The sequence below is a fragment of the Perissodus microlepis genome, chromosome 17, assembly GCF_051167445.1.
Source record: "Perissodus microlepis isolate ML-2025 ecotype Zambia chromosome 17, ASM5116744v1, whole genome shotgun sequence".
NCBI classification, from domain to species: Eukaryota; Metazoa; Chordata; class Actinopteri; order Cichliformes; family Cichlidae; genus Perissodus; species Perissodus microlepis.
Window position 1 is genome coordinate 7,557,076 of NC_140477.1, and position 122,969 is coordinate 7,680,044.

At 40.1% G+C, this 122,969-nt stretch overlaps 3 protein-coding genes across 10 annotated transcripts; 1 reads left to right on the top strand and 2 right to left on the bottom strand.

The window, feature by feature from the left end:
* Window positions 1–59,763: 59,763 nt before the first annotated feature.
* On the bottom strand, window positions 59,764–94,072 carry tfec (transcription factor EC). 7 transcript variants are annotated; one of them, XM_084910860.1, is made up of 8 exons: window positions 93,864–94,072; window positions 67,298–67,552; window positions 66,442–66,543; window positions 64,378–64,423; window positions 63,379–63,435; window positions 63,172–63,247; window positions 62,079–62,226; window positions 59,764–60,991 (listed from the first exon to the last, which is right to left on the bottom strand). In XM_084910860.1, the coding sequence occupies exons 1-8, from the start codon at window positions 94,068–94,070 to the stop codon at window positions 60,518–60,520; spliced, it is 1,365 nt and encodes a 454-aa protein (XP_084766986.1). In that variant the 5' UTR covers window positions 94,071–94,072; the 3' UTR covers window positions 59,764–60,517. The 7 variants fall into 7 exon arrangements, with proteins under 7 accessions (XP_084766986.1, XP_084766984.1, XP_084766989.1 ...); XM_084910858.1 differs by having other exon boundaries at window positions 64,303–64,423; XM_084910863.1 differs by lacking the exon at window positions 93,864–94,072 and adding an exon at window positions 71,220–71,360 and having other exon boundaries at window positions 64,303–64,423.
* Window positions 94,073–108,981: 14,909 nt separating this feature from the next.
* On the top strand, window positions 108,982–114,480 carry LOC146369150 (aldo-keto reductase family 1 member B1-like). 2 transcript variants are annotated; one of them, XM_084910423.1, is made up of 10 exons: window positions 108,982–109,161; window positions 110,072–110,239; window positions 110,348–110,464; window positions 110,558–110,635; window positions 111,517–111,639; window positions 112,362–112,468; window positions 112,778–112,859; window positions 113,034–113,117; window positions 113,211–113,293; window positions 113,403–114,480. In XM_084910423.1, the coding sequence occupies exons 1-10, from the start codon at window positions 109,096–109,098 to the stop codon at window positions 113,443–113,445; spliced, it is 951 nt and encodes a 316-aa protein (XP_084766549.1). In that variant the 5' UTR covers window positions 108,982–109,095; the 3' UTR covers window positions 113,446–114,480. The 2 variants fall into 2 exon arrangements, with proteins under 2 accessions (XP_084766549.1, XP_084766550.1); XM_084910424.1 differs by lacking the exon at window positions 110,072–110,239.
* Window positions 114,481–116,061: 1,581 nt separating this feature from the next.
* On the bottom strand, window positions 116,062–121,066 carry LOC146369151 (aldo-keto reductase family 1 member B1-like). Its single transcript, XM_084910378.1, has 10 exons — window positions 120,852–121,066; window positions 119,572–119,739; window positions 119,044–119,160; window positions 117,981–118,058; window positions 117,758–117,880; window positions 117,536–117,642; window positions 117,341–117,422; window positions 116,903–116,986; window positions 116,565–116,647; window positions 116,062–116,445 (listed from the first exon to the last, which is right to left on the bottom strand). Exons 1-10 carry the CDS (start codon window positions 120,915–120,917, stop codon window positions 116,403–116,405), a joined length of 951 nt encoding a protein of 316 aa, XP_084766504.1. The 5' UTR covers window positions 120,918–121,066; the 3' UTR covers window positions 116,062–116,402.
* Window positions 121,067–122,969: the final 1,903 nt, after the last annotated feature.

Here is a 122,969-nt window from a genome sequence, read left to right on the forward strand (position 1 = left end):
CTGTGAAGTACCAATCTCCTCCGCTCTGTGTGTGTCTGTGTGTGTGTGTCCACATGCTTTCAGTGGTCTCTTATAAATATCCCCATGGCTGAGTAGAGAGTGTCATTATTTGTTAGCTGCAAGTAGCACAAGATTAAAGCTCGAACTAAATGCCCATATCATTACCCTATTAGCATATGACACATATATGTATAGGTGCCTGCTTAATTAGCGATGATTGATTGGAATCAATGACTGTAAAAAAAAAAGGATGGGGTGGGGTGGGGGGGGCTAAGAGGGGGCAGAGTTTGTGGGTGGGTAAGTCGGGCGCCTTCTGAAAATATCCCGAATTAAATTGAAGATAGGCCTCTTATTTCTGATTTGATTTGGCTAAGCTGCTAAACAGCCAGACAATCTAGTTGCCTTTGATACTCCACTGAAATCTATCCTGCAGCTTCCTCCCTCCTGCCCCCCACTCCAAAAAAAGAAAAAAAAGTAGCCTAATTTTGTCACGGATATTACACAGACACACGCATGAATCAGTGTTGGTTGTCATAATTATGTTAACATAGGGGATATTAAATGAGACAGGCCCATTTCCAAAGGTGAGCCTGTAGAATCAACTCGGCGCTCAACAAACCTCGGTGTCAATCACGCAAGCGATTCATATTCAGCGAAAGTCAAGCGCATCTGTCTGGATGCATTATTTATGTCAGAAATAAGCAGCTTAACCGAATCATGCTAGCAGCTATTAGCAAGAGACACACACCTAGCTTCCCTCCCCGTCTCTCTGAGGAGGCCAAGTTTGAAGTCTAAATAACACAAGTTTGATTGGGCCCATGGAAGCAAAAAGCAATCCCATTGAAGTCTGCTGTTGTAGCGCTAGAACAAAGCTACATCTGTGTTTGTAGTTGTCATTAGGCTGTGTATCTCCCTCCACCCTCTGTAGCTCTCTGCAGGCCAAATAACAGTGGAGGTTAGCATTCTAGAGTTACAGCTCTATCCTCCTGTCATGAGTGTAAAGCTCTGTTTTAGATCAGCCGTCCCCGCTGCGCCTGATGGACAGCTCTGAGGATAAATGTAACATGAATAAAAACAGCACTGTTGACCGTACAAAGGCTTTTGTTGATGAACCAGAGCTTGTGCCGAGGGGAAGGGAAGAAGGGTTGGCGGGGTTGCGAGAGGGTTAAACATTGCAGGGGATGGTAAGTGAATGTCGTCCTCCTCCTCGCTCTTCATATTCAGCCTGCACCTTTCAAACACATCTCATTCATAATGGATAGATCCGGATCTCTGTTTTGCAACTTCAACTGACAGTTTTAGTGTTTAACTTTTTTTTCATCCCACCAGCTAATGTCCTGGTTGCTATGCTGTGGGAGACTGCGGCTGTTTGCTCCGTGACAAAGGGAAATACCTTTGTGTTACAAAGGGCCGTAATCTGCTGCTTAGTTCTTCTTCTGTGCGAATCCATGAAATAAGAAGCCATTCGTGGTTTTATTAGAGATAAAAATATCACATTTGCTCCATTTGTCTGGTGTTACCGTCCTCTTCCAGTATTTGCAGGTAGACGGTGACAGTAAGTGGAGGTGGGAGAAATATCCTGGACTTGCAGACGTATAAACACCAGCACTTACACTCAGCTTCATAAAGCCATGTACAACAAAGTCGCATCAGGTGGTCCCCACAGGTTACCCGTCATTAGGCCTAAACACAGCCCTCCATCTCACACACACACACACACACATACACACACACAGATATACACCCTGTAACCCTGGCAGCCATAGTGCAGGCTGCCTTTTACCTCTGCTTATTTAGATGCACTCGAGGACACAATGGGGGTGCATTAGCAGCGCTCGGCCTCACAGCAGCTGTAATTTCATTGTGGTTACCACATGCATCCTACTTGACTCTCAATTCTCTCTCCGGGATGAGGGCCAAATAATGGGATTTACCCTGTAGCCTCCCACACTTTCTCTCTTTTGCGAGTGCACACACGCGTGTCCGTGCATGTAAACGTGGCTATCTCGTAGATAGCGCTCGCCAACGTTTATGCGTGCGTGCGCAGACTTTGCATGTGCATATATGCAGCACAGTACATGTATATGCATGAATGTGTGTGTTGTCTTTGTTCCTGCCAGTTCTGCTGTCATTGTCAACATCAGGGCTAAATGCACTACTGCAGACCCACTACGAGCTAGAGGGATGAGATATTTCTAAATGGACCACTGAGTGAATGGTTTTATGGAGGAAAAGATTTGGCTGAACATGTGAGAGGCGACATTTCTATATGCTGCTTTTGAGCAAAAAAAAAACCAACAAAAAAACTACAGCTGCTCAAGTGTTTAAAAGCTCAGATACTTGCACAACCTTTTAGCAGCAGCTTAAAAAGGTTGTGCAAGCAAAGGTAGGTTGGCGTGACTCTTTTTTTTAAGGTTTTGTACCATAGAAACATTAACATTTATGATGAATGCAAGAAACGTTCAGGTTTTTACATTTTATATACGTCTTGGTGCTGCATGTCCCACAGAAAGCTCTGCTTTTGTCTTAGCCACTATTTCTTAGTAATTACAGTGGATTTTTTTTTAAAGAAGAGAAAAGTAAAGAGCTTAAAAACTTTTAATTTGTATTCACGAGATAAGAATTGTGAGCCACGAGGAGGAAGCAAACAGCTCCTGCATCACAATACAGCGAGACGTACTTTTATCACGCGGGAAAACATTCGCATACACATCCTTGCGCGGACACACGCGTGTGCACACATGAAGACAAACGTTACACGAAACCGAAATTAATCAGGATGAACAAAGACCGTTTGAACGTGCGGTTGCGCTAGCACGCGCCTTCATGCACACAGTAGAGCAGAGGCATTAATTTATTCAGGTTAGTGGTGTTGTTTAATTATTACAACCACCCTTCTCTCTCCCTGTCTCTGTCTTCTCCCCCACCCCCAGTAATAGCCAGCACATTTGTAGCTGTAGCTGTCAAAAACAAGCTGAAACAATTTCATCTGTGAGCAGAGAAACAAACACACTCTCTGCTGCTTTGTAGTGTAAAGGCCTTTAATCAGGCTCTGGTGTATTTTCTGTTTGTTTATTATGTGATAGTGAGAACATAGCCTCTAAATGTGTTATGTTGTTGCGTGGCTTCATTGAACATTTCCCAGGGAGAGGAAATTGATAGGCAGTTTCATAATTAAGCAAATTAATGAGTTTATTCGGTGAGCAACCAAACACTTAGTACGATGCCAGCTCATATCTCCACGGAGACATGAAAAGTCTTACTTTGTTGCCAGGGTTTGTGCCACTAGTTTGTGCATGCACTGGTGTTACTGTATGTGAGCCTTGAGTTTAGATCCCTTTGTTTTTTTTCCGCTCATCTTTACAGTCCTTTGCATATATATGTTGCAGCCACGCTGAAAAAGCCTGGTGCTTTTTTCATATTGATTTTAAAGCTATGCAAATAGACTAAGAAGGACATTTTAATATCAAATATGCTCAGCAACTCCTCAGCAATTTTTTCCAATCATTTTTGTTCATCACTAGTGGCCCCAGGAATAAAGCTTCCCTGATTTCCAATATCTAGCTGTGTCATAATGGCCCCCTGTCACAGCAGGTTGTTAATGAGCGGCCATTTTGTGTCTTTGACTGCAGTTGCACTGAGCTTCATTAATTTCTACAGGTCTCAGAGGTGAGAAATGGGTTGGGGGGGATGGCGGAGCCATTGTCTCCGGGGACACAACACTGACTATTCTGAAACACATTGCATTTATATATTCTTGCATGTGTGAAGAACTGTCCTCTTCAGTGTATGTTAGCCTGGGTCTTGAGTGTGTATATCGCCATAGTGACCACCCCTGCCCTGTCTGTAGGGTGTGAAATTACTTCAAAATAGGAAACAGAGGCAGGTGTGCTATGATAGATGATGACCCCTGCGCCCTCTTGTTCAGTAGCAATGGTCCGTGCCGCAACGGACAGGGCCACCCCAAGGCAGGAGGAGGAAATGACACGCTTTTTAGAGGACATAAACGCCATTAGGTCACCACAGGCTGTCTATAGCTTGTTCATTTAGTTTCCCTGTCTATTTTTAATGCTTTCTGTTTTACTCCCTGTTTTAATGTTTGGCAGCATCGATGAAACAGGTATCAGAGTGCAGAGGAATTATGTCACAGTCCTGTCGAGTGCGACTTTGTTGTGTGAACATCAACCTGCGTGTGAATATGCAGTGTGTCCACAAGATCAAACCTTTAGAAATGTTTGATTTTACTTTAAAAAGAATTTGATTTATATCTCACATCTCAACGCCATTGAAAAAGTTATTGAATTTGGAAGCTATTACTGTGCAGGATTACCCAAGTGCACCTTCTGGTAGGACATACCTGAAAGACCTCATCTGAGGAGGCACCCGGAGGGCATCAGAATCAAATGTTTCAAACTGCCTCCTGTCGATGTGGAGGACCAGTGGCTCTACTCCAAGTCACTCTAAGGGAGAGCCCAGCCACCCCAAGACCTTGCATGAAATTATTGGTTTGAAATTGTTTCAAAGTGTACCAAAGTTGGCATAATAACCAGATACCACCAGCATTTTGAAGGACAGATGGTGATACACTAAACACAGCAATGGTTGAAGTTCCTAGCAAGTGACCAGTAGGAACCAAGATCCAGGGGAGAATTGACTAGTGAGGGTTTGTACCACATACAGATCACCGGCATAAGTTCAGGCCATGGACTAGCTGCCTGACCCTTGCAGCAATAGCAGCTGCTGCATGCTATTGCGATAGGAATGACCCCCTTTTTACATGGCACGCTACATATTGAACCCTTTAGGTTTAAACATTTTGGACTGACATCATAGTGCTGACATCACAGTCCCTGTAATGCACAGGTGTCGAACTCCAGGCCTCGAGGGCCGGTGTCCTGCAGGTTTTAGATGTGTCCTTGATCCAACACAGGTGATTTAAATGGCTAAATTACCTCCTCAACATGTCTTGAAGTTCTCCAGAAGCCTGGTAATGAACTAATCATTTGATTCAGGTGTGTTGACCCAGGGTGATATCTAAAACCTGCAGGACACTGGCCCTCGAGGCCTAGACTTCGACACCCCTGCTGTAATGTGTTTATTGTGGGGCTTGCAAAATTGCGACACAGGCCTGGGGTGAATGTTTATGTAATGCAGTGATGGCCATTAACAGAGCAATGGCAGAGAGAGATGTTCCATACTAGCTCTCCCTCTTCATCTGTCTTTGCACTCCTCCCCTCCCTCCTCCCCGGAATCATTGCTGATATATCTCTCTCTCTTAACTTCGAACCGCCCCTCCCTCACCTCTGTACCCCCATCCTCACCCCCTCCCACCAGCAGATACAATAAATATCATGTCATGAAGATGGCAATGCTCCTTCATGGAACACTGCATGTTTATTAGAGGCAGAAGAAGTTTAAGAGAAATGCTAACAGTGTTCATTAATGGGCCGCATCCGCGTTTGATGAGGCATGGCACATCCTAGCCATCGGCCAAACGGGGAGAACAGGCGGGGTTTCAAGGGGGAGGAGGGGATGGGGCGATGGGCATAACGGCCACTGGTAAACGGCCGGTAATTGCGTCCAAATTGTACTGCAAGAAGGCCTCTCAAGGACTGACAGTGACGGAGCAATTATGGCAAGCCAAGCGAGCTGTGTCAAATTAGCCCTCTCCTCCCCTACCTCCTTACTCCAAAGCCCAACCCCTTCTGCCACTCGCTGATGGGGAGTCATATTTCTTTGCCCTACATAGCAGCATGGAGTGATAAACCTTTGATTGTGAATGATACGCAAAACTAGCCACGGCACTTGATGATTCAAATTGTAAATACCTTTTTTTCCCCAAAAGCTAGGGATCACGTGGGTGTCTTAGGCCATATAAAAATGTTTCAGAAGAAAAGTTTAGAAAGAGGCGGGGGGGTTGGATGGCAGATGGGTGTGTCTTCTGCTCAGCGACCCAACTGAGGGAGTCTCTACCCAGGAAGGTCATCAGTCAGTGTTGCCTGTCAGGAATGGATCACACACAGTGGAGTGCGTCTGACTTTGGTAATTACATCTGACTGCAGAGTGGGGATGTCTTCTTTTGTGGGCCCACAAAGACTGCATAATTTATAATTAACTGCAATCAGTTCAGTCACAGGGATGTTCATCAGAGCTTTTTTGTTTTAGGGTGGGGTGGTTAGGAGTTTAGGACTGGATCATCATTCTGTGTGTTTCAGTATCGCAAGCTTCAGATGTAGAAATGCATTTTTTAACCTAAATCCAAAAGCAGCTTTTGCTTCTCCTGTCTTTCCTGTTTTTCTCCTCTGACGTTTCACTAAGTCCTGCAATGTATTCTTTATGACCCTTCTGCCAATGTTTATGCACACCGGAATCTGAGAAGGAACAACTTATTGGCTGGATATGCAAACTTTAGGTGGAACAAATGGGCTTTATGAAGATCACAGTGGAGGGGATCAATAGCACTGATGATTCAAGGTGTCAATCCATACATGCAAACACATTCTAATTGATTTTCTCCTATTGATTTCACTTGTGCCTCTGTGGGTCTGGTTAAGATGGGAACATGCATTTGTGTTTGATGATAGAATTCAGACAATGATTAGGCCTGCACTGTGTCAAATTAGTGTTGCTTTCTTTGATTTATGATTGTAATGCATATTAAATAAACCTCAGACATTGCAAGCTGGGTTTGAATTATGATTAAAGGAGAATAATATATGGGCCGTAATGTGATAATTATCTTATAAATTATGTAAACAATTATGCCCATGAATCACATTTCCCAAATCATCTAAAAGTAGTTATTTAAATGAAATTCATTGTACTCCCCTTTTAATTTGAATTTGAAATCGTAATGCATCATTTTCTGTGCTTCTCCATGTAATAATTAATCATTCCATTTTAGGGTTAAGATAAGGTTAGGTAAGTAGTGGTTACAGTTAGGGTTAAGGTAATTCTCTGGGAAATGTAAGTCAGTGTAATGTCCTCTGAAGTGATGGACATGACTGTATGTGTGTGTGTGTGTGTGTGTGTGTGTGTGTGTGTGTGTGTGTGTATGCACACATGCACGCACTTGTGTGCGTACGTTTGCCTCTAAGTTCTAAGTTGAGTCCAAGTGTATCAATCTTGTTACTGCCATTAATGTCACTTTCAGCTCATCATACTCAAATGATATTTAATAATAGATAGCTTTTGGGCATAAATGTTAATGCAGAATTGCATAGAATTTTATGTTCTGAGAATGAAATGCCTTAGTTAACCTCTCAACATTTAGAGAGCTACTCCACTTCAGATGGCAAAAATCCTAATAAGTGAATGCAGGCTCATAACTTCCTCTGCAAACTTTCCTCTTAGTCTAAACCAAACACATTCCCTTAATTTCACTCTGAGTTTGCTTGAATAGTAAACACATTGATTATTCATTTTAATCCTAAAAGCAGTTTTATCTAACACGTCTACAGTAATGTGTCACTACTGGTTTCTAGTTCACTTTTTGATATTTGCCATTTCCGAAGAGCAAAATTCAGTGGTTGGTTTTCTCTTATGTCAAAGCTTTTATTACATCTATTGGGAGGTTTAAAAAAGTTTCTTTAGTTACGAAAACAAAAGTCATCAGAACTGCATTCCTTAAATGAATTCCATTTTCAAAAGCAGGGTGGCGTGGTGGTGCAGTGGTTAGCACCATCCCCTAACAGTCATAAGGTCCTGGGATCGGGCACCGGCCAGGTGAGGTCTTCCTGATTGGAGCATGCATGTTGTCCCTGTGCCTGTTCGGGGTTTCTCCAGGCACTCCAGCTTCATCCAACAGTCCAAAGACTGTAGATTAGGTGGCCATTGGATAAAGCAGTGACCTGTGCACTAAGGATTGTATCCTGTGTCTAGCCCTATAATACGTGGGATAAGCTCCAAGTCCAGCTGTCACCCTAAATTAGAGAAGCAAAAGAAAATGGATGGATGGATTCTTTTTTTAAAAAAAGGGCTAATTTTAAATGCCAGCAACTGTTTTCAAAAAAGTTCCGACAGGGTCACGATAACCATTGTTTTCCATCTCTCATTTAATAGATTTAATAGACTGTACATGATTTCTGAAGCTTGTAAGTTTGGGACCTCATTTGTTATAATGCACCTGATCCTTTTCAGTGTATGACAGGGACTGCAAGTAGGCCAGATTAATCTATCTATCCATTCATCCATCCATCACAGGGCTAACACTCTAGTTTACTCCCTTAACTTTCTAACAGCAGAGCAGAGACATCCTGCTGTAATGCATGCAGAATGTCATTTGGCATTGTCTGGCTATAATAATGACACCCCTTAATAAAATATGTTTTATATGCATTAATGGTTATCTGACACATGTGCAAGTTACCTTCTGAAATGTTAACGTTGTGCTATTTTCAAAAAAATAAGCTGCTTAACGATTTGTGAATCACTTCAGTTTTTTTTCTGTGATGTTGACTTAAGAACAAGATTTAGAAATCAATTTTTGAAGATGTCATTTTTGCCTCTTAAACAAGTGTCAATATGTTTAGCACATTAACACCTATTCCGTCTCATTCCAATGTGTTGCCCCTAGTCTTCTGTATACGATTAGGTGGATTAAACTATTGGGAATTGACCGTGACCCTGGACCATCGACCCTGTATTGATTAGCCATTAACCCACTAACACCAAGTAATCCATTTGAAATAGGTTTCCTCAGGACATAAATGTTGATTTCTTCCTTTTTGCCACAAAAAACCTAGATGCTGGCAACCATCTTTGCAGTCACATTACATTTTAACAGCATCGCCACTAATGTTCTTGGTGAGTACACCGAAGCAGAGCCGCCTCCAGGATTAATTATTAATACTGTCCTTTGCGCAACCCAAACTAAAAGCATGTTCACAGTTTCTTTTTAAAGATCATCTTATATAAAAATAGCTTAGTGCTCTTACATATGGAGCCTAGATTCCTGTAAACATGTTTTGCTTGGATTTCCATGGATTTAAGGCATCATTGAGATTCACTTACATGTTACCTTGCCTGTGATTGGAGCCTTTTCCTTGTATTTGTGTTTTTTTTACGCTAAATAATACATTTTAAAGTGTTGTAGTATTTGACAAAGATCAGGACTTTTATTATTTTCCACTGAAATCACAGTTTGGACACAAGTTCCACTGAACCACTGGAAGCTAACACATCTATTGTTGCATACTGGTGCATGTTCTTAGCATGAGGGTGTTCTGGCTTGTCTTACTCCCTTGCTGCCCGTCCAAGCCCCTAGTGGTATGTTTTTGTTTATTAGCCTGGATTCTTGAGTCCTGTTGTTTATTCATAAGCCATTGTTTTCAAGCTTGAACTGCTCTATTCATATTTGTCAGCTGAGTGTCAGTGGATGGCACCGACACGCCTCCCACCACCTCCAGAGACTCTCATTCTGACAAGGACATTTTTTTTCCTCCCCCATCTTCTTCAAGCTCCTGTAATGAAAACTAAATACACACATCTTCCCGTGCTGTCTTAACAAACCCTCGTTTTCTCTTTTTCTTTACTCTCTCTCCTTATTTTATCCTTCTCTCTCTGCTTTTCTGACACCTTGGCCAATGGGAGTTGTTTCTGTGCTCAGTGGTTGTCAGGAGAGACAGCCAATAAGCAATCAAAGTGGCGGCCAGCGGCTGAGACAAAGGAGCACTCTGCCTTTTTCTGAGGTGCTGCAGCGGGCCATACAGAGGGGGCTTGCATGTATAATTAAGTGAGAGAAGAAGCCGGGGCCACTTAATCTTCCCCCTAATGGTGATCCTAGCTCCATCACCAGGTCCCCTCTAGGGGGGCTGTACCCCAAAGACCCACTCTCTGGGTCAACGCTGTCCCCCAATTGTCATTGGCAAATCTTTTTTATCGGCCGGAAGAGCTGTTTTCCTGGACCGTTGGCATTGATCCATTCATCATGGCTTTGTTCCTTTAAGAACTCTGAGGGCACACCAAGGGTCTGCCGAATGGGCTATTTATCATCCAGCAGAGAAAAATAGAGAAAGAAGTCAAGAGATGCATATTTCACGCAGAGTTTTTCTCAAAGCTTACAATAGCTTGACATATTTTCGAGTTCAACTTGTATTGTTACAGGAGTTCCTGTCACCTGTGTGATTTATATGAACAGTAATCATGTTGGAATGGCATTGAAACATACCTGTTTGATTATTGGCACTAATAAATAAGCTTACATTGTAAACACATCTTAGTTTTACGAGATCTGGGAGACTGCTGTCCTCTGGCTGCTCAGCATTTGGATAGTTTAAAAGAATAGTTAAACACTTTTAGAAATGTGCTTATTCAGTCCTGAGATTTAGATGACAGGTTTGTTAACAGGTTTGTCTCCATGCTATTAAGTTTCAGCTGGAAATATGGGTCTAGACGGTGGGTGGGAAATTATTTAATCCCCTGCTTAACTTGTATGTTTTCTCACAAAGGAATCAGCCATATCTAAGTTTGTTTTTATGATTATTTCATTTTAATGTGAAGATTACAATTACAGATACTCCTGATCTCAACTTGCTACGTGTATAAAGCACAACTGTCCACAGAATCAGTTTCTTCCATTCCAATTTCTCCACCACGGTGGGAAAGACCAAAGAGCTGTCAAAAGACATCAGAGAGAAGATTGTAGACCTACAAAGGTTGGATTGGGCTGCAAGACCATACCAGCAAGAAGCTTGGTAAGAAGGAATAATGACCATCAGTCGGCCTCAAAGATCTTGCCTCATGGGGTGAGGACGATCATGTGAAAGGTGGTGGATCAGCCCAAAATTACACAGGAGGAACTAGTAAATGATTTGATGACAGCTGGGACCACACTCACCAAGAACACCGCTGGTAACACACTACACTGTAATGAATTGAAATCTTGCAGCACCCATCCATCTGCTCAATAAGACACACGTACAGGCCAGTCTTTAAGTTTGCCAGTGAAAATCTAAATGATTCAGAGAAGTAAGAAATTGCCAACAAGGCAACAAATGAGTGGCTAGAGAAGAAGCGCATTAAGGCCTAGGCCTAGTCTCCTGACCTCAGTAGTATAAAAAATCAGTGGAAGGAGCTGAAGGATTTGGAGAGCTTCTGTAAAGAGAAGAAGAGGACCAAAGACCCTCTTCAAATGTGTGCAAACTTGTGACCAACTAAAAGAAGCATCACTTTGCTTGCCAGCAAGGGTTTCTCCACCAAGTACCTTGTCATGTTTCGGTTAGGGATCAAATACGTATTTCACTCTTTGACTTGCAAACTTATAACTTTCAAGTAATGTGTCTTTTCTGGATTTTTTGGTTGATCTTCTGTCTCTCTCCACTGAAATGAAACTATTATGGTAAATGGCCTGTATTTGTATAGTTAGTCCCTAAGGACCACAAAGCGCTTTACACATTCAGTCATCCACCCATTCACACACTGGTGATGGCAAGCTACATTGTAGCCACAGCTGCCCTGGGGCGCACTGACAGAGGCGAGGCTGCCGGACACTGGCACCACCGGGCCCTCTGACCACCACCAGTAGGCAACGGGTGAAGTGTCTTGCCCAAGGACACAACGACCGAGACTGTCCGAGCCGGGGCTCGAACCGGCAACCTTCCAATTACAAGACGAACTGCCAACTCTTGAGCCACAATCGCCCCATCTATTATAAAAAGTAGAGACTGTTCATTTCTGAGTAAACTTACAAATTCAGCAGGGGATCAAATAATTATTTATGATCTTTCCTAACTAGTTTTGGTCTTTCAGCTTAACCTTGAAAGAAAGCACCAAGTGAAAACAGAAATAAATGAAAAACAAAGCCCACGCGCAGCTCATGAGCTGCACTCTGCTGGTTAACTGTGTTGTGATTTGTTGCTGCTTTGAAACAGAGAGTGTTTGCTTTCATTTGATTTTGCTACGGCCTTTACAGTGAGTCACAATGATGCTCATTCTACCAAACCTGGAGGCTATCCGTGTATATCTCAGGAGGCTTTGACATAGCAACAGTTTTTGATTCCATGGGAACAAGAATGATTTCTCTATAAAGGTAAAAATACGATATGTATGACTATATATAGAGAGAGATTAGAACCTCGAAAGTTGCCACAATAACATGTTATGTCATGTTGTGTATTCTCTACAAGAACTAAGCCAGCAACAAGCTGTGAGTTTGGAGTTATGTTGTGAAGTATTTCTTGTTCAGGCAGGTGACTGTTGCAGTAACTGTCAAAGAACCTAAGGAGAAAGAGTATGAACTGCTCATCTTAAGACTTTACTTTTATCTGACTCAGACTCTTTTCTCCATCTTTAGTCTCTCTGGGAAACTAACCATCAGACATGACAGCAGTTTTTATCTTCGTTCAATTAAACAAGACATCGAATAAGTGTATTTTCGAAACAGTACCTTTAGCATACAGGTTTTGGTGTGTGGATAAAACTTGACTCGTTTTCATTATTTCTTCAATATGTGATCTTGCCAAAGCTTTTTGCATCATGTTGCTATTTGTTTGTTATGCTTGTAAGTATGCTTGCTCACTTTTATTACACCGGGTGACTCAATGCACAATAGAAAATCAGGAGCACAACTTCTCTCCCCATACTAAGCAAACCAAGATTTAATTCTCCTCGTTCTTACTGATGCAGTTAAAGGGAGCATAATGACCTATTATAGCCTACCTGCGTCATGCTTTATTCATCGGGTGGTGATGCTGTGTTTCCTTATTCAGTAGCCTCCTCATCCTCTTGATACAAAGCAGCAGCAACTAACAGGGTAGCAACCCTCAATCAAGTCCCCTGTGTCTGCATTGGCACTCCAAACCACCAGTGACCCTTCACTTTCCTCGGACAGAGGTGAGGATCTGGGGACCAGGACAGGAGACTAGAGAGGACCCATGTGACTCAGTCCAAATGGAGTGTCTTGTGGTTATATCTCTAATATAGACTATAATGTGGTCCCACCACTGACACTAATGGGATGTTACAACGATTTAAAATGATTTAATGGCTCCCAGGTTGGGGCCCCTAATGGCCCTCTTTATACGTCAGTGCGTATTATGAATGGTAATGACAGTGTTGTGAAGTGCCTCTGTTTCTTTGGCTTTCTTTTTTCCCCTCTCTCCTGCTCTCTCTTTCTAAGCAGCTGTTCAGGTAGTGTGACAGGTATCATTTGTGTGGTGATAGGGCTGCAGACAGTGCTGTGAGTCAGTGGATAGTTGAAAGACTCTTTCTGCACACGTGGTGCAATAAAGGGTTCATTAAAAGTCTTATTGCTGATTCACTCATGCGCACCAGACCATATACTGAACAGTTTGTTTATATTATGTGCGATATTCATGATTTATACTGACTAAAAACATGTCAGCTATTGGTTTTTAAAGACATATTTCAAAGACCCAAGCTTCCAGACTCTTAGAGCATGACTTAGCTATTCCCTAAAATATCCATCATGGACAAAATGAACATCATGCTTTATTAAAGAAGACTTGGAACAAGTAATCAAGAACCTTACTTCACTTATGTACAGTAGGGTTTTATGCATCATGTTGAAGATTAAAAAAAATTAAAAACAGAAGAATTTCTGAGATCATTTAAAAAGCAACAATGCAGCATGGATTGATACTTTCACAAACTTCCTTGAGAGAAGTAAAAACATATTTGCAAATCTAGATATCTGTGCTCAAAATTTCAAAAGGAGAAACACATGTTGAAAAGGAAAACGTCCCTTTTCAATGCTCTAATACAATATGTGCATGGGCTATTTTAGGTTTTTAATTATTCATTGTTGTGATTGGATGAGGGGTAGTTAATTTTAGCTAGTATGTATACTTTCAGACATCATAACAATCAATAGCATGTTCTAGATCCCTTATTGTAATGTGTAAAATCTATAGTTATAGTCTCCATAATTCCCTGATACATACTTGTGGTGTGGTATGTACATGTGATGTACAAATACTTAAGGATCCAGGTAAATTGTTTTGTAACTCCCAGTACTTAAAAAAAAAGAGAAACATGATCCAACTTTTCCATGCATAATGCAGATTTGTATGATGAATTATTTTCTCTCTTTTTTGGGGGAGCAGGAATTCTTTAGAAAATGGGATATATCCATTTTTACTCTGCTCAATTATACACCAAAGTAAAAAATATCACTCATCCAGCAGATACTCAGCGATGTCCAGCAATCAACGTGGCAAAGAAATAGAATGGAGATATAATTGATGGCTTTAATTTTAAAGTCCTCTCTCTATTTTCTTATCCAACATGTCTGCTTTGCGATCCTCAAGGACGTTTCTCAGTGTGGATTAAAGCTATTGATCATCTGTACACATACATAAGCCAGGCGAAGAGGTTAAGCTGATTGCGCATGTTGCATTTTCTAGTCCCCAAAAACTGCACGCTTAAAGTTGTAATTGGTAATAAGCACTCATATGTGAAGTCACAAAAAGGAAGATATTTACTGGCCTTTGCTGCCAGTAAACAAGTGCAAACAGAATCTTATCAGACCTAATAAGGATATGATTTTTATCAGCATACAGATGATTATATGTTTCTAAGCACAAATGACAATATAAAAAATATCAATTCCAACAGCCTTCACACTCTTTTCCCATTGTATTGTGTCTGTGGATGGTTGATGGTTGGAGCAGCTCGAGATGACCGGGTTTATTCCCTGAAACTCTTGGTCAGTTCAGCTTAGCTGTCTAGCAGACTCTCAATATGTTGTCCACAGAACAAACGGGAGGATTGCGTATACATACGTTTCTATACCACAATATAGTGCGCAAGCGCTTCATGAGTATGTGCTCATGTGCTTCTGTGTGTGTCTGTGTGTGTGTGAGACAGAAGGAGAGCCCAGAGGATTGACAGCTCTAGCAGTCATTACACGCTGGATTGAATGCTAGATTAGTCCAAAGTGGCTCAGGGTCAAGCGGCTGCCTGCTCCCTTTTGGCACTCAATGACTTTAATACCGGCTACTGTATTAGTCAATTACTTCAAAGGCTAGGCTGCCCTCTCATTACCTCTCCCACAGTCCTGACTCCTTGCTTTACGAAGCATCGACTTTTTATTGTATCTATTATTCAATTGGCTTATTTATATTTGATATAAGGACAAAAGAAGACAAAAAAGAGAAAGGGATTACGTTTTTGCATTCATTCATATTGATCATAAAAAACAGGATTTTTATCCAGGATGTAAAGATATTTTTAATGTGTCAACAACACAGATATTAGAGAGCTACAAAAACCTTGATCTCGACGAATGAAATTCTGGGAATATTTTTGCTGATATATATGCGAAAAAAAATTAATGAAATATGAAAAAAGGTTGAAAAATCTTGTCAAAACATTAACACCCTGTCTGCTTTTCAAATAAAACGAAGATAAATGTACAATGAATAGAGCTAATTTGAAGTACAGCAGGAAAAAAGAAGCATTTCGATAAACCTAACAGATCCTAAAGCGCCGAAGTTTTCCAGTCTTGGACATTCTGTCTCCTGACCATCAAAATATCACGTGAGCACTCTGACATAAGATCGAGCCGCTCCGCTCTCCACCTCTCTGCTATTCTTTCTGTCTATCACAGTTCCACTCCTCCCATTAGCTCTGATGTTAAATTGCTCTTGTGTGATTGTGTCATCAGGCTCTCCCTTCCTTTTCTCTTGGGTGACTGATATGACCTTTAGGTACACCGACTGACAATTACTGTCACCGAGAAATTGAATTATTAGCTTTCTCTGCCAACGGAGCCGCGGGTAGGTGGTTGGTAGTTGAGAGTAAAATGCTGTAATTACTTAGCTAAATTGCCATATTATATTTTTTTGCCACTCCTTTTCCTTTTCCATTCTTTCTCGTATGTGATATAAAAGCAGGGTAAAAGAGGGAAAAGAAAGGTGTTGAGCTGTGAAGCTGATGAAAGAATGATTTTGAATGTCCCCTGTAACCCTTTCAGGTGTTGATTGTCAATAGGAGCAATTTGGAGATGTGTAAGGAGGGGCCAGAGGGAAAAGGTCACACTATGCCCCCCACCTTCCTTCCTTTTTTTTTTTTTTTTGTCTTTTTGGTTGTTGGTCAGCATGACTTTCTCTCTTTTTAATTCTCTCTCAGCTTCTCTCTCTCCACCAAACAGCCAACAATTGATTTGACCCCAGTCTTTCTGTTCTCCAGCCCCCCTCTTTATCACACACAACACTTGCACATACACATCCCAGACTGGTCAGGCTGAACATAATTATTTTTTTCCTCCTCTCCAGTCCTGAGCCAGCAAGTGGTTTCCTTTGCTTAGCAGCTTGTATCACAGCCTGTCAGATCTCACACTTTGATTACAGTATCTAGCTATTTAGCAAAGCCTAAACTGTGCTTTTGTTAATTAACTAGCATTTGAGGAGGATTGATGACTGCGAGGGCCTTCAGAGGTCACTTGGCTTCCTGAGAAAGTGAGAGGAAGACAATGTGGCAGTTTAAAATGCAGAAAGAGCATGGTAGTATCTAAGATAGCACAAGAGGAGAGAAAAAAGCGTCTTGTTTTTTTTTTTCTTTCCTCCAGCTTCTCAGACGTATGCTGGGCCCCTGTCATCCTTGGTTCTGCATCTGTATTAACCTTTTCATCTCTTCTTCAAATACACTAAATACACACATTGTCAGTTTCACGAGGAACAAATACTGGCTTCTTATTTTCTTAAATGTTAGAAGGCGTTTATATTTGACGATTAACACAAGTATTATCTGTATTTCTTTATAGGCTACTCAATGCGACTAATGGTTACAGTTTAAATGACAGCTATCAAAACACAAAAACGTCTCTCTGTGTTTGGCAAAAATTCTAATAAATGTAATCACTAAATACGATTGATTGACTTTTATACATATACATTAAGACGTATTCCATATTAAATTACTCCTTAATTGTTGAAGTGGTCTTCAGGAGTAGTTTTCCAGGTTTTCTGAAGGTCTTTCTTTGGGTTTGGTCTGCTTTTTCATTCATGAACCAGTGCTGTGTCACACACAACAGAGCAGAGGCAATCTTTATACACTTTACACACACAAGTTGTTCCCATTTCTTTGGTTGAATCTATGAAAAATAGCCAAAGATAACAGTTGACAGGCATAAAATAGTAAAATAGCCTTCAGTTGATGCATCTAGTGTTGGCTGAAAGTTCAACAGAAGGATGGCTTTCATAAAGACATTTTTAAGGAAGTTCAGGCTGTGTTCCACATTAAAGGTGGAATTATAAAATATCGACTTTCAGGCTTGTTAAAAATGTACAAACTCATTTTTTACTTATGTACTGTATATCCATTTATGTTTGCACATATTTCAACAAATCGCTCCACCTATCCTTTCTTTTCCATAAAGAAATGAAGGGCGACTCGAGACACAGTACATATAGTATATATATACGACTACCAAAGTCTGCAAACTGTCAGCTTTAGAGAAAACAGGCAAAAATGTCCAACAAAGGAATTTGAATAGGCACAAGAGCATACAGGGAATAATACAATGAAACCAAACAGGTAGGCAATGCAGGCTGACTAAATAAACACAATGATGTGGAGACTACAGGGGACAAGGGGAGACTAGAAAACCACACATGGCTGATTGTGTGGTAGGCACAGTTGGGTGATGAAAGACAAGTAACTACCAAAGTAAAACAGGAAGTGGATAACAAGAACTGGAACAAGGAAATTCAGCAACCTGGATGAACAACAGAAGGAAGTGGAGGAAAGTAAATAACGTCTGGTAAGTAAAGTGAGAAATGAAAGCAGAGTGTGGCAGTAAATGTCATAAAAACTAAACAAGAAACCAAGAAAACCCCAAAGCACGCGAAAAACACAAGGAGCTAAACTACATAAGTAGTAAACCAAGATGCCGTTTTTCCTTCAGCTGTGGAAGGTGGTGGAAAAAAGGAAACAGAGATACCGAATACTACAGGAAAATGAAAAATGATTGAAAATCATAGGCATGATGGGGGAGCGGGGGGTTCCAAGATTTTTTTTTTCCGTCTTTAAGGTCGAGCCAGCTAAACTATCATAAAAAGGGAACAATAGCCCATAAAGGACATTTATGCTCATCGCCTCGTCCCAGCAGAACCCCCATTGCTCTTTGTCTTAATTGTCCATGAACAAGACATTGTTCTGCAAGATCAGGGTCTGAAGAAAATTTCCTCAAACTTATTCATTGTTACAAGAAACACATTATAGTGCCTTCATTATTTTCACTCTGATATAAAGAATATGTTATTTGAATTTACATAATTCTCTGTGTGGCTCAAAAGCCACTTCTATAAATAGCTTTATTCAACTTGAGCGCAGATTCAAATGAAGGGAGAAGTCATAATCTCGTACAGTTTTACATCTTCCTCCGTTTCATGGCTGTGTCGTGCACACACACGCGCGCACACAAATTTTACATGTCCGCTTTTGTATACTTTGTCCCGGGTTTGTGATGCATGTCACCATTTTTTTGTGATGAATGCCGATGAATTGCTAGCCAATGGGAAGATTAATTTGTTGTTCATCTTGTAACACACGTGACTTTCTGCTGACTTTGTGCTGCTCTAAATTAGGTTTTTGTGTGTGTGTGTGTGTGTGTCGTACATTTGGCAGGGGGTTGTCCCACTTTCAAAGACTTTGTTTCCGAGAAAGGCCCAGAGGTTCTGTGACACAGCTACCCGCCAGCTCAAACACATCGTCACACATCCACACAGTGTTGACCAAACACAGAGAATCGCACACCAAAATCTGCCTTTCCCTCTGAAAGGAGCTTATCTTCAGCCTGATTTTTTGCCCTGGAGTTTGGTTAAAAGTGTTTTATGTGCTCTCGCTGCTTCTGCTTGGCTAGCCCAGCTGCGCCTGAGGACATACAGTTGATCAATGTGCCATCACAGACAGAGGCAGGACTTTCAGCAGCGCATGACTGACTCCAGCTCGACTACTTGCGGTGTAATAATTCTATTTTGTGGGCTTTTTTCGAGTCCAGAGGTTATAGGTACAATGCTTGAAGAACATCGGTGTTTTTGCCCACTCGCCAAATTACATTTACAGGCCATTCCAGTTTTTTATTAAACTTGACGTTGGCACTGGGATTTGGAAAGGAAGGATGTGATATATTAGTGGTATGTTAATCCCAGGAGAGCGATAAAAATGCATTAAAAATGAACCCTTGTTAATTTGTTGTTGGTGTGTGGCCCTGAGCGTCAAACAGTCCCTCTGTTATTCAGGTAAAGTTTATGTGGCTTCAGAATTATTTCACTACTCAGCCTTCTTCTACTCCTATGGCCCAGCTGCGCTGCCGGGCACTACAGTATCCATAAACCCAACCTGCAGTCTCTCACCTCTCGCCTCTCATTTCTCATGGTATTAATAATACAGAGGCATCCATAAAGTGGGGAGCTGGGCTTGTATTAAAACACCACTGGCCCAGGATATATCCAAGGTCACCACAAGGCTGAACTGTTATTCTCCCCACACACGGAGAGAGGCGAACTGCTGGTCATTCCAGCAGATGGAGATGAGCACCAACACTGAAATGCTTATTTTTCTGCTTAAAAAAAAAAAAAAAATATATATATACATATATATATATATATATATATGCAATGAGTTACCCATCAGAGACCTCTCTGGGTTGTCATCTGCATTCTTTGTTGTGTTAAGAAGAGTTAAATGACCACTCGGGATGGCTATGGGCTGACCTTTAACCCATGAGGATAATGAATGAAATGAGGACCGGCAGGTATAATAGACTGCTGAGGTTGATAGTATTATAGCAGAGGCGGTGGCGGAGGGGGGGGTAGGCCTCCCATGCTTCCTCACGTCTTTGCTTTCTCTCTTTTTCCTCGTTGTTAAAGATGATACAGACACAGAGGAGCAATTACCGAGTGAAAGAGTCTCCCATTTCCATCTGACAACTGAGTAAAAGGCCGTGGCCTTCTCGCTTAGGCATGCAGAGGGCCGAAGTGTAACAGGAAGCTGGAGAGGGTGACAGAGGCCAGCGGCTGCTAGTATCTATTCTCAGATTCCAAGGCCTCACAGGTTTTTCGAAATATGGAAAATGAATTTCATGATGTTTCTATTATTCATTAAATCCCAGACAGGAGTAGAGGGAAAAAGGAGGAAAAGGCAGGCAGGTAGGCGACCGCGATTATCGATTACAATGCTGAAAATATAATGAAGTAGATATGAGAATTGAGTTTTCCCTCATACATTCTGAGGCTACCGACTGTCACAGCGCTGTGTCTGTCTCTGTCACCGAAAGGGCACATTTGTTGTACGTCTGCTGTTGTGTCAAGGCGATGTGTGTGGAAAAGAAATGGGTCCTTTCTCTCTCTCACTCTCGCTCACCCACACGCACACACAGACGTTTTTAACAATCACATTCCAAGGAATTCATTTGTCTTGGTTTAGCTTTGTCTCAGAGGTGACACACAAGCAGGGTGGTGGTGGTTGGGGAGCGGGGGCTCCTTTTGTTGCTCAAAATTGATACCGCCAACTGTGTAATAAAAATGTCCAAAACTTGCAACTCTGTTTGAGGGAGAGCTCCTTTTGTTCCTGGGGAAGCTGTTGTACAGAGGAGATAACTGCAACGCTGTGTTTGGTGGCAAGATTAATATGTTGTGCCGTTTAGACCGGGGGTGTTTTCTTGCTCTGGCTGTGTCTCTGGTGTCACCATCACGGCTCTTTCTTTGAATCCGGCTCATGAGCGTGCTCATTCTGCTGAAATGGTAACCAGCACAGTTTAGCGACACATATATCCTGCTGTAGCCTGCTTTGGCTACAAACTGTGTTGCTGCCATCGGGTTTAAAATACTCCAACAAAGACAGCATTAATTCATTTAATCATGAAAGTTGGCTTATCGGCAGAGCAGAGGGGTGATGACTATCTACAAGGGGTTCCTTAGAATAATGACTACAGTTGATGACTGGAGTTTAAATCCTTTTTTTTCTTTTAAGGTGGCATATCCAAATAAAGAAAGTGAAATGATGCTTTTCAATTCATTTCGTAGTCTGATATTTTTTTCTTTTGGTCTCATGACAAACAGTAACCTGACACGGCTGAATTACTGAACTGTGTCTAAGGACTAATGAGAGAAATTTCCCCAGAGAATCTTTATCTATTGCTCCTTGGAGAGCACCTTGTGGACTCGCTGTGCTGTCTGTCACGTCCACACACACACACACACATCATCCACACTCGACCCCGGTCCACCCCACCTCCCAACTCCGATCTACCTCTCTACTGTCTGCCTGTCTTCCCCTTTCCACCTCTTCATGCCCCTCTCTCCACCACCTCCTTCACTCATTGACACCCCTGTTTCCTGTAACACTATCATGTAGCACAGCCATTTCACTTTTGCACCTCGCAATTAAAACCAGAGGAAAGGCGGAGGAAAAAGAATATACTTTCAACCCCCACCCCTCATCCAGCAGCAACTACTGCCTTCCCATCAGCAAGACAACCTTTCATGGATTTTTTTTTTTTTTCATATATGCGATACACATGTATGTGTTAGAAATCCAGAGTTTATGAGAATGGCAGGCATGGAATTAATTAACAAAGGAAATCTCACCGCTGCTTTGAGCTGAAGTTGATAATTTTAGCTTTTTAGTTTCTGCTCCTGTGATAGCAGGTGGGGGCAGATGTGACAAACACTTTAATAAAGAAACGGTAGAAAGTGAGATTTGTTGTGCCAACTGGAGGAGTCCGTTATTCTGCGATGGCCGACTGATTTGACTCACATGGACAGCATTTCTGCTGAGAGAAATTGTTTCACTTGTAACAACCACACAAAAACTTGCACACACGCACACTCTCGTGTGAAGTCAAAAGCTTTGATCATTTGGTGTTGCTTTGCTGACCTCTGCAGGATCCTCCCCCAGCTCTCTCTTGTGAGTTTGAGTATGTGTGTTTGTATGTGTGGCCTAGCATAACTTGCTTGTTGTATGTATATGTTTTTCTTTGTTTGTTTTATAGGTGTGTAGAATTTAACATTTTCAAATGGTAAGGCTGAAAGATGGTTATAGAATACTGTGCAAGGAAAATGGGAAATAGGTATGGAAATGTATTGAAGCATGCAAACATATGTGGAAAAATAGTATACAAGGCAAAAACAGAGTTTGTGCAATTCACTTCAGTATTTTTCTTCAGGCTGTATATTTCTTCAGTGCAGCCTGAGCTCATAGGAAGCTTTCTTGTAATTTCTTTAAGCAGTCTTTGTAGTCTTCAGGAATAGTTCTCCAGACTTACTGAAGGAAATTCAAAGCTCTTCTTTGGATGATGGCTTCCTTTTGTTCAGTCCTCTGTCGAGATGATCCGGAACTGCAGCAGTAATATTGAGGTCCTGTTTCTGGGGAGGCCAATCCATGTGTTTTTCTCTCCAGGTAAGCTTTTACTGCATCGTTGCCATGGTGAAATGTTACATTTTTGCCATTTAGATGCTTTTTGGATGACATTGCATTATGTATCAAAATGTGACGTCACCGTTGTCACTCAGTCCAGTTCTTGTATAATTTTACATACTTCACCTTTTCTACCTGTTTCCATTCATTAAGAATAACTTCTTGACAGCCACTCTGTGATATCTGATGAGACTTCAACCCCCAGGGTCAGCTGCATCTCTCAGGTAATGGGTCAGGTCTTTGCTGGGTGGTTCTGTAGTTCTTGTTTTTTAAGGATATGACATTCACATACACATTCAGAAATGGAAACAAATTAAGTGTTTTTTTGACAGGCTGCTATTAACAAAAGACAATTTAAAATTGATTCATTGCAAGTCATCTGAGATACCTTTAGAAATATAAAATATATAAGACAAAAAATGAAGAAAGCCTATCTGTGGTCTCGTGGTGTGGAGTGAATTTTCAGCTTTGGTGGAGGTCTGCAGGCTTAGCCTGCTCTTCTTTGTGACACTGAAGCTGTCTTTTGATTACTCACCTGCCTCAGTCCTGAGATCCTGCATTTAGGTCTGTACCCTAGAGATGATAATCTGACGAATGAGTCTATCCACATATGGAAAACATTGTCTGTTGAGTAGTCCAAGAGTTGTTCGAGCTAATTAGGACATCTCACATAAAGAGAATGACCCAGGAAATTACATTGCTTCTGTGGCTAATTTCTTGCTAGACAAACACCATCTGTGTTTTCATACATGGGAGAGCGATCTGTGGTGTGACAGTATTTGGATGGAAGAAACTGCTCAACAAACAGAGCCAAACGGCCCAGTGTAATTTAGACACACACACATATGTGTACACAAACATTCATAGACACCAAGCTCCCTTGGGAAAACACCATCACACATCGAGTCAGAGATCACAGCTACGTAAACAACAATCCCTGATTAGTGTTGCATTACTGTTCAATTTTTTATTCGTTCCAAATTGGAAATCTGAGGGCTCGTGTTTTTGTCTCTTCTTGTACGCCACAAGTTCTTTGATATTAAACATGGATTAGCAGTGTCTAAGCTCTCGCTGACCAGACATGAATGAGAGAAGAGGGGGTTAGAACTGCTATCTCCCCTTGTAGAGGCCATTGATTTCCAAGCTACTTACGCCTTGTTTGTATGTACAGACACACTGGAGTGTAAGCCTGTTAAATGTGAAGTGCTTCACCTGTCATCTACAGGTCCCTGTCTCATCTTCTTTGGGTTTCTCAGCACACAAACTCGTGCACGTGTGCACAAAATACAATCTGGCCACTTTGCAAATCAGATTTAGATATCGTACGGGACGCGGGCTGATTTTATCACCGTACCGTCTATTATATCAGGATGTTATGAGCTACTGGGTGACATGGAGCCGACTAAATAGGGTTATCATCCATTTGGTATTCTTATTCAGGGACTCTGTTAACATAGCTGTAGTTCTATTTTAATTTTAATGTGGCAATAGTTATGTAGGGGTGGTGCCTGGTTAAGCATTTGATCTACCGTTGATTTTTTTCTTTGAACTGACTAAGAACACGAGGCAAGATCACTCCTATAGATTAAAATTCATGTCAAGTAATATCAATCATGTGATTACTCCCTATCATTTGTAAGTTCTCCTTTCATCTCATCCTTAGTGAATACAGTTTGACTTGAACGCCAAACTACCCATAAGGGAAGACAATTTTGATTATTTCTCTGGGCTCCTAAGAAAATAGAAGTTTGTATTTCTCATAACGTGAGCTTCCATCTGGCCTTGGTGTTTGGTGCTGAAGGATAGCCCAAGTGATTACAGTCTGTAGCTCCAGCTTATTATGGCAAAACATCACTGGCCCCTTCTCCAAATATATCATAAATAATTATTACGGAGTGCATGTTCAGTGCTCTGGGCTATGGATATAACTTGTTTAGTTTCAAACACAGCCCAATCAATATAAGCCTGTCATCTAAAATTTATGAGAACACCAGCTTGTATTTTATTTATCTATTTATTTATTTATTTCATTTGGCTGCTTTCTTTCAGCTTCTTTTTCTTAACTAATTTTGCTGATCTTTGCGTGTGTGTGTGTGTGTGAGTGAGTGTGTTTGAATTCCTGAAAGCACTTGTACCTTTGTGTGGATGCAGTCAAGTATGCGTGTGTGAGTCTCTGGATGTGTGCACACATTCTCTGCAGCTCGGTCCAGCAGGCAGCGCCACTCAGGGGACTCCTGGAATTATGGATTGAGGACAGGAGTCATGCGATGATTGACAGCCGCATTCCGTTGGAGGTGATTAGGTGCACGAGGCCCAAAGAAAACAGACATGATGGAAATTTCAACATCCCTGCTCTAATTTTGACTGTGGGTAATTATGATACATGATGATCTGCAGACATCATTGGCCACACAGTCTGCTGTGCTCAGTCTCCCCAGTTCTCGCTGTCTCTCTGTGCCTCACTGGCTCACTCACTCACTCGCTCTCAGAGCAGCACAAAAGATTTCTTACAAACAAATGGTGTCAAAAAGCAGGTGGGCATCATTAAGCAGTACCGAAAGTATGAAGATTTGTTTTTTCAGCGAGTTTGTTATTATCTTGTTATATTACTGTGTACACAAAATCAAAGTCGGGTTTTAGTACATAATTTGTAACATTTGTAAGGCAGGAAAAAATTTTAAATCCCAGAATCATTTGTTAAGTATGGGGGGAAATCCCTGTGTCCAGTGTCGAGTGGATAAAAATGTTGGCTGTAGCCACTGTGGCCTCACCCGTTCGTGAACTCTTGTTTGGAAGCTTCAGTTTCAGAATACTGAAATCATTTTTTGTATTTGCACAAGACATTTGTGTGCTACGTTTTCAGGTAATGCTAACTAACTTGACCAGCAAGGTGCTAACCAGGTACACCTGCTCAGCTGCTTAATGCAAATTTGCTTAATGCAAATATCTATTCAGCCGGTCACATGGTAGTAACTCAATGCATGTAGGCACGTAGACATGGCTAATTCAAACTGCTTGGGTTTAAACCGAGCATCAGAAGAGGGAAGGGAAGGTGATTCAAGTGACTTTGAACGTGGCGTGGTTGTTGTTATTGCCAGATGGACTGGGCTGAGTGGTCCAAAAAAATTGAAACTATCCAGTGAGCAGCATTTCTATGTGTAAAAACGCTAGTTGATGCTACAGGTCAGAGGTGAAGGCCCAGACACCTTCAAGCTAAGCGGAAGGTGACACTAACTCAAATAACAACTTGTTATGCAGAAGAGCATCTTTGTTTGAGCAACATGTTGAACCTTAAAGCAGATGGGCTACATCAGCAGAAGAGCACACTGGGAGCCACTCCAGTGTGGTCTGTTCTTTGGTCTGTTGCTTCTCAATTTCTGCTGCAATAATTCATACAGTAGGATCAGAATTTAGCAAGAGAGCATGAATCCATCCTGCCTTGTATCAACCACACAGCCTACCTGAGCATTGTTGCTGACATTGCACATTCCCTTATGACCCCAGTGTACCCAACTTCTGATGCCTGCTTCTAGCAGGATAAAACACCATGTCACAAATCTCAGATCATGTCAAACTGATTTCTTGAACATGATAATGAGTTCACTGTAGTCAAATGGCCTTTATCGACACCAGATCTCAATGCTATAGAACAAACTTTGGGATGTGGTGGAACAGGAGATTCACTTCTTGGATGTGCAGCTGACAAATCTGCAGTGACTGCGTGATGCTATCATGTCAATATGGACCACAATCTCTGAGGAATGTTTCCAGCACCTTGTTGAATCTATCCCACAGAGAACTGAGGCAGTTGTGAACACAAAAGGGGATCTAACTCAGTGCTGGTACTAAAATGTAAACTCGTGCAAGTAAAATGAAATTAGGTAAAAAGTGCAACCCAAACTTCTTGAACAGGCTTTTAATACAACAGATAAGATACTATTTCTCAGACAATAAGACACCAACATTACAAACATAGCCAAAAACAGCACCCACTGTTTACTTAAAGCAGTGATGCACAAAATACCTGTACAGTTGTGAGCAATACTCACTGCAGATGCCATGGCAATGGGGGTCAAGGTTATTTTAAAGCCTACCCCATGTGGCCATTAGAAGATCTGCAGTTATAGGCAGTTCTGCAGTGTCAACAGCTAGCTGTAGTTATAAAGACAATGTCTTCTCATGCAACCCTCTGCAAGATAGTAAGTGCATTTCACAAAGTGCAATTAAATGTGAATTAAACATCTGTTCCACTGAATTTGAGTTAGTCCTTCATTCTTAAGTATCACATTCCATTTAAGTAAACTTAACTCTAGTAAGAACCATTGTGCATCTTATTAATGACAAAACTAATCAGCGTGGAATTTAACTGCCGCGTTAAATCACGCCACACAGTATTCAAAACCCAAACACACAAGTGGACCCACTCAAACGCACGCACAGGCACGATCTGCAAAGGCCACGAGCGCACCATCGCGGATCCCGAGCCGAGTGTTCAGATCTGAAAGTTACAATATTCCTCCCAGCACTTTTCTTCTCGGCTTCTCTCATGTGCAGCCTCACTCTTTTCCCCCCATCTGACAAGAGCTGCACGTCCCGCTCTCACTCCCCCAACGTCAGGTGCGTTTAGCATGGCTTTGAACGCCATGCCGCCATATTTTTTTGAACACTTTGTTGGTTGATGCTGGAGCCCTCCACAATGCCTGGCGATGAACTCATGCATTAGAGATGTGAGATGTGGACGGCGGCTGGAGAGGGTTTGAAAGAAAATACTGGGAGGGTGGGTGTTTCTCTCTGTTTTGGTGAGCTGTATAGAAGTCGTTGTGATTTAGTGTTTCAGTGTTAGTTCTTGCTCCCTGTAAAGAAAAATCCATGATAGCTCTCACAGATTCCCTCTTAAGGATAAGAGCTCTGCAAGTGCTCTTAGCCTTGCTCACACACTGTCTTTCTTTCTTCAGCAGGTTCATAACATTGTTTTTTTGTTTTTTAAAAATTTGTTGCTCAAACTTGTGCTCCATGTTGACAGGAATAAAAGAGACTGTTGTCTCTTATATGATCCTTCAGTCCGGTACCGTATCATCAACATTTCCTGTGTGACCTTTTCCTTTGCCTAGAAAGACGTTCTTGGGTGTGGAATAGAACAGAGTCTATTTTGCATATCTAATGTTAAACCCAGCTGCCCGTCCTATAGAGTAGGTGAGAAAATACTGATTAATCCCCCAAAGGGGTGAGTGTAAAATACATATCTGCATTCTCTTGATTGTAAAGTGTAGCAATAGGAAAATTAGACACTGAAATGTGTTAAGCCTTAAATTAACGCTCCATATTTTAGTGCCATTTTCAACTGTAGCACGTCGCAAAGGCCTCCACAGACAAGAGGCATCTCACTTGTTGTCAGACAACCTTCTATCACCTCTGCTACACCTTTGTAGGATTTGCATACGATCTGGTTATGTGTGAGCCAGTGAATTAAGAACCAGGCTTTTTATTTTTGAGGTTGCATCTTTTTTTGCAGTACTGGCATTAAAAATAATCCCAAACTGCAGAGTTAGTGCAAAGGTTTTGCATCGCTCTTTGGATTTCTGACAGAAACTCTGTTCTTGGACATTTATCGATTCACATTTATCTGATGGTCGCTGGATTCTTTGACTGCAGCGCCACAGCCAAACAGATGTTTCATTTACAGCTAACAATTACACCCCGAGAAGTTTTGGGATGGAGGGGGTGGTAAAAAAAAAAGGCACGAGTTTATTTAAACAGATTCTTCACATGACACGTCCTCTCTCCAGCACCCCGCAGATTTATTTAAAACGAAACAGTTTGTGCTGATTCTCTCATTTACTTCTCAACCCCCTCAGTCCGCGGAGCAATAATCTGGCTTCCTGTAGACTAAACATAAAATTAAAAAGCAATCTGGTTCTCCTGTATGTTTTATAGAAAATCTGGGGGAAAAAAGAACTCACATCAGCGACTTTTACAGATAAAAGTGCCACGGCTTGCCAAGTGAAAAGACGGATAAAAAAAAAAAGAATATCTTTTTTTCCTCTCTTTTCGCCTTTGCATATGTTAGAGCAGCTTGATTAACGGCAGGGCTGTCCAAAAGCTAATTATTTTATTGAGTTGTGGGATGAGGCGGGATCCCACCCTGAGGATTTGGCTTTGGCTGCAAAATAGAAAAGGGCCCCCTGCATGTGATGTGTGATTTCTCCCTCCTCCTGGTGCCCGTCCTGCACGGTGACAGCAGGATGAGCCCCAGGTATGGGTGGTCTCATCTCTTCTCTATCAATAAGGAGCTTACTAGCTGTACTGGAAATGGGAGGGAATACAATACCATTGCAATTTGATTTTAAGCCCCACAGGTCAATCTCCTGAACCCCCTTTTCAGGTGCCGCCTTTTATCATTCCCTCCCCATCCTTCACATCTGTCATTTGCTTTCTCTTTCTGAGTCTCTATCGTCCCCCCTCACTTTCATTCTCTTTTGCTTTCTCTAACCCTTTGTCTCTATTACTCTTTTTTTAACTCTCTGTGTTAAACCGCTAGCAGAAGTGCATTTAAGTTGCTCTCAGAGCGGTCTCTCTTTGAAGGTTGGTGGTCACATCAAAATATGCAACAGCCACAAATATGGATTTTAAATGTCAGGATGTCGTTTCTTTATGGTCACCACTGAGTGGCAAGTAGTTATTGCATTCACTTCAGTGCAAGAAAACAGATGCGCTGCACACAAAATGGGACAAACAAGTAAGAACTGGTGCATTCGTGTTTGCATTTATGCACTTCGTGCTCATTATTTGGCCCATTATAACATATACTTTGAAACCTTGAACAATAACAAATCATGGCAATCTTGTATGGAGGTGTCAGGATAATCACTGGAATGCAGCACAAGTTTTTGCTGTTTGTTAATGCAATGTGTAGTCTTAAAGAACGACCCAGACAGCTCAGGCTGTGTCCAACAAGTGTCACCACAGCTTAGTTCTTGTAGAAGAACTCTACGCTGACGATCACCTTGGGGGTGAATTTACAGTGCACAGTCCTCACCTCATGTGCCTCCTCCTCACTTGAACTTTGCACACTGACTAGAAATCTACTGTTTGGTCTCTGGGTGGGAGATCCATCTCTCATCACAACTGATTCAAAGTTGGGTCAGCTGGAAGTTGAGGTTGGAGGTTTTGAGGCCCGTGCTGAAATTGCAGATGTGCACATGCAAGTGGTCAGAATGGGACTTCCCGAGGGTGACCTAAAAATAGTAGCCATACTGAAAGCCGAGGCACAAATATAATTCAAGAATCTTTTTTGGATTTTTATGGGTCCACTATGCAGTCAAAGTTTATTCGGGGTTTAAAGCCTGTTTTTACATCGAGTAACGTGATGCAGTTGTTAAAGTTTCAGCAGTAATTCTTCTGAGGTTATTTAATAGAAAAAGAAGTGAAGAAAGAAGAAATGTTGTACTCATAAATAAGCATTGATTAGTGCGTAATTACATCGTCCAACAAACTTTCTTCTCATAAACTTAGAATTTATCCATTAAAAATACATAGGAAGCAGCGCCAGTTTGCGAAGCTGCCATTTTGCCCTGCCATCTTGATTAGAGTGACTCAGATGGACATTGTCAGATGGACAAGTATGTGGCTAGAGAACTGCCACATACATAGTACCTCTTATAAGATCTCTCTTATCTCCTTTCTACTTCATCTTCTTCCTCCTCATTCTAAGCCTCAAATACTGAGCCGAAGTCAGGGCTCTAATATCAGAAAACGTGCAGAAATATGCTTATTTATTCCGAATATTGTCAAGCGCTTAGACAACAATTTTAGATCCATTTCAAAGAAAGGTTTACTAATGCCAGCTAACAACAGCTGACAGTGGCTAACAGCAGTTAACAGAGGCTAACAGCAGCAAAAACACAAGTGCTCACCATCAGAAAAGTACAGGATACCTCAACAACTTCATGTCACTCATCAGTGAGAAGTGAGGTTCACTGACTCAGTGTCTCAGATCAGACTTCTTTCATGAATTTTTACAGCCTCCTGCAGAGTAAATAGATGGGGATACATAGCGAGGCAGAAATAAACAGCGGACTAACAGCCTACATTTGCTACAGATGAATGGTTATGATGAGTTGTTTGTCTTACAGTGTCCACCATATAAAGAATTATACCCTTGAATTGGATGGATTAAAAAACATAATTCTGCAAATTTGACCGCAATCGGCAATCTACTGACATCTAGTGGTGAGCTTTTATATAGTGTAACTTTAAAGCAGACTACGTTAACTTTAATTCAGAAAATGAATTAATTAATGAATTTCTTAAGTTATATACACTACACAAGTTTGACTGTGATGCACAGTATGCCTGTGTGAATGCGTGCTTGCATATGGTGTATATATGTGGGTGGCTCTGCATGTGTCATTAGTGTGTTTTAGTATACCACCGAATGCCTTTTTTTGTGTGTCGCTGTTTCTGTAGGATCTGATTGACCTCACATCCCTGTCAATTCCAGTCAGTTCCATAAAAAAAGAAAAAAAAACAACTTTATTCACTTCTTTGTATCAAAGGCAGCTGCGTTGCAGACAACAATTTGGCTCTTCATGTCTCCCTCTCCAAATGTTAAGGTTAGGCTTTAATTGTGGCACCTGGGTCAGAAAGCAGCAGAGTTATAGACAAAATAGCGATGCTCATGTCAGTGGACGTGTTGTGAATAGTTCACATAATACCAGTGTATACACAGTGGACACGGAGCCAGCCACCTTTGCTCCTCTCCCCTGTTCTCGCTGAATAAGAATCTGACATAAATTCTGCACATATAAAATTAGTAAATGCCACTGTAGCCGTAGTTAAATATCACACAAACCCCCGGGGAGGGGGGCAGGGGGAGGCGCCGACAAGTTACCTTGGCCTATTTTTTGTGGCGAAGACAGGGGGGAGGGGAAGGGCCTTTGACTAGCAAAAGAGATGGTGGGAGGTTAGAGAGAAGGAACGGGGAGAAGGGAAAGGAAAAAGGGAAAGGAAACAGCTGTACATCATCAGAGAGAGGGTGGGGAAGGAGTGGTAGCGGTCTGCCTGCGAAAGAACCCTGCTTTCAGATATGGAGCTGTCATGCAGCAGGCGTACTCGTCTCCCCCCGCTGCTCCCCTTCCTTTCTTCACATTGAAACTATCAAATAAAAAAAGTGTCGTGCAGAAACTTCTTTCTTCAGCCATCATTAGAGGTTAAGTGCAGTCTAATCTCTCCCCTAATAAAGTTTCTTTGAAGTGAGGAAAAGGGGTGGAGTAAGGCCAAGGGTTGTTCACACACTCTATTTAGTAAATTAGCTCAGCAGAGGCATCACTGCTGGCGACGGCTGGAACACTCAGCATGAAAGCTGAACTGGCCTCATAGAGTTAGTTGATTATCAACACAGCCTTAGAGTAAATACTGGTTCTCAGTACATTTGGATGTTGGATGTTCTCCAGAATCAGTTTGCAATTCAAGGCAAGCTTTTTGGCTGTTTTTGCAGCTTTTTGGATGGAAACGTGAATATTTGATATTCTTACAAGTGGCTGTTGAATGGAAATGTATTTAAGAAAGTCAAATGGTTTATTTTCTACTTTCTTGGAATTTTTTTTAAAGTGGTCTTGAGCAATAGTTCCCCAGGCTTTCTGAAGGTCTTTCAAAGGTTTTTTGGACACTGGCTAATTTTTCACTCATTTTCAGTCCACTCATCATACATTTTCAGAGGAATGAGAGCAACCTTGTTATGTCTACACATAACAGACAATTAATCAAAGAACCAATTTTAAACTCTATCTTATATCTTTAGGCCCTTTGTTACTAGCAGTCTGTCACAAAAATGCATCGTTTAGTTTACTTTACCAAATATGCCAGAGATAACGCAGTTTGACAGGCATTAAATAGCATTTTTGCAACAAGGCGATTTCCAAAGACCTATTAGCTGAAAACTTGGCATTTCTCGACATCACGTGCATGTATCTTTTTAAGATTTGGGGAAACTGCTCAAGTGAAGGACAGAAATAAGAAGCGACAGGCCAAAAATGCTGTCAATAACAGATGAACAGTATCTGAAAATCACATCCTTAAGAAATAGAAAAAGAATGCAGCAAAGACCTGAAGCAGGATCTTCAGATTATTCTTAACCCCTGAATCCTCATCAGAAATGGTCTCAGTGACAGCTGAGATGGCTTCTTGATAGCCACCTTTCCATTGGTGAGGTATTTTTAATTAAGGTAGGTTAAATTACACATAAACTGGACTGAAAATCAGTTTAGATTTTGTTAAAGAATACAAAATACTGACTTTCATAATGTCAGACAATATTTTTCACAGACTGGCCTTTAAGGTGTCGCGGATAAATGCAACAAAATAAAATGATACGACCAAGACAAAAACTGTGGTATTTTGTAAATATAAGAAAAAATGTGAATTCTCTGTGCAATTGTGTAATTGTATTAGCAGCGTCCTCCTGAAATACGTCAACAACATTGAGAGTAATATCCTCCTCTCTGCCCCTTAATGCTCTCTGGTCACTATGGTAATGGGTAAATATTTCTTTCAAAATTAGACACACAACTACAACACGGGAAAAGACCCAGGGAAACCGAGTTAACGATAAAAAACCTGAAAACCATCAATTTCACACCCGAGCCTCAACTCTTGCGGCCCAGCACCAAACTACTTACGGACCGGTATGGGTCCGTGGCCCGGGGGTTGGGGACCACTGTTATAGACCATATTTCCATGTATGACTGCACATTTCTCTAAATAAATGTAGGGTGGCTTAAGACTTTTGCACATTTAAAAAAACCGAGCTCCCTTTCAGTCGTCAATGGGTAATAACTGTGATTTTGTGTGTAACATAGCAGCATCTAACAAAACAGCACATTTATTAAACAGAAAGATAAGATAAGATAAGATAACTCTTTATTGTCATTGCACAGTCATACATAGTACAATAGTACAATGAAATTGGAAAAACTGTCCTACGTCGGCACTACATATAACACAACACGACACAATATGACACATCACAACGCAACAAACAACACAACACAGTATATTAACTTAGTATAAAAAAAGAAGAATAAGTGTATGTAATAAGTGAAAGTACTTTAATGTAATTTGTCTTATTGGATTTTCTTCATCATCCTTTTTCTCCTTCATTTTCTTCCAGCCTTTCCCTGCCTTGTGTGTGTGTGTGTGTGTTTTCTTTTGTATCAGCCTGTTGCTTCCACAGCCTCAGCCTGGCACAGCGCCAGTGCTGGGCAGGAATCCCACCCCTCCCCTCCTCATTAATTTGCCAACAGATTGCCAAGGGCTGCTCGCCGTTCACAGACGAGGGGGCGGTGGTGGTCGTGAGGCGTGTTTACAACAGTTAAGTAACAAACTGACAACCATTAAAACCTTAATGCAGCACAGCATCACAGAGCAAAGACTCGACTGCCCCCACTTTGTCTGGCACGCGTGATGATGCAACAGCCAGAGCCGGGCATGCTGTTGGCACTTCATCTTAACTGGAAATCTTGGGATCCTGCCAACACCGGCAGCCAAGAAACAACAGGTCTGAGGCAACACGGGCCTGCCAGTGAAAAAAAAAACAAAAAAATGCATGCAGACAAATTCATTCAACAAGTGGAATTTTTGTCACGCGTCAAGTATAAATAATGTACAACGTCTAAACGGTGAAATTTAAACTATTTAAATGATAAAATAGTTTTGATAAATATTTAGCACTGACTAAATGTGTTCTGCCTGTGTCTGGAGCATTTTTATAAACTGTAATTGCTCATTTTCTTGTGCTACAGATGTATTAAAATCAACCGATCAATTACGTCAATCACATCATGAACAAAAACAACATTTCCCTGCATAAACTGTTATTGTTGGGGCGGCTTACCTTATACAACACAGCTCAATTTGGTAGCGATTTGCAGAGTAAATGTTATTGCCCTTGCATGCATCAACGCCATATGTTTTTTGTGTGTGTGTCTTTTGTTGGAAATTTCACTGGAAAGGGGCAAAATTCCTTCTCCAAAGGGATCTTGTTAAATTACTCCGAACCGTTTAGTGTCCAGCTCACAAAAATGCCATTTCGTGACCATATGGAAGCCTTTATGTAAAGTTTTTCCTTGTTGATATACAGAATCTATAACAAATGATAATGATTTGCACATGTGGGATGGATAGGGCTTGGTGTCAGTTGATGGCTTGATGGCTTCAACATGAGTTGTGTGCCCAATTTTAAAGTTGTTCCCTGCCCACTACCTGTCGTAATGGGAAGTTTATGGCTACTTTATTATATCCAGTAACTGGCAGATAGTTTGAGGGGCTAGATTTAAGATGACCATGAGAAGGAAAGAAAAGTGCTGAGCGAGCTCAAACAAGCTTAGTAGGAAACTGAGTTTAAATGTTTTCAGCTTTCCCATTGATTTGATCGTTTACTCTACGCAGATAGATTTAGCTGAAAACCCCAGACCCTCAAGTACACCATTGCATGACAGATTCATGGCGTAGTGACTACCTCCATATTTGGATTCTGAACGGCTGGTGAGCTGATATGGAATTTTACGCATATAGTTTTTATCAAGAAATCACAACCACATGGATACATATGTACATCATAATGTGAGAGCCTCCTGTGAAGAAGGTAAGCTATTTGAATGTAAAAGGCAGATAAACATGAGATGCTGGCAGCTTCCTTTGTCGGTCACTTGGATCAAAATCATTCACACAAGGGATACAAGGTGGATGAAAGGCAGAGATTGCAAACATGCGGGTAATTTCTAATGCATGTATAGAAACATGTCCTCTAGGAAAGTTGATACACCGTCACTGACCACCAAAAAATTTAGGCAAGGCGGTGACAAATTGCATTACAGGGCAAATAGGCTAGTTTTTTAGAGGCCCCAATTTGTCGTCTTTAATAAAGGCCATTGTTGCTCAAAAGTCTTGGCTCATTGCCCAGTGGCTGTTTAGAGCCAAACTGATTGGACGTAATGTCTGACAGCTGTCGGCGGTTCCATGAATTGAGTCAATTTCTATGTGTCATGCCAAGTTTTCTGTACATCAATATGTATAAGGTGAAAAGAGAGGCCGACAGGGCAAAGGAGAGCGAGAGCAAAAGAGACTGCTTTACAAAGAATGGATGACTTCCTGCTGTAACAAGAGGCCCCATCTGGCGCTGCTTTAGGTTCCCCGGGCTTCATGTGTAGACTGGGGAGAGTTTGGTCAAAGGGTGGGGGAAGTGTGGGTAGAATGTGTGGTAGGGAGTATTATGTGGTTACAGAAGGGACACTCCAGGCTCCCGAGGTAGCAATGTGAGAGTTTCTAGGTCAAGAGGGTCGACTCTGCCCTACCGTGGGCATCTGAAGTCTGGCATTTGGGCTGACTTTCTAGTGATACAGATGGGTGGGCATGACATTAGGCCTGTAGGATGGGTGCTAGTGACACATATATACAGATATGTGTATAATACGTCTGAGTGTGAGCATGCAAGCCTGTGTGAAGTCTGATCAGAAGTTTTGGGAAGTCATGTCCAAGAATAGAAATAATCTGTGCTGAATAGAAAGACAGTTTAAGTTAAGTAAGTTGTGAATGCCTGAACACTTTATATGTGACTGCAGGTTCTCTTTCATTTTTGTGAAGTTTGCAGATTGGTAAGGTTCAAGATATGAGTGCTGAGTACTCAGTAGATTAGCACCAGCACAGAATTCTTGGACAGGCTGTTTGCACAATTGACCGCACAGCGAATGCTGAGGCCCAGTTCAGAGGTTCAGTTAGTACACCTAGCAGCCAGCTGCTAATAGCGCAAAACCTAGAGCCCCTGCTATTTATAAGAAAATTGCTATAGAGAAAAAGTATTTTTTTGTATCAAACTGTAAACATTTTATATCCTGCTGTAATATTTGGCATTTTAACATGAGAGTCACTTTTGCTGCCATTGGCCATTTAAGGGACTATAGTTTTAGCACTTTGCATTGGCTTCATTTTTCAGCCATAAAGGTTGTGCTAATGTAGTAATGGCTATAGTGTATATGCAGTATAGCTATACTGCAAAGCCAAAAAGTATCTGATTTAGAAATTCAATTTTTGTGGATTTAAATGGGGGGGGGGATTAAAAAAGATTAATACAGTGATTTCTGTCAAATAATGACAATATCAAATCCACAAACTAGTTAACACTACAAATATTCACTGACAGAGTGCTCCCAGGTATAAAACATATCTCATAGACCTCATATAGGAAACATTTAGCTTGTAGCACTGACTGATGTCTGATTTAGACTAATGCTGGCTGCACTGACAGTGTGTGTAGTTCAGTTTCTCAGGAGGTGCACATCAGGTTCTGTAGAAGGTTACGCTGTACGTTTAAAAGAGGTTTCCAGTTGCTTCAAAAGTTATGATGTCGATTTCCCACAGAAGTCTAAATCAGGGATTAGTGAGCCAACATGCATAAACCCAGGTTCCTTTTGATAAGACAGACTTAAAAGAATGCATATGTTTATGTTGGTATTATTGAAAATCTTGTGAATTTAGACTGCTTTTAATGGGATACAGAACCATTTGAAGAATCCATGACCAGCTCTTTGCCCTGGGGTGTGAGTCAAATTAAACCATTGGCTTTTAGTAGATTTCAGATCTGTGACACTGATTATCCTGCCATTAGCAGTGTCTGTTTATTTGATTTGCTTTATCGATTGGAGCCAATCCCCGATCAAACAAACTTTATGGATGTAACAACACGACCTCCAGGTCCCTGGATAAACAAGACAAGGCTTGTGGGGGGCAGCGACACCAATCTGTTCTGGAAAAGTCTCCACATTTCATAACAACTGAACAGTGCTGTGGTTTCCCATAAGAGATGTGCATAGGAATTATCTGTGACAGCACAAGCAAAGGCATGTGATTAGATGCCATATTGTGCTGCCATCTTTTACATACAATATTTATCCTATTGATTTCTTTTGATTAAAAATCTAAGCAGTCAGTGTTGGCTTGTCACTGCGAAAATCTTCACATGTCCCCTCCTTTGTGAGGGATATGTGTCATGTGGATTAATATTTCAAAGTCTGGTAATTCATTTATGGCAGGAAGAGCTTGTTACAGGGGGAAAAAGAAGCGTCTTCACGCTGCATAGTGAGGGAAAAAAAACCAACAACAATTGTGTTGCTGTTTTCATTTATGTGTTTGTCAACGACCTGCCGCGAATTGGCGATGAGGGAGTTACGGAGCGAGATGAAAAGAAAACATGCTAAATAATACAACAAATTACGTTGCAACTTTTTCCCTGTGTGTCAGGAGAGCAGATTTGAATATCTATTATTTACACAAACATCTTGTTAGCTAAAGAGTAAGCAGTTTGTTTACTAAATATGTGTTTTAGGCTGGATCAGAACACTGCAGTTGCATAATTCATGGAGCCAGGAGTTGTTTGTTCACGTAACTCAAGCATTGCAAAATGTTGTGGTGTCGGGCACATCCCTGCGCATTAAATATAGACTAGTGCAACACAGAAAAAGCTCCTTCTTTCCAGTCACTTATTCAGACTTGCTTCCGCACATTAATATTGCAAACCGTACACTGGCACGACAAAGCTTTTTGTGTGTGTGGGTGTGTGTTTGTGTGCCTTTTTACCCCAGTTCACTAATATGCCTTGTCCTGAGGATTTTTCCTGTTTCTGCTTCTTCCCCTCCATCGCTGCTTCCAACCACCGCTACCCCGACAACCCCCAAAATTAATCCTCATTTTAAACGTCTGCTCTGGTAGCAGATCAGGCCAGGTGAGAGATTGTCTTCTCCTCCCGCCTTCAGGGCATCTCAAGCTCCATTTAATCCAAATGCCAATTTGTAGCACACAAATAGGAAGAGGCTGGAGCCAGCTGCCTGGTTGGCTGGCTTGTTTGGGCATTTTGTGCACATACAGTACAAAGGTGTGTGAAAGTATCTGCATGCGTGTGTGCGCATGCACACGCAAGTTCCCCTGTACGAGGGTTTACACTGGGCTCTCTCAGCTTGGTGCATCTATAATTGGAGAGCAGGGAGCGTCCAGAGGTGTGGGGTTGTCAGTCACTGTTTAGGTTGCCCCGGGGCCCCTGGCACTCCTGTGGGTATCAAAGTGGCGCTAATTAAATGTGGGCCCCGCTGTACGGCCCTCCACATCACGGGGCCAACGAAGAGCCCCCGCTCGGCTGTCTTCCCCATGCCTTTGAGATTCTGGTGCTCGCACTAATTACCCATTGTCCATTGACTTGCCCATTCTCACACACCCACACACAGACACACGCATTTCATCCCCTACCAACCCCCATCTACATCACTAACCCCCCACCCTTCCTATATTTATTATTTTATATTTTCTCTGCCCACTCTGTCTTTGGCTAGCCAGTCTAATTAATCTTATGGAAATCTCCTCCAGCCAAGGTTGGCCTCCGATGTTTGTAATTTGATTTGGTGATGATAAAAGTGAAAGCCGGGTTCTGGGATGCTGAGGGAACAGTGTCATTTCTCTGTCCTCTCGCCCTGTCCCCCTCCACATCCCAGTACTCGGGAGACGCGTGGGGGCTATCAATCTTTCCCACGTGCCCAGCAAACTGATATCCCTGAAAATTAACTTCAATTAATAACAGAAATCCCCTGATGCGGCCGTGGAGGCAAGCCAGGGCTTTGAAGGAGAACCTTCAAAGATGTCTCTCTGCAAGTCTTTTATAGGCCAGCTGGGGAGGGGGGTTTCTTTTCATTGTCATCAACCACCATTTGAACACTCATTTTTTCTTTTTCGTTTTTTTCTTTCTTTCTTTTTTTGTCTATGGCTGTGGACATTTAAATAAAACCACTGTCAACACTGAAAAATCGATTAAGTTTCCCTCCAGCTAGAAAAGAAAAAACAAAATGGCTGCTCATTATTAAATTGCACAACTTGGCCTTTGTGTGCTTGGTAATGTAAGTCTTTCCAACAAGACCTTGTTTATATCAAATGAATGACCAAGTTCAGTCATCATGTCAGTTTTTTATGTTTGCAGAGATTAGGATTTCCTAAAATTGAAGTTTTGACTTTAATATATTACAGAGATGTGTTAGTGTAGTAATGTAATGTAGTAATTCACACGTTCACCTAAGAAACAATGGGTTCTTGGTTTGGTCCCAGGAGGAAACACAAATTACTTTGTGTTAGGAAGGTTATCTGCTGTAATAGTAGCCGATAGTAGCTTCTTCCAAAGTATTGTGACTAGTCAGGCTTTTGTGTAATTTCAATAAAAAGTTTTTTGTCCTTAAGATTTACCAGTATACCAAAAGATTATCAGATTTTTTTTTAAATGTAAAAATGTTCATCATTATCCCAAAAGTCTACTATTAATGAAGCTATTGCCCTTTTTTTTTACATGGGGGATAATTATAATTTGAGCAATTCTTACAATTTCTGAAATGACAGGCTTTTAGGGTTTTAGCTGACCTCTTAGAATGTCTCACAGCTTTTGCTGACTTGTACAAAGGTACAGTCAGTTTACAGGCCCTGCTCCCTCAGGCATTTTCCATTTTTTCTAAATTATCCCTCTGCGTGCTTGATTGACAAATCCTTAGTTCTTCTTTTTATTTGCGGAGCCTATCAGAGTAAAGAAGTCTGATTGATTCATGATGATCTCGTATAACTTCATTTCAACTTGAGAAGTAAAAACAGGCATATGGATGGGTGCTTCTTGAAAAGAGAGAAATCTTTAGTGTGAATCTCTTCAGCATTGTTTTTTTTTTACACTTCATCACTCTTTGTCAGATAGTATAGCTGGATAGGGGGATCCATGCAGAAGGTGAGTACCAGCAACGTAGTGACTAGAGACCATAGGAAGCCAATGAGATTCAGTGACTTTAAGCAATGCAGGCAAAAAAAACTCTGGCGATTGAAGTGATTACTGATGAGATGCCACTGAGTGATGTATGTCAAGATGGCAAATACTAAGGTTTTGAAGACACTAACCACTAACCATGTGACATGAACGATTCTGTATGTGTGACAATCACAGTGATGTAGGATTAAGTCAATAAGACCCCAGTCACACAGACCTAGAGACTGGTCCGCTGCCCTTCTGGTAATACCCATTCTGAGGGAAACATGAACATTCCCAGAGCAGTTGTGAGTGTTTCCTGGGGGTTGATTGCAGTTGTGGAGAAAGTGAAGGTTAGAGTGTTCAGTTAGGCGGGTCCCCAACCAATTTGCCTTCAAAGTAACATTTTTGCCTCACCGCTGAAGCTAGCATGTTTTAAAATGTGCAACTTTTGCTTTGAAGGCAAGTCTTTGCCATTTCCGGTGACACTTTTCCAAGCGGCACTACCGCTTGGTTAGTAGTTAGCTACCATTTTCAGACAAACATGGAAAAACGACATGCAGCCTGCTAGCAAACAAAGCAATCACTAGGAGGTTTTTGACACTGCTCCTTCTTTGCAACCGATTTCCTCAGAAAGAGAATCTGAAACTTCCAGAAACCATTACCAACCATTTGGGTATATAAATTTTATCCTTAGTGAAAGGTTGTTGTATCGATCCACTAGCGATCAACATAGCATTGCACAATGAACAAATAGCTTACTGTGTGGACTCTTCTTAGTAAACCACTTAAATGTAGGACTTAATGAATACTATGTACTTAATTTTGTAAAGCATGAATTTAAATAGGTCAGTGTTGTCTCAAACACAACAAGTTGCATATTTACCAGAAATGGCGATTACAATAATGTCCTGCTACCAAGTGTGTCTTGTAAACACTGTAAACTTATTTACAGTTTGTTGAGCCTTCAAGTACACAGTGCTAAGCTCTTTAACAATAAAGAGAGGGACTTAATGATCATAAAAACTAACAAAGATACAATAACTATACCCTAATGTTAGGTAGCAGAAGCAGTGTTGCCAACTTAGCGACTTTGTCGCTATATTTAGCGAGTTTTCAGATCCCCTTAGCGACTTTTTTTCTAAAATGTGACTAGCGACAAATCTGGCGACTTTTTCTGGTGTTATTGGAGTCTTATTTATGACGACTTTTTGACGCGAAAGTGCGTCTTGCTCTTCTCAACAAGCAGCGGGTGCTGCCATGGGCACCTTGCCCGTGCCAAAGCGCTCACTGGTAGAGGATAGTCCTCCCCCTGCTGCTATCAGGGCAGGAGATGTTCATACCTATGCGTCCAAACTGCAAATGAATCGCACATGAGCGAAGCCGCTGCTCCCGCACTGACTGTAACGCAGTTAGTTCTTCTTTTACTGTTATGTTGTTTTGTGGATCACAATGTTTAAAACTACTTATAAACACACACACACACACACACAAAGTAACTCCACCAGAGTGCCTATTTCGGGTCACTTTTGCCAAGCCCAGATAAAGGAGTAGGGTTGGAATAAAAAAAAACAATAATTGCTAAAAGAAATTAATTTGTAGTTCTAAATAAATTCTAAACGCATTTAGGATTTTTTTTACTCACTTTATGTCTCTTCCACGATATTATTTTTCTCTCCTACAATGTAGGTTACAATTACATTAGCATGACCAATTATGCAAATTAGGCGATGATGTCATTTAGCGACTTCTAGCGACTTTTAGGACAGCCAATAGCGATTTTCCTTACTGAGGAGTTGGCAACACTGAGCAGAGGTACTCAGATTGTCATTAGCGCTAAAGACTATATTCCCTTTTACGCCATGTAGAGAAGTGTGCAGAGTTCTAGAGTGAAGTTCTGTCCATCATGAGTACAGTGATCCCTCGTTTATCGTGAGAGTTACGTTCTAAAAATAACTCGTGATAGGTGAAATCTGGGAAGTAGTCAGCTTTATTTTTTACAATTATTGTAGATGTTTTAAGGCTGTAAAAACCCCTCACTGCACACTTCATGTACTTTTCTCAGACAGGCATGAACATTTTCACACTTTTCTCTCTTGTTTATACATTCTCAAAGTTCAAACCTTCGTAGAAAAAAAAGTCCAATATTAAAGAATGAAACCAAAGATCAAACCCCGTTTTCATGTCCAGAACAAGGGAATAGAGCAGCTGCCAGAGAATTCAACATTAATGAATCAATGGTACGGAAGTAGAGGAAGCAATAAGAATGAGTTGAGTAAAGTTTGACTTATCTGTTTTATTTTGCTTAATGCGCCTTATCATCTGAAAAATACAGTTACTTCTACCTGCCTTTGGCATGTCCAGAAGTCCAACTTTTTGTGCAATGGTTAGCATCTTCCTCTGCCTTTTGGGTGCTAGCGCAGGTGCCTTTGAGGGTGCAAAACGTTTCGTCGACATTGTTGTGCTTGTTGGGGAGAAAACGTACAAACATACAGTACAGCACTTCAGAGTCACACTGCTAGCGATCGAAGATTTATGTAAATTTGACAAGCTGAACCCATTCTGTACTGTACAGGAAACACGGCACGAAATTGATTGACAATGGTTTACAGCTGATCAGGACACAAAACAAAATGCGCTGTAAAGAAAAAAAAGGGGGAAAAAAGCATGCAAAATTGCACAGAAAAAATCCACGAAACAGCGAGGCCGCTAAAGGTAATACCGTGTTATAGCGAGGGACCACTGTATCGCATTTCATCTTTGTAGCCATACTTCACTAAAATAGCAAGTAAAATTAGGCTATTAAACCTTTCAAAACAAAATCATTTTCACCTCATATTCAACCTTTAAATCTATTTTTATATTACATAAAAATATTTGACATTTTATTCCATTAATAAATGCCTGGAACTATAAATGGCCTTTGCCACAGTAACAAATTCCTCCATGCTTGTTGTGTCCTTACACGCCCCCTAACATCTTTTCCCACACAAGGAGCTTTACTTTAAGTGGCACAAATACAACAAATACACCATGCTTATCAAGTCACAGTCCCCTGCCACCCCTACAATAAAACACAATTCTGTTTTCTTCACGCTGGCTTCTGGCGTGCTTGTATGCCATGGCGGTCACGTCTGGGGAGAGAGCTCTCTGCTTATTTATTTGTGGCTGTTTCCTCGGCTGTCAGGATAAAGAGGGCAACACGGAGCTAGTCTGAGAACATAATTTCACTCAGAGTGCCTTAGCCTGAAGCGCTGTACACAAGCACACACATCTAACAGACATGCACATACTGTATACATTGGCACACACACACACACAAACACAGACTCCCAAGCAGCGAGAGTGGCTGTTGACCTGCTGAATAATGCTTTCAGACTGTTGAAGCAGTGCAATGTGTGAGTGTCTGCACATGTGTGTTTGTGTGTACGCCTCAGAGTGGGTGGTTAGCAGCTTAACCCTCCTGCTGACTCTTGTTAAGGGCTAAAGGGATCCATGTCAACAACAAGCAATAAAGAAGATGCCTCATCCAGAGAGATATGGGGGAGACAGAATACAAGTGCACGCACACAAACACACACACACACAGTCAACATGATGCACATCCTCATCCACAGCCTTCAAATACACACATAAACATAACGGACTTGTCTCAAATAAAATATAGATAGAGTGATTGAAGGGGCTATTAGCACAGACGGTGCGGGAGTGATAGGGGTGGGATCAGTGTCACAGCCCCGCTCGGCTCAGCCCAGAATTGCTGCATGCCGTGGGGAGCTTGGAGTGCTGCCAGCTGCCTGTTTACAAGCCAGACGTGTGTTTGATAAGGACTGCTACCAGTTGATAGAAGCCAAATCCCCTTTCAATGAAAAATAAAGTAGTGGGCTTCCTCTGAAGTAGAATGGGCCAGCATGGAGCAGCTCAGTTAAGCCAGGATGCTGCCTGAGAGCTGCTGAGTCAGTGTGATTGGCTGCGTTGACTGGTGGATTGTAGAGCAACTGAATGTCTGTGTTTTTCTTTTCTTAAATGCAAAATATGAAAGGGCTGCAAATGACTCACATTGCCACTGCACCTTGTATCACTTTAAAGAAATTGCACTTCCTTGGGTCCCCAGCATACACCCACCAATTGTGTAAGTAAGATAAGATAAGATAACCTTTATGAGATAGTAGATAACAAATAGATAAGTAGATAACAAATACACACACACACACACACACAAACAAGAAGACAGACATGCAGAGTTTCCCTTATTAGCAAGAATTGTAACAGCCTAATTGGCAGATCTTTTTCCAGTTGTATAAACATACAGTGCCCTCAATAATGTTTGGGGCAAAGACACAATTTAATTTTTGCCCTTATACATCAGCACAGTGGATGGTAAATCAAACAATCAATGTGTAATTGATGTCACATTCAGGCTGTCACTGAAGTTATTTTCATCCAAGAATTAAAAAATTAATCTTAAAAGGCTGAAGGTTGAAGTATGGAGAGTTTTATCCTGTTAAACATCGTTTATTTATTGCAGAAATCTCTCTTCTTCCTTTAATACCCTTTTAGTAACAAGGTCATTTGAAAATGACCACAGTAAAACAAATAAACAAGACAGAAGTCGGGGTTCTTAAAACATTGAATAAGTTCATAAGCTTGTTCCCTTTTTAATGCTAACAAGCCATGAATGTTTTACGTAATGTAAGCTTCCTGCGGGCAGATCAGTGGGTGGTTAATTAAAGTTTATTCAAATTCTGAATCAACCATTTAATCTGAAAATGATCTATTAAAGATGCTCTGGTAATAAGATGAATTAAGTTGCTCCAGTGTTGTGAGAATAAAAAAACATAAAATACTTGAAAGAAACTTCCCTGCACTGTGATTTCACAGTAAGTTCACATAGCTTCCACCTGTTACAAGAAAATTGTAATTTTTAGCCACGGTCTCCTCCTCCCTCTCGTCTCTGCCCGAGGCAGTCCCTCTCCTCCGGGAAGGTTTACATGTTGTGGTAGACCATCTACTTATTGATCGCTGCTAATGTCTCAGTGATCTCCACCTTGTGCTGTTAGAGGGAAGCTGCTGTGCTTACTGATTGGTCAGATAACGGTGTGATCAGGTGAGGAGCAGCGGTGTGTTAGGCAGTTTGTGTGAGCGTATTGTACATCTTCGTGTGCTTCTGTATCTCGCTCTTTTTGATCTATAACCACTTTAATTAGCTGTGATGTTAATTAATCCCCCTCCCTTTACATTCAGTCAAGTAATGGATATTTTATTCAATTACATCTCATCTCAGCCTTTTCTTCTCATTTCAGAATCAAACTTTTGTTTCCTTTTTTTTATTTCTTTGGTTCATCCTGTCTTGTCTCTGTATATTAAAACATGTTAAAAGGAATTAAGGGGCTTGATACGAACGTTGACATCAGATATCACATTCATAATCGCTGGTGTTCAAACTCGATGTGAAAATGTAGCACAGTCGAGTTAGGAAAAGACAGCTGGATGTATATGTGGGTACAAAGACCTTGGCTCTTTGTGAAGAAACAGTGCCTTCCTCTTCCTTCTCCTCGTGCCTATGTATATTGTTGCATTAATCATTTTCTCCAAGCTGAATGTCACAGAGTCTGCCTGGTAGCCCTGAATAAACACTGTCATCCCTCTGCAGGAATAACCTTCACATATTGCTACTGCCTTGTGTATGTGTTTGTGTGTACAGTATATGTACAGTATGTGTGTGTGTGTGTGCGTGCCAAGCCTGACTAAAGGTTAGGAGGGCATGTAAATAAAAGAGCAGTACATGGCAGGCTCTGATAGTTTGCTTATGTATCTGTGCATTCTCACTTGCCTGTTAAAGCACCCCGTTGTGTTTGATTAGTCTGAGGTAAGGCAGGCTATTTCTTCACACACACACACACACTGCACTTTCTTTCTTTTTTACTCTGTCGCTCTCCACGTCCCTTCCTGACGTTCCTTCGCTCCCTCCAACTCTATCCCTCGTTTGTTTTCATTAGTGTGATTGCCTCAATGTCTTCCTGACCTTCAGCCATCTTCAGGTCTCTCTCATTTGCTCTCTCTCTTTCGCTCTCACACACACCCACGCACACATACATACACACACACACACACACACACACACACACATATATAAACATTCCTCTGGATGATCACTTCTGATTTTAGGCCTCATATCTTCATCCTATCGCTCATTTGGCTCTGTCTCTTTCTTTTTTCCCTCTTTCCCAGACCTGCTGGTAATAGCAACACTGTAAATGTTTCCAAGCTGATAACTGATAACTTTTCCTTTTGAACGAAGGTCTTTATTACATTTTGACTCCCATTTTTCTTTCTTTCTTTCTTTTGAAGATCTCTAATGGACTATTGGTTCAAGTGGCGGTTGCTGTTGGAAAAAAGGGGGGGGGGGGGCTGGAAAAAAAGAAAAGAGGAGAAGGACAGGTCAGAGGAAGGGAGATGTGTTGCTGAGTAGCCATGACCTTCAGCGGTGATTAGGGACAATTATGTCTTCAACAGCAGCTTGAACCATAAAGCTACTCAGACAGAAAGATAGAGGGGGAACAGACATGAGGATTTACCAAGGTGTGGTCATTAGCAGATGTCCATAAAATGACTGTAAACGCTTTATTTGATGCCTTTTTTCACCCCCACATCTGTATTTAACACAGCAGCAACGAGATGGAGGGCTTGTTGTGTGTGGGGGGTGGAGAAATGATTAATATTAATTCAAGGGCTGATTGAAGGCAACACTCGAGTGAAGTGGCTCATGATGATGTCTCCTGAGCAACTCCCACGCACCGCTCCCGCCATAAGTGGAAAGAGAAGAGAGGAAAGGAGACAGGAAAGGCAGGAAAGAGACGATGCCAGATGTGACAGCGAGAGGAAGATGTTAGATGAGCCACCATCCAACATCTCCCCACCCACTCTTCCATCACAATGTTATGGATTTAAAAAAATCCACAAGCAAAACAGAGTTCACACAAAGAACTTTCGGGCGGGTTAGTTCAAGTTTTTTTTTAATTAGCATGTGCTAGAAAATTAAGTAGTTGCTTTCATTGCCTAGGCATTTAGGGATTGGCATTAGCATTAGCAGACAAAACCAAAGACTAAATATTAACTTATTATTTTGTTTTGTTTTTAAGTAATATATTCTCTGTGGTAGAAGCAGTCTTTGTATGTTTAATTAGCACATTCAGAAGTATGAAAGCTTTTTTAGAGGTCCAAACAAGTAGTGTGTGGTACAGTAACACACAGTTTTCAAACTTTGGAAGCTCACAATAGTAATCTTTCAAAATAAATGACCAGAATTCTGTGTATGTGTATGTGACTGGCCAGTGCAGTGTGTTGGCAGCAATGTTGTGTTGTGCTGCGCCAGAACTTTTTCTTTTTCTTGATCGCTCCGCATGTTTTTGTCAGATCTTTTTGGATCTGGATCCTATAAAAACAGAAAAATGTTTGCTAAGACCTTCCTTTTTTCTGCAGTCTTTATTTCTTGCTTTCTGTTGGAAGGCTGTTTTTGGCCTCAGTGCCTCATCGATCTAAGGCTAGTGAAGGTGGTGAAATGTGAAGTTTAGCTTAGTGTTTAGGCTGTATACGCCCTTGGCCTCAGATTCTATTCCCCTTGTGTCTTCCTCAATTTCCTGCTTTCATCCGCGGTCAAAAAAGGCTTAAAATGCTAAAAGTAAATAAAATTGTTTTCCTTTATTTGCAGATCTCTCTCAAGTATGACTATTTAGAAAAGTGCGCTAGATTCTTCCAAATGTCTAAGCTTTCTCTCTCTCTCTCTGTACTAACCCATAAAGGTTGACCAGAGGTGCTGGGTTAAGTTATGTTAATGTTACAGGGATCATCAGAGTGTAAAAGGAGATAACAACATGTTTTAAAGTCCACATTGCTGGGAGGTTGAATGGTGTGGAGGCTTGGGTTTGGATTGGCACTGGCGGCCTTTCGAAGTGTGTATGTGTGTGTGGAGCTAAGGCATAATGACTTGGGCCAAGGGAGGGGAGGCCAGAGGGGCTGGATTGGTGAAAGCAGAGGCAAGGCAGGGCACCCTTAGGTGCCATGTGAAATTAGGAATGATTAAGAAGTAAGAAAGACCAGGAGCAGCGCTTTGCAGTAAGGTGTACTTAATGAATAATGCAGTAAAAAGTCACATGCATGTACCCGGACGGACACATTGAAAGAAAGACGGACAAAAATATACTGAGTTAGGTCCTTCGAGCTTTCTGCTTTACAAAGAGGCACAAAATAACTTTCATGCAAACGTGCCCGGTTTGAGACACAAGTGCCTATACGTATTTCTGTGAGTCGACAGATACTACATCGACGTGAATCGAGGTCATTTGTGCTCAAATATCTAACTCAAAGCAGGTGGAGTGCCTGCTGAGAGGCAAACAAGAGTCGAGGAGGTGTTGCAGCGTCCATCAGGGGCTGACATTTATTTTGGCTCGAACAACTGATGTAATTAACTTTTAGACCTTCCTGTTCATGGCTGCTTCTCCGGGCAGGTGCGCCAAGGAAAACATGCCAAAATTACCCACCCTCCCGTTCACCCTTTCAAACACATCCACATTAATTTGCGCGCACACACTTCTTCCCTCGTTCCATCTCTTCTCTAACGGTACGTCTCTTCCAACCCCTCTTTTTCTCCCACCCCCGTTCTTTACCTTACAATCTGCCCTCACTCTTGTTTTCTTGCTCTCTTTCTTCCCGTCTCCTCCTGGCAGTACAGCGAGGTCTCTTCAAGCTTCGAGTTTTCGTAACCAACCACAGCGGCGTTCAGTTTCCCCTCCATCGACGCGAAAAAGAGAAAAAAAAGCCGCTTCCTTACTTTGTAACAATTTTGTACTCCGGGGAGAAGTACTCAGTAGGCCTACGAGTTAACTTCAACCGCCGTGACACTCCACAGTTGCTTAACGCAGCACTTTTTTTTTTTTTCATCAGCTTGGCAGTTTTGTATTGGAATGACTGACAACATACAGCCATCAGCTTCATGTTTGTACCTTGTATGTGTCTGGAAGACTACAAGAGTTTCCCATAAGTTGGAGTTTTCACAGGTTTTTTTGCTCGTCTTAGACTGACTTTCAGTTAGGCTTTTGCGTTTGATGACAAGATGAATAAATGAATAAAAATGAATGAATTCTATATGAGGTAATAGCATATCCTAAAGACATGACTCCTAACCTCCTTGTCAGTTAGCATGAATAACCCATATCACCTGTGAGGAGCATTTGGCATCTCCCTTGGGTCACTTTAGAATTCTGTGGGTGGTGCAGGTGTACTTTGTACACTGCCCCCAACTCAGCCGTATCATCTTTAATAATGAATAATGATGCCTGTGGTCTTGTCGGGTTTATTTGTCGGACTGGAAGCAGAATCTGGATTATTTTGCGAGAAGAGTGATATGAGGCAGATATGAGGTTATAATGGGTGGCAGATGCGCTGGCCTGCACCGGGCCCGCAGAGCAAGCAAGGTGTTTGTTTGTACAAGCTGATTTCCCAGACTAAACGGGCTCTGTGTCCTACCAGCTGCTTTGGATCTAGACAGTCAGTTTGGAGCGGGAAGGAAAGGGCCCTCAGATCCACCTGGCAAAACAAGATGGGACCTCGGCGTGACAGAGAGGATAACATCTCTGCTTGCAAAGCGAGCTGCTTACTGAGATGACACATCTGAAAGGCACGCACGCACGCCTGCTCTGTCTTCAGACTAGGCTCAGAGAGAAATACAGGATCTTACAAAGTCATAGGTTGTTCTTATGCACACATCAGGTGGTCGCAATGATAGCACTCTGGCCTCACGAATCCCACCTCAATCTGCATCAGTACTCATGTAGGCATTTGGTTTACATTAAACTGGGCCCCAATGCGTCGCTGTTTTTGCTGTCATGCACTGTTGGCCACAGCCAGACGCCATCAATTCAGCGTCTTTGGGTCTGAAAGAAACTGTAAATCACATTAGTTACTCAGGTAAACAACCTCAGCAACTACACCCCAGAGAACATTTGATTTCACGAGCAAAGGCGCGCCGCTGAAGAAAAAAAATAAAACACAGGAAAAAGTGTTCAGATGTAAATTTTAATGACCGGTTGAGTCGCGGCACAGGTGCGTCGAAGCAGAGGTCGCCTGCAAAAGAGGAAGAGGACGGGGAGACGAGTGTTTGAATGAGTTCTGTGTGTTCTAACAGGTTTCTGCATCTCCGGGAAACCTTGCTGGTCTTGTTGGCCAGCAGGCTGCTGCCTTCTGGGAATACTGAGGAAATGTCCTCATTTTCTGTTTTTAGAGGCCCAATTCTGTTCATGTGCAGGTGCAGGTCAAGAAAATAATTCTCTCTCTCAAAAAAAAAAAAAAAGAATACAATTTGTGTCTTTTTCAAGCCTGTTGAGTTGTTTTGTGCTAATAAGAGCTAAATGTTTTTAGGAATTTTAGGGATTTTGTGTTCTGGTTTCTGGTGAAAACAGTGCTTTTATAGTGTGGATTAAAGGTTGAGACATTATGGACTTAGCATGCATTTATTACAGCAATAAGACAGACTTGCAGTCTTTGGCTTAGAGCCTGTATTTATAGAAAAACAGTAGGCAAAAATCCATCATATGAAAATTGGGCCATAGCATTATGTTGCAAAAGAGCAGAATGAGTCGGTTTAGAGAGGGTAATTGAAGTAATGAGCCATTCTGGCTTCTTCCCTTTGATTTCCGGATATAGATGATTCACAGCAGTCGAGGTAAACTTCCCTCAGTTCCCTCAGAATTATTGCCTCCTTGTCGTTCCTTAAAAGCCATGGGGATAACATGGCTGCAGATCGTGGTATCTCCTTTATCACCTGCCTGTTACAGCTGAAGCCACTTCATAAATAAAGCCATTGCACTTCAGATCCAGGGTGGGAGGAATGGGGGGGGGCACATACACACATAAACAGGCTGACATTCACACTGCGGGCAGGTACTCAGGCTGCTGTCGCTGGGGAGCTTTAACCCTGAAACCCTGACCAGCTTAGTTCAGAGGCGAGAGGCTTTATGGGACATCGGGGAGCTGCTTGCAAGGAGTAAATAGAATCTCCAACAGTATCTGTCCCAATCTCAGATTAAGCCACCAAATCTCAGCAGTTTTTCTCTCTGACAGAGATCTGTACATATGTTTCTACAACATGCTTTAAACACGCACGTGAAAATCAGCCCATACAGAAAACAGTGTCTGCGAGTGGGTCCCAGTGCAGCTAGGGGTTTATGCTGACACTAAAGAATGTGTTCATCTATGAGTGAAGGGCCTCTCCCTGCCTGTCTGTTACCTGCTTCCCTGCTTTACCGACAGACCGACTTACTGACTGATTGACTGACTGAATGAAGTGCAGTGCAGCGGAGATCTGACAGGGATCTCGACGTGATCCGATGCAGCTCCCAAAGGACCCTGAGCTAAAGCTTTCCCTGAGCGTACTGGCAAAACAGTGCTCCATCTGAGCAGAGCCAACTTGCAGGGTGGCCCAGCTTTTTAGTCAAGCTTTTGCTGAAAAACTCCCAAGAACTGATGTCTTTTGTCAAAATGTACTCCCAAAAACAGAATCTCTATTATTTTGTGGGGCTTCTGGGGTCACCGGAGGTTTTTCTGGGTAAGTTAACTAAATGTTGCCAGGAGCCAGGAGGCTAATGATTCAAAGGCGAGCAAAAGTTAGCAAGCTGTTTGGAGTGGATGGCCTTTTCTTCGAATCTGTGGAAAGTGTGAGGTTAAATCTGTGCCACTCTCTCCTTGTTTTCTGGTACCCTGTCCTGGAGACCGTGTGGTAGAAAGTTAAAGATGGAGGAACATAATTTATAAGGCAAGCGAAAGGAGTTCATGAGCTGATGTTGCTTGGGAAAGAAAAAGCATGATAGGGAGGAACAAATCACCACAGGAGGGGGAAAAAAGAGTCCAGAAAAGAGTGGAAATTTAGGTAGTGGGGGGAGGTTAAAGTAGGGTATGTGTAAGCTTGAAAAATAAGAAATTTAATTTGAAGAAAATATGATTTTGAATGAAAAGTGTGAGATCTAAATATTTACGTCTCTGCCTCCCTGTTAGCTCAGACGGTATACTTGAACCGGTCATTGATGGTGTTCATAATTTTTACATATGTGTTTGTAACACATCCAGGAGCAGCTGAGGTTTCTCCACGACGTGGCTTTCACACAGCACGGGCTTGATTGAATTCCAGTCTGCACGTAAGTGTTTTTTGATCTAGCAGGCTTGATCCTTGTGCACCAAAGCAGCGCCACACACACGCACGCACTCACTCTCACACGTGCAGACGCGAGCACACGCATCCCATTATACGACATCAGGCGGGCTCAAAGTGGATCATTATTTACTAAACAGGTTGCCTAACAAGAAAAGACGGATTCCCCTGCAGGCTTGTATAAAAACCCTGGAAGCATGGCGGTGGAGCAATATCCATCATAATTGATGTGTTGCAAAGCAGATTACACACATTAGCGCACACTGTTCTAGCTATGACAGCTCCAACTGAACATGACAAATTCCATAATATGGAAAAGAAAGGTAAAAAAGCTATTTTTTTTTTTTTTTTTTGCTCTCTCTGGGTATTAAAAAAAAACGGCACAGCAACTAACAAAGAACCATTTGCATGTGGCAGGAGTAAATGTGTGTTTGTGCGCTCAAATGTTAGCGCGTGAGCATCCGTGTCTAACTGCACCTCCTCCGTGCTCTCATCTCTCCTTAATTACATTCTATTTGTTCCACTTGGGGCGGAGGGGTCCTGTAAACTGTTTGGCACAGCTCTCCCCCCTGCTCTGAGACAAGACTTCATTCAGCACGGCTAATCCCAGCGTAGCACTAGCTACATGGGATGATGCGTTTGAGGCCAGCTGACAGCTGCAGTATTATTTACTGCACGCGGCACAACAGATAAGCCCATTGAAACGGCAGCCGGCAGTTCATTGTGGGGAAGTGTTAAATGCGTATGTGGCCGGCTAATCAGTGGGCCGGATGCTAGAGGAATAAATAAACCTCCGAGGGGAAAGAGGGGCGGCTCGGCGCGCTCACTCCCTCCTCTCTTCTTACTTGCCCGCTCGCTCTCCGTCATTCGCCTCTCACACGTCTAATCAACTCAACAGCATTAGGGCAAATCTGCCAGCAGAATTCCTATTTCTGTACGAGTGCTATTAAATTAGAAAAAGGCTGCAAATAACATGTCACTGATTTGCACTCATCAATATTATTATTATTATTATCATTATTTGATTCTGTTTGTGGTCCATTCGCTTGAAAACCTGCATATTTTCTCCTCTTTTTTTCATCATCTTTCCCAGCAATTTAATGAAAATATTCTCACCATGATAATTTTATTAGAAATTACCATTTTTATTAAGTAAGAGGCTAAAAAGTCATATCACAGTCATACCTTCTGTTCTGCTGTAGATGCTAAGTAATTAAAAGAGAGCCTGGAATGACTTACAGTTGTTTTTATACATTAATAATAAAAAAAGGGATTTATTTAGAATTTATTTTCCTTACACATCCTAAAGATATCCTTTCATTTTGTTTGATGGCATAAAAAATATAATTTTATTTCCCTTTGATTAAAGCTAACATATTAAAGTATTTTGCTCAGCACTAATTGTCAAATTCATTTTAATTGTAAAAGAAGGCCGAAGCTCAACACTGTGTGTGTGTGTGTGTGTGTGTGCGTGCGTGTGTGTGTGTGTGCGTGTGTGTGAGACCAAGCTGTTTCGGAGCCGTGTCGTTAGCCGCACACTCAATCCTGACGACCCACTAATTAACACCCCATGTTAATCACTCTCAACCCAGCCAATAACCAGTGACATGCCATCATGCAGATCACTTTATCATACCGCAGCACAGCAGCACAGCACATCCGAGCTGGGCGATATCCCCCCCAACCCCACCCCTCGATCCTCGCTTTTTTTGTTGTACGAAAATCTCCGTCGGTATTTTGACTTCTTTCACAGGACGAGAGAAAAATATTTCCTCTGCGTTACCAAACCAGTGAGTTGCCATTTAACGTGGAAAGTGAAACTGATATATTATAAACACTTCGACAGTGACAAAGAAACATGTCGTCCCCACCTTTCAATCAATCCTTTTTGTTTCCGCACATTCATTTATGTCACCATACCGAGTGCCACATGCATTAGATCTGATCCATTAGCTTGATCCCACTTCACATAGACTGGTTTAAGTGCATGCTGGCTAAAATATCTTCTCAGTGAATCTGCCATTCTGGATGAAATAATAATTTTGATATAAGTTAAGCTGATTTGCCTAAGCTACCGAGTAATTAACTGAACTTAATCATTTCATTTCAATTCATTTCCATTACCTGAATTATTTTTCCCAGTCTCTCCTGTCTTTTGTAATGTCTGCTTTAAGCGTGCTGTTGTTTGCTACTGGAGACCGGTGTCCGAACTCTGTTACAACACTGACCTCTAGTGTCGGTTCGCCCCAGCTGTGGCTTGCTGTGTGAGGTTTTTTTTTCTTTTTTTAAATGTGACATTTTAGCAGGCACATTGGTAGTCCTATCTAAGGTAATGAATCCGCTTTGGCCAAACTGCCTCGAAGCTTTAGCCTCCAAATGCCTGCAGCGGGGATTGCCCACGATAGGGTAAAGGTAGATTAGGAGCCAGTGTAATGAGAGGCAAAGCATCTCTTTAGCTTACCCTTTGTCTTTGCCTCCATCCACCGAGCCTTCGAGAAGAAGGAGAGACTTACTTCTTTAGCCACTGGCATCCACACAAGCTTTAGCTTTATTTTTCATCATCCTTTGCTCCTCTCCTCCCTGCCAACTTCCTCCTATTTTCCCATCTCTACCTACTTTTTTTTCTCCTGTATTTTCTACATCCTGAGCTGTGCTGACACTTACTCATGCCAAAGCGGTCTCACGTCCTCGAAAGGGGATTGTCAGATCTTCTAGAATATGGAAAAAACACAGTCGCTTGCCAGCCACACTGGTGTGCGGCACTTGGGTAATAGGCATAATAGGGTCATGCCTGCATTTAATAAACAATTACCCATCTATAATAGATGAGTCCAGCTCCTAAGGCCCAGTGCCTGGCCTGGGTTGGAGAGAGGGAAGAGAGAGAGCGGGAAGGTGAATGAATAATGCAGCGGAGTTGCCCATCAGAACGCCCAAAACGCAGTGCCAATTATCTTCGACTGCTAATGATGATCATCTTGATGCTCTCCCCTTTTACACCCCCTAACACTGCCATGCCTAAATTTGACATTTACCCAGCTGCTCCCACAACTCACCTCACCTCACTCAACTTGCACAACACGAGCCAGGAGGCGCGTTAACCAGCATTTATTTTATTTTGGAGGGGCATCCACAATTTATTTATTTTTCTTCCTGTTGGTGGTCAGTGGTCATTCCTGCTCTTTGTGAATTTCAAATCAATCAGGGACTTCTCTTCAGCCGCTTCGCATTCAGTCCAAGGTCACCCAGATTACACAAGGTTAAAGTGTGCACGTGCAGGAAGACTTAGGGTGGTGGTGGTGTAGAGAGGAGGGGGGCTTGCAAGTTGGATTAGCATACAGCACTGGCAGAGCAAGGGAATTAAAGACAGCACAGAGGTACGATGGCCAAGCAAAATGGTCCCCGCTCGCTGCTGTATTTGAATAGAAAGCCTAAGATACGTGAAAACAGAGAGAGGAAGCGAGGAGAAGCTCCGTGGCCCCGAGGATCAGAGGGGGGAGGACCTGTGGTGCTCAACTCAGACTGCTAGTGAAGTCGATAGGGCCCCAGCAGACAGCTCCACTGTGGGCTCTGGGAAAAATACATAGCCATTTTGGCTCCCTCGGGGCCCCGAGTCTGTGGTAATAATGGGATCAGAGCCATGACCCTCCCAGGACACCGTACCGCTGTTGGATATTCTATTAGTTTTCTCTGCAGTGAAAAGAACTCCGTGCTCAGCTACTTTCCTCACTCCGGATCACATTTGTTTTACTTTTATGTCGGTTTTAACAGCGACTAATCGAATTACTTCAAGTTTCCAGGAAGAGACTTTATTAACAACAGAGCAGAGTGCAGCGTTTCTTATGGCTGCCGTAAAAACCTCCTAGTATATAAACTGTGGATATCTTCTAATCATATCTAATGTTCTTTATGTATGCAAGGATATTGTAAGCTATTAACATATGCGGCAAAAAAAAGAAAGAAAAAAGAAAGAAAGCCCCATAATTGTTCCTTTTTACCATTTAATCCCAGGCACTGGAAGATACAGCAGAGATCACATTAACATTTACATTTCTGAATCCCTCCACCTCCTTGATACAGTTCCAGCTTTCAGCCCCGGCATCTCATCTGCCTTTACATAATATCAGGGCGTATTAATGCTACATATGGCACTGTCTGTGCTGTGCCGATTTACATTTTTCCTAATGATGTGCTTTCATTTTTCCTCCTCTTATCCCCCGTGTCCTTCCCTTCACCTCCAGCCCACAGCCCACTGTGATTTAAAATGCATACAACTGTGCCGCTGTTTTTACTGCGGAATAACAAAAAAAAAACACACACACAAAAAAAGAGCGGGCCGAGACACCTTCGGTTGCCCCGGCTCCATCTGTTGCACATCTGGAAGTGGTGTGCGGCACCAATAATTGGAAGTCAATTTGTTTGAAGTTATGTATTTGGCATCTGGTGCGATTCATAAAAACTCTGGAAATCGCATTAATTTTATAGCATCTCGAGAAGGGCCTTTTTTAAAAAATTCAATTCTCTGTCTCTCGTGTTCCTTTGTTAATGCACGTGGGGGCCTCGGCGGTCCATTGACGTGGGAGTTTGTCGAGCGTTGGTCAGGGTGCGGTCCCTAATAAAATCAGCCCTTAGAGAATCATGGGAAGTATTACTCTGGTGCAATGGAGGAACACAGTCAATGGTATGAGCATTAAAATGTGATGCTCAGACTTTGGCGAAGTTTTATATATTTTTTTCACCTTTAACTTTGACCTTAGCTTCAGATCGCTTCTTATTTTCCTGAAGGGGGGAAAAAACTCATGGGAGGGGCGGGGTAGTTTGCCACATTTCCAGTAGATGGGTTGACTGATTGAGAAGCAGCATGGTGTTGTTTGTCACACAGCTCTGAGTCATGGCTGAAAATAGATATGACACTTGATGTTTGGTTCCTCACTGCCGGCTGTCATATTGTTATTCCCACTCAAATTTCACCTAATTTGTGCACAAGTCTTGTCACAGTCCAGATCCTGATGAGGGCTTTTACGTGGATTTCTCTCTCTCTGTCTCTCTCTCTCTCTTTTTTCACCTTCTCTTCCACCTATGTGTGGCAACGAAGCTCAGTGATACACACACCTGCGCGTGCATTTGTGCGGCGAGTGTGTGTTTGTGTTTACACACGAGCACATTTGATTAGGCTTGTTTGTGTGCACGAGCGGGCGCGCGGCCCCCCCGTGCATATGTCTCCGAGCTTGCCATGCCTCCAAAGTGAGTCACCTCAGCGGGAGGTGATTAAGAGTTGCCAATGGCAGGCTCGACAGGTGAGCGCATTGTATTGCATGCTGGCAGCTCTGGCATCTGTGCAGGTGACAGCTTCTCCTGCTCGGCGGTGGCGTCAGTGTTGGTGGGTGGCAGGAGGTCTGACAACATTGTTTTGGTGACAGAACGACTGCGCTGTGAGGTTCACGACATCGCTTGCCTTCTTTAGATTTGTCAGTTTATGCTGGGAAGTATATGGAGTACCCTGGACTTTAGCATATACTGCCAAGGCACAGTTCCATATGGGAAAGTAGTGTTTTCCAGCCATTGTTACACAGTAAAGGGTTTTTTTTATTCTTCTTTTACTGGCTTTTCTTAAATAATCCACCACAAATGTTCCCTATTGGCACCACAGTCCTGCATTGAGTTTCTTTTCATTACTGCACAGTGTGATAAGAACACACAGCCAGCTGCTGCCACCTGCTGTTGCAATCAGGATACAGCAGCAGCCTTTTCTTTTCTTTCCTCCTTTTTTTTGCAGTCGTGGAAGTGAGGTAATTCACCGAAGGGGACCATGTTCCTGTGGGTGCTTGTACTATAACAGAAGGGAGGTGAAGTATTATATTACTAGGTGCACTTTTTTTTTCTTTGCAGATTCTGTAAGAAGCTAGAATCCCATCTGTTTCTCTACGACGGAAATTAGCTAAGGACTATAGCGAGTGAGACAAAGATTGAGAGAGTTGCACAATTGGAAATACACCCAGATTTGTTTTACATGTTCAAGTTTAACTCCTTACACATGCAGCTAATGCCTCTAACATGCAGGCGGACGTGTTTTCTCCATCCAGCGCAGACACAAACCCTCCGAGTTTTTCAAACCTGGGCTTGATGAGCTGTGATATTCCTAATAAAAAGTCACTTGTTCTGATGTCACTGTTGCCTCATCCGACCACATTTCCTTTTGAAGCATGTGCACAACGGACCTTGAACTTTGCCTGTGATAGCTTTTTGATATGGAGGAAATGAATTAGTTAGGAAGTGTGGAAGTGTGTTTTGTCTATTGAGTGTGAATGTTTTGGTTTTGTTTTCTTTTTAATTGACACCTTTTTAAAATGTTCTTGCTTCATATCCTTCCAATACTTTAACTACAACAGAGAGTACTGTTTTGTTTTGTTTAGCATAACAGAAATCTGTATTTGCCTTCTATAACTGATTTGGAAAGTTACTCGTAAACATCACTAATCACTTTGTAGTTTGAAGTGGCTCTGCTCCAAACCAATTGATTGGATCTTCTCTTTATTTGCAGCTGAAGAGGAGATGCGAGCGGGATACGTTTCGATTTCAGTACACACTAATAAGACTCTGAAACATTAATTTGAAGAGGCTTTGATGAGAAATCCATTTGGGAAGTATTGGCGTGTTTGTTGTATTATTAATGCATGACCTCATGATTAGAAAACCGCTTGTTGATGTATGATTTTTGTCAATGACACAGCTACACTTTTTTTTGTCAATATGAGATCAAAGAGTTTTTATTTCTGTGTCACACAGAAAGTTTCTGCGGCTAACTTTGATACAGATTGTTTATAATCGTATTCCGAAAAGGACACCATCTCCACAACCTCTTACCTCAAAGGAAACTTTCTCGGCTCTCGGCTAACAGCTCTCAGAGCAACTCTTTATCCGTCGCCATTATTCATCCTCAAGGGCTCATCAGCTCACAGTGGGCTCATCAGAATTATTACTCCTCCTCCACTTGTCTTTATTATCTAATTTCCCTCCTCTCTCTTCCTTTCGGCCTCTCGTTGCCAATCAGCCACCTTGTAAGGCTCTTTCGCCTTTCACTATGAATCTTTCCAGGCTTTTTTATTCACTCCTGTTGTCATCCAGAATGTGCTTTTCTTTTCTTTTTCTTCTTTTTTTGCCCCCAGTTTACAACTAGTCACTTTGTATCGAGTTTTTACCTGCAGGTTTGTGGGTGTTGAGTTAGAAGTAAAAGTTTTTGTTGCAAAGTGAGAAATGTGTTGCTTGGATGTGACAGATTGCTAACTGCAATTCCTGACGGTGGCTACAACAGGCGTGACACTCAGGAACAACTGTTTGAGGAAGGGTGCACCAATGAATCCAGCATGACAAGAAATAAGAAATACAAAAAAAAGGGGTTTATTACGTCGTTCCCACCCCTACAAAGAAGTTTTTAAAAAAGGTGTTAGATAATAATATATATACTTTTTATGAATAAATGGATTAAAACATATAAATACACCAACATTTCAAACAAAAACATTTCAAAGACACTGATGAGGACGTGTTAGGCATTGGGGTGAGTACATCAGTACTGGTCAAATAAGGCACATCAAATAATGCAACCATCTGCAACGTATTAACATGATCTTTTGTAAAGAATTAATGCTTTCATGAAAGGAAACAGCTTTGGTATGTTTTTAGTGGTTATTTTGCATATGTTACAGTGTGTGGCCACCACAGTGTGTTTAAAAAACAGTAGTCATTAACATTATGTAATTATAATTGTCTCCCTTTTTCTTATAAGTCTTTTTCAGCTGTGTCTGGGAGGCAGAGAATAGTTGAAACTGTCTGTAGTAAAGTTAAAAAGAGCAGCCGGTCCATGGTGTGCTCACAGGATGTTTCTGTTCCCGCTCAGCTTTGGCGAACGTCAGTGTTCTGTAGCTTCAACACTCAACTGATCGACAAGAACTACACGCTTAATGCACAGGTGGCACTTTAAAGGAGTGCTGTCAGCTGTCGTTTAAATTACTTGCAACCCTAGTAGGAGTCTTAAATGTATGCTCGGAGCCATCACTCAGTCATTTAAAGGCCACGTGGATGCCCTTTACCGACAGAGATTACAGGTGATAACGAGACTGAGGGCACCCTTATAGGTCATCACCCTCGGCAGAGCTGAAGCTGCTCCTGCGGCTGCTGTCCTTGGATGCAGCTCCGGGGGAGCCGGCCGAGAGGAGCGGATCGGTGCCAAACGGCGACAGTGGGTCATCCATCAGGATCTCATCCAGCTGGTGTTCCTCCTTAAGTGTGGTGGTGAAGAAGTCTGTGAAATGGGACAGCGGGTCGGAGAAGGTGGTGCAGGCGTCAGTGCCACTAATGTGATCCTGCGGCCCGCTGACGGTGGCGGTGGATGGCACGCCAGATGCCGCAGCTATCCTCTGGAGGTAGTCGTTGTTGATGTCCTCTTGGTAGAGAGTTGGCTGCTGAGGTTGCTGGGCCTGGGGAGATGATTGCTGCTGCTGCTGCTGTTGTTGTTGTTTGAGTAGGTGGGAGGAAAGTTCGACCGTCCCCAAGGCTGTGGCCATGTTTGGTAGCCCGTGAGCTCGTGCTTGAATCTCAAGCTCCTGGAAAGCAAAGAAAAGAAACCTTTTTAAAAATAATAGGTTTAGAAAATGTGTGCATGCATGGGTTAGGCGTAGGTTCAAAGGTGCTGGGGCTGGAGGTGGGTTGCAAAGCAGTTGGCAGCTGTAGGTGAAGCTGCCAACTGGATGCACAGATGGATGTAAGCTGAGACGTCAACTTTGTTTTGAAAAAAAAAAAAAAGCTATGTGTAGTATCTGAATAACTATCTAAAACTGTGTGAAATTCATCAGTTATGAGCTGACGTCTTTAACTGATATGGGAGTAGCTCTGACACAATCACAGTCACACCCTGGCTTTACCATCTCCTCCACATTCTGAGGTTGGATTGGGAGGTTCACTGCGTAATCGTCTCACACTTTTACAGAGTACATTATCTGCGCTTATCACCCATCAGTGACACCACAAAGCCCTGCTGTTGCATTAAGCCCTTTGTTTGCTGCCTTTTGTCGGGGTTGGTTATTGTTTCACACATACTTTTATCATCATTTCTGATTACACATACTTTTTTTTTTAGCATTCCCATCATTGAAATCTACTCTGGTTAACCACAGTGACTGAGTGTGAAAGTCTGCATGTGCATAGTGCAATCCTATCAGCACACATTTATCAGTAAGCATCTCTTCTATTAGTGCTCTTCATCTATTTATGCCCCTGCTGCATTCCCCGAGGTCGCAGAGCTGAGGTCATTGTGTTTATTTATCAGGTAATTAGCACTGACCTCTATAAGAAAAGATTATGGGATGTGAGGGATCTTTTGTAAAAGAGAGTGGCGGTGAAGGTGGCGGGGACTGTGGGAGTCCCTAAGTTTGCGTTGTGGTGTCGTAAAGCATTCAGGTGGAAATTAGCGTGAAGTACCTGGGGATGATGGATGTGGGACTGGCAGTTACCAGCTGATCTTTGGCAGGAAGAACTCAGTATTGTAAAAATAGAATTAAAATATGATGCTGTGTGCTGATTGGCTTGTAAAAATGTATATGAAATATAAGTTCCTTCTTTTTCTCGCTGTGTTTATCTGCATTTATACCACAGATATAAAATAAACCCACTGAGACATTCACATCTTATTACCTGGATCCTCAGGAGCAGCCTCCTATTGGCTTGCTCCAGCTTCTTCTGACGGCTTTCCAGCTCCCGGGCGTGCTGCTGCTCCTTCTGCAGCCATCTTATGTACTCCACCGAGGCCTTGAGGATGGTGCCTTTGTTCCACCGCATGTCGCTGCAGAAAGGAGAAACGTAAAAGATAACCTTTTATACAGAACCCCCTTATGTCGGCAGAATATCCTTTGCAATAAAAAAAAAATGCAGGGAAAAGTTTTAACAGAGGTTTTTTTCTCCCCCTTTTTTATGATATGAATAAGAAATGGTGATTTACACGGGGCAATTATTCATCCTTGGACATTACATGGGGACACTGAATGGGAATTTTAATAGAATAGTTAAGTAGCTATGTGGAAAGTCCATTCTTGTACCTCCTTGTACGGTAAAATTAATCCTCGAATAAAAATAGGTGAAGGGAAAATGAGCTAAGCAGGAAGGCAAGGAGAAAAATGGAGAAATGGACTTAAGGTGCTAGAGTGCAAGTCATTCTTTTGGAGATATTATTACTTTTTTAAAAGAGGACAGGGAAGCTGTAGTAAAATTGTCCTTTTCCACACGAGTGAGACGTTGGCCTGATCAGCGCTAATAATCTCTTTTATCCCGCGTTAATGGCACGACGACAACGCTAACCTTCCATTTAAATTTGAAGCAAAGTTCAACTGCGAAAGATGGCCGCGGGATTTCAATTCAGTTCCACGCTCCGTCTCGGTGTTCCAATTGTGCTTCAAACTTTGATTCAAATGGCGTGGCCCGCTTCTTTGCATTTGACCCTTTCCTCATCATTCATGCTTTGAGCTGAACTGCCGGGACCCGGCAAGGAGACGTACAGCTCGGAGAGCGTCGACTACAATGAGAGTTCAAGTGCACCCTTGAAATATGACTGAAATGTGCTCAAGCACTCATTTGAATTCAATGAACGACGTTTCGAGTGTCTTTGTGCTGCGAATTTAATACCCAACACACAGGTTCTTGCAGTTGTTTCAGTGATGTGAAGTGAAGCGAAGCAGGAGGTGGGCTGGGGGGAGAATTTTTCAGTAAATATATTTAGGATTTTGCAACTTACGGATCATTCGACTTTGGTATGAGTGTTCCAAGCTCCTTAATCCTGTAGTTAATGTTGTATCGTCGCCTTCTTTCAACTGTGCAAGCAGAAAGAAAAAAAAGGGAGCAAAAGTTGATGAGAGCAGTGTCAGATGCTGCACCAAAGGTTATCCCAGATGTTAAAGTATTATGGAGCTGAACGGCGTGGGTTGGAGGGGGTGACACTTACTCAAATTATGGTTGTCTTTTTTCTGCCTCTCTTTGGCCATCACCCTTGTGTCGTGTTCTGTCAAAAAAAAGCAAAAAAAACATAAAAATACACGAATAAATAAATCACGCAGGGGAACGAATGGATTAGCAATGCACACAGATTTAGAAACTGAAAGACAACAAATACAAAAGGCCACAGAAGGTCCAGTCAGGAGACGCACAATCGGCCGTTTTGAGGGGAGTTCAGCGCCGGGGTCAGAATGAGGAGTGTCTGTGCAGCGAGTCTACACTACGGACATAAATTTGACCTCCTTACACACACGCTGACCCCGGTTCATCCCCCTCCAGCATGTATGAAGCTCATTGTAAAGAAAAAGAAAAATGGTAACCCCATTTTTTTTTACTGCAAAACATTCTATAATTAAGAAGATTTAGCGAACTGACTCATCCGTCCGAGAAGGACAAAAATTCCAGTGTATCCATATTTGTAGTCACGTTCTCCTAAATTACATAATTGGGGACCTGAGATTGGATTTCCCAATTTGTCTCTTGTTGATTTAATCAGGACAATTTGAACTCTGTGCAACAGCCCATTGTCCCCTCTGCCTACACTCAAATGAAACAGATGGCAATGTTCTTATTTGCCCATTGAGACTGAAGGATTTCATTTATTTATTTATTTTTGGTCAGGCATCCTTTCTGTTTCCTAATCAGCTTTCGTCTGGGTGTTTGTAATTAATATGAACAAAAAAAACTAAAAGGATCTCTTTTTTGTTGTTGTCGTTGTTGTTGTTGTTGTTGTTGTTGTTGCCTTGAGATGAAAAGTCTCCACTAGTGTCTAACAAAGGGAACTGTGTTTTAGCTTCTATTTTTTTAGGTTTTACAATGTGAGCAACTCTTTAATGGTTTAGCTGTTTGGTCAGATTATGGTATGAGTTCATACCTGTGTATTCCCTTTTTACAGTGAGCTTTGTAGGGTTAGATGTAGGACTCAGTCCACCATTAGGGGCGTTCATACCTTGTTCACTCCCATAGACGTCCAACATGCTGCTGCTGAGAGACACCTAGGCAGGAGAGAGGGGAGATGCAGAGGAAGAAAGGGGAGTGAGTTAAGTGAATGGGAAGTGCATTTACATTTCACACATTCACACACAACGTAAACAAACAGTGCTTTCACACTTTGACACAAAAGCCGCCAAACAAACAGTTGTTTTTAACTGCTGTGTGGCTTTGTTTGGCAAAACTGACAAGAGACGTGGAGTGATCAGAGCCTTGAAGAGAAGATTGTTAGCATCTCCTCCACTCTACCCGGGAATGTGGCAATGGAGTAAAAACAACTTAACAGAAACGCAACCTAATTGTAAGACGTTTTACCCCTGACCTCGAACCCAGGCTTGCTGCTTGCCAAGGGGGCGATTTGACCAAACATAGCGCCTTGATTTGCTAATGGTACCATTTTCAGAACCCCTCCAGATGAAAGTGCTCCTAACACTGATTCGCTCTGTGTTGAAAATAGCATCCCATTAGATGAAAAGGCTAGCTAGGTCAACTGCATGAACAGAGGCAAAACTGTTTTCCTACGGGTGTCTTCTTGTCTGAGAACACATGTATCCCCCCTCTGCAATAATACGGCCTTTTCATGGAGTGGAGGGACAGAGATGTCTGGATCTTTAGCATGATGACACACGTGTGTGTCTAATTCGCATTTGTGTATTTATGTCGAAAAAAAAAGCATGCCAGAAGCCACCACGGATTCCAACTAATTTTATCTCCAACGTGTGTTAGATTTAACAACCACGCTGTTATATGTGGAAAAAGTCAAGAGAAAATGAGTGTTTTAAAAATATGTATGTATATATATATATATATATATATATATATATATATATATATATATATATATATAATGTATAGGAGGAGGGGACAAAATTGCATATCAAAATAAAATATAGGAACAATTCCCCTACTACTAAAATTGTAATCACTTCAATTCCTCTCCCGTCTGCGTTCCTGAGTGTGTTGACACAGCGAAACGATGTGATGCATCGTACTGTATGACTAATTAGGATGAATTGATCCATTTAAGCACGGTATCATTTCTGAACAAGCCCATGGGGACTATGTGCATTAGGCCAATCCACTGGCTCAGTAACTCTCTCTGGCAAAGTCTCTCACTCTTCGCTCCTGGCTGTTGCATTCCTGTCTACATTTGAAACCCACTGACTCTCCCTCATTCCTCCTCCTCCATTACAATGTCTGTTGTGTTTTACTCTGTTTTGCTTTATCTGTGTGTGTGTGTGTGTGTGTGTGTGTCTCTTTTTATTTGTGGAGTTAGGCCTGATTCCCATTGTGTAGCTATGTTCTCTGGCCAAACGGACCTCTTGTCCCAGAGTTCTTGAATTCTTCCCTGTCTGTGAATTCTACTGATGCATCAGTGCATCCACCTTATTTTTGCTAAAGAGTTAAAAAGTGTGCATTTTATGTGTTTGGGTTTTTTTTTTAGACTGATTTAAAGTTTTCCTTTATGTTACTAAATGCTTTAATGCACTAATCTAAATGTCAGGTTTAGATTTGATTACTTTGAGAGCATTTATTGGATTTTTTTTCATCATTACAGACTAGTATAAAAAGACCTTTCTCACATGTGATTTTCCTATGAATTTATGAATTTACTATACATTTAGCTTTTGTTGTTAAACGCATGTCATCACTTTTCCTTTAAAAAAAAGTTCTTAATCTGCTTTGTTAAACTTCTTTAGTAATGTTGCTAATCTCAAGTGAACTTTGACTCGTTTCTAGACTTAAGCTGACCTCAAACTGAGTCGGGTCCCCTTTTTCCCAAGCGAGTCAAACCAGCACCTAAGGGTTTGGGTAAAGAAACCTCACTTTCAAGTCCCCATTCAACTTTAAAAACAGAGAAGTGATTAGTTAAGGGGACTGTCACAAATCTAGGCTCACCTAGTTTAACCCACAGAGGCAGCCATGCAGAAATGCAGAAATCAGCACAAAGCATTATTTTTTTAAAAAACGGGGGGGGTTAATGAGTAGCTATTAGAGCAAAGTTGATGTGATTCATACTTACATTGTTTTGCATTATGATGTTAGGCTCCATGCAATCCAAGCCTCCATCATTGAAACCGGATTCAAGACTAATTAGGTCATCAATAACTTCATCCATTGGAAACTAAAAGAAAACAGTGATTTCAGTGTACTCAAGGACAGACTGATGATGTTTGTACCAGAATTTCAATGCTGTCCAATTCGTTTGAAATCTCAACATTCAAACCAGAATAGACAAGGGAAAAAGAGGGAGGAACTGTGGAGAGATTAATTCAATAACAGACGAGCTCTTCGCCGCCATGTTCTCAGATTTGTTAGTGGTACTGGCGGGAAAAAACAGGCATCTGTTACCAACCTAGTTTCCTCCTTTGAAAGGGGTTCTCTCATCAGAGACTGCATGTCTGAAGTTATTGATGAGCACATCAGAGAGAGAGGGCGATCAATAATGGCATCACTTTGTTTAGATGATTAGTTGGACCTGCTCCCTGCATTAAGATTCAGACCCAATCCAGATAGTACATTTAGTCATAATTGATGCTTCTGAAGTATGCCCTGTGTCAGCTATCCATCTCAACAAAGTGTCAGCCATTATTTATCACCCTTAGAAAGAAATTAGAGGGGCAGCAACAAATCTTTCACAAGTGCTTATTAAAAATCAACAGAGAAGAAAAGCTTTGCTTTAAAGTAATAGGCTGTGCTGAAAGGAAAACCTTGTAAGGATGTTGTGTAATCTACAAAAACCATGAACCACAGTTCATCCGTAAGTGACCCAGTCTGTGGTTCAAAACTTCTGTTTCAATTTCACGGTCGGAGTTCTCTGAATTTCAGTTCCACAAAGTCATGATTGAGATTCTTTCCTTTTCCATGCGTCCACTCACCTCACTGTCATGATTGGCCATCGTAAGCAGGGTAACAGGGCTGTTGGGGTTACTGCTGTCACTGACAGGGGGCATGTGTCCGTTCCTCATGATCGGCACGGTGGCGAGTGCCTGGCCAGGGGTGTGCGGATGTGTCACGGCGTGGCCTGATGCGGCCGAGGAGGCCAGCTTGGAGCCCAGCGTCAGGTACTGCTTCACGGGCTGATTCTGGCTCTGGTGGAGATGGAACTTGGAGTTCTCCAGGTGGCTCTGTACCTGTAGCAGAACAGATCATTCAACAGTTCAGCAAGCTGACTAAGTTAGTCCAGGAAGCGCAAGGTTGGGCACTGTTTCCCATACCGCTGAAACAGCGCTGACTCAGAGTATTTGCACAGGGGTTGTCCAAAACAGCTATTGACTTTATGAAAAGAATATCTAAAGTAACACACATAACTAGTTTGCCGTGATTAGTCACTTATGCGCAGTAAATTTACAGACTTGCAAAATGTAAGTTAGCACTCATAATAAAGTGAATCATATACAGAAATAAAAATGTTGAAAGTTTCTTTATGGGAATTTGATCTGATTCTCTGAACTCATTTTCACAGTCTAAAAGTTTTTTTTTTTTTTAAAAACCTAAAAGCAAAAAGCTTTTCTTCCCCCCTGAAACTTCAGCTGAATTTAACCAACTAAGCAGACTATTTTTACAATCAGTCTTAATATTTAATCTTCAGTTGATCTTGAATTACATGTCAGTACAGCAATAGTCAAGATGACCTTAAAAAAACATTATGAAAGCAGTGTTAAATAAACTTTACCAAGCCGCTCACAATGTTTCTAAAAGTTGGTATTCTTACATTTGAAGCTCTGGTTGCATCCCGCATTGTGTAGTAACTGCAGTCACTTAAGTGTGGCATTCTCAGAAAAGCAGATAATCTTCAAATTGATTTGTTCTGGTGTGGCAGCAGGTCAACTTTAGGGATCCACGGCTGCTGCTGCTGCTATCCTGTTGATCTGGTGACTTCTCAGTGAGTGTCTGTCCCTTCCAGTCTCCCTACCAGCTCTTTATAAAGGGCCCTAAGTGAACTAATTAGGCCCAAAGCTGGGTGTAAGCCTTTATGTTGCGTAGCAGTGATAATCACTTCAAACACTGGACTGTTAGATCATCCAAGGTTTGATCACTGCAGGGTATCTGCCTTTAGCATCTATCACTAACTCCCTCAGACCGCCCTTTTCTTTCTGGTTGACCAATCAGTGGTGATCTCCCAAAGTCCTCTGCAGCCTGCTGTAGGGGTTGTGGCAGCACAATTGACCCTTGTTCCCCAGTGAAGTTTTTAAATAACTCCTCCAATGCCATTTTTAACCAAGCCTTTCAATTCATTCAAGGCTTTTAAAGTAAATAGTTTAGTATTATACGTTCCCCATACAATAACTGCAGTAAATCTGTTTTGAGGTCTCCTTTGGTGTAAGTTGAGGGCAAATTTAGGAAAGAACATCCCTCCTAAAATATCAAATTTTCATGCTTGTTGGTGCTCACAAAGACAGTTGCTGTCGTGACTTGCTTTATTAGTTTAGGGGCTGCAGAGTATTTAGGGGAGTACATGAAGTGCTATGATTTAAGAATGGTAGTCTTGTTGACTGTAATAGGTTGGTCAGTTTGCCTGTGTCTCGCTTACTTCCTCCCAAATCTGTTTTATTTACTGGTCAAAACAGCAAGCTCTCAGCTATTTTAAACCATGGAATAGATGCTCTTTCAGGGACTGACGGAATCAGGACCCACCAAAAACTGAGCAACAACAAGCTCAAGAAGCTTCGATTGGCCAGACCAGTATTACTCGAACATGATTTGAAAATGCAGATATTTAATGTGTTCCTAATTTCATGGTAACACATTTAGATCACGGTACTCAGCCTTAAAAACAGGTGACAGGTGTCGTTTATGTCAAGATGAGGAAAGCAGCTAGCTTATTTAAAATGCCAAAAAAAAGTATCATCAGCTGTTGGTGAGAACAGTCCAAGTGTTACTTCTTCTTTTACGCTGCCTCAGAAAAAAAAAAATAGTCAGAACTGATTTGTTATGCAGCTATCCTTTATATCGTCATACTTTCAGACCAAACTTCTTATTCTTCAAATGCTATCTGGCACAAAGCTGCTGAACTGTAGGGAGTTTTTAGTTTTGACAGCTTTAGAATTATGCTAAAAGTCAGCATTAAATTCCCCCTTGTCAGCTAGACTAGCTGACCTTATTCACGACTCAGCCACCTAACTAAGACCAGGCTCATCACAATACTCATCTTGTCAGTAGTGACTAAGAGTTGTTATCTGAGTTCTCCAGGCTAAACAAGATGCCAGTTGTTAGCCAATCAACATTTTTTTCCACTTTGGATAGCAGGAGGGATGCCAGGACCACTGCACACCACATCTGCTTTGTGTGACAGCGGATTGTCCTGGTTTCACTTCAGCTTTCTCACTACTGTAAATGCCGGAGACACGCTTGTTATCCACTTAAGGAAATCTGATTAGATTTGAGGAGTAATGGTGCTTCAGTCACCAAGGCCAGCCTCGACAATGGCAGGCCTGTGCATGTGTGAAGCGGGCATGCAGGAAAATTATCAGTGCCCGCCATACAATTGGGTCAGGAGAGAATATAAGAATGCAATCAATCAGGAGTTTGGGCATGTTGTAGCTATTCAGATGCTTCAGTTTTGTTTTGTTTTGGTTGTTTTCCTCTTTTTCGGCACGGCTACCAGCACCTGCTACAACAATCGAGGCAGTGTTTGAGATTATTGGCACAGAGGAGGTCATGGGTTCAGTTTTCTATTTACACACATTTGCACAGTTATTCCGGACATGCAAACCTACATTAGACTATGAAAGCTTTTTGCCTTTTGACTTCATGCACATAGTTTAACTTTAGAACACACCTTCTTGTCAGCATATTTCAGAGTGTTTGAATAAAATAATATATATCTGTATCTTCCTCACTTTTCGTCATTAGAGATATTAGACCACTAAAATAAAAATGCCAAAACCCAGAACATGCCTTTGTCCCTACATATGTCCTAATCAAATCTAAAGCACTCTACAGTACACGCCCAAGAAATCCCATCGCAAGTGAATACAACTGCAGCTTTTCAACATATCAATTCAAAGCTCTGTCAGGCTTAAAATAAAGCAACATCCCAAACCTCAGCTTCTACTTACAGATAGCAGCAGGCCCGAAATTACAGTAACACCTTCACAGCTAAACGTAAGCCCAGTTCTTTAGCCTCTATTTGTGAGATCCATTTAACAGTGGTGTCATTTACCTCGCAGTTAAGAGGCGTATTTCTTTAGTGGCCCTCTCCCCCCGAAATGCTGCACTCACAAAGCCATTGTACTAGACAACCTTGCAGGTTTTACATTGAAATGCACAAAGCTCTTGCCTAATCCAGTTTCAGTCTTGCCCAAGTTCTCCTTTCACTTCAGAAAAATCCAACAACTTATGAAACACTGGGTGATGGTGACATTAGCTAGCTGTACAAATTATGGGCAAAACCTACTAGGAGTTTTGGATTCATTTCTGCAAAATGCCGCACTTTGCGACATATTGATGCAGATTATTAACATCTAACATCTTGTTTTCCCATCTCAAATGGATGGAGATAAGTTGAAAGTGGAACAAAACTCTTCCTCGGTCATGCTTACTGTATTTTGCTGAGCCTGCTAACCAGTAAATAGCTGTAACCACCCACTAGATTGTGCAATGTGAGGAATGATAAGACTGGGATAGCGAACTGATAGCAAAAGTCCCATTCCACGGTGCCTCCATGGTTAGTCTGGCTGTAACTGCAAATGTGTCTAGCGTGCAAACAAATGCACACATAGAATTTAACACAATGTTTTCTTCAGTGTGTGTCATTGCCTCAAAATCCCTGGGCTGTAAATAAGTCATTTCCCCTACCTGTAAAAGTTGGATCTCTGTCAAGGTGATTACTTTGACCACACAACAGCGGCTCATGGCTCTCCAGAGTGGCAGCGTCTCCCACCACAGGAGCTGCAAATCCTTACAGAAGAAGAACAACTGTCACAGCCACAGCTTCGTCTCACACCGTGACAGGAGGAGAAGAAGAGGAAGAAAAAGAGAGGTGCTGCAGCCTCCTTCCTGAATTTTTTTTTTTTCTTCAGAAATATCAGAAAGGAAGCCATGACACATCAGCTTATTTGGGAGCAGCACGAGCCGTTTCCTCTCTGTAGCCGTGTGTCTGTGTGTGTGTTTGGTCAAGGAAAAGGCCTGACAGAGGCAGAAATACAGATGGCATTTACAGTAGGGGGTTGAAGTAAGTGTGTGTATGTGTGTGTGCGAAGCCATAATAAGTTGACAGAATGTGAATTCCTGCTTGCTTGTGGATCACTACACTTTCCTGCTTTTCCCGCATAACATCCAGCCTAGCTCAGCGCAGTTTCCTGTCTTCATGACACCAACTTCCCAGTGGAAGTCATTTTATCCACAAAACTGTAGTCACTTTTCCAACACAGGGAAACAGGAATCTTGAGAATGTGTGCAAACATGCTAAAACACACATTTTATTATGTTCTAGTTATTATTAGGCCAAAAATCACTGAAAAGTCCTCCCTTTAATCCCAAGATTTACAAGTTTTTATATTAGCAGGTGAATAAATCTGAATCAGAGTTGCTCCGATACATGTTCTGGGGTGAACTCCACAATGGTCCTGACAATTTAAGAACTCAAATTTCATACAGTAATTATTTTTGATTCACTGTAATAAACACATCAGGATTAATTTGAGGACATTGAACATAATGGCTTAAACTGAATCACAATGATTCAATTAAATCAATCCTGTGCAGACTTTGGGCTTTAAAAGTCTTCTTTCAGCAGTTTAAATTTCAGCAGTTTAAATGCAGCCTGCCCCACACGTGTCTATGGTCAATGTTTTCATTACGCAAAGAATGCCCTTCTTGATGCTACTGTACACAGTAATCTTCTGTGTATATAGCGGATCTAGATCATTAGGTAATATTTATGCTGCACTATCTGGATTCTGTTGCTGCTATTTGACCATCAACACGAGGCATGCCCATCTCTCCAGCTTATCTGTTGCTGTGTTTTCCTGCACTCGTTTTTGTACTGTTCCAACCATTACCCATGTGTATATTTGTCCACTATTTTGTTTATTTGATGTCTGCTGTATGTACGCTCCATCAGATCTAGGCAAAAATTCCTGGCTGGCCATTTTTGGCTCATCTTGGGGCAAGCCACAAGTGCTCACCTTTGTTAGTCCCCCGTCATAGCATGTTTTAAACATCAGGGACTTCCTGTAAGAGTTGGCCTGCTTCTGAGACAACACTTCAAAGTGCAGCGCCCACATCTGAGGACTGTTTTATCCTGCTAGAAAAGGAATGCATAATGGACACAGCACCACTGCACTTTTAATGATTCTCATATGAATTAAATATTACAGCTATTTTAACTGGATTACACGTGAAACTGTGTGCGAGAGCATGCGCTTGTTACCTTGATGAAATATTGAATTTAAGAAAATGGTTCACCTCAGCAGTGCTGCGAAAATAATTAAAATTCATACTTAAAGTAAAGACATCTCACTGTAAAATGATTTAAAGGTGCCCTGTGGAGGTTTGATTGTAAACAAACTTCTTTTTTTTAAAAAATGCCATCATTAATTACAAAAACACGGGTAATATTTTGAAGCCTGAGAGAAAATGAAATGTAAATTCGTACAGTGCCATTAGCGGTACATAACTACAGCTGTGGTTAAAAAAGAAAAACTGATTCCTGTAAGTACACAAACAAAACCTATTTAACTATATTTGACTGATATAGCAAGCAGAGGACTTAGTTGTGAAACTATTTTCTCTGGTTTTAACACCAAGTCATATATAGAAAAATATGTTCTTAATCGTTTTACTTAACAGTTCACTTTCCACTGAATTTTGGTTTAAAAATGCAGTGAACTAAAAATGTGAGCTACTGTAGCAAAGTGCAAATACCTGACATAACACACTAATAGACTAACAAAGTATGTATTTGTGGCTGACTCATTTACCTTTAATTTTACAAATGAGTATTACATAAATAGCTACAGTCAGCTGAAGGTCTTCAGAAAGCTGAGAGAGGAGTAGGAGAAAGAGCGACGCAGTGCAGCCTGTCCTCTCTGTCAGTACAGGGTAGATGTAATTAGTCAAAATGCAATAATACAATTTTTGCTGCTAAATCAGTTAGAGCGCATTATTCTTTCTGTGAGCAGTGAAAAAGGAGCCTGTTCACAGGAACACCTGAGAGGTCGCAGACCCTCATGCACATATGCATGCACACTGCTTCACAGACACGCACACAAATGTTAGCAAAGGTTAGCTTCAGCTGTGTTCTCTTGAATATCCTGCGCTAGCAAGAACATGAAGAAATAGCACAGAATAAATCCAGGTTTGTAGACTCTATGTTTTTTTGTTTATATATATTTTTTTACTTCACAAGTGGTCTACACAAACTGTATATTTGTGAATAAAACCTTTTGCTGTTAATGACACTGTAAAATCAATGTCAGCTATTACACAAAAGGTAATAGCTAACATTATTGTTTACATTGGTTGGTTTTAGTTTTTTAATGATAAGACTATAAGACATATAATAACTAAACATTGTTTAAAAAATGTTAAAGTGCACTGTCCTGTTGTTGTTAAGCCACCTAACACTGACCTGTAAATTTTTCACACATAAAATGGCCATTTAACTCAGGGGATTAACCAATGATGCGTTTACACAGAACTCATTTTAAATTGTATTGTTAGGCACTTTGTTACTAGCAGCCTGCTGCAAATACACTTCATTTGTTCTAATTTCTTTAGTCAAATATAAGTAAAATGGTAACAGAATAACATAAAATTTGACATAAAATGGTGCTATTGCACCAACAGGTTGATTCCCAAAGAGCTAGTAACTGAAATATTGGCATATTGCGATATGATGTGCAGTCTGTCCTTAAAAAATTGTGGGAATGGAACCCATGGAGGACAAAAGAAGAAGTTGTAGGCCTAAAATATATAACAGCAGATGAACAGTATCTAAAAGTCCTTAAGAAATAGGGAAAAAATCCAGCAAAGACCTGACACAGGACCTGACTGTTGCATATGGCCCTACAGGTGAGCCCTATACTGTTCACTGAAACCTCATCAGAAATGGTCCAATAAAAGGAACCAGGAAGAAATGACTGAAATATGCCACATTACACAAGAACCTGACAATCAGTCATTTGTACAACATAGGCTCTGTCTGCGACTGCAATTCAGCCAGTGGTGTTGTGCAATCTTGTCAAACCTGATGGAAATATTGTATGGAAAAGTATGATCAGGTTTTAATACCATCTCAAACGTATCGAATTGTCAACTGCTTCATTTTTCATCATGACAGTGGTGAAAAATTAAACTTCCAATGCAGTAAAAGCATACCTGGGCAGAAAAACACATTTCTATGACACACTGTCAGTCATGGATTGGCCTCCCCAGAACCTCTCAAAATTACTGAAGCAGTGTGGGATCATCTCGACAAAGAACAGAAAAAAAGGCAGCCTAAGAGGAGCTTTGAATGTTCTTCAAGAAGGTTGGAGAATCTTTCCTTAAGAAAACATGAGAAAGTTTTTCTAAGAGAGTTCGGACTGTATTAAAGAATAACGGTGGTCATACCAAATATTGACTCTAAAGCTTGTTACAATGATCCAAACTTTGATTTTGTCTTATATACTACATTTTTAGGCATGTTTGCATATAATTAAATTAGTGCGGTCAGCATTAATCTCCTTAAAATGACATTAACGTCATAACTGCATTAATCCGGCAAATCTCTGTTAGTGAGTTAGCACGGATCGCATTGCATGGCATCAACGTGTTAGCGAGGTTAGCTCGTTAACATGTTAGCGTCATCCAATGCAGTTATGGCGTTAACGTCAATTTAACGAGATTAACACTGACCGCACTAATTTAAATAAATAACTACACCTATTTTATAACAAAATATATGGAAGTGAGATGTAACTCAAGACTTATGATCAGTGTGTCATACAAATGCCATCCATCCACTCCCTTCCTCTTAACCTTATTAGGCTCGGGGAGGGTGGAGCCTATCCGAGCTATCATAGGGTGAGAGGTGGGGTACACCATGCACAGGTCCCCAGTCTATCGCAGGGCTAACACATAGAGACAGACAACCATTCGCACTCAAATTCACACCTATGGACAAGTTAGGTCACCATTTACCCTAACCCCAATAATTACATGTCTTTGAATTGTGGGAAGAAGCCAGAATACCCAGAGAGAACCCAGGGAAACGGGTAGAACATTCAGACGCAAACAGAAAGGCCCAGGCCACCTGATGGATTCGAGCAAGAAACACAGGACAAGTTTTCCTCAAAAGAAGTTTAAACAGAAGCTGTTGAGAAGTACAGAACAGGATTATGGGTAAACTACTGTGTAGTAGTTCTGAAAGGGGAATCTCAGCCTTGACCCTCACTGTCCAGTGAGCTAGAACAGGATAGAGCGATGTTTAGCATTGCTTCTTTGGATGATGTCAGAAAGCTGCACCATAGACAAACTTTAATCTCTCGCTTTGGCAGACGGTGAAAAGAAGCCCCAGTGAGCCCCAGCTATAACTATTAAGATGAAGTCTTATTAAAATTATGCACATGATTGATTGCAAGACAATCCCAGCTTACCAAACTAAAGACTTTTCAAGACTGGATAAAGGATTATAGACAAAATAGTTACAATACAGACAATGAATTAGATTTCCTTAAAAGAAAGATGCGGTTAAGTACGACTGTGCTACCCTACTTTTTTGTAAAGGAAAGATATATTTATCTATTTATCACAAAAAAACTTGACTCACTGTGCCTTTTGTACAAATGCTGCATGTCAAATTGAGTCTAAATACACTTAGTCTAATCAATTAGGAATCTATTCTCTCTCACTAATTCAATCTGTTCTGAAGTTATACATCCTGCTGGGAAACCACAGTAAGAGACATGAGTGTAAGTAGGATTTTATTGAAGCGTTTGATCTGTTCAGTTCACAGAGACTCTGACCTCTCAGTCCTCAGTACCAGCTGTCTGAGTGTCAGCAGGCAGAGTGTCTACACCAGGCTGACTGACAGCTTAAATTCGCTACTGGTTTTATTATAGGCATAGATTTTTATGTATCAATTTACCAATTTCAGTCATTTCTATCTTATTTGTTTAGCAGACAAGCTGATAATAAAATCAGAAACTACAATGGTCGTCAATAATCGGTGATTGGTAATCCTGCTTTGAAGACTTGTCATTTCATAGCATGGAGGTTGGTCTTTTACCCACCTCCAACAAAACTTATACTGAAATAACACTTACAGACATAAAATTAGAACCTTTTACATCTGCACTGATGGGAGTTTAAGTTTTAATCTGGATTCTTTGACGTTTCTAGCTAGATAGTTGCAATTAGTATTAATATTTAGAACAGCAAAAATAACACTCAAAGATCATCTACTGGAATATGTTTAAATCCATTATTTAATTACTTAAACACAGCCCAGCTCATATCTATATATCCGCAGTCCACTCACAATGAGTCTGCATCTATCAGTTACTAAGAAAACATAACAATTTTTAAGAATTTAATGAAACTGTCTACTAGCAATTCTTGTAAAATTACACTCTTAGATAAACACCCTGAATGAAACTATTCATATGACATGAAGGTATAGTCATGGATGAAGCACAGACTATTGAATTTAATAGTCAGGAAAGAATCGGTAAGAGCTGGCCAAAAAAGATTTAATAATCTAACAGCATCAAGCCTTGTAATTAAGTCTTGGGTAACCTATTACAGAATGATCAACTTAGTCTGTAGTATTATGAATCAATATAAAAACATTAGGCAACATGATGCAACATATAAGTGGAACATTAGACGTGCTTTTTGTGTCTGAAGATAATGGAAAATGCAACCACCTACGTTCTTCCACTTATTCAATTCGGGGTCGTGAGGGGGCTGGAGCCTATCTAGTCAGTCATGAGGCAAGAGGCAGGTTATACCTTGGACAAGCTGCCAGTCTGTTGTAGGGGTAATGGAGAGGACCAATTAATCTGACGTGCATGTCTTTGGACACTATTGGATCTATGTAAACCAGTCTAGTGGCCAAGATCCGCTGTTTGATCCTGGGAGGAGACACAAATCCCTTTGGTGTTGCGTCACAAAGTCCACCCGGTTTTAAAAGACACTTTAAAATTAAATATGTGGGCCTACCAAATGTGGTGACTCCTTGTAAATAAGGGAGCAGCTGGAAGAAGCATGTTTGTGGGAGTAAGCTGGGGTACCTGGATAGAACCCATACAGGCTTGGGGAGAACATGCCACACAGAAAGGCCCTGACCAGGTGGTGGATTCAAATCCAGGACCTTCTTACTGTGAGGTAACAGCGCTGACCACTGTGCCCTCTGTTATATTGTTTTTTTTGGGGCAAAATCATGGATTCAATTGGACCAGTTACCTGCACCCCACATTTAGCAATTTGTTTAAACACTCTTTCAAGCGTTTAATTTATTCTGTGAGCTACTTTTCATTTCAGCTTACTATTTCAGACATCTATCTATTAGTTTTTATATAGTAGTGCCCTTCAGGTGGACTGTAGTGCATTGGTTGCAGACTTCAACATGCATTAAAGAATTGTTCGTTAATTTTAGCAAGCTGTTTATCCCATTTATCTGTTATTTTAAGTTATTTCATCTGTGTTTTTACCTTATCAATCAATTATTTTAACCAGTTATCTAACTAGCTGTCGCAGGAGTATGGAGTCTTTCCAAGTTGACACTGAGTGGAAGTCAGAGTACACCTTGGAAAGATCCCTTTTAACTTACTGTTTATTTAAGTATTTAAACCATTTCTCCAGTGCTTATCTGTTCATTCATTCTCAGGAGCAATTTATAGTTCATGTTTATATTTGCCACATTTTTTTAATTAGTTGGGATACTCAAAAATCTTTACATATATCACTTAGTAACTTCCGCTGTATCCCACAGGGTAAACAGGGCAGGCCATCAGGGTTTGATGAGTGTTTATTCTAAGTCCTCATAAACATTCAAGGAAAAAACTTTTGATGAAGTCTTTGGCCAGAAGATCAGAATCGGAAATATTTCAATATTTCTATATACTGCTGACCTTTAAAGCTTAATATGGCATCAAAAAGAGGATCTTACTGTTCCTAACTAGTATAAAGCTTTGTGGGCTAAATTTGTAATCTACTGTTCAAAAGCTTTTGGTGGACATATATTGATTAGTCAACCCCCACTCTTCTTCCTTAACTTGATTGTGGGAAATTAAATAATGCAATAGCTGTTTAATGAGAACTAAGCAGAAAATTAAATCAGCTTTGACCTTACTCGAACTAATAATATATAGTGGAGCTGTGGACAAAGAGCTGTTTGTTTGCTTCCGTCTGGCTATCTTTGTGCTTTTACTGTTTGAACGAGTGAGCTGCTGTGAAGTGAAAAGCAATCACAAGCAGGACGCAGCTCTGATCAGACGCTGATCTGCATTTAGATCATATCACATCACCTTCCTACATAACATAATGTGTTTCCATATGTGCGCACTGACCAAAATGAAAGTATTTTTTTTTGTTCAAGAATTCAAAAGCAGGCTTTCTCTTTTCTTTTTAAAAAAAATATCTTTCTTGCGCAGATACTACTGGATCATGCTACACTGCGAGCCACACTCTCCCACCACTCCAACTCCTAGTCTGGGGTAAATTGTGTAATTAGCTCTGCCTGAGTCCAATTTATTATTATTTTTTTCATCATTTAGGTACTGCCAGTTTCAAGTGTGTTACAGAATTTCTGCCAGTGCCAACTTTTCCATTGTAGGCTACAATGCACTCCCCTGCTGCTCAAAATAAAGTTAAAATCAACTACAGGTTCACCAGTTTTAAACCTTAAATTTAACATGAATGTTTTGATTTCAGTTACCAACAAAATGAGCTGCTGCACATCACATCGATGTTCATAATGGCATTTGTTCATCTTTCTTGCGTCTTCACCATATTTTAAAAGTAACCCTGCACTTTTATTTGTTTTTCTATAACAGACTAGAATACCAAAGGGTTACCAGAATACCAAAGATTGTCTCCTTGCAATTGACATCCGTTTTCAACTTTTAGTGCCAGGAGTAGAGGGAATGTGCACCACACATTAAGGTTTGGGGGTGAAGTTTGGGGTGTTAGTGCAGTAGTGTCAGGGATACGGGTTACATGCAGAAGACCAGATTTTGGTCCAAGCCTTAACCAAGTGTTATAGCTGCCAAAGATGTCTTGCAAAGGGAAATGCAACAATTCCCTATTGACCGATCCTGTGCTTTATATTCCCAAATATCTGCCCAAAGCTCCCACCTCAGAATCAGGAAGCCTTCATATATTATTAATTGTAGAATGCAGTTAGAGCGTGTTGTTTTACTCTTAAAGATCCTTCTCAGACATTTTTACAGAATTTTTATATTTAAAAAAATCCAAATACAAAGTTAAAAATGCTTAAAACCAAACTTTCTTGTCATTAAAATGAATATTAACTTGCTGTATTTTATTTTAACTGTTGGATGTCCAACACCAGTTCTTATACTTACATTCAGTAACTAAGCATAAACACATTTTCACTCATTTTTGTAATTATAATGCTGTAAGGGACGGGCGGTTTATTTATTTCTTCCTCAAAACCCTGCTGACACTCCCTGAATACTACTTGCTCATTTCTGCATGCCTCCATTGTCTGTGTTCAAGCATGTGTTGTTGCATTTATTCTACTCCATGTTATTACTGTGTGTGTGAACCAAAATGATTGGTGCTTTACAATTTTCTGCTTCTGTGTGTGAAACGTTTGCGATGTCAGTGAACCAGAAATGACCATGAACCGTTGCTGTTTTACATAATTTATAATCATATATAATCCTTTTCATATCTTTATATACAGTATGAGCAACATAATTCAAACTGTGCATGTAGAAAGGTGCACAGTACAAAGAAATGACAGATTAAAGGATCTGGCTGGTGGTTATGCATGTTTTAACGTGTGAAATAAAAACTTTGTATACGTATAATTACAGCTAAACATTTTCTGGAGCATTTTAGCTTTATCTTTGTCTGTTTAAACAGCCATATGTCTCATATTATCCCAGAATGTTTTAGAAAATATAACTTTCTTCCACAAATCTTTGGCTATTTTATATTTTATAGGACCCTGAAAGTTTGTTTCTCTTTCCATCTCAACTTATGGTAATTATCAGATGTGCTGGCGGAGAATGCGCTTGTGCGAGGATAACAAGACACGACACCAATCTTTTCATCACAATTGGGAGGTCCACAGACCAAAAGACTCACTTAAAAGGCGTTTTTCAGGGTATTAATTGCTTGACATGGCTTACCCAGGTATGGGAAATCTTTGGTTTCACAGTTAAAAGACTAAAAGAGGGGGAAAGACCGTTCTGCAATAGCTAAGAGGATGGCAGAAGTATTTCACGGTGTGTAACACGCAGCAATGTTTTCCAACAAAATCACGTGTTGTGAACAGACAAAGTTCTGGCAATTGAAGTAACTCTCCTGTTATCCTTTGCTCCTTCACAACTCCTTTGGTTATATATGCAAGCACAAGCATTTCAAGAGGGGTTTTCAGCCCAAAGCCACACTAGCTGGTTTTGACATATGTAAATAAAATTAAGTTTGTCAGAAAAAAAAGACAAAGATAAATGTTTTAAAAACCCAGGAAATTCTCTCATTTAACGATTAACGATATCAATTAACGATATTCATTAAACACATCAGAAAATCTGTGAAGTACAATTACGTTGTTCAGTACTATGATGACAATACTTACACTGACTTAACAGATAACAAAGTGTGCTAAACAGTTCCTGTGACATTATGACATAGAACAGCACTAAATAACATATAACTACTAAAGAAACAAATTGAATTACTTATTGTCAACATGCTTTATTGTCCAAAATCGAAAATGTAAACAAATCTATTTTTCCTATTTACTGTGTTTTTTACTATAACGTAATTCTACCTTGCACGTGTTTACATCAATTCAAAGAAAGCTAGTCGGGATTTGTTAATATTAGCGACCACTAAAGCCATTGGCAACACTACCGTAGCCCTCATAGTTGCTGTGACAACAAATAGTGTTCATAACAAGTGAATGAAACAGCAGTAAAGTTAAGCTCCTTTAAGGAGATTATCTTTTAATGAGTCTGCAGTGTTTTGCTATGTCACTGATGAGGTAATACTGTCGGCCTTGTTAATTTAAACAGAATTTGACGGAGTCTGATGCCATTTAAATGCACATTATTTACTCTAACTATGCCCTGTACAAGCTTCATTTTATTTAACATTTAATAGAGTCATCAAGTTCTTTTTTTTTTGTGCTATGTGAAACGAGGCTGTTCTTTATGCTAAGCATTTAAGCAGTCACACAATACAATTATATTATTTTAAAGTTAGTGATATGAAGTTATGTAAATGTATAGAGTAAGAGTCCAAATAATTGCTTTGATTTTATTGAGCATGTAGTGTAGAACGAGGGTAGTCTTGGTCTGATTGTCTACAGTCTGAATGTTAAACAATAAATGGCGTTTAACATTGTTAAACAATGTAAGCAGTCAATGCACCGCAGTATAGTAATTCAACATTAGCAATTCTGAAAGCTTTGCAGACTCACGCAGATACATCAGCAGAGGTTTACATCAGTATACTTTTGAAAGCATCAATGCAGGGATTGGTGCGTCAGCTTCACTTACCTGTCCGTACCAGTTATATTCCAGCATCGCTACAGGACTTGTAGGATTCACAAACATAAACAGTAAAAGTTGTATGTCTACGTTCTTGCACAACTATTTAAAAATAAAAAAATGAAGTTAAAAATTGCAGTCTATTGCTCTTTGCTCTCAACCTGCCTGTACAACTCTTAGTTTTCCTGTGTGGAATTGATGTTGTCAAGACTTGGAGGGGGGGCAGGCAAAAATCTAAGCCATTACACACGTTTTTGTACACATGGACTGGCAAGCATATGCACGCTCACTCACACACCCCTGACTCTCCAGTTGAATTTTGGCACTCCCAGGGCTTACAACCTGTTGATAATGAACCTGAACCCATTATTTTGAGTCAATGAATTGAAAGAAATAGGGCAAAGAATGAAAGCCACAGGGCCAATTAACGGCATTCTTTGATGTATTACCCTCGCTCACCACTCAACCAGACCGCTCTGCGCCTTTTGTCTTTATCCTCTCTGTTATTCATTAATTATTCTGAGCGGGGTCAGAGTTCGACTGGCTAATTGTGCAGACTGTCTCTCTTTGAGGATGGCAAAAGATTCGCCCAACGCTGACACTCCCCCTGACTGTGCCCAGCCACCTTGAATTATGCCAATTATTCCAATTCTTTGATTTTTTTCCCTCCTACTCTCTGTTCCATCATTGTACTCAGCTATATTACTCTTTCTCCCTCCCTCCTGCCTTTTCGTAGTTTAGTCTACATCACTGGACTCTATCTCTCTCTCACACACACATACACATACACACACACTCAAACCAGTACATAATATTTTGGCAATGATGGCATTTGAGCTGGACAATTAGGGTCTTCTAAGGATAAAATCTGACTCATAATTGAATTATACACTCAGCAGATCTACACTACAAAATGTGTCACACAATCTACTCACAAGAAGAGCACCATTCCGATGTATTAACCCATTATAACACATAAAAGGAAAAGTTTTGTGCTCTTTTAAGTGCACATTTGTTAAGTGTACATCAAGTGTTCTTGCCAAGAATGAGATGACATGATTAATAATGCCACTTTCATAACTGTATCACCAGATTAATAGTAGATAAACACGCAATCTTCCATAACAACAATATAATTAGTAAGCTAAAAAAAATAGCTGTATTCTAAAGAAAACCAGGCTCATTTTCCCCCATGTTTCTATTTTTTAGGCTAAGCTAAGCTTACTAGCTGACCACTGAACTAATATGGAACTACAATATTGAGCAAATCACAGGAATAGGTCTTGTTGGTTTATACACAATTTATAAAATATAATTACTTTTTTCCCCCCAAGCTTCTTAGACTACATTCACCTGGAAGACTGAGAACCTACATAGACTTAATTTATAACAGTATGTAGAGACTCTACAGACCCCAGTTAGCATGAAAGCTCATGACAGTGCAATCAGAAACAGTGTCTAGAACAAAGGTGGAGATGTTTGGTCATAATGCACAGGGCCACATTCAGAGAAATCCAGACACAGCATATCAACCAAAAGCAGCCACGGGACCTGGGCACCTAGTATTCAATGAGTTGAAAATGCACTCCTCTGTATTCAAAGTATTCTAGAGTCCAATATAGGGCCATTTATCTGACAACTAAAGTTTGGCTGAAATTGCATCATGCAACAGAATGGCTGAAAAGAACAAAGACTCAAGGTGTTTAAACTTATTTGCAGTCATTGCTACACCCAATCCCAGACTTCATTCTGATTAAAATGCTGTGCCAGGACCTGAAGACCACTGTTATAAATGAAAATCTGCAAAACCTAATGAACTGAAACAACTTTGTAAAGAATAGTGAACCAAAATAATGTGAAGCACTTCAAACTGTTGCTGCTAAAAGTGGTTCTACAAACTACTGAAATGTGCCCTTCACAGGATTGCATACGGTCCTGTAGAAATATCACTATCACTCTATTCTCTTGTGTTACTCTTGTTTCTGTATTTTCATTATATGGATAGAAGCATCCCGAAAATAAAGACTTTTTGACATGTAAGGATAAAAAACGGTAACAAAGGTAAAGCAAATGAAGAAGCAAAGGAAAGATGTAATCAGGTTAGGTAACATGGCGGCCCCTCTTTAACACCATTATAAGAATAGACAGCATATAATGGTTTAATTATCTGTCTGGTTCTATTCATCTGAACTGAGGATGCAGTGTTTTTGTATCACAAATTTATATATATGTCCCAGATTCACAAATCATTGTATTCCATTTTTGACTTACATTTTAAACAGCATTCAACGTTTTGGGGGAAACAGGGTTGTAATAATAAAACAGTTATTATTCTATTAACTCAGTGCTATTACTTTAAAAGCCTACGTTAAATAAGCTTTAGTACTTGCAGTTAATGTCAAGTATCTCTTGAGAGTCTTTGTTCCTTGTTTGTTTTTCAAGACATAAGACTATGTAAGATGAATGAAATCCTGTGCTAACCTTTTGTCTCTCAAGTCCTTTTGGATTTGTTTTCTTCAAAGGGAGTCCCATTTAGCACCTCTGGCTATGGTCCGTCCTGAAAGGATAAATCCTCAGGGTATATCTGTGTCACTGATACCATTGGCTAAACACGGTGTCCTCTTCTGACCTCCTTAATTTGGTGTGCGTGAGTATGTGCTGCTTTGCCTATCACAAGTGCTCATCTTGTCTTTTAGCAGGCACAAAAGGACAGAGGGGGCGGTTAACAAAGGGTCTTGATAATATGTTGTAGCTACAAACCCAAAATAGAAAGGAATCAATGAGGTGACAAAGTTTTTGATTGTTTAAGGCCAAGAGTGGTGTTTCCTACTGTCTTTTGACTCGAGGACCCCTCAATTTAGATTGCATCTTGGGATTTCATTCTTACCAGGAAGTTTTTGGTACAAGTGAAATTCTAATTGTGATGCTAAATGCAATTTTTTGGTTGATTTGATTTGATTTGATTTTATATGACTGTTGTGTACCCTTTTGTCTTGTTTGTTGTCTGCATCTGTGTCCCTTATATTACAGTGATTCATTTGTTGAAAAGAAAATAACATGGCCCTTGTGACATGCATTATGACACATAATGTAATATGTCTCACTACAAAATCCACTTCATGTGCTGACATTCAGATGAATGTTTGAAAGATTAAGATAAATTTATCAGATTCTCTAAACCACATATTTTGTCTTCATTTCCCTTTTCACTTGGCAGAACATTGATCTATTACAGCTGGCAGCAATGAGCAGCAAGTAGTCAAATCATGTATGTATATATACAGATCACATACATACAGATAAATGTGATAATCTTCCTCCAATCATCTTTCATCAATTAAACTGTTCACTTATAAATCACACCATTTATTATCCATGGAGCGCATACATACACAAACATGCAAGAGACTCCCAAACGCCAGCTGTTCTTGCTTCTCCACCTTGAGGGAGACCTCTGGCTTGTTTCCTCGCTCCCACATATCCCCAAACTCAGCAGGAAGCCCCTACTGGTCCCAATACTGTCCACTTCCCCAGCCACACACTAACACTGCTGCTCTCTTCGTTGTACCTTTTTTGCCCCCTTTTGAATCCTATTAGTGCATGAACTTAGTTTAACTGAAAAAGACTGTGGACTTCACTCAATTGGGCCTAATAGGATTAGGCTGTGGGTATGGGCTGGAAGGTTTAAATGGGAATGGAATTTTGGCAGACACCTGCTCAATCCATTGCATTAATCTTATAAAGGTTATAGACTATGTGGGGGCCCCACTGATGCCCAGAGTTGAATGGTTGGATGAATGGCTGTATTAGGTACGTGGGTTTCAACTAGGATGGCATCAGTATTAGAGGAAGTGCAGCCCAGTGATAAAAGAGGGCATACGTGGACCCAATGGTTGCAGGTATAGAGATCATTATTCATGTAACAGTTATGATTCCATTAATTTAAATGAGATCATAAGAATTAAGAACTGTACTTTTATATACCAAATATACCATTAAGTCTTTCTGTTTATACTAAAAAAAAGTTCTTTGAAATTGTTTTCCAGTTTTTATGAAAGCCTATAGAGTCATCTGAAGAAATGAAGAAAGCACATGGATCCAAGGAAATGATGACTGAAGCTTGGGAACATTCTTTATTGTAAGATGTAAACATTGATCAATAATGTAAAACTGACTAAAGCTCAGAAGAAATGTCACAAGTAAATTTTAAATTTCACATGTTCAATGGTTTCCTACTGAATTTTCTCACCGCAGATACATTTTTTGAGGTTATTTTAGTATGTTGCAGTTCAATCCTGTTGGATGCTGCTATGATAACCTTTATGTTTTGAAAGCTTGAAATATGAAGTAATGTTATAGATATGATTACAAAAATAGTTTCTTGAGAGTTCCAATTCTACATCAGAAGTAGCCAATAATAGATTAAGCATTACTCTGTTTAAATCTTTTACACTGAACATTACATTACAGAATGTAATTATGTTGCAGAATGATTTAGAACTTTGATCATTTTAAAAATATGCTGAGAAGTCTTATTCTATTATAAACCCAGACATTCCCTATTTTATTTTTAGATCTGATTAAAGATTACATGTTAATATTTTCAGTTATGTTGAACATTACAGTCTGACTGGTTTATCAGAGGTATGATTTTCCTAAGCAAAATGGCATTTACAGTGTAAGATTACCTATCTATCTATCTATCTATCTATCTATCTATCTATCTATCTATCTATCTATCTATCTATCTATCTATCTATCTGTCTATCTATCTATCCATCCTTCCTTCCTTCCTTCCTTCCTTTCCTGGACTTTCCGGTATCACACCAGGAATGTCCAGACCTGCCACTCATTTACAACATTTTAAAATGCTTTTTAAGAGCTCGAACTCATATCAACAAATAATGCTAAACATCTTGGGTGTTCAAAATTACATAAATAAGTCTCTTCATATCCCAAATAATTACAGAGTGTTAGCCAAAGTACTCAGCCCTATCAAATGGGACTTTTTCACTTTATGACAATATTGGTATCATATTATTCTAATGGCACAACAATTACAATTAGTTGTTAGAAAGTTATATTAACATATACTAATCGGAAAAAAAAATCTAGCTTAGGCTTCAATTCACAAATTCACTTCATTAGGTCAGAAATGCCTGAAGGACTGCAATCACAGAGACTGCCAGAGGACATGAACCCACTCATTGTCACGGGAAACAACACCATAAAAGTAAAGAAATGGAGATAGATAAGAGTGGCACAGGGGAGAAAATGGCTTGATGTGGTTCATGCTCTTAAGATAATTACTAGCATTTACTGTCTCTTAATACACTGAAAACAGTGGCTTTTTACCATGTCACTGATCACTTTACTGCTTGATTCACACAATACCTAATCACTTCAACACAAACCGTTTAAATATGTGAGGCTTAAAGAAAAATTTTGGAATTAAATTATATTTTTTAATCTTTGTGTGAAACAGATATGTAAATCAATATGATTATGCATGCAGACTCAATGGGTTTGATTAATGAAATAAATTAGTGAGTAACTCACAGCACTTCAAAACCTACAATCAAACTAAAACCACTAGATAAAGATCAAGCCTGCTAAAGTAAATTCACAATTTAAAACTTTAAAATTGAAAAAAGTTGTGAACAAAACAAATAATTTTCAAAAATGTTGAATTTTTCTTGAAGCTCTTGTCATTCTGCCTTTTGAACTTTGGGTTGTCGACACTGGAATGATTACAGGTTTGCTGGCACAGATTTACAGGGAGCACAAGACATTTGTCCTCAAGTGCAACATCTTCACGTACTTGCTAGTATTCTTGCAGCATCATTAACACATTAGTCGGTATTTTAACACCTAATAACAGGTTGTAAAAGTCTTAGAGTGCAGTTGATCCTCTTCATTTTTAATCACCATTCTTCCCAGGGGTGTCATACCAAGTCTCAACCAACACCTCATAATGTCTTTCCCGGAGGTCTCTACATGTTTCTGGATGCTATGAATAGCTTTCTTGGTGGCCTTAAAACTCCCCTCCCACCCCACCTAGAGGGATTATGATATGTTTTAACCAGAAGTGGTCTGTGCTTTCTTCTTTGTGTCAATTATTGGGACAGTCTAATGAATGGCTTGATCTGTGGTGTTGTAAGAACAGTTGGTGCAGGAGGAGATCAGGGGCAAGCTGGACAGGTGGTGATGTGTGTGTGTGTGTGTGTGTGTGTGTGTGTGTGTGTGTGTGCGCGCGCGTGTGTGTGCGCGTGTGTGTGTGTGTGTGTGTGTGTGTGTGTGTGTGTGTGTGTGTGTGTGTGTGTTGCACAAGCTGGAGTTAGTTATTTTCAGTGTGAAACACTGGAGAAATGAATGTGAAGCATTTAGAGGGTCATTCTTGTCTAATCCTATTAGTGTCTTAGAGCTCTTTTATATCAGAAAGGGTCAGGGAAAATACCTCTGTGGGAAAAACATCACAAAGATAGCAATTTCATCACTAAATAATGCAGAAAAAAGAAGAAGAAAAAATACTTTTACTCATAAGCAATTTGAAAGAAACAACAAATATATTCTATTTTGGTTTATAAAAATAATTATATGTCAATTTGAGCTCATCTGTATCTGTGAGTATGCATTAAACCAGGTTTGTAATTACAAGGAAACTTTTAATATTAACTCTGTGCTAGCGTTGTAATAGCATCACTGTTACATATTTTAATTTTTGACAGTTTTTTTCATTGTCATTAAACTGTGTGTCTCAGTTTGGGTGTAAGGAGAACTTCTCCCTTTCACTCATAGCTTTGTTAGTGAGTAGAAAATCCAATTTCACTTTAGTATTTGCGGTCATGAAATGTACAAAAAAAAGATAAAATTACAGTACTTTACCTGTGTGTAGTCCTGCTTTAGACGGACTGATTTAAATATGAGAGACAAGGAAACTGTTGTCTCTGTGAGGATAACTGTCTTAGAGAAAACAGGATTTAAAATCGAGGCTTTATTTGATTAGCTAATTTTATTTACAGTATACTGTGTAAATCTGACTCTGTTGAGCATAATGAAGAAGTCAAAAAGCTGCGCAATTGGTCTGGCCATAAAAAAGCCTGAATACCTCTAGTTGGTATTTGATAATTAGAATTTTTATGCACAGATCTAATCAGGAAATGCACATATAAAACTTAGTCTTTACCCTCAGCCAGTGTTTGATGAATTCGAAGTCTATACTCACATCATAAACAGAAAATGTGTTCTAATTATGTACATGACTCTTTAATGAACCATTTTATGGTCTACAAAATGACAGAGATGGTAAAATAAACTGTTACTTTTCTTTCCCCCAGTGCAAAAAATACACATTTTTTTCTTTCTTTTATGCCTGCTAACTGAAAGATGATTCAACTACATGCTTACTATTATTTTATTTCATAGTTGTGAAGTTTAATTCTAGTTTAAGGGACTCTCGGTTATTCCAGGTTCACAGAGTCAATGCAGGAAATATGTCTGTTTTCATTTATATGTTTAATATTTCCGATGCCTTGATTCATCTCTTTGAATTATTGCATAGGACCTCTGTTTCTTCACTCATGCATACATCCAGTCTTGTGGGCTAACCCGGGCCAGCCCAGGCGCTGAGCCAGTCCAGATGGGTGGTCTACACCCATCACTGCTGCTCTCTCATGCTTTGGCCTGTTAATGTCCTTGTTGCCCTGATACATTTTTTCTATCTTTCTTCTTCTGATTCTTCTCCTTTCAGCCCTCACTTCAATCTTAACTAAGTCCTTATTTCTTTTCTACCTTAAATGCTTTGTTAGTTCGTTTCATTTCATTCAGTCACAAAGACAGCGTTGCACTAAAAACCTCCTTATGATTGCTTCGGTCACAAGCAGATTGCCACAGTCTGCCTTTGTTTGCATGGAAGAAACTGAATTGTCTGTATATACTCACGAAGGAATCCTGGAGCGGTAGTGAAACTTATAAAAGTGCAGCACAAACCATAAATGAAGAACATTCACCTTCAAAGGAAATGTTACCTTAAAACCAACACATTTCAAAAGGTGCAACTTATGCATTGAAGGCAAAGGGTCTCCACTTCCAGTTTGTGTCACACATTTCAGTTTCACTACTGCTAAGCCAGTTTTAGGCCAATGTTTGCAAATAAGTCTTTGTCCTTTATACAAACTAGGAGCAACTGCTAGGGACCAAAGCAATCACAAGGAGGTTTTGATGCAGCGCTGTATGTCAACCTCCAGCAACCACTCACCAACCAGTTGGAGGATACACATTTTTCCATATTAACTCGTTTTTAGCAATGGTTTACTGACTGGTTTTTAGACCTACATGGCTGAGGCAGCTGGCAGTAACCTTCAGTAACCACTTACCACTGGTCAAAGAATAACACTTTTTCCATACCTATACTTCACCTATATCTTCGTTATATTTTCTGGTTACCAAATAATCTCTCAGCCTGTGTGACTGGGATTTAGAGCCCATAATCACTGATGGTCTGCTAGGTGTAGTGGAGTTGTAGCTGACCTTCTGGTGGAACAAGAAATACTTTTCCAGTGTGGAATCAATCTGATTTAGAAATCTGCAACGTTTGCAAATTGAGGAATCTTCATTTAATTTTATCCATTAATTCAGCGGTCCCCAACCTTTTTTGCGCCACGGACCGGTTTATGCCCGACAATATTTTCACGGACCGGCCTTTAAGGTGTCACGGATAAATACAACAAAATAAAACTAGTACCGGTACCGAAAAAAAGATTTATTCATAACACACGTGAAAAGACCCAGGAAAACCGAGTTAACGATAAAAACGATAACAAAATAACGCTGAAAACCCTGAAAACCATACATTTGACACCCGAGCCTCAACTCTCGCGGCCAGGTACCAAACGACTCACGGACCGGTACCGGTCCGAGGCCCGGGGGTTGGGGACCACTGCATTAATTCATTACACACCCAGCAACACACTGAAGTTTTTTTTGTGTTTCCTCACTGACTCAAATGCCCTGCTGTGAATATTAGGCAAACAATGTTTGTGTTGTTGGTTGTATAGTGAGATTCACTTGCAGTAGACAATATGGGCTAGCTGTTTGACTGAAATTATATATAGTTTTAATGCCAATATAATTACTGTATAGAGAAATTCAGTGTGTAAGTAAAAAACATTAATTCAGTTTGGTATTTGCCTAATTAACAATATACATTTATATATGTATCTAGAGAGAGAGATAGATAGATAGATAGATAGATAGATAGATAGATAGACTCAGCTAAGTAGTTCTTTTAATTAGGAGAAGGAAGTTACCTGAATCGACCTAGCCACTAGTGAAAGGGCTAGCTTTTACCTTGAGGCAGACATCAACTCACAAACACCCGCAAGTATTTGTGCATGTACACAAACACACACATCACACATCAGAGAAACTTTAGCACATGAAAGGCCTCCCACTGAAGTGAAAAACATGCTCCAACAATGCTTTGAAGTCTACTAGTCATCCATCTGATGTTTTCCGTTCCCCCTCCTCTAAAAGTCTGATTCATGCATCCCTTGCAGAACTTACCTCCCCAAAGCCAAGAGACGACTCCAGCCGATCTGGGAGTCATTTGACTCTTTTCACAATACCCCCCTAACGCATCCCAAACATCCAAAATTCAGCCTTACTTTTTGCATCAAAGCAAAGCAGGAAAATAAATGGTCCTAGACGACACATGCAATCTTTGTGCAATCTAAGAAAATACACACATATGCAACAGTACATGATATGAATACCCAAATTATGCATACTTCCAGTGGCATACAGTAATTGCAGAAGCCAGTTATGGCTCAGTGAGCTGTCAGCACATTGTGTGTGTGGTTTTTGGAGTTCCTTGGACAATCTGGCAACAATATCCAGAGACAAAATATCAAGGAAGTGACCCCTAAAACTTGGATCATTCAAATGGTTCTTGCCATGTGTGAACAACAGCCACAAATAGTCACAAATAGGCTAGTATATATTATATATATCTATTATATATTATATATTATTAGCAAATACTAAGAAAAGATTATTATCAGTAAAAAAATATATATCCAGCAAATAAGCATTTCTTCGACAGTCATCTTTACTGTGAGACACAGTTTTGTTGACCTTTTCAAAGGCCTCTAAATAGCTTTGATGAAAAGAGATTAACGTTTCATTGGTATTTACATGTGGCAGGCAAGAGGAGGTTCACCAGGAGAGTCCCCTCTGTGTTTACGACCTGATTGCATTCTATATTTATGTCAGTTGATGCATTACATAGAGCTTCGTAATTATACATGTGACAACATTTTTTTAACCTGACAGTTCAGTAATTAAATACCTGTGGTGATATATGGGCTATTAGCGCAGTGTGTGAATAAGAAAAAACACACATTGTTAGTCTTTTTAGCTACAGGTGTTAATTGTTTATGCTCAGGTCACAGTTTTATTTCCTCACCATTAGTGTAATGTAATGTAAAGTGACAGAGAAAAACAAAGGGAGAGGAATGCACCAAAAAAACCCAAAACAAACAAGGATATGGCAGATAGATAGATAGATAGATAGATAGATAGATAGATAGATAGATAGATAGATAGATAGATTAATTTAATTAATTTTGAATTTGATGGCAGCATCACATCTTTAAAAGTTGGGACAGGGCCTCTTGAGTCCAGAGGACATGGTAGCCATGATTTCCAAAAACAAATTTCAAATCTGATTTGTCTGAACACAGAGCATTTAAGCCATTTACCTCCATCCATTTGAAATGAGCTTTGGCCCAGAGAAGATAAGGAATGCCGCTAATGCATTTCAGTGGGCACAGAAATGCCACTAAAACTCTGTCATACGTCTTCTCTGCATGGTAAAGCTTTAACCTTTATTTCTGGATGTCACGGGGAACTGAGTTCACGCAGTGATTTCCGTGACAGAATCATGCCTGTTTTTAATGAAGTGCTGCTTGAGGGCCCAAAGATCATGAGGCATCTTATTTTGATTTTATTTACCAATTGTCTGCAAACAGAGATTTCTCCAGATTCTCAGAATCTTTTGACAATATTATGTATGTTATATGATGAGATCATCAAAGTCTTTAAATTCTAAGTTAAGAAAATTCATCTGAAATTATTCGACAAATTGTAAACACAGTTTTTTACAAATTAGTGAACCTACTAAGATGCTCGCATCAACCTAATGAGTTCCAAAATGTTCTTTTGGCTTTTCTGACTGTTTATTTACTCCATCCCGACTTTTTTTAGAGAGGATTTTTGACATCAAATTCAAAATAAATTTTTATGGGACATTCCTAAGTTTAAACATTTGAGATTAATGTTCTATTGTGAATATAATTGTGATTTTTTTTCATTGATTGTACTCATTTGTATTTTTGTATTTCCTTCTGATATCTGTACCTAAACCCCATATAACGGGATTCTGATTGCTAACAGATACCGATCGTGCCTATCATTGGTTGCTAGTGTACATTGTAGGTTCTGGTCATGAAGGTAAACCTCCGCCATATTACAATCAATAATATTCACTCTCATTAGCAAGTCGTTTCAGTGGCACAGCACTGAGTTGAAATTAATTAAACTCTGCCACATCACCTTTTTCAAATAATTCTCTGTATTTTATTGACAGTCCTTGATATCTGTTCAGCAAAGCGCCACAAATCTCTTCTTTCAGTCAGTTGTATTTATCATATTTAATAATGTTTCAGTGGTATTTGATGATCTCATAACCTCATAACTCATAACCTACCTTCCACATGTTTTTGGACTGCCTCCAAAATGGAGCTGGTGGCCTGGTGTAGACTTCACCATAGGGACACTGGGAGCGAGCATTACGGATGGCGCCACTGGGATGAGGGGGGCAGAACTGAGGCCAATGTGGATGTGGCTCAGAATCATATAAACCCTGTCCACTAATCACGCACTGGTTGTCTGGACTGGAGCGCGACTGGAACATTTTCGAACAACCCAAAACTGGATCTAAGGAAAAAAAGGAAATAACAATTAGTCAGCAAATTAACCAATTCTTGTAATGAAATTGTTACATTATCCTTATTAAATCATGATTTATACTTGAATTTCTCAGCAAATATCTTGTTAAAGAAAGGGAAGCAAGAGGGCAGAAAGTGGCTGCACCGTTGGATTTGGGGCCTGTGTTTGCATGAGTTTATATTCGTTAGTAAATCAGCAGGGTTTTTTTTAGACAGCTATAGACTCCAGCTGATTAGTTACCAAAGTCTAACATGCTGCTAATCTTGAAAGTAGGGAGTTTTCCTTAAAGACATTAGACGAATAATTTCCAACTACATTAGCACACATCAGTCACAGTGAGATGTATCTATCACGTGGAAACAACTTGTAGGAGACTTTAGGCATTTAGCAGAACAGCTGTCCTTCACAATTCACTTGCCTCATTCACATAAGTGGCTATGCAAAAAGGTCACTAACTTTACTACTACAACTGCTAATACTACTACTTCCTTAGTGTCTTTTCTTGTTTGTTTCTGTCTGGGAGCCTTGCTGTCTCCCATCAGATATGAGAACTTAATTGTATCCACTTACAGTATTCCCTCAAATGTATTGAGTTCAGGAACAATAGTAACTTACTTGAGTTTATTTGTGAAATGACTAAATGGCTCCACATTTGATTTACTAAAGATTTAATTCCATAAAACTTTTAGTATTTCCATTAACGAGTGAATAGACAAGCAAACGTGATTACTTGTACGACTGAAATAACAACAAGCAGCATGCCCCAGATGAAAGCATCTCTGAGGCTGTAGCCTAAGCAGAATCAGTTGATGTATAAAATCAAAAGCAAGTTTGATTGGAATAAAACATTTATGTCAACCAGCCTTTTATATTTAATTGTTAAAATTATCAGCCATTGAAAATGGCAAGGGGCCTATTAGGCAAATAGCAGGCCTATTGTATTGTCTTTTATTATTATATTTATTATTTTACTTGCTGGAAATCAAGACATTAAAGATCTATTAGCAGTGCCAGACAGAGGCAAATACATTTGATTTTTCTAACTTAACACTATTTATCACTTAATACATTACTGTGCACCTCTTCATTTCTTTATATTTTGCTAGGAAGATGGAAACACATGCAGCAGTTTATCAAAACACGCAAACGTATATGCAAATACACTATATAAGACAAAAACAGTTTTACACGTCAATATTTGCTGTGACCACATTTATTCTTCAACACAGACTGAACTCTCTTAGGCACTTTAACTTTCTTCTCATTTCTTCACGGAGTCTTCAGGAATGCTTCTCCAGGCTTCTTGAAGGACATATAAAGACCTTCTTACCTTTTGGTCTCTTCGCTGCTAAGAAGTTCCACACACAGCTTCAATAATGCTGAGGTCCGGGTTTTAGAGAGGCCAATCCACGACTGATAGAGTCTATTTCTATCCAGGTATGCTTTTACTGGAATTGGCAGTAAAAAACAAATGCTGAAAAATGAAGTTTTTGCCAATCAAATCCTTTCCAGACTGTATTGCACTGTGGATCAAAATCTAATGCTGATGAGTTCGTGATTCCATCAGTTTTGACAAGATCTCCAATGCTGCAGGCTGAAATGCAGTCCCAAACCATGAGAGAGTCTCCAGTGTGTTTTACAGATAGCCCTCTCGCCACAAATGTCCAGTGCAGTTCTTGTTTAATTTGGAAAACCTAAGAATTTTCTCCTTAAGAATGTCTTCTTCACAGCCACCTTTCCACAGGGACCACTTCTAATGAAGCTTCAGTTAACAATAGTTGGACAAACAGAAGGCCAGATGCATCTCTTGGGACCTGTGTCAGGTCTTTATTGGATTCCCCCCCCCCAAATTTCTTAAAGACATGACTTTCAGATACAGTTCATCAGCTGTCAGTTGTTTTATAGGCCTGACACTTCATCTTTTGTCCTCCACTTGTTCAATTTCCTCAGATTTTTTAAAGACACATTTCCCACCATGCTGAGATATGCCAAGTTTTCAGCTAATAGCTGTTTGTGAATTACCTTGTTGGTGCAAAAATGCTGTTTTATGCCTGTCAACTGTGTAATCCTTGGCATTTCAACTAAAGAAATTGGAACAAATTATGTGTTTTTGAGACAGGCTGCTGGTAACAAAATGAATAAAGATACAGTGTGAAATTGGTTCTTTGCTAAGTTGTCTGTTTTGTGTTGACACAACACTGGCTCATCACTTGAGTGAGCGGCCTTTTTATGCTTGAATGATTCACGGGACAGTGCTAAGTGGCTTGACCATTCCCCTAAAAATGGTCAGGTACAAGGACTGGAAATGAACTATTTCTCAAAACCACTTTAAAATTATTATAAGAAAGTCTGACTCCTAGAAAGTAAAATATAGATAACAGAGGGGTTATTCAAGACTTTTACAGAGTGCTGTGCTTAAAAAGTCTGAAACTATGTTTTAACTGGTTGGGAAAAGAAATCTCACTTTCTTGGAGTTATTTTTATTTTTTGTCTTCAAAAGATTCAAGAAGATGTCTAACATGGAGAATCACTGGTGACATGAAAGAAATGAAAATGTTCCACTCTAAAATAAAGGTGATTGGTCCTCGCGGAAACATACTGGGGAGACGAGCCCAGAAGTAGGTTAGATGGGGAGAAGTCGACAATAGCCGATGATCCTGAGGGGGAGCCAAGCAAGGGTGCAAATGTGGAGGTAAGTAAGCACTTCATATCAAAATTACAATATCTGAGTGCAAATTAGCTGTCATAGAGGAGTAGTAACACAGAATACATGCAAAATAAGAGAGCATTTATTACAGCAGAACAGCAAGCAGAACTGATTGAACACAAAGAGGGGGAAGGGTGAGAGACTCGAAGGATGTGCGCGATTATAATCTTGCAATGTCTTCTTCCTTCCCTCCTTCTTATTATGTGGGAGGTTAATTAGCTAGGCATATGGCTGTCTAAGCACAGTGCAAACAGTGCTTAATTGCCTTTTATTCTGAAGCCAACATCGCAGAATCTGCCAGGCACTTCTATGCACCGTGTAAAACCGTGTAGATGACGTAGGCCCGCCATGAGAAAACAGGTTTTTGTAAATGTAGAGAAAGGGTTTTGTCCACCTAGCTGCATTCCTGCAAAAATGGTCATCTGGAACAAGTGGTTTGTTTGTGTGGGTTTAGTGTGAGTCTTTGTCTGTGGTTTGTGGGCCTCTCTGTTAGGCCATGAGCAAGGCATCTTTCTTAATTAACAATTAACTAAGTGTTTTGTGGGGATGGCAATGCCACTCAACAAACCTTTTGTCACCCAGTTATCCCTACTCCATTACTGATTCATAAAGTGCACATTTAGATCAAATGGATGGCTGGAAGTGAAACACAGTATCACTGCCTGTCTTCTTAAGTGAATGTTCAATGCCAGTTTTCACAGTTTATGGACATTATAAAATGTAGATTCAAAAAAATGCAACATCTGCAAATCTCATAAATCCATATTTAATTTACAATAGAACATAGAACATGTATCAAATGTTTATACTGTGAAATATTACTATTTCTTGAAAAAACAATCCCCAAAAAGCTGTGTCAAATTTTTAAAAATGTGATTCTGCAATCAAATTCAACATGAGCAAATATATTTTTCTTTAAGTGATACATTTTCTCAGTTTAAACAGTTTTTCTATGTTCTATTGTGAATAAAATCTGGGTATATGAGATTTGCAATCATTACACTTTGTTTTTATTTATATTTTACACAACAGCCCAACTTTTTCCCAAATGTGTGAAAGCACTGTGTGTGAGAAACTGCAGCTGCCTTTAAATTGCCATACAGTTACTAAAGTCATATGTGGCTAGATGCATGTCATATCAACAGGGGTACAGTTTGTGCCTGTAATAACCATTTTGTCATTTACTCTAATATTCCCCTTACATTACAATAGAATGAATCAGTTGGAGAAAGGGACGATAATTATTTAACTGATTTCTTTTAAAAATGTATATTTTAAAAGCACAGCCTGAATATGTTTTTTGTCTTCCTTCCTTTGAATCCAGGTTGCATTCTCATTCTTGCACTATTATAGACCAACATGGATTACTTGAGTTAATTTACCTTGTTCATTCATTTTCCTTTTTATTCATTTACCTTAATCTGAGATTTCTAAGACAAAACGCAACCACATAGCATCATGTGTTTGCTCACCCTTACGTTACTCTAGTTAACATGGCTCATTAAAAGTTACATGTTGAATGACCATGCAACACTATAAACAGTGTGACTGTGATGTCCTGATCTCATGAGACCACCATCTTATGACCCCTTGCTTGTTTAACAAGTGTTACCTCTAATTGAGCCTTTTGATTTGCTTTTGTTGCAACTGAGAACTAACACCAGTATTAAAGGTCTCCTGCTGCTCTGAAGACACCGACTACAGTTAAACTAAGCCACGGGGGTCACTGAAAAACAACAAGCAGCAGCGCTACAGGGGTTACATCTCTTTTCATTAGGTTACAGGCCTGGTGCCATTCTCTGTAGATGACAGATGACCTGTTTATCTGTCATGAGTGACTAGTTTGTATCTTGATCTTGACTAAGTCAAATTTAGTTATGTTTTTGTGCTCCTCTGCTATGCCCTTCCAGTCCGTCCACAGATGGCTGCCACTTCCTGAACCTAGGCTGTGTCTGTGGTTTCTTCCTGTCAAAAGGGAGTTTTATCCTTATCACTTTAGCCAAGGCCTTGCTCATAGGGAATTGCTGAATTGTTGGGGTTTTCCCTCCAATATTGAAGGGATTTGTAGTATAAAGCACCTTGACTGTTGATGTGAACTGCACCGTTTGAAAAACTAACTTGAACTGAATTGAACTGCATCAGAGTTTTAGTAATCAATCACAGTCTGTATATAAAAGATGGCCATAGCCATTGTGATGCTATCATTAGTTTGTGGACTCACCCTCAGAGTGAGGAGAAAAACCAAGTACACTCGACATTCTTTCATTTCATTTCATTTCTTTATTTATTTCACACATGGTTCAACAGTGTTTCGTTTCCTACATACAGATTCTCCTTCCCATTAACGGCACTGTCTTACCATTCGCAGTGTGTCCAGTTAAGCACTCCTTTACAATCTTTTTTTCCTAAATTTACAAAACGTACATCACGCTGTATTGGAGAAAGCTTCTAGTCTATGAGCGAGGTAGTTTCCACAGAGAATTTGATATACTGAAAGTGGACTTGTTTTTTACGCAGGGGAAATTATAAAGAATGCATATTTAATGCATGACCTTTTTCTACAGTCATTCCATCTATCAACCAAACCAAGCTCAACCATCTCCAATTTACATAAAAAATTTTATGTTAGAAAACTTTCATAATGGTTGTTGTGAAATTTTTCCTTCATATATCAAATACATTTTGGGGGAAAGGGTCAGTCTGCACACTTTAAGGCCTTTTTCCACACACTGTGTTAACTATTCTAGTTATAACTGAGAAGATAATTTTGTTAAATATATTTTTTTTTTTTCGTTTTTCTGGTACGGCTTCTGATATTTGCTCAATCCTATCTAAGCATGAGAATTACATGCAAATAGCATTTTCTTCATTTTTGTGACTAAGAATTCTCGTTAAAAAGTATTCTACATCCTACATTTTTCAGCATTGTGTAATTCAACTACATCCCATTCAGATATCGTCACTAGTTGTCTTTTGCAATTTGATGTTTTTCATTAATGTGTGATCAAATACGGGACTTTGAAGGAATAGGGGACTTTTTTTTCATATTTTAACAAGCCAGTAATCTGACATTACATTGATGGCTCGATCTCAAATGACAGATCCCGATTAATGGTAAGAAAGACCAGTGAAAACTTCTGGCTTTTATCTTTAATAGTTTTAAGATATTCACGTTCAAAAGATTTTTTTATCAGATTGTTTTTCCTGAAGACAATCTGATATTTGAAGCTAATATCAGATTGTTTCCAAGCTAAAATTTGACAGCACTCATTATATGTTCAAACTTTGTACAATAAAAAATGATACAACTTGAAGATGCTCAGGTAGGAACTGTTCTAAAAGTTGAAACCCTTGTCCATCTTTTATATTCAGTCTACGTTATTAATAGACTACTTTGATCATGACCCCGATAATCAAATAATCTCTTTTAAATCATAACTGTCTCTGTGTCCATGTTGCACACACAAACCTTTACCCACCCATGTTGAGGCAGGAAGTTAGGAGTATCATTGCTGAGGATTTTCTGAGTGTCTGTGTCACAGATGAGAAAACATACACACACATACACACACACGGACGTCTGCCTCATTAAAACCTATCCCATAGATGTACTACTTTGTACAGCTCTTCACTCATCATCACCTCCAATCCGCTCAAGCCTTGCCTCCCTTTGAGCTTCGCTACTTATTTTCATCAAGGCCTCTCTCCCCACCTTCTGCCTCTCTCTCGCTCGCCGTCTTATCCACAGTGGGCTTTGTCACTGGGCTGCCATGTATTTAGGAACCTATTTACTTGCTTTTTCCACCCCTAATTCTCTCTTATTGTCACTCCCAGCATCCCACTGCGTCAGGAACAAGGCCTCCACAAGAGTTTTGTTCCCTGTGCCCAAGACATGAATCACTGAACCAAGATAATGATGAAGAGCTCAGACACACTGCAGATCAAGCCTCTATCACCGATCGTGCCAGCAAACACACACCGCTCGTAGGAGGTCATTATTACAGAGGGCTTTCAGTTTGTCTGAAGAGCCGAGATATTACAAACCTGTGCGTTTTAACTGGTCATCAAATTTTGGGTTAGATTGCAGTCACTTAAATAGGGTTTTGAGATCCATGCAACAATATTTATTCCAATATGTCACTTTATTATGATTCTGTTTTCATTCCATTAAAGAAAAAAAATTAATAAGCTGCACTGGGTGATGAGGTCCACCTATAAAACATTAAGCTCCGAGAATTCATTAAACCTCATAGCATGTCTCTCAGATGATGATAATAACATTACATTTAGCTAATCTCATATAATATGATCTTTGGGGCCTAAACAAAATTGTGACTGAAAACTGTTTGCCACATGTTAAGAAGCCCCAGATATGCTTGTCTGTATTAGTCCCACTAGCTGACAACGTGACATATAGAAGCTCAAAAATGATGATAGCGAAATCAATGTAACTAAAATAAACTTAAAACCGGAGGGGTCAATGCAAGGTCAACAGAGAGACTTGACGGTTGTTCTGTGGGTACATTTAATAATAGTTATGAAACAGATTAGGTTTCGTGAAAAGGAAAAAGGGGAATCGGCTTTTATTGTCTAACAAATATGAAACTGCTGGGAATTTTTGTCACATAAATAAACCAAAACAACACTCACCTGGGGCTAACCCTTAACCACAGAATCATGAAGTTGATACTTGTGCAAACTCATCCCTCTGGTTGTTACGTGTTTGCAAAATAACTGCCAGGATGTGCGTTAATAATGAGATCTCCAGTTAAAAGTATACATTTTTAAAACTAAAGCACTTTCTCTTGTCTAACGCTTGCTAAACTGAATGCTAAAAGATGAAAATGATCATTCTGATGAAGGAACAACAACAGAAAAGGGGATGAAACACATGCTAAAGCATGCTTGTGCATTGCCAAAAACAACCCCTCTCCAGAGATGGGAAACAGAGAGGTTCTGTATGTGTCAATCAGATCCATTTAGCGACATCAAAGAGCGGATTCAGGAAGAAGCTGTTGAGAGTGGATGAGCATTCACCTTCCCTTTTCATCGGTCAAGGGCCACAGCTGAGAGGAGGTTGCCACAGGCTCACTTTGAAGTCAGTCCTCAGAGCAGACAATGTTTACATTCTTCCAGCACATTACCCCATTAGCCCATCATTTCTTACATACATCTGTCTACCGCCTGCAGAAATGGCACCTAGAACCTACTACTTGAAGCCACACGATACTGGGCTTGGTCTTCCAGGTTTCTTATTCTTATTTTTGTTGTTTCTCAAAGCCGAGATTATATTTTTTCACAAAGTCTTAACAACCATGTGTAAACAAATATGTGCTTCTGAGGAGGTGAAACAGACCAAATTGTCATTTCCATATTATCCACAAGGTGGTGCTGTGGTGCTCTCACTTACTCACTTCAGAAGCTTTAAAAAGAAAGAACAAAAAACCCCAACTTTTATTTCCTTCTTGAAACCGTTTTGCCCCCACAAACAGAAGAAACAAATGTTTTCAAATGTCATTACTGACAAGTCATGACTCAGAGAAGAATGATTTCTCAAAATTGCAAAACATATGGAGGGCAATGAGTGCAGTCAGTCATGTCAAAGTACCACTTCCACAATGCTGCACGCTACTCCATATTTGCACTCCACCCTTTGAAGATAGACTGGATACACATCTGTGGTGCTGCACACTGCACCCCTGCACACACCACTGACACAATTTCTTTCACCTTCTCATATTTTTGATTAAAAGCCATACTGAATTCTGTCATTGACCTTTTAACAACAGCTAAAAGCCCCCAAACATAACTGGATGCAATCTCATAATTATACCTTTTATGATCATTTCTGTTCATCATACTGCTGTACCACTGATCTTCATTGTGACTCACTGTCCCATTGGTCTTTTACACACATCCCCACTCTTTGCCACACCGCTCATTCTCTCCACGCTTTTTTTTTCTCTTCCCCAAGCCCCCACGCTGCACACGCACTGCAAAAACAACATTCCCGTGATGCAAGATTAGAGAAGTTTTTCTTAAAATATTGTAAATAATATCAGATGACTGAAAACGAGGAAGTCCCCCATGAGGAACTTTTCCCGCTGTGTCATTCTGATTTCTAAAAGTGGCACCCAGACAAACATACACAAACAGACCACATGCCCACGCGATAATAACTTGTTGTTAGGTTGCAACTGGAAACAAAGGATGCTGTGGGGCTTGATGCAGCATGGTTATCTTGTCCAAATATTAACTTTACTTTTAAAATATGAATATAAAAATGAATATAATGAAGAATCAAATTATTTTAGTGTATAGCAGCAAACTAAAATATCCTCATTGTGTTACATAACCAAGTAAACATCTCTGAGATGTCCTGTCTCAGAAATCTGAGAAATGTGAGTCTTGCATAAGAAAAAGTTGAGCATTCGAGTTATCGTAAAATGATTATCCTGACACCACTCAATAATCTTAAAATATGAGCAACATGTTTATATCTCAATAATGTCTATCCAAATTGCTTACATTTCTCAGCATTATGCTCACACGTGAGCACAAAATCTATTTATTTAAGAACCCAATAAAACATACCTGCCTACCGGGAAGTATCAAACTTCCTGTTAAACAGGATGTTACTTGTGGAGAAGTGAAGGACAATTCTTCCTCTTCATCACACATGACAGCAAGAACAGGTGATACACATTATACATATAGAAGTAAAATTATAGCCTGCACAATATTAATTGCATTCTAGTGTGTCTGTCAAAGAAAACATTCTCATTTACCTGTTTGTTTGGACTCTTTGTTGAAAGTCTCGTTGGTGTATTTTATGTAGCTTTTCTATATCCAAGTCCAGCTTCAGTTTATCCAAGTCAAAGTGCTTGTTGACGTTTGACACATGGAAGCCCGAGCCAGTGAAAGGGCCCCAGATTTAAACCAAATTCTATTTCCTCTTTTCAAGCGGGGTGCAAAGGGAAGCTTTTACGTCAACTGCCCCTCTGCCACTCTAACAGGAAAAAAAAAATCACAGATTCTTGCAAGTCATTGTGTGACATAATGATGGTTACTTTAATCGTAGAGTCTTAAAGTTTTATGTGAAAAGTGTAAAGTGGTGAACAGAACTTACTTTATACCTGACTTTGAGGGGTTTTTTTTCTGGAAATTCTCAACAAAACCACAGTACTTACCAGGTAAATTACACTCCAGCTGATAATGCAGCATGCTGCCTCACTTTGATATTGTTGTCAAGGTCGACACTAAAAATAAAGGCTTGACTTTCGAGTGTAGACAGAATACTGTTAATTTCATATTCTTGAGACAGTTTGTTCATAACTGATCAGGACTACTTGAAATATAAGAACAAAACACACAAGTGTTTTCGGTCAGCTTTATGAAATTGTGGCATTTGGTTCCAGATGGAAAGGGCTTCAATACTGCATTCACGGTCACACTGTAATCTGCATGATAACAATGATGAACAACCCATCAGGGACGATTTAAGAGAAAAAGCCTTCAAATTCCCCTTCAGATGCATGTTGATTGTGTTTATTCATGGCAGTTAGGTTGATGAGGGAGCAATATGGAGGAGGCTGGATGGACACTTGTTACGCGTTACCGTTAAAATAGCAGACATCTCTTGACAAAGAACAAACAGCAAAGGCAGACTGAAATCAAGGCGTCTGTGAAAGCTCTCAGGAATGCAAATTCAAAAGCACTTCATTACTTGCTTTTTCCCTGCAATCTTGTGTCTGAGAGACTGAACTAAGTGGTTAATCAAGCCAAAAACCAAACCTCGTCTGAGGGGCCAGAGAGGAGGCACCTCTGCTCGCAGACAAGGCCAAAGCTGTGAGTATGTCAGCACATGTGAAAATACACAACTATGTGTGTTTTTAGAAACTCATAAGAAAAGGATAACACTCAAAAATAATTATTATGAGATATTCGTGACTTGTTTTTGATTTTGATATTCTGTGGGTAATTTCCTTGTTAGAATTATGGGAAAAGTACTGGCATCTAGATTTACCAGCATTTAACTGTTATTTTATATTATATCAACAATAACTGTATCTGTTTTTAATAAGTCTCTGTCGAGAGTACAAGCTTTCTAATACTGTCAGCTTGTCATTCTATGGTTATTTCAGTGTTCCTACTGTTCTCCCTATGAACAGTTTAATGTTCTTGCCCATGTACCATGCAGTCAGTATCTTGTCTTCCTCGAACTATCACATGATGTTAGCTTTTTCGCAACTCCCATAGGTTACAGGAATGTTGCTGTGGTAAATTTTCCAACAAAAACCCCCAAAGATGAAGTGATTAATCACTAAATATGATTAATCACATATGGAGGAGGGTGTATGGACATTAGGAAACTATTAAAAACCTACAAAGTCTTAACGCAACACATCATCTTAAACTACATTGTCCCTATCAAATTAAAAACTGTAAGTGTGTTGTGATAATGGCCCATTATAATGGAACGCACATAGCACATTCACCACAATTAAAGTCAACACACTGATTATTAATTAGAAAGAAAAAGATGCTGAATTATACCATAAGACAGTGGTTTTCTCATCAACATCAGCATTTACAGTATTCAACTGTATTCAAAACACACAAAAAATGGTAGATTACTTTATTATTACTGTATTTTTATTTATTTTACATTTTTAAAGCAATTTGTTACAGTGTACAACTCTTCTACTCTTAGAATGAGTAAGTTGGATTATTTCTATGACATGTACTGTATGACAGAAAAACAAACAAACAAATACTGTAATGAATCCAAAGGGAATTTAGGCATTCAGTCAAAACGTCAGAGATGCTGTCGGGTTATGTTAGTACATAGCCCTTTTCACACACACATTCCCTAACATTATTTAAGAAAAAAAAAGAGTCTGAACTATTCTGGTGGAGATAGAATCGTCTCTTTCTCGCTTAATCAGGGTCTTAACACAATTTTAAGGCTATGTGAGCCTTCACACACCAACAAAGAGGGCACAAGTCCTCTGTTGTCTGAAGTTAGATGCATTAACACGATATCTCAGGATGGAACTTGAGCACTGATGTTCCCCTTAAAACTGTCTTAACTGATTTAGTACCATAAAAGCGTTCGATTCGTTTTTACATATCACTGTAAAATATGATAGAAAAAACAGTCGTGAATCTGTGACTGCGTGCGTGAAGTGCACGCTCACATTAATATGGTAATTTTATACATACTGTATATCAGAAGACATGCCCCTGCATTAGTCAGTAGAAACTATCCAGCAACATCCTGTAGACTAAGTGCCAAAATATGTTCAACTTACTGCTTTATAATACAGATAAAAGCTAATAAACAGTATTTATTTTTGTAGTTGATTAAAAATTACTAGCAATCACCAATCAACTAATCAGCTGATTGAGTAAAAGCTTTAGATCTAAATCTATTTAGACTGTCTACTGAATTTAAATATCAGCTGGATTATTCTAAGTTTATTCTTCCTTGATGTCTGCAGGGCTCGAATCAGCCCAAATAATCTCCCGTGCCTCCAAGAACATGTAATGCACCTGACAAATGACCATGATTTACTTATGACGTAGGGATTTCTCTCCCTGATCTTGTTATTGTTCAACAGGAGGAATGTGCGGAATGCCAGTGTGTGAGTGAACTCAGCGAGAGCCGACACTCGACATTAGATTTATGGGTGAAGATTATGACCCAGGGCGCTCTGGCAGAAACAGAGAAAAAGACAGCAAAGCCAAGGCCAATGGTACAGACGAGAGGAGGAGAGAAAAGGCAGGGAGAACGGAGCAAATGCCAAGAAATGAAATGAGGTGTTTGATCTCTCCAGGACAGGCCAGGTCTTACCCGTGGAGTGTCTGATCTGATGTAGAACCACTGAAAGCACCACCAGCTGCACAAGGCATTCATTACAGCCACACGTACTGGAAGAGGAGAATACATTGGAATCTATGTATTTATTTGTGACGCCCCTCTCTGCCCGTTCCACTTCACCATCCTATAAAAATCTATCTGTTCTCTGCAGATTCTTTGAGAATATACTCCTCCAACACAAACCTACCCTCTTTGTCCAAAAGTTTCCTTGAGAGACACTCGGTTTAACTTGAAGCCTCTGTTGTCTCTTCAAATGCCCGCTCATTTTTCTTTTCTTTTATTCTAATCGATGCACTTGGCAAAGTGAAACGGTGTCTGCCTGCAGACGCAAAATAAGAAGCTCTGAAATGAAAACCTCCCTTTTAGGTGGCAATTGTATGTGGCTGTATCTTCGTCTGGTTTACCTGCGGGTCTTTGATCCTGACAGTGTGCGACTGCGTTTGATTCCTGGGGTACTTTGACAGTTTGCAGGCTGGCAAAAGGCCCTCCAGTGTCTGAAGTTAGATCAGAGGAGAGAGGGCCTGAAAAGCAGGCGTCCAGCTGGGAGAAGATCAGAAGAGACACAAACTTTAGCGAGAGCCATTGTGAGGTACACAGTAGCTGCTGGCTCCCGTAACTTTTCTCTTTGTGTGTGTGTGTTTTTCTTTTTTTCATATGGCTATCTTCTCCCTCTCTTATCTTCGTCGCAGAAAGTTGAATGGCTCAGTTAAAGGTCTGCGAGGTTTTATCTGATTTCGCCAAAACAAGTCACCTTGTATTTGTTCCCTCTTTCAACTGTCTCTGAAGGTTTAAGGCCGGTGTGCGCTGAACAATGCTACACATCCTCTTTAAGAATTTAGTGTAAGAATATAATGAAGATCTCCTAAAAAAAAAAAAAATCCTAGAAACATAAAACAAAATTCTTTATATATCACATCCTATGTCCAGTCAGTGCGCTTAGAATAATTATTCTAAATTGAAATTAAAATGTAAATGAGAGCATGTGTTTTTGGGAGCCTCAAGTTAAAATATCAATCATTTTATTTACTGTAATTACTGCATACACTGACAAATGTCTAAAATTATGGAACTGTATTTCCTTTGAGCCTCAGTTGGGTGATTTGAGGAGACTTTTTCACAGATTTGTAAAGCGTAACGGTGCCCTCTAGTGGTGCAATGGTAGACTCGAACAAAATTGAAGAAAAAAGCAAAGAGGTTTTATTTTGCCAGTTAGTTCTGGAGTTTGGTTAGGTGAAACCATATAAATGCCACACTGCAAGACAGAAAACAAAACTGTGCAGGTATCATACTGTGCAAAGGTCTTGACCTGTCCCTCAATTTCTTTATATTTTTCTTCCAATGAGTCACACTTGGTTGTATTTTTTAGGTGGCCTTGCACAATAGTTCTCCAGATTTTTCTGAACTGTTCCATATTATTTCTTTGGATTTTGGCTCCCTTTTCACTTATTTGTCAGACATGTGCTTTTACCTCATCATAATAATTATTCAAGCATAAAAAAGGCACCTAACTCAAGAGATGAACCAGTATTGTTCCTGCACATAACAGTCAACTTGGCAAAAAAACAAACAAACAAAAAACCTAGCTAAATGTTATGTTTTTATGCTATTTGTTATTGGCAGCCTGTCAAAAACTTTGTTGCAGATTCTTTAGTTAAATCTATTAAAAATACCCCAAAAATTAGTTTTATTTTATTTTAATAAAGGTCATCTTAAAATGTATTTCTGCAGAAACAAGGTGATTCGTGTTACCCAAAAACTCGACATATCTTGGCGTGGTGTGCAGTGTGTCCTTTATTGAGCACAAGTTGCAGGCCTAAAAACTAAATTCTCCGGCTATTGGAGACTAACTGAAATTATTTCTGAAGACTACTTAAAGAAACTACCAGAAAGGCTTGCTTGAAAAAGTTCAGTCTGCATTAAAAAATAAAGGTGGTGATACCACATACTGACTGTTAGAATTGTACAAACTGTCTTTTTGTTTCATTTTCATGTATGCTTGTTCCCATTTTCCTAGCAAAATATAAAGAAATGAGGGGTAGTATGAGATTTTTGCACTGTACTACATGTTTATTTGTTTTTAGGTCAGTATTTTCTGGAGCATTATCCATAGTCCTTCAGTATTTTATTAATATTTATTTCTAAGTTACTTACGATTGTAAAGGTACTTGAGCTTCCCTTTAAAAAAATGTCAATCAATGTAAAATGATGCTGCTTATCAGTAAATACACTGGAAGGTGCGTGCGACTGCCGCCTGTAGCACATCCTGCAGAAAAGAATTAAAAGACATCATTAATCGATCGACGATGCTAGCGATCTACTAGCTCTCTGCGGTGGACGGCATTTGCTCTCGCTCCTCGTCTGCTTTCAACCACATTCAGGTTCTGCTCGTTCACTACAGAAATGGCAACTTCAGTGAAACTCAACACCGGTGCACAAATGCCCATTTTGGGACTGGGGACGTGGAAGGTGCGTCTGCTTTCATTTATTATGCTGTCCGACTTTGCACAAGTTTGTAGTTAGCCTTTTATGTAAGCTAACATGCCAACAGAAAATATGGTTGGAGGACGAATAATGGCCGTTTAAAACAAGTTTCTATCGTATTACCTTTCGACATTTCGAGGTAAATTGCATATACCGTCTACAGAAATTACTGCTCGACATTATCTTCACTTTAGGACCTCACCTTTCGGAGTGGAGCAAACCTTGGCCGAGTTTCTAGAACCATGACAAAGTCTGTGCGAAGCTGGGGCAGTCCTCTAATGCCCCACGTTTGCTTCACTGTTATTCAGTGCGCAGAATCAAGAGTAATTTAAGTATTTGTTACAAACACTGACAAGTCGTACTACGTAACTGCTGCTGAGACACAGTTGATACATTTACCCTGCTTGTGTAAACAGTAAGGGCAGCAAGTTTAGTGTACTTGAAAGCTGAGGTCGCTGTATTCTCCTTTTAGATATAATGAATATTAAATGTGTTGACCTTTCCTTCTTAAATAAAGGATGGAAATTGAATTTGTCCCCCAGATGTTGCTTTTAGCTAAGTAGGTATAATGGAAAAAGTAGCAATTAACATTAGGAAAACAGTTAGACTATAGCATCACTGGACAAAAGGTATATGTGAAGAGGACACGAGACAAGGACAGTGTAGATGTAACCTATTTAGTGGTCCTTTCCCAACAAGACAAAATCAGGAACTGGAACTCGTGTTTTCTAAGTTACATTTTGTGAAGTGTGCAAAATGTCAACTATTAATTGTCTGCATAGAGACAACAGGTCCATGTATAAGTCTACCATGATGTTTTGGTACAGCAGTCTAAATGATTCTTTTGACTGCCAGGGTGAAGTACCACAACAGCTAACCATCTCTTGTTTGTTAGTCTCCACCTGGCAAAGTTGCCGAGGCAGTGAAAGCAGCCATTTCTGCAGGTTACAGGCACATCGATGGTGCCTACGTCTACCAGAATGAGGTAGAGGTGGGTGAAGGTATCCACACTATGATCAAGGATGGTGTGGTCAAAAGAGAGGATCTTTTTATTGTAAGCAAGGTGAGCTATTGGTGCAAAAAGTACCTTTTTTTTTGTTTGTTTGTTTGTTTATGATTTTATACTAAATTGATGACCAGTGCGTGCCTTATGTGTGCTTTCATTTCCCAGCTGTGGTGTACTTTTCATGAAAAGTCCTTGGTCCGGAAGGGTTGTGAGAAGACTCTCAGTGATCTTAAACTGGACTACCTAGATCTCTATTTAGTGCACTGGCCCATGGGTTTTAAGGTAGGACCACTTTTGTTTTAAACATAAAAATATTTTAACTCTTTGCTGCCCTCATCTTGTTTAGTGGCATATAATCCCTTTGTCATGTTACAGGCAGGTGATGAGCTTTTTCCCTCGGACAGTACAGGACAAACCATCAGTGATAACACCAGCTTCCTGGAGACATGGGAGGTAAGTTAATAAGACTGTGTGTGATAGATGATCTGAATTACACTTTGGCATACTTATAGTGCTGTGCTAATAATTTTGAGCATGGTGTGAGTATTACAGAGGTCAAAGTATATCACTTTAGTGACAATGGCAGACTTCATTTTGTTTTGTGGCGATAAGAAATTGTGTTGCGTGTCAAACCAGGAAAAACTGCACCCAGAATGTGTGACAGGGTCAGTCATTTTGGATCAGGAAGGATCATGGTTTAAGGGAAAAGATGGTCATCTTATACAGATACACGGCACTAACATTTATCAGAAATGTCTTCATTGGCACATTATTTCCTCAGTCCCATCTGCTTCCAATCAGTCAGCATTTTTTATGCAAGACAGTTCTCCTTGTCACGCTGCACAATGGGTAAACCACTTCCTTGAAGTTGATAAAAATGAAACAATGAAATGACTAGCCCAGAGTCCTGAAATGAACCCAACTGAGAACTTCTGGGATTTTCATTGAGGACAAAGTTATGGCCGAGAAAACCACCACAGTTATCAAACAGTAAAAAAATATGGGAAGAGAGAAAAAAACAATTCTGCAGATATACTGAGGTAATTACAAGAAATAGGCCTTCACTACTTCCAACTTACTTTTTTTTTTCTGTAGCCATTAATAATTTCATTATTAATGAAAATATCTTTTCTGCCTCAGTGGTTACTGTTCTGTAATTCTGATTAGTTTCTTTTATTTATTTATTTTAATCTTTTTTTATTTTTCAGACAAAATCATCATCTTGAAGGAAAAAAGGGTTTTATATCATTGCATATCATGCGCGCTAACACCAAAAGTCCTTGTGCACCAAAGTCCTTGTGTTTTTTGGTTTTTTTTATCCCAAATGTTCTCAGGGAATGGAAGAGCTGGTAGATGCTGGTTTGGTCAAAGCTATTGGGATCTCCAATTTCAACAAGGAGCAGATTGAAGCCATTCTCAACAAGCCGGGCCTCAAATACAAGCCTGCCAACAACCAGGTATGCTAAATGATTTGTATTGTATAAAATAACAGTTTCTGTTTGTTGTTCGAGTTAGCTGTTGTGAAAGTTAAATACTCAGGGCTATGAAGGAACAAGAAAACATTAATGTTTCATGCTTGCTGTTCTTAAAGGGCAAGAGGCCGTAATAGCATTATCTGTCTCCTCCTGTGAGGCCTGAGAAATAAATGTCTTGTTAGTTCATGATGGGCCGCAGCAGTTTCCCCTCAGGCTGGGCCAATTAGTTGAGGTGACCTTATATTTTTGTTTGTTCTCAGAATCATGGTTTACCATCAACGTCACGTTGTGTCTTATATTAGATTAAAGCACAATTCTTTTCCTTTTTGTCATCAGAGCACAGCAGTGCTATAGCTGCTTATCAGGAAATTTATCACTGAAAATTATGCCAAATGGATCCAGCAGACTCTGAAGGCTTATGGTCTTGTATCTTACTTCTAAGCCAGTACTAGAATACTTCATTTAACCATGCTAAGAGTCTTTTTATACAAATATTAGTCCTTTGACAAGACATTCAATGCTGAATTTTTAAGTGAAGCTGTTTTCCTTGTCTTTTCTTCAGTCATTTAATGGAAATACTAAAGTAATATGTAGTAATAATAATGCTAATAATAATAATAATATGTGCATGTTTTGAAGGGGTTCAGTGAAATGATACATGCATAGATTTATCACTCTTATTTGCTTCTCATTTTTCCCACTAGGTGGAGTGCCACCCATACCTGACCCAGCACAAGCTGATCAACTACTGCCACTCCCAGGGTATCTCTGTGACAGCTTACAGCCCCCTGGGATCCCCTGACAGACCATGGTCAGTAGGCATGGCAAATATGTTTGCCTCAAAATGACTTCAACAGGCCTTGAAAAGTGACCAAATACTCCACACTCACATTGGTTGATTCCCTTTATAATATTTATCAATACTGTTCAGCCTATTATATCCCTTTAGCGAGTTTCAACTCATGACTCTTGTTCCTCTTTCTCTCTGTGGCATATGTTGTCACGAGTTTGATATTAAGTAACAAGCCAATGAGACCAGGGTCTCATTCATTTATTTTTTTACAGAATACACTATTTTGTACACAGAGAAAATCTTATTGAACATGTATTGAAAATGCAGGGCTAAACCAGAAGATCCCTCACTCCTGGAGGATCCCAACATTAAAGCCATCGCTGAGAAACACAAGAAGACACCTGCTCAGGTACAGCTCTCCTTCTGGGCAGAACATGCCACTGATATATTCTATTTTATTTTGAGTAACTTCTATCCAAGAGAAAAAAAGTAAAATCAATCTTGCTTATTTTATGTACTCTGAAACATTATATTGAGCTTAATCACCTTATCACGTTAATAGCCTGAATTCTTTTATTTCCAGGTCCTGATCCGCTTCCACATCCAGAGAAATGTGATTGTGATCCCTAAGTCAATCACACCGCAGCGCATTCAAGAGAATTTCCAGGTCTTTAGCTGGGGAGATTGATTATCCTTCCATTTTGTTACTTAAACTTCTTTTGGTTGGGTCATTAGTCTTATATTTTATACATATTTGCAGGTGTTTGACTTTGAATTAACTGAGGAGGAAATGAAGACTATACTGGGATTTAATAGGAACTGGAGAGTCTGTCCAATGCAATGGTGAGACAGGATAATTGTGTGCGCTTTAAACATAGAGTTGTGAGTTGGATAACAGGGAGTCATGGCTTGAATTTCATTTTTTTTCTTTTCTCCCTCTCTCTCTTTGTAGGGCCACAAAGCACAAGGACTTTCCATTCAATGCTGAATTCTGAGAGGAAAACTGGAAAGTTTCCACATGTTAACGCTGGGTCTTTGTTATTGCTTACTTTCCTCTTCTTTATGTGTTTATGCTGTTGGGTTATTGCATATAAAATCAATCAAATCTGGAAAAAAGTTCCCACTTCACACTCAAGCACGTGAAAGTTATTGTACAAAAGAAGTCAGTTGACATGAGGGGTTAGGTGGAAACATTGGTTTTTATTTTTTTTATTTTTTTCATGGAATGACCCTGCTGTAGCTTTGACTCCTCTTACATTTCTCAGGAAAAACACCAGCTTCCTGTGTTACCACTAAAGTTTATACACACACTCCAAAGACAACTTGATGCTTAATTTCATCTTTGGGTTATTATAACATATAATTTTGTTTTGGATTTTGCACTCCTGTAGTGGCATATTGGCATTGAGCCTTGGGGTGAAGTAAACGTATTTGTTAAGTTACTGAAGAGAATAAAAGAAGCTACTTAAAAATCATAGACTTTACAATGTTATTTAGTTTGTAGTTTTTCATGTCTAGTAGTGTCACATGCAAGAGCAATCTTAACTACCTTTAAGCTTTCATGTCCAACCATTTTTAAAAATGTATTTCATTTATATAGAAAATTTGATTTAATTTGCATTAAACGTGAAAACCTGCAGTCCCTGACAGAGGCAAAAAATGGCGAATTTATAAACTTATCTCTGTGAAGCACATGTTGCCTTAGAGTCATGCCATACAGTATTTGGTGCTTTGTATTCATGTGTATTACTGTGTTATAATGGTGTGGCTTTTGCTTCTCATGCTCGTTTTATGGTCGAGCAAAGCGAGCGCGTTCACTCCACACTAGGGTCTGCCCATCTATCTGCAGTGAAATCTATTGTCAGATGGAGGCAGTGTACAAGTTATGTGCTACAACCGGTCTGTAGGCCACTCTTTCTTGTGTTGTTGCTGTTCTGCGAGCCAGCCGTAGAAAAGAGCGAAGTTGTAGGATACAAAGAGCTGACGTTAAACTGAGTGTTTAAAAACAATTAAAAGTCTTACTCCTGCCATTGTCTGTGCTTTTCATGCTTTGTTTTATGATCTTTGAAGTTTATTTACTGTTCTCCGTTTCCCATGAACCCCTGTGTTCCGTATTCCGGCGCACTTGTCAACCAGCTGTCAATAGCCAGTCACATAAGTCATCCGCTTCCAGCGACATACAGTCAGGATCTTCGAAGACTACCCTGCAGCACGCTTGTGAGAGCTCTTCTCCCCCTGTGTGACTGAAAATTGTACACGGATAGGTACATTTGTGGGACTAGAAATCCTGCTTCAGTTGTTGCTAGTTTAATAAAGTCCTGTGGAAGAGAATAAAATAATTATATTTAAAAATAAAAAGAAGGGACCAGCCCAAGCAGAGATTTATTGTATTCAATTCAGGTTTATTTAACGTTAACGGAGATTTGCCGTGTTAATGCGGTTATGGCGTTAACGTCATGTTAGTGAGATTAACGCTGGCAGCACTAGTATAAATAAAAAGAAGCACAATGAGGAACTGTAAAATGTACAGCTCAAATTGGATCTACAAAAAGAATAAAAACTTCATAAAAGAGTTTATGAAAGTTGGCTACACTATTGTATTTCGTGTATCTGTTCACTCCCATAAAGTGGTGCTAGCATTGCATCACCACATAGAAGTAGCAGTACCTTTTTGGTCTTTTAAAAAAATAGTTTGTCTTATGAAGGATTTATGAATTAAACACTCTTGGCCCACAGGCAACATGTTTAACATTCAGGGCATATAGTTGTAGAGGTTTCTGTCATGTCAGCAGGGTGCTGTCATCTTGTTGCTCTTGGGCAGCAAACTGCATATTTTCTTATTACACTGTCTTTTCATTTTTTTTAAAATTATGTATTCATTTTAAAATGCAGTAACACAAAAGACATCAATGTCTGATAAAATAAGGAATAGAAGGGGATTTGACCTTTCACCCAAGGGTGAAGCAATCCTTTCAGGAACCAAAGCACCAGCAACTGGTAAAATTAAAACAAGTTTATTTATTCCCTCAGAGCAACGGTATACAGTTAGGATTCTCTTCTTAGGGCACGTGATTTAAATTTTCATCTTATTATCAGGCAACTTCAGCATTTAATACCTAGCTGATCATTTAATCATTAGTGCCTCTAATGTTTTGAGATGACTGAGTTATGGGATATATACGTAGTCAAACTATGCACCACAATGAACTTGTACTAACTTACAGGAAATGGACACAATATATTTTAATGGGAGGAAAGACTAATTGGACAGTTATGATCATCCCTTCTGGCAGTGAGGATGAGTGCACCCCAGGATTAGGTCAGGGGTCAGGCATCCAATGTGATATGTGCTTTTAGATCTTATTAAGGTACCCACATGTAAAAGCCACACCTGCCAGTGGCTTCCTCCCAAAGTCCTACATTAGGTAGTAGTGTCTGACACAATAAGAGCTGATGATTGATTTACCAACAAAGTCCCCCAAGCTCCCAAAAGTAAGGTGATTTTTTTTTCCCTTTCTCCTAAGAAAAAAAAATTAATACCATATAGGTATGAAAGGACAAATGTTTGTTGTTGTTTTTTTAAATCATGTCAACAAGAAGATGCTGTTTTTTTGTACTGATAGATCTACAGTTTAATTACTGGCTTATTTTGTGCCTTTTCATCCATAATTTTAATTACATGGATTACAACATGATGCATTTACAAACTGTAAATTAGTTCTGGCAGAACTATTTGACATTTTCAGTGAAATGCCTCTCTCATTCCAAAACCCTCACTGTGGCTTAAAAAGCAGCTGAACTAAAATTCATCCAATGCAAACACAAATGTCCTAATAGGATTTTTAAAATAGCCACACAAGTTGCATTGTTCATTTTATTGATTTCTTTTAAAATTCTGCAGGAAACATTCAAGAAAAACTGATATAAACAAGGCATGGTGAACCATATTAACTTAGTATTCTGCATTAAGGGGAAAGTCTTTGTGTTTTGAAGCCCTGGAAAGAGAAGACAAGAAATAGCCATTACTTGATAGCACAGTTTATTTTAGAATAATGCCACGCCTTTATTTTTTCTGTATCCCCTTTACCCTTAATCTTCCTTTATTTTTACTCACCACTGTAATGTGAAGCCTCTCCAGTCCTTATTCAAGCTGAGGATGTCCTTCATGTCATCTTTGCTCAACTTGAAGTCAAACAGCTGAAAAAGACAGAACCGAAAAATAACTTATAACCTGCACAAACTATATGAGGTGCTCTATGGAACCCAACAAGTATAATGAAAATCCAAATGAGAACATGGAAAAATAAACACAGTCCATGACCTAAATTCCCCCAACAATGCAGATTTCTACACAAATAAATCTAAATATGATAACTGCTCAGTGTGAATACACTATATTAGCTAAAAAGACTAAAAACTAAATCTGCTCATGAATATTTATGATTACTGTACCTGGAAGTTCTCCTTGACACGATGGGGTGTTACTGACTTTGGAATGACAACCACATTTCTTTCGATGTGGAACCTAATCAGAACCTGGGGATATGGTTCAAACGAGCAGTGGTCATTCAGTTCAGTATTATTTAACTTTCCCATGATTCAAATATTTTTTTAATAAGCCTTCTAATCCACCACATGACAGTATTGATTTTCTTCTTGCTGACGTCAGTAATTTAACTTTTGAAATGTTGCATTGCATAACTGTAAGCACACAGTTTTTGGTTTTCCACAGGAGACAACATGCAGCCAATAACTAAGATATTCAATATTAGTTAAATACTGCATCTCGTTGTTCTCTGGTTGTGCTGCACACTCGTGATCCTACGACATGAGATGTCTCATTTAGAAATTCAAATTTCAAAATTCCTGACTTGTGTAATTCCTCAGTACCTGTGCTGGAGTTTTCTTGTACTTTTGAGCAATGGCCTTGATCTTAGGTTCCTCCAGCAGCGAGGGTTCATCAGATGAAGCCCTTTAGTAGAAGAGGACAAGAAAAACAATGTGACACTGTTAATATCTTCGAGAAGTAAAGCTGATTATACTTCTACATTAGCTTTGTTTACAATAGATTGTACATCCTCTTACCAGGGTCTGTCAGGGGAGCCCAGAGGACTGTATGCTGTCACTGTGATGCCTTTTGAGTGGCAGTAGTTGATCATCTTCTCTTGGGTCAGATATGGGTGGCACTCAATCTAAGAAAACAACCACATTTTGGGGACTTTGTTTTATTTTTATTTTCATTTCATCTTTTAACGGTGCATGCCTCCAGAATTCAAAATAAATAAAAAACAAATTTGCAAAATCTACCTGGTGGTTGGCAGGCTTGTGCTTGAGGTCAGGCTTGTTAAGTATGGCTTCAATCTGGTCTTTGTTGAAGTTGGAAATGCCGATAGCTTTGACCAAACCAGCATCCACCAGCTTTTCCATTGCCTTTAAGATAAATCATAAACTGGTTTTAGCACAGCATATTTTAATTTGGTTGTCAGCAAGTCCACGGGATTATCACTGTGCAATAAGTCATTTATATTACCTCCCAAGTGTCCAAGAAGTTGCTGTTGTCGGAAATAACTTGCCCATTCTCATCCACAGGAAAAATATCATCTCCTGGCTGCAGTGGCCAAAAGATGTGTTCAAGACAGTATTAAATTTAGACTGCATAGTTCAGTCTGATAATTCAATTCAATTCAATTTTATTTATATAGCGCCAAATCACAACAAAAGTCGCCTCAAGGCGCTTCATATGAGAAAAACCCAACAATCATATGACCCCCTATGAGCAAGCACTTTGGCGACAGTGGGAAGGAAAAACTCCCTTTTAACAGGAAGAAACCTCCAGCAGAACCAGGCTCAGGGAGGGGCAGCCATCTGCTGCGACCGGTTGGGGTGAGAGAAGGAAGACAGGATAAAAGACATGCTGTGGAAGAGAGACAGAGGTTAATAACAGATATGATTCAATGCAGAGAGGTCTATTAACACAGTGAGTGAGAAAGGCAATGCATCATGGGAATCCCCGGCAGCCTACGTCTATTGCAGCGTAACTAAGGGAGGATTCAGGGTCACCTGGTCCAGCCCTAACTATATGCTTTAGCAAAAAGGAAAGTTTTAAGCCTAATCTTGAAAGTAGAGATAGTGTCTGTCTGGAAGCTGGTTCCACAGAAGAGGGGCCTGAAAACTGAAGGCTGAAAACTGAAGGCTCTCCCTCCCATTCTACTTTTAAATACTCTAGGAACAACAAGTAGGCCTGCAGTGCGAGAGCGAAGTGCTCTAATAGGGTGATATGGTACTACAAGGTCATTAAGATAAGATGGGGCCTGATTATTTAAGACCTTGTATGTGAGGAGCAGGATTTTGAATTCAATTCTGGATTTAAGAGGAAGCCAATGAAGGGAAGCCAAAACAGGAGAAATATGCTCTCTCGTTCTAGTCCCTGTCAGGACTCTTGCTGCAGCATTTTGGATTAGCTGAAGGCTTTTCAGCGAGTGTTTTGGACATCCTGATAATAATGAATTGCAGTTCATTATAAACACTATTATATCACAGAGATTTTAGAGAAAGTTAACTGTATTGTAAGGACTGGACAGAAGTTTCCAGACCTTGGTCCCCATTGGGAAATGCATGAGGTAAAGATCCAGGTAGTCCAGCTTCAGGTCCTTGAGAGTCTTCTCACAAGCTGTTCTCACCAGAGATGGAAGGTGAAAGGTGCACCATAACTAGGAAAAATAAGCAGGAGTTTTACAAACAAGGTGTCTCATTTCCCCCAACGCTGTAAACATGTTATAGTATGACCATTGTACCCTCATTATTTCCTTATGCAACTAACAACATAACTACTATAAAGGTACTGCTGCTTAGCTGCTACTTTATTTCCAGAGTGGTTGCTTTTGATTCAGCTTAGATACCCTTCCTGACACAACCCTTCCACCGACCCTTGGAATCAGCACTAGGAATTCACTAGCTTGTGTCTTTATCCCATCTCAGCTGGGGATCTTTCATGTGAAGGGATCACCATGGTGTGGAAAGCCACATGCCTCAGGTTGTCTTCCAAAGCCACTGCTTTGGAAGACAACCTGAGATAATAAAATGGTTTATACTCATTTTTATTGGCTCTCTCTAAAGCTCACCTTGCTCACAACGAATAGGTCTTCCCTCTTTACCACTCCTTGATCAATCATTGCATGGATTCCAGCTCCAACTTCTTCTTCATTCCGATACACATAAGCGCCATCTATGTGTCTGTAGCCACAACTTATGGCGACTTTCACGGCCTCAGTCACTTTTCCTGGTTCCGACTGCACAGGTAAGGTGATAGAAAAACATGGAATGAATAAAGCAAGTGTGGAAGCGGTTTTCTTTTGTGTCTTCCGGACTTATCACTGATTGATAATGGGTTAATAGATATGAATGTAATACACATATTGGCAACACCAGTATAACTACTACAGCTATTTTGCACTGGTCATTAAGTTAATTAAGCGATAAAATGTTAATGTTTAGCCTCCTGGAGCAGATTACACCAGCATCACTATCCATGTAGGACAGCGGTCCCCAACCTTTTTTGCGCCACGGACCGGTTTATGCCCGACAATATTTTCACGGACCGGCCTTTAAGGTGTCGCGGATAAATACAACAAAATAAAACTAGTACCGGTACCGAAAAAAAGAAGATTTATTCATAACACACGTGAAAAGACCCAGGAAAACTGAGTTAACGATAAAAACGATAACATAATAACGCTGAAAACCGATAAAAACCCTGAAAACCATACATTTCACGCCTGAGCCTCAACTCTCGCGGCCCGGTACCAAATGACTCACGGACCGGTACCGGTCCGAGGCCCGGGGGTTGGGGACCGCTGATGTAGGAGACATTTTGGGGTTGATACCTTATGTTGCCGCTAGAGGTCACCTTTTTTAGTTTCTGTATGGTAGGTTTCTGTAAAGGTAATTAAGGTAGACGCACGTAATCGGCGTCAGGTGTGTTGTTAATCGCAAGAAGGCAAGCAGTTTGTGACCGCTGCGCTGTTATGTTAAAATGATGTTGGAATAAAGACCAAAAAGGACAAGATAAGTACTGCTGGAGTTATTGGACTGTTTAATTAATTCATGCATACCAGTGACATCGCGTCACGGATTAGCCTCTACAATCCAGTTTATTGTACTTTAGTTGCACTATGTAAATAACATGTTACTTTGCTTTCTTTTGTAACCAGACTCTATCAGCAAGATAGGGAATTTGTTATATAAAAACAAATTAAATATAAATAGTACAGATAACATAGACGAGTGAAACCAGTGAAAAATAATGAGAGTAGCAGAAATATTCATTGAAAAGTAGGGTGAGCATGGACAGATTAGCAGTCTCCCACAGGGCTAGTTTAAAACAAAAAATTCTAAGACTTACCCTCCAGGTGCCCAGACCCACTATTGGCATCTTTGCTCCATTGTTAAGTGTAACTGCAGGTATCATCTTAGTAGCTTTGAAGTAACGTTCTCAACCTAGTCGGGACACTCACTGTTTGAGTGTGTCATACTACTATATATTCTCTCTAGTAGTAGGAGGAGACTGTCTCTTACATAATCATAATATCAGTGAAATAGGAGGGCTTTCAATGGGCCCCGCTTGTCTTACACACAGTGCAGAAATATTCTGTTAGGTGTGCATACATTTTTTTTAACGGGTAGTTCTATAATTTCCACAATTTGGATAATGTAGAAAAATTTGAAAGGAATGTCTTTATTCAGTCTGAGCATAATTCTGAAAAGCTGCAAACAAAATTATTGTGTTAGTGAAACTGACAATTGACTGCATCACTTTAAATTGGTAACCTCTTATATGTGAAAACATAAATCCGCAGACAAAGTAAAATTAAATTTTTTTAATTGACACTTACCATTGATACCTCTTACAAAGATGCAGCAATAGATGACTCCTCTACAGTTTACAAAAAATATGCGATGGCCAAACATGTCTGTGACATCAATTAGTGTATAGTCACTATAATGTTCACAAGCATATACAGTGCTGTAAACTTGTCAGAATCGAGGCAGTAGGCAGTCTCAGTCGTGTCAAGAGTTTACAGGAAAGTGAAAAGTTAGTATACAACCATCACAGGAATGCAAAGTATTGTAGATAAGATTATGCAATTTGATAAAGTTTCTATTAGCACGGCTTGCGATTTTAGGTCAGTCTGAATGAATTAATCCCCCCTCAAAAATAATCTTTGAACACAGGATGCGGAGGAGAAGAGACAGCAACCTTCGCACTCAGGCTTTGAGCCAAATTTAAGTGTCGTGTTAATTAAAAACCTTCAGTGGAAGATTGCTGCAGGGTTTATTCAGCAACCCAAGGTTAGGAAAGCCTTTCAAAATATATGCTCCCAAGACCAAAAATCTGTCAGAACTCACTTACTATAAACTAGTGGGAAACACACACAAAAGAAAAATTTTCTTTTTCTGACTGAGTTGGGTTTACAGCAGTAGGATAGTGAAGCAGTAACTTTTTGTTGACTAAAGGCCTGTTCTGTCAAGGTGAAGACATTGTAAATATAAGTGCGTTTATTGAGATGTTGGTGCATGTTATCTTCAGAAGGCAAAAGATAACATGTGATTCAGCACTCTGTTCTCAGAACAAAATGCTGAATCATGCAGTGAATATTACTTCAGCAACACACTGAAAACTACAGCTGCAGATTCAATGATATGTTAAACGTGACATGTCAAAATGGAAATATGTCTAAATGCAGATGTTCTCAGAAAGATCACAACGTTAATGATAAAAACTTTAAAAACTTTTCTCTGCTCATTAGAGTTAATATAGATATACAGTCCTCCTCTTTGTCAGGAACAGTTTGTTCTTATGGGTGCTTGACCCTGTTTGGCTGAATTCCAAAAGAATAACTATGTTATGTAACCGGAAGGTCACCGGTTCGATCCCCGGGCTCTTTGTCCTGGTCGTTGTGTCCTTGGGCAAGACACTTCACCTACTGCCTACTGGTGTTGGCCAGAAGCGCAGATGGCACGATATGGCAGCCTCGCTTCTGTCAGTCTGCTCCAGGGCAGCTGTGGCTACAACTGTAGCTGCCTCCAGCAGTGTGTGAGAGTGAATGAATAGTGGAAGGGTATATATAAATGCAATCCATTATTATCCTGATAATATGTATGTTTTTATCAGTTGCATTAAAAATGTAGACACAATCTATGTATATATATTTTCACAATTTTTTGTTTTCAAACTGATTTTGATTATGACTTCTTTTACACCAAACTTCCTTCAAGGAGATAAAAGTTAGGCCCAAGGTTTTCTTTGAACCTTGTGTTATATTATTGTGTTATATTAACATAATGATCAAATAATATTAATAGATGGGAATACAAACGTTCAGTCTAACTTTTTTAAAATTCTAATTATACTCAGCTTGAATCTGAAGGGGAAAAAAGGAAAATATATCTATTTTCTGTTGCCTACATTGTAGAGGATGACTTTGCCTCAAAACAGGAAAATGTGTACAGTAAAGTGGGA

What these genes read in the sequence shown, in the direction of transcription:
- tfec (XM_084910858.1), bottom strand. Translation starts at nt 94,070, where the DNA reads ATGTTCCAGTCGCGCTCCAGTCCAGACAACCAGTGCGTGATTAGTGGA. An exon ending in TGGCCAATCATGACAGTGAG is followed by an intron (nt 66,544 to 67,297) that starts GTGAGTGGACGC and finishes GTTTTCTTTTAG; the next exon opens with TTTCCAATGGATGAAGTTAT. An exon ending in TGTAAAAAGGGAATACACAG is followed by an intron (nt 63,436 to 64,302) that starts GTATGAACTCAT and finishes TTTTTTTGACAG; the next exon opens with AACACGACACAAGGGTGATG.
- LOC146369150 (XM_084910423.1), top strand. Translation starts at nt 109,096, where the DNA reads ATGGCAACTTCAGTGAAACTCAACACCGGTGCACAAATGCCCATTTTG. An exon ending in ATCTTTTTATTGTAAGCAAG is followed by an intron (nt 110,240 to 110,347) that starts GTGAGCTATTGG and finishes TTCATTTCCCAG; the next exon opens with CTGTGGTGTACTTTTCATGA. An exon ending in ACAAGCCTGCCAACAACCAG is followed by an intron (nt 111,640 to 112,361) that starts GTATGCTAAATG and finishes TTTTCCCACTAG; the next exon opens with GTGGAGTGCCACCCATACCT.
- LOC146369151 (XM_084910378.1), bottom strand. Translation starts at nt 120,917, where the DNA reads ATGATACCTGCAGTTACACTTAACAATGGAGCAAAGATGCCAATAGTG. An exon ending in TGGGTCTGGGCACCTGGAGG is followed by an intron (nt 119,740 to 120,851) that starts GTAAGTCTTAGA and finishes TTACCTGTGCAG; the next exon opens with TCGGAACCAGGAAAAGTGAC. An exon ending in AGAGGCTTCACATTACAGTG is followed by an intron (nt 116,446 to 116,564) that starts GTGAGTAAAAAT and finishes TTCTCTTTCCAG; the next exon opens with GGCTTCAAAACACAAAGACT.